A 144,179-nucleotide genomic window follows, 5' to 3' on the forward strand; every position below is an offset into this window, starting at 1 on the left:
TTACGACATGACGAAATGCTCAGAAACAAGATATTCCAAACATGAGGAGATATTCAAATACATGTTCCGAACACGAGGAACAAGGAATTTTATCAGAGTTGCACAAGTCTATAAGGTAAAAAATTGATAGATTAAATGATAATTTCTAACAGAATATAAATACATCACTCAAACCTGGCGTCAGTCCCTTTATCTAGTTTTGCCTCTTTAAATGATAGAAAAACTTTACGTCTATAGGCATAAAATTCAGTACAGTTTTGGAGCTAGACTATTTTTATGTGTGCCTGAAATATGTCACTTCTTTCATGGCTATAGCCTCTAATCCATTGTTCTTAAGTTGAAAGGTACATCTGGGTGGAAACAACACAATTATCGTATCAATTCGTCTTGGTGTGAACTAATTAACTCTGCGAGGTCATCGTCAGTTCAAGCGTCTGGCCAGGGATGCAGGCATCGGCTCTGATGTTGATGATGATGAAGATAGCGGCAGGTCAAGTCGACATCCGCAACACGGGCCCATCTGTGGCTGTGAACTTAACATATACTCGACACGGGCTCGTGTTCACTATCATTGGGCCATAAAGTGGTTGCACATCCATCAGCACATTCACAACTGGCGAACCGAGTAAAAGACAAGTACATACATATATACATGAAAAAGCAGCCCTGAGGCATTCTTCATTTTCAGACACTAGACTTGCCACATAATCTAGACTTGTGTGAGCTGTCCTGGATATGTTTGTTACAGAGTCCGTGTGGCAGACTAATCCTGATATCGCTTTCTTTCAATTCTTTATTCCGGTAGTTAGACTAACAGCTAGTCTCTGAAATGAACATAGTTTCATGAAAAAAACCCGTTCATAGTGAAAAAATAATATAATGAAATGGAGCCCTGAGACTTTCTTTATTATCAGAAGATAAGGAAATCTAGACTTGCCACATTTTCTAGACTTGCGTGGGCTTTCTTGGATATATATACTTCAGGGTCTGTACGACAGACTATCCGGTAGTGTAGGCCATCGGCCCTAGACAGGAAGTGTTGGAGTTGCCGAGTTGTTAAGGCGGTCTCTTGCCACGCCGAATACAACGCGTGAAGCCGTGGCATCCCTTGTCGTGATATTGCTGGAATGTTGCTAAAAGCGACATAGAAATAAACCCACGCACTCACTCGGCCCAAAACGACATACACGTACGTGCACATGCTATAGACGGGCGTTAAGATTCAATCAAGTGTTGACATTCAAGTTATTGTTCCGTGGGCTGACATTACATGACAAACATACATTGCTAGATTCTTAATTATGACACAATCAATGGTTGACGTAAGGATATGAAACTGAGATTTAGATTGAATGAGTGAGTGTTTGAAATGGGCATCCAAGAGAATGTTAGAAAACTGGCTGAAGCCAGATTCATACTGTCCTTTTCATAGTCAAGTATTCTGTATTAAATGCCCCGTTTACTGTGAATTTGGGGCATGGACACATTGAGTCGGATAAATGTTTATTTAACCCTGTCCCAGACATCAGTATTTTGGGATGTTATTACCACTCCTTTGTTAACTACGATCCCAGCTTGACCAGCGAATCCTGATACGACGAAGGGAAGTAACTCTTAGTGACAAATTATCGTGCCTTTGAGTTGATGAAGTACGCATGTTGATGGAAGCCCATCTTTCCTGTTTATACCACCGTCAAGTGCATGTCAAAGCAATATTGCATTAACATGTGGCTCTAGGTCTGTAATTATTGCCTCTTGTGTAACATAATGTCACGACAAAAATGTTCTTTTGTCGGTCAATCACCTTTAACGTAAGAGTGAAATTATTATTTTTCACAGCAATCACCACAATTTCAATTCTGTTTGGCACTGACACAATGTTGAAATTGTTTTTGTGAAGTGTTTTGTCAGTACAATGTCACATGTACGAACGCTGGTATTCATTTTTTCCCCTAACATGTACGTTCCAGTTGAATGCAGTTTAATACAACATACCCTGCAGGAGTGCTGAAAATGTCACAACATGACGAAAAAATGTGATATGTGCAACAGTCAACGAATCTGCATTCTCGGCAGCTTCATAGCTAATAGGGGCGGTGGAGTAGTCAATGGTTAAAGCGTTCGCTAGTCACACCGAAGATCTGGTTCGATCCCTACATATGGGTACAACGTGTGAATGTTATTTCTAATGTCCCTCGCTGTGATATTGTTGGAATATTGCTAAAAGCGGCTTAAAACTAAATTCACCCACTCACTCATTGCTAATAATGTTGTTCATGGGAGGATTGAGGTTGGAGAACGCAATACATGTAAAACTTTATTATTTATTAATATTTACTTAATATTATTTATTTCTTATTTACACACTCAAAAGCAACGTGACCTAAATCATATGATAAGACTGATGTAAACACATAAATGACTTAAGCTGAAGCATTTGGTGTTTAATGGGCCGAAGTGTTCTGGTTTAGAGAGATATTCATGACTTTTAAAAAATAGTTTACTCGTCAAGAAACAGACAGACTGTCTTATGAGCATAGTCGTGACAGGCGGGTTGCATGGTGTAAATAATCACCTCCGACTCAGCAGTCATTACTTGCTGGGCCTCGAGCGACTCAGTCGTCTTGGGCAACGACATTCGCCGAAATTCATGTTCGCTGACTTTTCCAATTGCATGGAACGATACTCACGCTGAATCACTGGATTGTCTGGTGCAGACTCGATCATGTACAGAGCACCACCATACAGCTGGAATATTACCAAGGGCGGCATTAAATAAAAACACAAACAAAACAAACACCAAATAAACTGATAAGCTCTCTCTCTCTCTCTCTCTCTCTCTCTCTCTCTCTCTCTCTCTCTCTCTCTGTCTCTGCGCGCGCGCGCGCGCGCGTGTGTGTGTGTGTGTGGGTGGGGGGGGGGGGGGGGGGGGGCTGTAGAGGGGCGGGGGGGTTACCGTGGGCATAGGTTTTGAAATGAAGAACAGCTTGCCAAAGACACATCTTCAATGAATTGAGCTGCCCTGTTTGTCTGTCAAGATGTTTATGAGAGTGAGCACATCGTGTACAAATTCAGAATGCATCAATTCCACAATTCCACCAAAATAACCTTACTATAACAATACTATACAAACCGACTTCTGTGAATTAACTATCATCATCATCATCATCATCATCGAACTAGTATAGTAGTGTTAGTGCCTGGAACGAAAAGACAAACAGTTCGTTATATCTGTCAGTTCGGTATAAGCGTGCTAATGTAGTTTATTGTGATAGAAAAAAATGTTAAAACATAATAGGTCAGGGCCACTCCGAAATACCAAATACACATTTAATCGGTCAAACTGACCTATATAGAAAAATAGATCAAGCGACCTTTGGACTTCAATTTATATCTGGGTTATTTCGGGGTGTTCGGGGTAAATATAGATCACTGGTCAGCCAAGCGGAAAGGTACAACCAAGATTACCACCCGGCGACACAAGGAAACAAATACTGGGTGGACAACGGGTAGTCCGTAACTCGCCAAATATGGGCATATGTTTCCGTAAGCAGGTAATACCCCGAACAGAACTGCGTGCATTCTTGTAACACACCAACACGTCAGTTTAATCTGGGAATAGATCGATGATTTTATGACTGTGTTGTGAACTGAAGGTGTCTTCTGTAAGTACATGTGTTTGTGTTAGAAAATGCTTTTGATTGACTTTTTTAATGGAACACGTGTTATGTGTAGAAGTGTTGGAAAAGGAAATGTTGAACAATATTTACATTTCACAAATTATACATTGTTGTTATGAAGGTGTCATGTTATGTTATGAACTGCATGACGACTCCGAGAGAGACATCACATTATGTGATAAAATGCCATATGATTAATAAGCAAACAGTAAACAAAACACTGTGCTATTTAGCCACAAGAATGTACACAATATACACTCATACAGACAAGGGACAATGGAGTAACCCAGTGTGTATAAGGCGTTCAATCGCAGAAGGCCCGGGTTCGATTCCCCAAATAAGTACAATATGTGAAGCCCATTTGGTGTCCCTTGCCGTCAAATTGCTAGAATATTGCAAAAAGCGGCGTAAAATCACACTCACTCACTTTATCAGCTACACAAACTTTGAATCAATACACAAGACTCGACTGAGGGTCCAAGAGCTCCAAGATCGAGAATAAGGAAAGTAGAAACTGCAATATCGGTGGTGTTTGTGTTATGGCTGAAATCAATGGTCAAGCTATATGAATGATGTTTTTGAATAATCGACTCAGATGATAGGTCCAGCCTAGATTATTTACAGACTAACGCATGCCAAATTCCTCACTGCGGCGTCAAATATCTGAGTGTGGACCAGATATTCCAGTGACTGACTTCATGATCATCTATCTGCGCAATTTGGGGTCCAGTGACACGCTTCAACCCAGTCAGCGAGCCTGGACACTCAGTTCCATTGGTGGTATGGCTGTTGGTGATAGACTGTTGTTTAACACCGCACTCAACAATATCCCAGCTGTATGGCGGCGGTCTGAACGTAAATGAGTTTGGAGCAGACAATCCAATGATCAGCTGCAAGTACATCTGCGGAACTGGGATACGATGGCATGTGTCAGCCAATTCAGGGAGCCTGACCACCCGATCCCATTAGTCGCCTCTTTCTAAATTGCTTACTGAAGATCAGTTCTAACCCGGATCTTCACGGGTATGTTCGTGATAAAGGAAGGTCAAAGAGGAAGAAGGATTAATGTTTTTAATGACAATCTTACAACACAAAAGGTCAAGGAGGAAGAAGGAATAATGTGTTTAATGTCAATCTTACAACACATCAAGACGTATTTAAGAGCCTGTTTGTTTGGGAAACTATACACTTAAACAATAAGGAAGCCCTCAACCCTTCGAAATCATTTACGAAAGTTATATCGACGACCGCAGGAAGCATTTTGAAGCTATTTTTCGTTTGAGGAAAGAAGTATTGCGACATAAAAAGCGCTCTACTTTTCCTTGTACGGGGCATACCATCCTAAAAAACGTTGGAGTGTTGAAATGGACCCCTGAGTTAACCCGTAAAAAACGAAATGGGATGTAAACATCCTCACGAGCAGGGTCCCACAAGACTATAGTGGCGGGCGGGTATGCAGACATTACCCAGAATGGACAGTGTGTTTTGCTGCCTTTATTAAAAGTAAGATGTGAACTGATTTTTAATTACATGGTCGTTACACCTTGCTCGCAAATAGTTGCGAGTTTGAGGCGTTTATAACGCTAATATCTAACAAATACTACCTGAAATCAGTTATACAAGATGGTCATCCTATACTTGGATTGCACGAGTTGTCGATTTGCGATGTGTAAGTGTTGGCGTTTGGAGTGAGGGGAGGTTGAAGCAGCATGTTGGGATAGCGTGAACGGGTAAAAGTGTTTTATTTCATCCCTTCCATCACTTATCAGTTCCAGATTCTTTGGTATCAGAGAATAGAAATCGCTCAATAGAGCCTCTACTGTTTCTGTGTATCCAGTCCGTAAAATTTAAGGTTAGAATTGGTCTTCGGCAACCCATGCTTGCTTGTCGTACGAGACAATTAACGGGATCGGGTGGTCAGGCACGCAGTTTTGATTCACTCGGTGTACATCCCAACGGCATAGATAAATTCCATGGTTGTTGATCTCAGGATTTTCTGATTCAGAGTCGATTATTTTCAGACCGTCGTCACACAGGTGGACGGAATGACAACGCTGAGATTTTGTCTGTCTTTCGTTTTAATTATGGAAACACGACTGTGTACTTACCTCATCTATGGTTAGGACGCTTGTACCTGAAAGTAGTAAGCATCAGAAAGTAGGTCAATGATAAACGCGAGTAGTTTGCCAGAATATAAAACTAGGTCGCTACAGTACACGAAAGGCACTCGTCTCTCATTTCAACTAATTGAAGGATAATGTTGCATGATGGACGCTTCGGATATTAACCGGTGTTTTCTGGTAGGCTCCATTGCGCTTTTGTTGACCGTCACGATATCGGAACTACATGCCCATACCGGTTTTGCGTAAGTACTTCCAAGTAGGAAACAACGAGCTAAACAAAAACTAACGAACATGCATACTCACATACGTTGAATTCTGAAAAACTATCAGTTCAAATGAAAGAAGTGATCCGTGAGATCACATCATTTGAAATAGGTGATATTTTTCGCCATATATAAGACAAGAAATCTAAGCCTGACATGATTCCTATTTATCCGAATAATGTCCACGGTAGCCATTGAAGATCCGGTTGGAATACTCGTGAAGATCCGGGTGTGAATCCATCTTCAGTAACCCATGCTTGGCGAATAACGGGATTGAGAATCACGCTGGCTTGGTTGACACATGTCATCATATCCTAACTGCGAAGATCGATGTTCATGCTGTTGATCACTGGATTGTCTAGTCCAGAATTGATTACCGGGATCGTATGATCAGGCTCGCTGACTTGGTTAACACATATCATCGTATCCCAATAACGCATACGCAGATCGATACTTATACGGCTGATTACTGGATTGTCTGGTCCAGAAATATTTCCAGATCGCCGCCATATAGCAGGAATATTGCTGAATGCGGCGTAAAACAAAACAACCAACCAATCTATCACCAACAGCAAGACCACTAATGGGATCGGGTGTCTAGGCTCGATGACTAGGTTGAAGCGTGTCATTGGATCCCAATGCCCATATCGAAGATAATGTCGTCAGTCTCTGGAATGTCTGATCCAAACTCGATCAATATAATGTTTTGTTGGTTAATTTGTTCTTTACACACTGAGCAATCGTCCAAGTTTATAAATCGTAAATGTAATGGAGTCGATTATTCGAAGGCATCATTTATAAAGACTGAATGCATCCAAACTAAACCAATGAACACAGATGATTAGGTAACGGGCAACGATGTGCATTTGCGAGCGCGTGAAAGAGGTTGTCTGTTTTCATTGTATCGGACCAGTTCAGTAGTCTTGAAGTTTGCGGAAAGGGGCGAGGTCGGTCGACTGCTGAGCTAACAGCTAGTCCTTTACGATTGTGGCGCCATGATCCACGTTTTAGTTCCTCCCCATGGTCATTCAGATCACATTCGCCTGGCACAACAGTAATGACAGAGACAGATTTTAAGCCGCGTGGAATACAGATAGTCACTGCCCTTTCTCCAAATCCAAATTTTGTGTCAACATTCTGTTATCATAAATACCCATTCAGCGGTTCCTGGAAGTACAAAGCGACAAAGTGACAAAGCTGAAATACTGAGCCATCGACAGCAACAACCACAAGCTCTCAACGCAAATATACATGGAGGCTGTTGGGGAGCCAAGTGGTCAAAGCGCTCACTGCAACTAAACTCACTCACTCAGCGCATACATAAAATTCATACCATACATTTGCGTTTTAATTACGGACGTAAATAAACAAAGAGATCGTTTGTTTTGGTGAAAAAAAATATGACAAACTGGTCTGTTGAATTTAATTTTACGACTGGAAGTTTACATCACAAACATACTTCACGTGGCGGTTGTTTGTTTTCGTTCGACACACTGAGGCAAAAGTTTGATGTGTTCAAGTCGTTTATAGCAGTCGCATCCTAAACATGTCGCCACTTCGTTCGGAGAGACAGGATCCCAGTCAGTGTCGCCCTGTGTCAATGAGTGAGTGAGTGAGTGAGTGAGTGCGTTTTACGCCTCACTCACCAATATTCCATCTATATGGCGGTGGTCTGTAAATAATCGAGTCTGGATCAGACAATCCAGTGATCAACAGCATGAGCACCGATCTGCGCAATTGGGAACCAGTGACGTTTGTCAACCAAGTCGGCGAGTCTGACCACCCGATCCCGTTAGACTTGGCTGACTCTTGCCTTCGTGTCCCATTTACGTATATCGATGCTCATGCGGTTGATCACTGGATTGTTTTGTCCAGACTGGATTATGTACAACGCAGATGAAATATTGCTGACTGCGGCGTTAAACAACCAACCAACGTTAAGATCAGGGAGTTTGATGGTGAAAAGATCTAGGTTTTTTTTTTTAAGAATTAGAACATTTATGTTAGAGACTTACGTATGAAAATTCGATCGTCCTCAACACCTCACCAAATTTGAAATTTGGGGACTGTGGTGTAGCTGTGTGGTTAAAGCGTTCGCTTGTCACACCGAAGATCCGATGTCGAGTCCCTTTATGGGTACAACGTGTACCCATAATTTGGTGCCCCCCATAGTTATACTGCTGAAATATTGTTAAATGCTGCGTAAAACTAAATTCGTTCACCTCTCAGCAAAGTTAACAATTTCGTTTTAGTACCCGATCCTTTAAACAGTCGTTGCATAGTCTACTCGTTTATCAATACCGCATATTTACTGTATCAACAGCTAATACTTTGGATCTGACAACATGTAAGAGGTTCTTGTCAACAGATAATACAAGCTCATTGCAGTTGGTCTGAGTGACAGGTGCAATGTACTTGACTCTTACTGTCACACGTGCCGCACGAGATAAAGTGAGTGACATTGTTTTGACAGCAATGCATCATTCGGAACACACATGATGTACTTGTGTGTAAATACGCAGGAATGCGGAGGTGTGCACGTAAACAAGGTGAAGTGGTCAAGCTATGGTCATTGACCAGGGTCAGTCTGAAATTGACGATTGTTTGCAGTGTCAAAATATGACATTTACTACAAGTAATATATTTCGTAGATATCGCGAGGCATTCTCATGAAAGGCTTACATCTCATGAATGGTTTTGCCCAGAGACATTCAAATTTATCATACTAAAACCAGACTCTACGGGACAGTCTCTTAGATCTTGATGTGACCAAGCTATTTTTCCAAGGAAATAAAGCTGCTTCGACAATGAATCACAGTGTTGCTGTAGACCATCGGCGTATCACCGGTTACTATTTGTGTCTGTCGAAAGTGGACAGGACTATCTAGTGATTGATATCATGAACATCAATGTATACAATATTGATTGGTGTGAGCCAAGTCAGCGAGCCTAACCACCCGAAGCTGTTAGTCCCAACATACGATTGGTTGGATGGTTATTCTAAGCCGCACACAGCAATATTCCAGCTATGTGAAGAAGGTGTGTAAATAATCGAGTCTGCACCAGACAGTCCTGCGATCACCTGCATGAACGTCGATCTCCGCAACTGAGATACGATGACATGTGTCAAGCAACTGAGATACGATGACATGTGTCAACCAAGCCAGCCTCTTATTCGCCTCTTACGACAAGCATTGTCGCCTCTCATGGCAATCATGGGTTGCCGAAGATCAGGCCTACCAAGGATATTCACGGGTATGTTGGTCTGAATTTTGCATTTATGCCCTTAAAGGATGAACGGTCATGAACAAAAGAAATCGACATTCGTCAGACAAGTACAACTTTCCCTGTGACGTCGAATTCCAGTGGCGTCGAGCGTGACACGAAGGTCGCTGTGCTGATTGGTGCTCTGGGCACAGGAACCAACGTCCTGGTTCTATACCCGGGGATTTCGGACCGTTCTGTTGGACAAACGACTATGCGGAAGCCATCTTGTTTTTACCCCGCCACTTGACATGAACGGAAACGTCTTACGATTCTGAAGAAGGGCTGTATCCGACCATAAGAGTGGACACACTTGGTCGGCCTGAACGCTGACGGTTCTAAACGCCATAAGTTTGCTGACCAATCGGCTGACGTCGACCGATGACAATCTCAATAGCCCTCAAGGACATGCCGTCATTCCGCATTCCAATTACTTGCCGTCCTCTTCGGGTTCTCATCTGAAGAACCCTTACATTTGTTTATCAAGAACGAAATCCACTGATTTTACAAGTTATCGAATTATAAGAATAGTTTACTGAAACTTGATATTTGCTTAATGACGGGTGCTCGTACTTAGCAATGTATATGTGTACAAATAATCACACAAACAGATATAATTATGATATGAATGTTAATAACTCTCTCTCTCTCTCTCTCTCTCTCTCTCTCTGTGTGTGTGTGTGTGCGTGTGTGTGTATTTATATATATATTGTTTGTACATGTTCATCGTTCAGTGAGACAAATGGACACTTTGTATAGACACAGACAATACCATTCAACTAGTGACAATTTAAATATACAGCTGTATATAACTATCTCACACAAGGGCACAAACATAATGCGTTAATGCGTATAGATAAATAAATAGATCAGTATAGTTTGAGTGCTCAACGCAACTGGACAACAGAGTTCATCTGTGGTTCAACTGGGGTCATTGCTGACGTAGCGTTTGTTTGGGTCAGGCACATCTGTCCTTCTAACAGGGCAAGAGGCTATGACAGTGATCATTATCACTACAAGCATCATATATCAAAGCGTATCATAAAACGAATACCAACACGCAGCACTTCGAAATTTACAAACACACCACACGAAAAACAACGATTTTGAAAACATCGCAAAAAAACCCATGTTCTTCAACTGTAAATCAACAACAGTCTCGCGCCCTGCTAACTGGGTTCTGCCCTATTGTGCAACATAGTTAAGTAACCAGTCCAACTCATTCAACTCCATATATACATATTAATCAGTATTATTTGATACATCTAAAAACTTGAATATTGCAACTCTATGCTCCGTCTAATCCAAACAGCGCACAGCGTGCTCTACCAAACCGTGTGTTCTGAAAAACGGATATATCTGGAAATCGTGGAAATCACGAAAGAGGCACATTGTACATTACAAGAATACAGTGAATAAGCGCAAAGAACACATAACAGGTGTAACCAGCCAGCCACGTGAATTGTGGTAACTATTCGATTCGACAGGAGGGAAATATCTTACCATTACTGAGTTCAAGTTCCTTTTCTATCTCAGTCAGTATTGTGACAGGCAATGTTGATTTTTATACATAAATATTAGTGGAAATCCACCCGTGAAGGTCCCGGGGTAGAATAGGCCTTCAGCAACCCATGTTTGCCATAAATGGCGACCTTGCTTGTCGTAAGAGGCAACTAACGGGATCGGGTGGTCAGGCTCGCTGACTTGGTTGACACATGTCATCGGTTCCCAATTGCACAGATCGATGCTCATGTTGTTGATCACTGGATTGTCTGGTCCAACCTCGATTATTTCCAGACCGCCAGCATATAGCTGGAATATTGCTGAGTGTGGCGTAAAACTGAACTAACTCACTCACTCACTCACTAGTGAAGATCCGGATTAGAATTGTTCTCCAGCAACCCATGCTTATAATTTTATCGTAAGAGGTCACTAACGGGATCGGGTGGTCAGGCTCGCTGACACATATCGGTATTCCAGTTGCCCAGATTCACGCTGTTGATCACTGGACTGTCTGGCCCAGACTCGATTATTTACAGACCGACGCCATACAACTGGAATATTGCTGAGTGAGGCGTAAAACTAAACTCACTCACTCATCAATAATTACAGCGTACAAGAGACCAGGCTATAGAATACCCCACGATGACAAACTCAGATGTTTACAGCGTGTCTCCATGTATTATACACTAGACTCAATGTTTAATTGTTTCAATGATATTCTCAGTCACGACAAGACCCGTCTGCTATATTAGCTGTGGCATGCAACACTCCGCTCAAGTTACAACGCCGTGTCGACAACAACTAAACACTTCTACGCAGTACACTACTTTCATTCGATACGCAACACGCTAAACGAGGCCAGTTCTTTCAATTCGCGCAGCACGGTGATACCTGATTATGTGTAAAGTGAGAATTATATATTCCGGGGTCAAGGGTTAACTCGAGGTATAGCGCGTTGAGAATGTAGGTCGAAGTGCAGTCTATTACCTACGGTCATGGTCAGAAGAACAGTTGCCGACGTCAGGCTCTATCTATAGTTACATGTAGGCAGGGACAATCTACAGCATGTATATAGTCTCCCTGATGTATGTCATCATTTGAAACGTCACGTAATGTCACGTAATGTCACGTAATGTCACGTAATGTGCGATTGCTGTTCACGTGGGTAAGACAAGGCTGTCAGCTAGCTCCGTTTGTCTTTATAGGATAGTTTTGAAAAGACAATAGGTCTTTGCTGGGTGGTGTGATGCAAGATTGTTTCGGGTAGGTTTTGCGGGTAGCAATTACAATGTGGCGTTGCTGTTGTGTTATAAGGTGATGATGTTGGTTGGTGCTGCAGTAATGAGTGAGTTTAGTTGTACGACGCACTCAGCAATAATGAATAACAGGTGCTACAGAGAGATGTTGAGAGTAAATGTTAAAATGAGGTGTTGAGGGAGGTATTGCAGAGTGATGTTGTGGTTGGTTGTTATAGTGTGATATTGACGATAGGTGTCGCAGTGTGATTTTACAAAGTGAGGGTGCGGGTAGTTGTTACGGAACAGTTGTGCATGTTGTCACACAGAGTGTTGTCGTCGATTGGTTTGTCTCTAGACGTAGCCATGGTGGTGTTATACATGGAAGTAGCAGACGGTTGTGGCAGGCATGCAGCCGCGGACCGTGGTGTCGCGATTAGTCTCGCAAGTGACTGGTTCCTTTGGTGTCACATGGTAATGTTGAGAGTAGGTGTTGTAGGGTTGGGTTACGGGTAGCTGTTACCCCTGGGTTGAATTGCGGGTAACTGTCACCATTGCGTTGTGTTACGGGTAGTTGTTACCAGTGCGTTGTGTTACGGGTGGTTGTTACCAGTGCGTTGTGATATGGGTGGTTGTTTCCAGTGCGTTGTGTTACGGGTAGTTGTTATTCTCCATGGCTTGTATCACGGACAGCAGTTACCCGTGAGTTGTGTTGCGAGTAGCTGTTACCCGTGTTTAGTGTTGCGGGTAGGTAGTCGTTGCTGGTTGTCCGTGGATCTCGGGGGCGTGGTTGTTGGTAGCTGTTGCAATATGGTGAAAGAGAGGTGTATAAGAGGTGGTGATACGGGTAGGTGTTTACGAGTTGCGTGTAGATGTTGGGCGATGGTTTGGGGCGATCATCCAGGATAATGTAGAGTGAGGACGTTACTGGATCCTGTTGCAAAAGGCGTTGCGCTTAGGTGTTAGGCAGAGATCTACCAATAGGTAACACAAAGTTCTGTTGCCGGGAACTACTACAGGGTGTTGTTATATAAGTATACGAAGCTACGTCAGTTCGTCCAAGATAAATTGCTATGAAACAGGCCACACTTAAGTACCCCAACCACTCTCCACCAAAACCCACTTTCGACAAGAGCACTATATAAAAGACACATATCACAACCTGTGAGGTAGATTTCCACAGTTTTAGGTCAGTACCCTTTCGCTCCCACATACCCGACTGTGCCTCCCGCGCTGAATTGACCCCAGCAACTTAACCGGATTACTACGTGTTATGCCCACTGTCCAGTGTATCTCAACATGTTGTGTATTTGTTTGTTTCTTTGTTTAATTCAGCAAAATTCAGCAAAACTCAGCTAAACGTTAGCAGTTTGTAAGTAACAGTCCGGGTCAGACAATCCAGTAATCAACACCATGACAACTGAGACAATCCAGCTTTGATAGGCATTCTAGAAGTTGAGTAGATGAAGAATGAGGACTATGATTTATGGCTATACAAGTTCTTAAATTCAGTGAGTGCGATGTTCGACATAGATACTAATGTCGTTGTCAAGCAATTTGCTTGATTTGGCGTGTTTGCAATTTGCCTGACAACGACATCAGTATCTATGTCGAAACGTTGCACTCACTGAATAGAAGAAGTTGTATAGCCATAAATCATAGTCCTCATTCTTCTTGAGACAATCCAGTGATCAACACCATGACAACTAACTTCATGTACGCGACCGACATGTCACAACCAAGTCAACGGGCCTGACTACCCGATCCCTTAACTCAGCTCTTACGACAAGCATGCTTTGCTGAAGACCCATTCGGATATATTCTGTGTCCCAAACAAAAGTGTAGAGAATAAACAAAAGGCGAAAATACGACTCATTTAGAATCCGCAGCTCCACAAAATTAGAATTTTTCTGGGCGTTTTTCTTTTCTTTTCTGTTTTCTTTCTTTTTTATTGGGTCTCTATATATTTCTAACAAAAGTATATTCATAAATGAGTGGAGTTTATTTCCGAGACGAAATGTGAGTATTTGTGTCTACTCATTCAACATGGAGAGTTTAAGGCTTTCTGCACATCAACTACACGACGGAGTATCCTGTTGCAAAACGTTCAAAGGCCTCCTGTTTCTTATTTATCATGCCATGATTCTTAACACGCTATCTAAATCTAATAGATTTCGACCATCAACACATATAGGACTTAAATGGTCACCATTTGAACATAATACGCCAAATCAGCTGAAATGCAGAAAAAATATCAATATGAAGAAACTTTGAATGGAATCATGTGTTAAAAAATATTTACTAAAATGTTTAGTTTAAATAATCCCCCTCAACCTCCCTGTCTCACTCTCTGCACCCCGACACCTCACCACCTTCTCTCTCTCTGTCCCTCTCTCTGTCTGTCTCTCTCTGTCTCTCTCTCTCTCTCTCTCTCTCTCTCTCTCTCTCTCTCTCTCTCTCACACACACACACACACACAAATGCCTCGGCCACACCCTGACCCCCCAAATGTACACCACCCACCACCCACCACCCACCACCCACCACCGCCACCGCCACCGCCACCGCCACCGCCACCGTTATCCCCCAACTGATACATAATTTAGACCTGGGTACTTGCTCTGAGGAGTGTGACCTTGACTTGATTCCTGGGGGAAGGGTCAAGCCAAGACGTTCACCTGTCGTTGTCGGAACAGCTGAGATACTGAGTGTCACATTTGCGGACACTTTCGTAAAAACATATCGATGGGGCTCAAAGTTCACTTAGATAACACTTGTATGTCTAAAACTGGTTTTATACTTACTGACCTACTCAGGGAATATTCCGTGGAGAACATGTGCGTAAATACCTGAGCATGCACACCACACGTTTAGGATATATATCTAAATGTATAATATCTTTATGTTTCTTACGAACTGGAAATGACGGAGCATATATATATATGTGTGTGTGTGTGTGTGTGTGTGTGTGTGTGTGTGTGTGTGTGTGTGTGTGTGTGTGTGTGTGTGTGTGTGTGTGTGTGTGTGTGTGTGTGTGTGTGTGTGTGTGTGTGTGTGTGTGTGTGTGTGTGTGTGTGTGTGTGTGTGTGTGTGTGTGTGTGTTATTCTTTTCGATATGAGTTCGGATCTATGAATCTATGACTATCGGTTGGTGGAACTGCCCCCCTATGTGCACGTGCACCGAAGTATATGTTATCATATCTTATCCCTTGGCACGGGTCGGGGGGGGAAGGAACTTTCAACGTCAACTGACGTCCATCACGTGGGTCAGTTACCCGACACGGCGATGTCAAACTCTGGTGGACATAAGAAATGGATTTAACAAATTGTATCCATGTCGGGAGTCGAACCTCGGCGTGACGAGCTAAAGCCTTAAAAATTTGGCTACCCCAAAGCCCCGTACATCTGAAAGGCGGACGATGCGTTTAGAATGTACTATCCACAGCACAAACAACAACTCTACAGCTTCAAATACACTACATTGCATATAGTATCTTTATATGTTTACTATGGTGAAACAAAACCTATTAACCACCTACAACTATGTTTCCAGAATCAACCAACACGTAGAATATCAACATTTTTGCTAAGTATGATAATCGGATTATGTGAATAATCCGGACAAAACGTTAAAAAAACGAGCATTTAAGCAAAGAAATAATCCTATTTCAAGGTCTAGCCTCCTCCAATTCTCGTCTTCAAGTTGAAACCAAGGTGAGGGTCGGGGGGGATTTACCACTCTTATCTAGACGGTATACCTAACTGTACGTGACTCGCCCGTGGGTCACACGTATCAGTACATGCGTTTTTATTATTACTGGTCAGAGGACGTAACTGCGCGCACCGTCAGTGCAGTATTCCATGTTCACCGCGACGTCATTGGATGTAAAAGTGCACGTAATTAACATCCGGGTATTCACCTGTGTCTATACATTGTCGAGTGAGTTTACTTTTAGGCCGCTCGAAGCAATAAATCTCCAAAATTGGGCTTCATACATTGTACCCATGTGGGGATTCTTCAGTGTGACGTGTGAGTGAGTTCTTTACGCCACACTCAGCAATATTCCAGCTATATGGCGGTGGTCTGGAAATAATCGAGTCTGGAAGAGACAATCCACTGATCAACAGCATGAGCATCGATCTGCGCCATTGGGAACCGATGACATGTGTCAACCATGATCCCGTTAGTTGCCTCTTACGACAAGCAACGTCGCCTTTTATGGCAAACATGGGTTGCTGAAGGCCTGTTGTACCCCGGGACCTTCAAGCGTCCAGTGTGACGAGCAAATGCTTTAACCACAAGGCTACCCCACCGCCCCAACACAATGTTAGCTCACATGCGTACAATGTGTGAAGCCCGTTTGTGGTGTCCCCCCGACGTGATATTGCTGGGGGTGGTGAGGTAGCCTAGTGGTTAAAGCGTTTGCTCGTCACGCCGAAGACCCGGGTTCGATTCCCCACATGGGTACAATGTGTGAGGCCCATTTTCTGGTGTCCCCCGCCGTGATATCGCTGGAATATTGCTAAAAGCGGCGTAAAACTAAACTCACTCACTCATTTTTTTAGCTCCCCAACATTTCGCAGGTGAATCTGTTTTTTGCATGACACGGGGCTCTGTGAGTTCAGTCAATAGCCTTGGACATGCATGTTTAATTAGATTTGCTACACCAAGACTCGTCTCATTTAGTGACGGACAGTGGTGATTGTAACTTACATATTGAAACACTGCCCTGAGACCATTGTAGCGTTTTCAAGTCTCGAAATCACAACTCACATGGACGCTTAATGACATAGGACTTCTTACCAGCGATGTCCAAAGCTATCAGACACAGACAAGCACAGGTTCCCGTGACATTGTTTAAATATTTCCAAGTCAGTTAATAATACGTAGTAACAAGTAGAAAATGCACTATCCTCAGTCCTTTTTGACACTCGTAATAATAACTTATCAGCAATATTAAAGCAAGCACAATTGGGCCTGTCTGGTTTGTCCCCGAATCACATCATTTTCCTTCTTGTCAATGCTTAAATCTATAAAAGCTATCTAAGTCTTTAATCTCCCAGGATCAGGTTCTGATTTTCCCATCTGACCGGCGCTCCTTTTCTAGACCGGACCTAAACCAACTGGAGGTTTCAGCATTCATCAAGAAATTCCTAATGTATCATCTTGGTACCAGGAAGTAGTATACAAGGGCTGTAATCAGATTAGAAGAGAGTTTTTTCAGACTATCCAGTACTACGGCTACTACCACTGAGCAATACTCTTATTGCTGTTATTACTAAGACCCGTGAAGGTCCCGGAGTAGAACAGGCCTTCAGCAACCCATGCTTGCCATAAAAGGCGACTATGCTTGTCGTAAGAGGCGACTAACGGGATCGGGTGGTCAGGCTTGCTGACACATGTCATCGGTTCCCAATTGCGCAGATCGATGCTCATGTTGTTGGTCACTCAATTATTTACAGACTGCCGCCATATAGCTGGAATATTGTTATTACTATAGCTATCACTACTGCTGTTAGTGCTACAGTATTACAACTACAGCTCCCTCGACTACTACCACTACCACTACCACTACCGATACCGATACCGATACCGATACCGATACCGGTACCGGTACCGGTACTGGTACTGGTACTAATCAATGCTAATACTAATACTACTGCCGTCACCACCACAGCTATCGCTGTTACTAGCAAATCTACCCATGAAGATCCGGGTTAGAACTGATCTTCAGTAACCCATGCTTGTAGTGAGAGACGACTTACGGGATCAGTTGCTCTGGCTCCCTGACTTCGTGGACACATATCACCGTATCCCAGTTTCGTATATCAATGCGCATGCTGTTGATCACTGGATTGTCTGGTCCACACTGGATAATTTACAGACCGACGCCATATAGCTGGAATATTGCTGAGTGCGGCGTAAAACTTCAAACTCACTCACACTCTCACCTGACAAATCCCTCAAAAGTTCGTGTCTACTTTACTGATCCTATATACTTTCTGAAAAGACTAGCACTACGTACAAAAACGCTAAGTGAACTGTAGTTTCTCGTCAGTCTTATCAGCTCCCCGGGAAAATTGCCTTTTTATGGGCTTCATGTAACAACAATTGCACAAGGGTTGTATAATACGGTGTTCTGTACTTGTGTGTGACAACGCCGTACAATAAGCATGTGTTGCACAAACATTGTGATAATAAAGTCTGGATTGCGTTATAAACGTGTCATGTGCATAAATAGATTTCTCTTACATCTGTAACATAATACAGGACTAGCATATCATTAGTCCTTCAACGAGATCCTGACATATAAACAGTAAGTGAGGGAGTTAAGTTTTATGCCGCGTTTAGAAACAATCCAGCAATATCAGGGCGGGGGACACCAGAAATGAGCTTCACACATTGCACCTATGTGGGGAATCTCAAAACATGCAGGCATAGGCAGATCCAGGGAAGTGTTGTTTTTGTTTTCCTGGGGTGCGAACGAATGATTATTTATACCTGGGACGGAGGACTGGTGAATTTGGACCTCAAATGCGTAGCAATTAGCTGTGCAGAGTTACGTCCCATAGTTGTGTTAGGACCCGATGGGATCTAAATCAAACAGTATGTGAGTTTGGTTTTCGCGCCTCTCTTAGAAATATTTCAGCAATATCACGGCGGTTTACACCAGAAATGGGCTCCACACATTTTACCCATGCGCAGAATCGAACCCGGGTCTGCGGTGTGAAGAGCGAACGAACAGTGGTACAAATGATTAATAAGATAGTTATTATTTCGAGATCAGAATGGGACTCGACAGGTACTAGAATCTGTACTTTCCTGAAAGCCATCAACAACAGTCCTATTTTAAAATTAAAGAAACGAGAAGAAATGTACATGGCATAAGGCTACACAACTGTTAACAATGACCTCCAACTGATTTACACAATGATACGCAAGTCTTGTGTGTCAATCGATCTGGCTCACTCCCAACTATTTCCAGGAATGTATTAGACATCGGTTAGGTATTTGATTTTAAAGAACTTAAAATAACCTCCTAGGGATTTCCGTGACGTCATCGTATTTTCGCTTTCATTGTACGCGTTTAGGGCTTTCCAGTTTCATTTACAGCCAGCTTACATCACCCTATAGAAACTTGACTGTACCACGAGTGATCGAGAGAGAATTTGTTGGGATAGAGCGAAGGAGCTACTTTTTGTTGAGGCCATTTTTTATCAGTATCCCATTCATAAACAGCGCGTTAGCTGAATGTGGAGGAAAGCCTGGATGTTATACAGATGCCTTTTGTAAAATTGGGCTTGGTGCTGATACACGGTATACAATCGATGCGAACACGGATTCGAACCCACAGTCATGGTTTTGGCTTGTCCAAGGGAGGCAACCCCGCACAGTGATCCTCAGTCATTAGCCCGTACCGTCTTGTGTGTTGACATGCAAATATAAGGAGGTACTATTAAGTTGGTTCAGTGTGTGTTTGCTTGTATTTCAGGCAGACAGTCAGAAACATATGCATACTTATAATCAACATCAACCCTCCTAACTGATGCCAAAAAAACAGATGAAAAACAATAACTAACATTCTCTATTCAAACAGGAACCTGACAACCATTCTCTATTCAAACAGGAACCTGACAACCATCCAAGCCATGCCAAACCCCATTACAGGGATAGAGGCCAATATGCAGAGTCAACTTATCACACAGATGATGTTTAACTTTTGTTTGCATTCTTGCAAGATTCTAAATAAATGAACAACAAATGAAAGTTTCAGTGAGTAAATGTATTTTCTCAAGATATCACAGTCTGTACAATATGCCGGCCATATTGATATATACATGCTTTCTTCCAGCCGGAGTTATGCCATGCTAATTTCACTCAACATGATACACATAGCAAAATACATGTCATACAATATACTGCCTTTAAAATGTTGGACGGAAGAAAGTTAGCAATATACTGACCAACAATATTACTAAAACATGTGTCAAAATCATAAATGAGTTTGTTTGGTCAAATGAAAACACTAACAGAGGAAATAAACTTCTCAATGCCTGTATTTATCCAAATGGTAAAATTTGCACAAAAATATGTACCCGACATAAAACTTTACAACAAAACGTTTCTGTTTCTTGTAAAAGAGGCACATCTTTAAAATTGTTTTCTCTAGACACTTATCAAATAAAACAGTTTTTGTGTTCAAAAGTTGAGATGCTTAGAGTCAGGCAATAAGTAGGTGGGCAGATGAGGACACTAACATGCTAGGATGGAGCAGAAACAAGTCCTGCTGGACCATGTCCAAGGGTCTGACCGCCAACTGTACTCTCTAGAGGCTTGAAGCCAAGTTCTTCTGTTGGAATGCCGAACTGCCGCAATTTCGACTCGTAAGTCCTCAGGAGGTCATTGTGAGCCTAATGAAAAAGGATTGTGTCATTGCAAAGATTTATATTCATTAAATTCATTTCTGTGAATAAGCATTTTTTAAATTTGTAAGTATAACATAACCAGTATGTGAAAGCCTGCTTGTATTACCCTATAAAAATCTAAGTGTGGTTTCTGTGGAGTTACAGAAGGGAGATAACTCAAAACCTGTAAAGAATGTACAATAGTACACATCCGAATTCACGTACCTTGCATACTCTGGCCAGTTCATACTGCAGATCCTTGATGGCACTGTTCTTGGAGTCAAGCACGTCCTGGAAATATCAACAAGAATATGTAACAGCTGACATACAGATCTTGTCCAGTTTTAAACATACATCAATTTCAGAATTGAATGACTGTGGCAGCACTTAATAAGACTGCATACAAGTAAACAATATAACAAACATAAAAACTAAAAGTTTTCAATCTTGGACTTTCAGACATAAATCTCCGTAAGGCTTAAACTACAGCATCATGCGCTTATCCTAAAGATGGACTGAGTGTGAGTAAGTTTAGTTTTAAGTTGTGTTTAGCAATATTCCAGCTATAGCACATGGGGAACACCAGAAATGGGCTTTACACTAAGTGCCTATGTGTGGAATCGAATGTAGGTCTTCGGCATGATTAGCAAACACCTTAACCACTAGGCTACCCCCCCCCACTGACCCTTGCAAAACTGGAAATCATTTTAGGAAAGGAAATTAGCATAATACTACTGAAATCGCATAATTCTGTTGAAAATGTATTCATCGAGCAATGTTTTTATACATTTACTTTCAGAATACTGGATCAACTATAAAAAATCCAAAGGTATAAACACTGAGCATTCTTTAGAAAGGGAATTGACACCCATGAACCCATCAAACCACACCGTGAGAACACAAACATGCTGAGAAAGTATGACATACCTCTAGCTTTCGTGTGACGACGGTGAGCGCAGTGGGGTCAAGGTTAGATGCAGATAATACTTCATTCAGTTGGGCCTCCTTCTTCTCCAAGGTGTCGGCCAAAGCATTCAGCTTCTTCTCCAAAAGGAGATTCTTGAAGTTACTCTTCTGTTGAACCTCATGGATGGCTTTGACGAATTTGCGGTACAGATCATCTCTCTCCTCCTGAGTCTGAAGCAAAGATAATAACATAGACATCTTCTAACATTCTCTAAACTAGTCATTAAGCATCCAATCCTTAACATCTAGTCACACACTACGCAAAAGTTACTGGTAATTTGCGACCTGTTCTCTTGAATGCTCATGGGATGAAATAGTCATCAAAGATTGTGTAATTCAACTTGCAGTGGTTTTTCACTTAGGCATGCCACACGGTAGGTTTGAATACTGGTTAGCCTTCATTATGTCGCAAGTTTCTCAGGTTTCTAAGTTTTTCAAATGGAATTCACTATCATCTACGTTCTTCACTTTTTCAGGTTTTCTTTCACATCAAGTTGACATGCCTTATATATATGAAATACAGACCAAAGTGGTTTATCTAGACTTACTAAAACTCCCATGGTCATGAACAAGTCCTGTTTTACAAAATATGGCAGATAATAAAATTAACAAACCAATGTATATACGAGTAAAGTTTGTGTTTTCTTTGGCATTACCTTTTGGAATCTCTGTTCTAAGACTTCATGCTCCCATTTAAGTGCACGGAAATCATCTTCTGTGACCCGTAGCCTGGCCTTGGTCATCTGCAAAGAAGGGATATAGGTCATGAGTCAAAATAAACATGAATGAAACAAGAAACAATCAACTGAGTTTCACAATTAAACAATCATGATGTTATGACTCACACGCTTTCTGATCAAAGGGACACAACTCTTGCACAAATTACCTCCCCTTGATTATGCCAATTCCACAATAACGATGGAAATCTTAATCTGTGAATTTTCATCCAATTAAGGATGTCTTTCTAAAGCTGAATCAAAGAATGGGGAATGGTCACTTTCTCCCATCTCGATAAAGCAAAAACAACATTCATTAGAATCACACCAAGACAGGACCCAGAAATGCAAACCCACCTGTTCCCCTCATTGAGACAAGAGTACTTACTCGGAGTGTTTCTTTATCTTTCTCATAGTTGGCCAGCTGTTTGCGGAGGTCTTCCACTTCCTCGCGAGCCTTCTGGAGAGGTTCGGTCAACCGCTTGTTCTCGGCGATCACCTCCGCCATCTGCTTCTCCATCCTCTCCTCTTTCTTCTTCATTTCCTCAACTTGTTCCTGGAAAATGCCACACCAATTATCAATCACGAGAATCAGTATTATCAGATCTATTTAAACAACCAATGCTTTTCAGAGGTGGGTATAGGTTTTTGAAAATGGTGTGATGTGCATAAATAACCAAGATGCCCAATACTGAAGGGGTTTGTATAAGGTGTCTGTAATTAAAAGTCTAACTGGGCACTACTAGTGTTTTGTATCAAAAGAAAAATCTGCAAACCATGGGAGGGAGAGTTTCATCTAATGGTGAGTGCCAGGAATTATTGTTAGTAACATTTGGGGTAAAAATACAACACAATATGGACCAAATGATTACCAAAGTCACAAATATAAAACTCAAAGTTCCAGTAAAGTCTAACAGTTACAATAGACTGTCATTATTGCTTGAACATGTTAGCAAAAATATCCCACATCATTTCCATTGAAACCACGTCTTCACTTATCACGTCACACATATTTTGTAGTCACACATATATTGTTGCTTTACCTCATACTATATATAAGTGAATGGTACATACCATAGAAAATACAAGTATCAGTAATTTCCCAACAACTTAAACAATCCAAAAAAGATTCAGATGAACATAGTAAATATATTGACACAACACCTACAACATTCTAAGCAAAATCAAAGATGCTAACTCAAAGAAAACAACCTCATTTTAGGTTTGAGTCCAAAGATAAGAAATAGGATTTAGGTTAACTCAGCAGAGCTAGAGCAAGCTTTTAAGTGATATTTGTTGTTAGTACTAAAAGCCTTTTTCCTACCTTGAGTGTGTTGATGAGGGCAAGGTTGTTGAGTGTGATATCATTGTAGTAGTTCTTGATATCACTGAAGGCTTTCTCATGATTCTTCATCAAGGTGTTGATCTGACCGTTCTTCCTCTCCTCAATCTCATGGATCTCAGTCTTCCTCCTCAGGTCCAGCTCATCTCGCAGTGCTCGCATCTTCTTCTCATACTTTGACTCAATCTCACGTGCTTGACGCTCAAAATCACGCCTCAACTCTGTGATCTGCTCATCATTTTTCTGTAAGGAAGAAACACCATATTCATAGACGTCTGAATTTCATAAATTATAATGAAACACTTAAAAAACACATTTATATTTTGGTAATATTTGGCAACATGACCACAAAAATGAAGTTATTCTGTGCAAGTAGATCTGAGCTAATCAAACAAACAGTGTTTTTATTCAGGTTCAAAACTCGTTTTATGTGACTGAAACAATTTGAAACACAGACAGAGAAAGCTGTATTCAAGGATGACTTACCCTCTTCAGGTTCTTGATAACGTCTTCATGAGCCATCTCTTGCTCTTTGAGTTCCACTTTGAGAGCCCGGCGGTCCTTTCGGAGATCTTTCTCCTCGTGCTGATGAGTGTCTTCAGCCAACTTCAGAGACACTGCACTCTGTGCCTTCAGCTCAGAGATGTTGTTCTGGTGCTCATACAACAAGTGCTTCACCTTTTGTTTGTACACCTGGAAATAAACAGCAGAATTTGCATGAAAATAATGAGAACTATCATATTAGCCTTGTTATTCCCTCAGGTCTTTAAAATAAACACCCTTTCTTATTGTCACTGATAACTCCTTATATGTTTACTGGCAGCAGAATTACGTGCATATATATTTTGTCCAAATCAGTGGAACATTTCTAAGCTCCTTTTGAATGGCAGTGACAGTACTTGCTTGACTAACTGTAGGGTTCCGATCCCAGAAATGTTTGTAGCACTATGATATTCATATGCCTATGATAAACCATAGAGATACAACAGGTTGCAACACTAAGAATGAATTAGGGATTACGACATAAATCCATGCAGGAATGTCTCCTCCACTCAAACACAATCTGATAATCTGTGTTGATATATAGACACCTTTTCATTTCAATCATAATCAATACATTGATACAACATTTGAGTTGCTACATCAACACCTCATTATCATTATCCCTCTTCAATATATTGATGCATATTGTGAACTTGGTGATAATGTCACATGGCATACAGACAACTTTAACATCTAGAAAATATGCACTGCTTGTAGCCTATAATTAGTTTTTGTCCCTTTACAATGTGTTTGTACTCAGATGTGGACTAAACATATGGCAGTGTATGCAACTCCTTCAAAAAGACAGGAAGCTAACAGGGCTGATAACGAAAAACTGTCGCAGGCCCTGTTAACATGCAACCAGGATACTGAGATATGGTTTCAAAAGAAAGTAATTAAGGGATTACTTGTAGTGAGGTAAACTTAAACATGTGCAAAAGCAAATTTAATAAAACCATGACTTGATGGTCACCATTTGTTCATTTAAAGTCACTGTCAGTAGAAAAGAACGACATTATTCATTGGCTGAAAGCATTCTCTAGAACAGTCACGTTTTAGTGTTAGATAAATGGGTAGGTTGATCTGTGGAAATTACAGTTTGATTGATCATGAACTATACAGACATCATCTAGTTACTAGAAATGTAAATTATTTTCCAAGTATTTCCCATAGTAAGTGACATGGTCAAATATATATCCCTGGCGTACATGGCCGGCTATAAAATAAAGTTGTAAGCCCGTCATGTAACTAGCAAGCAGCTGGCCGCCGAGTATTTCATACACTGCATAAGGCCTTGATAATAAGCAACATATTTTGCTGTCACAATGACGACCATATCATCAATGGCTTATCTATCAAATAATGTAGTACTACATCACTGCAGATGTTGTTTTGTGAGTGAGTATGGTTTAATGCCGCTTATAGCAACATTCCAACAGTATCATGGCTGGGAGCACCAGAAATGGGCTTCACAAATTGAACCCATTTGGGAATCGAACTCTGGTCTTAAGAGTGATGAGCGGATGCTTTAACAATTAGCCTACCCTACCACCACTTTTCATACCTTAATTTCCACTTGATGTCTTTCCTCGGCATCTTCCATCTCTCGATCCTTATTCCTGAGTTCAGCCTTCTTCTCTTCAAGCTGACGTTTTGTGATCTCCCAGAATGTGTTCACTTTGTCTCGCTCCAGCTGGAAGTAGTTCCTCTCCTCACGTTCTCGATCCAACTCATCTCGCAACCGCACAATGTGCTCTTCCAGCTATTGTATTGTATCATAATATTGTTTATAAAATTCCATTAAATCATAAATAAGAAATGTACTGCATAGCTATGAGTTCAACATCAATGCAACAATATCTGGATTACAGAAAAAAAAATAGAAAATGTGTGGATGACCACCCAATCCCGTTAGTCGCCTCTTACGACAAGCATAGTCGCCTTTTATGGCAAACATGCTTTGCTGAAGGCCTATTCTACCAAGAGACCTTCACGGATCCATCCATGTAGAAATGTTAGAACACCCACATACAATTTAGTTTTATGTATTCTGTAATCACATACAATCTAAGATACCATACAGTATCTCACACAAAATACAGTGTGGAAATGTTAGAATATATACATTTTCCTTGATGCAAGAGAATAAACAAACCTGCTCTTTTGTCATTTCCTCTGTTGAGATTCCATCGATGACGGTTGGGGTTTTTGCCTTGCCAGACTTCTTCCCCTTCTTGCCTTTCTTCCCACTCTTCTTCTTTTTGGGAGGCTAGAGAGAAAACAATATTAATGGATTCTTCATTGAATGCTAAATCACGGTATCCAAAGTCCCCTGAAGATGTAAGACAGGATCTAATACGAAAGAAATGAAACTATTAATTTGACACATACATAAAAACGGTTAAATGTAATCACCCGACAGTGCTTTGTTTATTCAAAGGGCACATACGTTTCACATCAAACAAGCAATAGCATTAAAAGAAATTCCTCACAAGCAAAACCAATGTTCATACCATAATAAACAATAAGATGTCACGAAAATGGGAGACACGTTCGCCCTAGTTGCTCTTAGCTGTTTAAAGAAATCGATCACAGAAGCCTATCGTCGCCACTACAAATATACTTAGTACGGTTTTAAGAGTCAAGTATATTTTCTGCTGTGATATAAGGTCAGAACCATCGATGAACCTACCATTTTGACGTTTGTGGGGAGGAAATGTAATCAACACAACAATACAGCTTCCTCCCGTTGTCCACAGCAACAAGTACCCGGATGTAAAGTCTCGTGTGTATTCTCGCAACATAAAAAAAAAGACTTTTTCGCAAGAGAATCAGATGCATAGCTATTTTTGATATTTTGTACTTCCAATGAATAGTAAATTTATAAGTAAAGTATAAAATATCATTTTATCCTACGACGCGCTGCTCAAGGGACGTAACTCAACACTAAACTAGTCCCGCTCTTTGTGAGCGCGGCCGCTAAAACACATTCCCATATGAGGTAGTCAACAGAGCAAAGCTGATTCATCTGAGGGAATGTGATTGACATCTCTCTTAATATACTACCCATCAAAGGTTTAGACTCACTAGTGTTAATGTAGCCACTTACTTCAGTCAACCTTTCTCAACTAGATTTTACAAACCAATCCATGCTGTCTAAAGATATACTGTTTATAAATAAACTGATTTATTGTAAAACAAATTCGTAAAGTACTAGAATTTATACTTCACCAAGAAAGAGTAATCCCAAATATAACATATGTTACATCTGACCACTTTCTAAATGGCATTGTGTAATCATATTCGTAACGTTGAAAAGTTGAAAAGATTATTGTCATGAGTTCAATAAATGACGAAACTTGTTGAAAAATGCAGACTTCTTAACGTTACACCGAAACACAGCTGTTCAGATGCACGATACTAGCACATGCTTTTCATCATGACCCTCGTGCATTAAATCTGTGCATAAGGTTAGCATTTGTTTTCCTTCATGTTAGCGGAGATATTCATCTTCGTTGTAACCATATACACACAACTTGTAACGAGTGAATCATTTTGGTCTCTTAAACGTTGCTGAATCAGAAGCATGATAACGACTGATTTACTTGACACATCAGCTTATTTTCTTAACCTTTGCACTTATATCAGCATATACTTGAGTAGATTTTTCAAAAAAAGAAATCTTTACTGAAATTGTCAAAACATTGTGATATATACCAACATTGAATGTGACATTGATTTTGTGCCATGTATGGACGGTTTCATGGGTAACTCATTCATTTCTATTTTTATCCATGACTACAAAAAAAAAATGACTCGGCGGAAATGTCTCCAACGGGGCATGATGTAACACACCGTGGGCAACGACGCACATTATGCCACTGGTGTGCAAGAGAGCGGCTATCCACGGAACTGGTGACTCCTTCAGGTAAATAATGTTTTACTCTGAACACCGATTAACTTATTATAACGTGAAGATATGTACACATAGTTTTCCTCCAAACCTGTGCTAAAGGCTAAGTCCATTGATGTGTGATAATTCTATCCTTTAATGAGGCAAGTATATATAAGCGGACAATACACCAGTCTCTTTGGGGAATATCATTCAAACTATTAATTATTACCCTGTAGGCTTGTGCAAGTCTACTTTCCGCCATAAACGCCCGGTTTAACTTTGAACTTGGCGTGAAAAAATTTAAGTTACTAAGGCATACATTTCAACAATATTGACGTATATTGTATTATCGTTTAAAGCATAAGGCAGGTATCAAGTCACTACGGCGAAGATGGTATTTAGTTTTTCGTCCCATCCTCGCTGAGAACAAATTCTTAACTTTCAGCCCATCAAGCTGATAGAGAGTACCAAAGTTCACCATGTACAGATTAAGTATAGTTAGTAAGACTGGTTGAAAATCAAAGCTATATTTTATGTTTGATTTTAGATGTTCATCTCATTTGTGGCAGTTTCCCTGTTGCTTCAAGAATCCATATCGGTCGAAGTACAAACGCATGTTTCTCTCAGTCAAAGGGAGGTAAGTCAACCTAAGCTATTGCGCACAAAGATATGCTTCACCCAGTTAAACTGTGATCGTATCCGGTTGATTGTGCGTGCTATTTATTATTTTTTTTAAAAATACATTTTATTCATTAACTACAATGTTTAAAATATGGGATGATTACATACACGCTATGAATTGCAAATAGCTTTTTTTAATCACAAATATGCATGTCTTTTCTTTTGTGTTAAATATGCCATTCGAAGTTGATGAGCCATACCCTTGTTGACGCTCCCACATCGTCTTATCATTGTCAACGGTGAATTTGTAATACTTTCGCAAGAAATAGACAGAAGTTATAGAAGCTAATTGTTTCCTGGTTAGTTAAGGGATTTCGCAGATGTTAACTAGAGTAAAGATTTCGAGACTTTTCAATGAGTGAGTGAGTTTAGTTTTACGCAACACTCAGCAAACACTCCTTCCTGCTTTACAACGGTACACGAATCTGGACGGGAAAGTCGCAGTCTAGTAATTAAGAAATTGTATTCCACAGTCCAAGTAAACTTAGTCTCAGTACTTTTCGTTACACTCCTCAACTGAGTCAAACAAAACCTAGTAGGAGGTTATGATTTATCCATAACGTTTGTCAGTTTTGTGCTCCCAGCTTCTAAAATGCCACTCAAAGAAGTCAGAGTAAAGAATTGCGAGACTTTTCCGTTATTGATTGAGTTTAGTTTTACTCAACACCCATCAATATTCCCAATACATGTATATGGGGGCGGTCTGTAAATAATAGAGTTTGCCCCAGACAATCCAGTGAGGAACTGCGTGAGACTACAATAATGATAGAGTTTGGCCCAGACAACTGTCTTGGCCAAACTCTATTATTTACAGACCGCCCCCATATGCATGTAGAGGGAATATTGCTGAGTGTTGATCAGACTTGAGACTACATGCTGTTCCTCACTGGAGTGTCTGGGCCAAACTCTACACAACTGGAATACGATGACATGTCTGTGCCAACTAAGTCAGCAATGCAAGCCTGCCCACCTGAACCCTTTAATCGCCTCTTACGACAAACATGGGTTGCTGAAGGTCATTTCTAACCCGGATCTTCACGGGTAACGTTTCTATGTTATCCATTAACCACCAATTCATGACAGGTCAACTCCTTGAAAAAGATCAAACCCTGTGTGTTTATTCTTTAAACAAGCTGAACAAATTCATATGATACTCCGTTTCAGAAGCATGTCTTGAACTGGACGTTGTTTATACTGATCTTTAACACCACATACTGAACTGATTAAGCAAACAATATGCAAAACTGATACATCGTTTAAAATAATGTTCGAAAATTCTTTATATCATTTTCATAATATGTAAAATTTGTTTTGCATTTGAGTTTCTAGTTCTTAAAAATTATATTACGACACTTTCATATTTTACATATATTTTATTATGATCAGTGAGGTTGTTATATTCAGATCAATCTCTTAATATGCGCATTTGATAAGTATCGATCAGTAACGTAGTGATTATGCAGGGATATAATTTGATCTGTATCAATCTATGACATATTGATTGTACAGGGATATAATTACAACGTCTAGACATGCAGGGTGTTTAATCAACATGATGCATGTAGCGCCTCTAACATAGTTATAGAAATACTGAATGTTGCAACACGATGGGGAATATTTCAATGGTTTCCGCCCTGAGTAAATGTAATTTAAACTCTAACAAAATAAACCGTTCATGGCTGTATGGATACACATGTGTCACCATTACTTTGAATGGCTGCATTGTGCAAATGTCATGGTAAACTGCGCACTGCCAAAATGGGAAAATCCCCCTTTGTAAACATTACAGCACATGCATTATGATAGGCGCTTTTTATTAACAAATGGAATAAATTAGTTATTACCCTTAGAATAAATCGTAATACCAATAATACTGATGCTGTTTTTAGATCATGGATCTCTGTTACAATTGGTTATCAATAACTCATGCTAGTCGCAAGAGACGGCTAATGGGAACGGGTGGTCAGGGTCGCTCACTTGGTTGAAATATGTCATCGTATCCCACTTGTGTAGATCGATGCTCATGCTGTTGATCACAGGAATGTCTGCTCTGGACTCGATTATTTACAGAATGCCGCCATATAGCAGGACTATTGCTGAGTGCGGCGTAATACTAAACTCACTCACTGCCATATTTGGACATGCCATTCAAGTATCTTTTACGAAGAGGAAATCAATCCACTCTTATGACGATAGGCAAACCAGTCATAAATATTTAAAAGTTCAAGCCATATATACTATCCAAAAAAAAAAAAGAAAAAAGAAAAGAAAAGAAACGCATAGATGAGAAATCTGTTGCGAAAATCTTTTATTTTCAAACATGTATAACTCGTCCACAAAAAGTCTTTAGTGAATGACATTTTACATCAGTTTAGAAGAACGTAATATCTATACAACCAAGTGGGTACTTTTAGATAAAGGAGACGCTAAGCGAGACGGTGACGGCGTAGCACGACCCCGACGTCGCGTTTCCTGGCTCTCTGACCACTCTCTTTTAACCTGTTCCGTATAGTTTGACAGCTAGGATATCCTCTGAAACCCAGGCAACCCTGGCTGCTGCGCTCTCACCCGTGGCAGTACGATCACGCAACTGAAGTTCTCGTATGTATCTATCTTGGGCTGCAGTGGTAACTCCAGATCTGCCTGTACCGGGACGGTCATTTGTTGTACCAGTTTGGTTGCAACGCGCCACAAGCCATGATATATTGCTCAGACTAACATTCAAACGAATGGCAACAGAAAACTAGTAATCTCCAGCATGCAGTCTTTCAATGGCGATGTTCCCTATCGCAGAGTCAATGCAAGACGTGACGTGGTGATTTGACCTTGAAAATCCTTCAAAACGAATGCCAGTTTCTGAAAGTATTCTGAATTTTTATTGCCAGACAGTGAATGCTCTTTGCTGCACAATTTCAACTGGAAGGTGAATTCTGTTGCGTTGTGGCGATGCCTTTTTAATCCTTGTAAGAAATCTCAATTTCAATTTCAATCAAAATCAACATTTTCAGGTAAAATCGATTTTTTATTTGTGCAATTGTGTAAAATCATGTTATCAACACTTTTGTTACACATTTTGACGATTGTTTGAACACAACAGGTAATTAATAGATTTTTAAACATACAAATTTTTGAGAGAGTATATTTATCCGAATAACGCATTAATCTGTAAGCTATACTTTAACATTTGTTTGAAAAAGGTTGCGCCTGTTCATGACACTCACGTTACAGAACTAACACTGCAGTTTTGTTAAAGCCTTAGAAATTCGATCTTGGAGTTGCGTCATCTTGATCTACGTGACGAAAAACATTGACACACGATGTGTGCATCTCACAGTGTCACGTGAATATTATTCTTCATTTGTCCAATATTTTCGTGTACGTGAAAGAGTTCCTGTACGTGGTTAAGTGTCCAAAAATAACTGGAAACAGATACAGTTTGGTGGCATGCCGTAAGGCCTGATAGAACATGGCTGATTATTGTTGTATGACTTGGACGGGAGTAAAAGTGAGTACCTCATGTGTTACACCCAGCATTATTCGGTCTGTAAATAATTGCGCCAGGATCACCCAGAAACTAATATTACGGGTTTGTTATGCTGTTGATATTTATGATCCACGTGACCTGCCTTTAAATTCTAGCTCTAGACACTTCGATTCTTGCAAGGTTATTTTAACCGTTGAACGCCTGAACGTTTTCTTAGATGTAAATTTCTGTTTATGTGGGTTCTTTTGTCGAAAGACGCACTCAGCAATATTTCAGCTCTATGGCGGCGGTCTGTGAATAGTCGAGTCTGCACCAGACATTCCAGTGATCAGCAGCATGAGCATCAATTTACGCCTTTGGGATACGATGACACGTGTCAAAACGTCAGCGAGCCTGACCTCCGTTAGTGTCCTCGTACGACAATCATGGGCTACTGAAGACCAATCCTAGCCCGGATATTCATGGACTCTGTTATGTGGTCGTTATATTTTGTGAGAGTGTGATATTTTGTCAATGCCATGCCGCACTATGCAATATACAAGGTATATTAGCCTATACGCGACACCCGTTTTCAAAATGTATGCAATTATTGCGTTTAACGCCTGGGTATATCAACATTTGGGTGATATTGGTTTTCGTTATACGTTTTAAAGCCTGTCTTTATGACAAGTGTGGATTGTGAATGCCATAATGGTTACAATTTGTAGTTAAACTAAAAAAAAACCCACCAAAACCAAAACAGAACAAACAAACAAACAAACAAACAAAAGCGAAAAACAGGTTCAGGTAGCTCGTCAGCACACAGAGCTTTACTGTGATATTTATGGCTTGGACAGGAAAAGCGATACCGGTTTGTCAATACTCGAGTCGGGTCAGATGATCCAGTGATTGATGCAATGAACACCCACCATGGTCATTTGCTTTAGTGGGTACATTATACTTAAGTTTCAAATGACGAAATCATTTTATTAATAAAATGATATAATCATATTTTTAGGTGAGGTACATACGTTTTTTCGCAGGTGATTTGAGATGACATGATATTAATCGGTCTGTTCAAATTATTGAAATTGTGTGTGCGTTGCGTATACGCATGCGTGCGTTTGCATGTGTTTGAGTGTGTGTGTGCTGCTCCCGACAATTGCTGGACCATTCTTATAATTTAAACCTAAAACTGCCTCCATTACACAACATATCTCTCAAATAAGGACGGAACAGGAGCCCATTACCTTTCGTTTATTGGCGACCTAGCTTCGTGTATTGGCGACTTTAGCGCGTATATTGGCGCCCCACTTTCACATACTGGCGCCCTATTACTGACCCTGTCCAACGCTGAAATCAGAACGGTAATACCCGTTATTGAAATACAGAAACAAAAACGCAATGTTTTCATCCATCTATTACACGTCAAACGTCACTCTAGTACCATCACGTTCCACAACAAAGTGTACAGATTTAGCAGCAGTATAACGAGGATCACAATGCATGGGCTTTACACTTTGCGCAATCGAACCTGTGCCGCAGGCACTATAACTACTAGGCTGCCTCACTTATTAATTACGTCCATGGGCGGTGAGGTAGCCTAGTGGTTATAGTGCCTGCTGCGCGGGTTCGATTCCCAAGTCATAAAAACCCACTGATCTGCAGTCAAGTTGTACATACATTGCATACAAGTTGCACTGTAGCCGTCGTCATGTTTTGTTGTTTTGGGGGTTTTAAAGAAAAATATTATGAATTTCATTTTTTTTCAAATTTAAGATTTTAAGCAATCACCATATTATTTCCTCACCTTAACGACATGTACTTTTGGTCAAGTCTGTATGGACAACGGGCCCATTCAAATAAAAAGCGGTTTTAAGCAACACGCGAACACGACTCCCACGATGCATTCTTCTCCTGTGGTGTGGTGACGTTAGTTGGCCGAGCTTTCTATGCATGCCAAGTCAGCTTGTGCCAGTGATTACATGGTTCTTAAACTCCTAAAAGCGACATTGGTGGTTAGGTTTACATCGACCGGTTTGGCGCAAGAATTTCTGACCTGGTTGACACATGTCATCGGTTCCCAATTGCGCAGATCGATGCTCATGCTATCGCTCACTGGATTGTCTGGTCGAGATTCGATTATTTACAGACCGCCGCCATATAGCTGGAATATTGTTGAATGCGGCGTAAAACTAAACACATTCACCCCTTTGAGTCCTTACCTCTGTGACAGACTCAGCGTCCTATTCAGATCTTCAGATATACTTATTATTTTGCTGCCTGACTGGGATTCTCTCCATCCTTTTCATATTGCCAGGAATCTAAAATCCGCACTGTTCATTGCTTTTCTTTTCTATACTTTTATTTTTTGCGAGAGTTTCCAAGCTTTGATATTCAGAAACTGAGAGGCTTGCCAAAACGTTTGGTATTTTTTGGTACACTTTCTTATTCTGTCTGTTAAGAAGTAAGCATCAGTTCATCATCATCTGCTCAACTATTCAATGGTTAAATTCCCGTTCTAGGTTTTGCGACTCTCACAGAATGTCCTCATCTGCACAGTTTTTGCCCCTTGGCAGACTGACATAAAAACTGACACTCGAAATGGTTCCATCCAAAAGCTTCGGAAAATGTATTTTGAGTGGCAGACACAAGCAACCCTATTCGCCTGACATGGTTTGTTTTGTATCCCCACCAATACGCTGCCTCGTGCACAGTAGAACGTGTTCTTAACGTGTGTATCGTGCATACCGTACGTGCTACCCAGATGTAGGACGCCAATATTGATATTGCTGTGTTCGGGTGCAAGGGTTACGAAACTAGGGCGCCAGTATGCATGATTTTAGGTTTAAGCGCAATAAACTCCGATGACTCGCCAATATTCGCGCGCCTCGATTGGTCCTCGGCCTAACGGCCTCGGACTCAACCAGCCGCGCGAATATTGGCGAGTCTTCGAAGTTTATTCCTTACGTCAACTCACGGAATTACCAAAAATGGATCCAAGCCAACCGGTCCTTGGTTTATCCACTAAATATGGAGCACCAGGCAGGTAAGCAACAAGTACCATCTTTAAATGCTTCGCATAACGCTCCAGGGAACAGAACTGATATCTTCCGCTCCCCGCGCAGAATTGCTATCCACCATACAACGGAGACATCGGTCAGTTTCAATCATCCATTGAACTTTAACAGCATAGTGGCGCCCCAGTAATGATTTGATTTTTATCAGAGGCAGTGTCGTAGAAAGTGACTGAAGCAGTTGTGCGTCATGCCGAATGTCCGGGTCCGATACCCGAACAACTGGTAAAGCTTTGTCCACCGCCGTTAAATTGCTGGAGTATCGCGAACGCCTATATTACTATGCTCACGCACCCTACTTATTTCGTTTGTTAAAGGGCGGTGGTGTAGCCTCGTGGTAAAAGCATTCGCTCGTCACGCCGAAATACCCGGTTCGATTCCCCATATGGGTGCAATGCCGGATTAATACTAAAAGCGGGGTAAAACCATACCCACTCACTCACTCACTCTTCTGTTAAAGTCCGTTTTGTGCACGAAGCGCACTCTGAATAAAAGTATATTCAATAATTTCGGTTTTTGATCGCTGGACTGTCTATAGACTAATGCTTAGTCTCTGAATATACGTAATTTTGATAGTAACAAATTAACCCATATAGATTGAAAAGGGGCCCCCGAGAGACCAAAGATCGAACCTTGGGGAAATTTAGACTTGCTTAATTTAAGGCTTTGCACTGCAGATAAAGTTTGGCAGTTGGGAAAATAATTAATGTATTTCAGGGACTGTGAGGCAGACTAGATTGTCTACTCTAGACTCGATTGTTTACAAGCCTATGGAATATTGATGAGTGCGGCGTAAAGCACACTTACTCTCTCAAATATAATTTCACTGTGCTAATATTATGTGAACAAACTGAATTACGTTTATTGTTAATGTGCGATAACCACCATTGTCACCAGCATTTGGTGATGTGTGCAAAAACGAATGTTATCAAAACGAAACCTCACAGACAAACATGATCGATATACATGTAATTAATTATCTGTGATCGATATGTTTTAAATATCTGTTTCATTCTGAAAAAAAATGCAAAAGGAACAATGTTTTGCCCATTAAACGTCGACAGGGTGACCTGAGCAAAGCGAAAGCACACGGGAAAGCCACTCGTCTGTGTTGATATTTGTTGGCTGAACCTATTCACGGTTTTCCCGTGCGGCCTAAAAATAGAACCATGTCATAGCAAGCAATTCTGACTTGATCGTCTGCAAAGGATCCGTGTGTAGGGGTGTGAGTATATCCTGTTCATAAAACAATGCAAGTGATAAATCAATAGAACACTTTTCGATTAAATGTATATTTCTTTCGATATCCCCCAGATGAAGCTTGCAGGCAGGAGTTACTTTCTATTGTCGTCTGCGCCTGCCTGCGTCGTGTGTTCAGACTGTTCACTAGTCGTCGTATGACGTAACATACATAGGTTATGTTATGTTTTCAGACGTATACTGTCTTAACCGTGAGAATATCGATGTATGCAAATAATAATGCAAATGTAGTATAAGAATTTATACACCTTGATAATCCACGAGTTTCAGTGATCCCATATCACCCAGGAGGTTTTGTGTTAAAGTCGCACATCTGTCACAATGTGCATCCGGATATTCGAAGCCTCGAAGTTCGACACAGCGGGGTTCAACTGAATGTGGAATGTGGAAATTTCTTTAACTGTGCATGCATCTGCTTGCTACTACCAAACAACCACCGCAGTTATATAGGCCTCATATGGACTCGCCAGTTAAGGAATTCTGCATGTCTGTAGTAATCTTTATTCGAGGTTTACACTTTGCACCTTCGCATTCATATATTTGTGCACTGACCAGAAGACTAGCCATTGTTATTCCTCGATTCCTTTGGTCAAATGTAACATGTGTTTGGGATTTGACATGAGTGCCATCCGAGATTCGAACCCACACTCTGGGAATCAGGCACGTAATCGCCAGCACACAAAGTCAGCTGCCCAGCCCGCCCAGCTACCGCATTGTGTAATCACATCCTTAAGAAAAACATGGGTTGCTGTGGACCCATCGCACCTATCACATATGTAGAACATAGTGGTCCCACAGTATACATATATGTTGCTGGGGGTCTACCGCAACCTGGTAGCCCCAAGAGGTAACAAACAAACATACGTTGCTAGGACCCTATTATAACCTGGTAGCCTCGAAGAGAGACAGGCACGGGTTTGGGGGGACCTATTGTAACAAGGGAGTCACACAGGGAGAAAAACATCGGAAGCTTGAGACCTTCTGTATCCTTGTAGTTCACGAGAAGACAAACAGGTTACTGGGGACTTGCTGTAAGCTGGTAGCCCCACGAGGAATTAAACATAGGTTACTGGGGTCCAATTGTAACTTAGCAGCCCCACTGGGAGACAAACATTGGCTAGTGGGGGCCTATTATAACCTGGTAGTTCACGGGGATGTAGACATAGGTTGCCGGGGATCTATTGTGACCTGGTAGTTCACGGGGAGACAAAAATAGATAACTGGGGACCTATTGTAACCTGGTAGTTCACGGGAAGACAAACATGTTACTGAGGGCCTATTGTAAACGTGTAGTTCACGGGGAGACAGACAGGTAGGTGGGGACCTTTTGTAACCTGGTAGTTCACGGGGAGACAAACATGGGTAGCTGGGGACCTATTGTAACCTGGTACGTCACGGGAAAACAAACATAGGTAGCTGGGGACCTATTGTAACCTGGTAGTTTACGGGGAGACAAACATATGTAGCTGGGTAACTACTGTAAGCTGATAGTTCACTGAGAGACAAACATGTTGCTAGGGAGCCATTGTAATCTGATTGTTTACGGGGAGACAAACATGTTACTGGGGACCTATTGTAATCTGGTAGTTCACGGGGAGACAAACATAGGTAGCTGGGGACCTCTCGTAACCTGGTTGTTCACTGAGAGACAAACACAAATAGCAGGGACCTAATGTAACCCTGTAGTTCACGGGGAGACAGACATATGTTGCCGGGGATCTATTGTAACCTGGTAGTTCACGAGGAGACAAACATAGGTGCCTTGGAGCCATTTGTAGCCTAGTAGTTCACAGAGAGACAATTATAGGTAGCTCTGGACCTATTTTAACCTGGTACCCGTATATCGAGACAAATATATGTTGCTGAGTATCTATTTTAATCTGGTAGCCCCACGGGGAGACAAATATAAGTTGCTGGTTACGAATTATAAACCGTGGCTGAAGACCCCCATGGCAAATTTCTTCAGAAAGGGAAAGGGAAGGGAAAACCCACAGTGATCACAATTAAGTATATTAGTCATACTGAGAGGAAGGACATTACCGTATCTCTCTTCTGTACATTGTTACAATATTTGCAGTCATCCTTATAAGGATGCAGAACATAAGGGAGAATGTAGCCGTTTCCTCTACATGTTTGTTGCTATGCTTCACATTGCAATCTTAGACGAGAGCGGATGTTTAAATGTCAACATTTTAAAATAGTGAGGAGGAATACCCACTTCGAAGGCTCAAAAAGAACACTTTAAATCACCCAGAGTCTTGAAATATCTTCATTTAGATTTGTTCAGTGAACAAGCGTAGCCAATATTCTCATCTCCACATGAATTGGTGGTGTCTGGGTGTTACACCGGGTCCAACTGGAAATAGGTAGGCTGCACCTGTCCTCTGTGCATGTGTTTCCTTTCCGCTTCACATTAGCTAAGGTTTGTGTCCCTCACCGCCCAAATCTATCAACTGGTCTTGTTAATCGGGTGTAGACGCTTTAAATACATTTATGTAACTTCTTCTTAGTATAGCTTGTGGTTATCTCCCAACTGACAGAGACCCATTTGACAGACAGACGATTGACAGACACTGAACAGGGAGGTTCATCAGGGTAACACCTTCGGGTATAATGGAACAGAGTTGATTAGGATGAGGTTCTTTACTGAAATGTAACTTCTTCTCAAAACTGTTTTTATTATCAATTACTATCGAATATGAAAAAACAGGTTTTTCACTCAGAGGTTTGATTGTCTTTTTGATTGATTGCCCAATCATTTTAGAAGTCTTTTTTAACAAGGACGTTAAACCCAAATGTTTATGAAAATCAACTGTTTTTATATTGCAGCAATATCGTTCAAAGTAAATTATATAGCTTCAGTTTCTTTCTTGTTATTATTTGGACTGTGTCTGTAACATGCAGTAGCTTATCCTATCTGTTTATTGAACCGTAAATGTTGTTCTAAAACGTCTGGGAACTGCCTGTCTGCGTAATGGGAGGGCACCTAGCTTGTTGATGACCCGTTCCAAATGAGTCATTGCAGTGATATCCGTTCATTTAACGGTGATATCCGTACGTTTAACACTGATATCCCTTCGTTAACCCAATTGAAAAACATCATTACCTATATAGTGTATGAGAATATGCTTACTTAATGCTACTTGACAACCTCTCAACTGCATTCTTGTCATGTGTGAAATAAAACTCAAACAGGGATCGATATATTGAATTAACGTCTGAATAAAAAGATGTCATTCTTGACTATTACTCTACCAATGTGTATCAAGTTTTCAAGTAAATCAGAGTAGGGTTTTATTGTCGTTATGTTAAGGTCTTTTTGGGTGCGTCTATAGAATGAAATGGTAAAATGTACTAAACTTTGTATGGCTGTAAGAGCCTGTATTGACCCTGACAGGCAGGGTACCCGAACCCTTCATTTCCTTTAAGTTTCTGTCACTTATTTATTTATTTCACCTTTGAGTAATTAAACACAAAATTTCAAGATCGCTTCACATGGTTACCCTATATAATCAGAGATGTGCCCGGGATGTGACTTTCATAATATGTCTAAACCAAGGATTTGAAATAACGTTATCTTGCTAGCACCGATCGTAAAATATCACATTATTGGAATCTTCCAATATGTTGTGGCGGTGCCTGGTTTCGATACTTCGACCTTTTTGCGGTTTCATCCACTAGATCTAGGCTACATCCTACTCGGGTCTACAAGAGATTTCGTTACTGAATAAAAACCTTGAATCTTGAAATCAAAACAATGTATATAAAATATATCTATTAAAAGGTTAACGGTAGATTGTTGTAGTATTCTTTTAATACAGCCCATTATAACACATCAGCCAATCCTTTTTCCGGTTGGAGATTCTGCCACTGGTGTCATAGATGTTTGTCATTTTAAGTTTGATGACTCCATGTTTCAGGGACATCGAACAACGCCTCCATTTTGCTAGTCCCATCATCCTGTACGGGGACACTGGAACATGAGATGCTAAAGGAGATTCAGTCATCTATATTCTGCCGTCAATCAAGGTAATGCTCGAATAGAATTGAAAACTATTAATAGATTTTATTCATATTTAATGTGATATTCCATCAGAGGAAAGGTTGTGTACTTTTTGCGTTGTGATTGTCCAAGAATCTGCATACCTTATTTGGGTGCAACTGGCATTTTATTCAGACCTTGGAAGTGGTACTCGTCCCTTGTGTTACCGTGCTTCGACGTCTTTATGGAAAATGAATTTACTCGCAAAAGTATTCATCATTACCATGATATTATGTATTCATTATTACTATATGTATTCATTACAACTGGTGCTCCATAAAGTAACTTTATTGTTTTATTGCCTGCAGAGGTGAAAAGGACCGGTGGCCTCATTTACCCCTGAATAAACAACTATCTCACTCATATTTACTTTTTAAAATGTAGGGTATAATGAAACATAAATTCTCTAAAACTCTGACCAGTAATGAATGTTAACAAATTTATGTATAGGGTCTTCTTCTTCATCAAATTGTCTGAGCTGGTCTGTGCTGATTGTGACAAGCAATGAAAGAAATGAGGTGTTATTTTACCAGTATTTTTTTACACTGCAAAAGTGCGTCCCAAAAGTGAACAACTAAAGTTATAAACACATTTTTATGAACTTACATAGTTAAAACTGGGACCAATAAAAAAATCCTCGTGTGTTACACTTCGCCTAAGTGGCCATTGTTAAAGAACTTAAACTCTACAAAAAATGTGAATTGTTTAACCACTCGACAATTTACTCAGCTTGTTTCCATCTTCAACAACAGGAGAGAGATGCTTTTGAAGCACCCTTCCCAAAAAGGGACTATATGCACAAATGGGTTAATAACAAATAATAGTGCACGTATTAGTGATAATTAATGAAAGTACAAATATTGGTAATTTTATACGGTAAATCATAAAAAACAAAACACTTTCAAAATTTTACACATGTTGGAATTTGTTTGTTGGCATGTTGTTTATCAGCAAATTTTGCTAAACGGGAGAGGTGAAGGAACTGATTTTCTAAGGAACTTCTACCGCTACGCTCATTACATAAAATCAAATGAGTGTAGCGGTAGAAGACTCTCAGAAAATCATTTCCTCGCCTATTTTGTTCAAATTAGAAATATAGGTTAATCAAAACACATAAAAGCAATGTACGATTGCAAAAGTGTGGACTTTTATTTTTTTTTTAAAATATTGTCCAAACAGTGATTCGAAAGCTACATCCAAGACATGAATTACTGAACAGATAATTGGGGACAGGTCAGACATATTTAAATGTCAAGTGACTGTCTCCAAGCAGCTGAAGAAAAATAATGAAGTATAATGCTATCGGCGCCCATGATTCGTACCGACTTGGTTGTAAGAATGCAGATCGACTTGTGTAATACTTCGCAAGTATGACAACGTCAGCATCGGCAGTGCACCGGAAATGCTAATTACAGTCGAGTGTTTCCGGAATGCCGATTGAGGCGATAAACGGAACCGCGTGGTCAGACTCGCTGTCATGGTTGAATCATACCATCGTCTCTCATTGCTGTCGATCACTGGATAGTCTGGTCCAGCGAGACTCCAGGGCGGTTGTTAACTTTTCTTATTGGAGGGACGGGTGACGTAGAGCACTATCAACGTTTAAAGAATCATATGCCAAAATTGCCCCCTTGTCAACCTGGACTCGATTGTGTACAGACCGCCGCCACACAAACGGAATACTGCCGAGTGTGGCTGTAAAGCAAACAGCCAGTCAAAGCATTGGGTTCGTTGCGTGAACCAGGGTACAGCAGACCCATCTCTTGTGTTTTCCGCAGTTGTGAGTGATTTGAATGGTGCCGCGGGATAATTACACCTCTCAGTCATACTTTTAAAAGTAAGTTGGGAGTGTTGCTGAGGTAATCTTACAGTGCTTTCGAGTGGATCCGGAAACCGATGGGTGTAGATCACCTGCGCATCGCTTTACTACTGTGAAAAATGCGTGGGTGTGGATACATGTCGATCATTGTAACGTAGGCGTGCATACCTGTTCGGTGGGTTGGCAGTCCATAGCTGGTATTTCATTGTTCAACCTCAGTCGACAGTCGTGAATGAGTGAGCATAATTTTACCCATCTTTTGGCAATATTTCACCAATATCACAGGGTGGAATACCAGAAATAGGCTTCATATATTGTATCCATGGGTGGAATAGAACCCGGTTTTCAGCTTGACGATAGAATGCTTCAACCACTAGGCTACCCCGCCGCTACTCAATCGTCAATAGAGGAGGCGGGCGAAAAATAATACAGTCACTAAAAATGTTTTTCACTGATGGCGTAGCTTATGTTTATGATGTTACAGAAATTAAGTTTACATCGCTTGGCAATAGTCCTGGAATTATTTTTGATGCTGATCGCATCTTTGTTTTGGTATCAATTTTATTGTAAATTTAGCAGATAAAGATCGGGTTTTTTGTTGTGCGTGTGCATTATGAGAGAATTGTTTTATTACAGCAAAAAAGAATACCAAAAAAGACATATCTGTAGTCTTAAAATTCATCCATAGCTTAACGTCGAAATTCGCTTCTGTTACATTCCAGACATATGACACCAGTTTGCGAATACATTGTAGTATGATACATAACTGTGTGAAGCGTCATAAAATCTACCAAACCGTCACGTGAATGGTTCTCAACTGAATGTGTGGGCAGAATTCTACTTGACAAACGTCGGAAAAAATAATTATGAAGCGAAAAGTAGACTTATGTATTTTGTTTATATGTTATATTTGTCTCGATAAAATTTAATAATTGCTACCAGATAACGTGATAAAGATCACTTCGTCACCATGTATGACACTGGGGTTGGGTGGTGGTAGCCTAGTGATTAAAGCGTTCGCTCGTCACGCCAGAGACCCGGGTTCCATTCGGGACATGGGTAGACTTTGTGAAGCCCATTTCTGGTGTCCCCCGCCTTGATGTTATGGGAATAAGTCTAAAATCATTGTCACACACTCACGTATATACTTGTAAATGCAACTTGCATACGGTCACGTCAGTCGATGCGATCGTGGGTTCGGTTTCCGGGGCGCTGTAGTTGTGTTTGTTTTTGGTTCGTCTGCACCATGTCGTGTCCGTGGTCTCCTGAAGAGTCGAAAATGTCTAATCCCTGCATCACGTCCGTTCCGACCTTGAAAGGTCAAGTGTGCATAGCTATGCCGAGGGATTCTGTGTATGGCCATCCGCCCGTCCGTCGGTACGGAGAGATTTTTATTCAGCCAATAAACTGAAAACTATTGGTTTGATTGAATTCAAATTTAAGGACACCTCCTTTGGAGGAGGGGGACAGCACAATTTTTTATCATATATATAAAATTTTAAAATTTTCTTGAAGCTATAAACAATCAATTCTGAACCAGACAACCCTGGGAGTGAGAGCGTGAACAAATACCATGTGATCGGGTCATCATGACCCAGTCATGTCATTTACCATGACATTCTGGAGGTTATCCCCGAGGTAAACCAACCACATCTAAACAATATGTGCACCCACACGATTCTTTATCGTTTGTGGTTCATGGACGGACTTAAACAGAGCGTCAGTGGTCTTTCTCGGTAAAATGACATAAAAGTTCAATTGAATTGAAACCACCTTGGAACATCTGGTCTAATGTTTAATGTTAATGGTATAACTTTGTGGATTATGGTATTTTCTATGCATTTTGTAGTGTATAATTAGGGCGAACACATCATGCCAGCTTTGTTATAGGTCATATGTTTACGAATTTGAAAATAACATGAAAACAACTTAATTATGAAGCATAACCTCTAAATGGTTATGGTAATTTTACACATAAGTTTTGTGAACTCATAATTCCCGTTTTGCTTCCTTTATCAAATGTTTCGGCAGAAATACCGAAAAGGTGAGACTAAATACCCACATCCACTATCCATCGCAATTTCGTTTTGTGCCCTCCCGTTTTCAAGGCAATCGCCATTATGTGTTATCGTAAACAGGTATTTGGACGTAATAGTAGTGTAGCTGTAAAGGGTATGTTCTGCTGGAGCAGCAATGAGGAGCGCCAGCGCAGCATGCTCAGGGAACCAGGCGGAATATCAGTAATTTTTATCGGAGCTGTGTGACCTCTTACTTTGAAAACTCATTATTCTGGACAGTTCAGTGTCACTGTTAAGTAACAATGTAATTTACTTTCTATGCATTAGTGAGTGAGTGTGGTGTTACGCCGCGTTTAGCGATATTCCAGCAAAACAACTGTTTGGGACACCGGGAATGGGCCTGCGGCTTTTGTATGTGGGATTGGTGCTATCGTTTGTTACTACTCACCCATTGAAGACATCAGTGTTTAACAAGTTTAAAATGTTATTACGTGCTTCCGGAACTATTTGCACTCAGTAAAATGATCAAAAACAAGATGTCAGCTGTCATCCACAACGCATCTCGAGAGTCGCGATATTACAGATGTTTTGTTTAAAACAATTTTACATAGCTAAATCCGCGTAGATATTTTTATATAATCCCAACACGTCTTTGCTTATGTTTTGAAAAATCAAATTACACAGACTAATGTTGACACTAATAAATGAAATGTATTCATACGCGTGAACCCTGTTATGTCTGCGTAAATCAGTCGTTTTGTAACTAGAATTTTGAGATATTATTTTGCTTGTCATTAAGCTTTCGCTCGTTAGATATCAAACCATTCACTCGTTTCATAAATATGGTATTACACGGGACATACTTTAGTATTCCCTAAATTCGTTAGACACACATATATGTTTTCTTATAACATCACAACCGAAGACATTATGTATATCATTCAGTTCCGGTATGCGAGGGTTGTGCATGTTTGCCAGGGGGTGGTGGAGTAGCCCAGTGGTAAACGCCGTAGGCCCGGGTTCTGTTTCACACTCAGGCAAATTGTTCGAAACGTATCCCTGTTATCCCTATATGTAGGTTGAACAGAGCTCTTCCTGCTTTCAAAAGAAACTGCAACCAATTAAGGGTTTGATACTGCATGCAGTCCAACTTTTCGATATATGGTGGGGCAGCACTGGTTCAGTTATTATGCTCAAGATCCGTGTCTGGTACATTCTCTGAAAATAACGGTGGCCTTTGAGTCTAGTCCAAGTTTGAACCCTTATCCCCGTGTAGATTGTGAGATAGAATTGAAGCCCCCGACAACCAATGAGCGACCTAATGAGTCAATTCATCTGGCTTTTGTCACTATCCCCCTTTAAGCTTCGACGTTGCTCACGTAGTCGATCACTAGACAAGTCCAGATTCGCTAGTGATAGATTGCAGAGTGCGGCGTTTTGTTGGATGCGTAAGAGTATTCCAGAAAAAAGCATGTTTACTCGTAAAATCGCGCAAAACTCGAAATACCAACACATACGAATAGTTCTTGAAAACAATAGACCAGACTATAGATCAGCCAGGTATGAGGTCGGACCGTCGACTCACTTGGCATGAAATGCATACCCCGCCTACATGCACAAGGGATCATGTGAAAGATATTTAGTGTTTTTGTCATGTGTGTTGACTATGTCCCATCTATTGATTAACATCTTACGTGTCTTTCTTTCATGAAGTTTCATGTTTAGATGTAGAAAAGGGTATGGTACCTGATAACCATAGAAAAACATCGTATAATATGCCTCAAAATATATTGGTTGACCGCCCAAAGACCGAAAGGACTGGACATCATTTGTGAATTGTTGTGATTCCCGTAAAAGCAGTTAAATCTATCACTCAGATACACCATCTCATAACCCGGGATGCCACTAAAGGACTTGTGCAAATGCCTGTTCATTTTTAGATTGACTATAGAAACAGCTTACTGAAAGGAATCGGTTAACGTCATCTGTACAAACTCCAGAAAGTCCAGAACACTGCCGCCAGGATAGTGACGAGAACACCAAAATCATGCATTGGCAGCTCAAAGAAGCGAGAATCAACTTTAATATTCTATGCATGGTGTACAAATGTCAAAATGATACGGCATCACCATATCTTTCTAATATGGTGGAAGACTACATCCCCGCAAAGACTCTTCGATCTCAAAATCTGAATCTTCAGAACACACCGCAGTATAATCTGAAGTCCTTTAGTCACGCAGCTCCGCAACTATGGAACTTCCTCTGGACGTCACATTTTAATCATCAGTATTGCATTCAACTCCAAATTCAAGACGCAACTATTTTCAGACCATTATTCATTATATTATTCCTGAACTATAATTCATAGACATTTACTCCTGATATTGTTCACAGGTTTTATTTCGGGCAATTATTCATAGGTTTTATTGCACACTATTATTTCAGTGCGTGCGTCTTTTCTCTGATTTTATTCGCTTTGAGCACGCACCTTGTGGATGATACAGCGTTTTATAAATGCTCATTAGTATATTTCACAGCCAGGCTGGTAAGGCTCCTCATCAACCCCTGGACTCTCTACACGCAATCCAGACAGCAAATGGGGCAACTCCCTGGAAACGCTGCCAAGTCGAACCCACCAAGGACGTCTCGGAGAACATGTAGGCTCCCCAACACTGGTGCTTCCTGCATTATCCAGAATGTCAGAAAGGGTATGCTCCCGTTGGAAACCACGGGCACCCTCCTGATGTGCGCCAAGAGTTCAGGAGACAAAGGCACCGAGAACAATTGAGAGTCTGACGACAGTGTACTTGAGATGCAAGCGAGACATGTCAAAGGTGAGGTCGGCGTATTTAGAATGCTCTTCCTGACTCTTGTCAATAGGGACAGAAAAACCATTTGCTGTATCAGAAAGGATACGATCAGGTTTGTTGGCTGCAATTCTTCTGAGGCTGTATATGAGCCTGTTTCACAGAAGTTTAAAAGCATCATTTTCCATGACGCCCTCGACATGTTCAGGGTCGTACCATGGATGGACCTCGGAGTCAAAGCCACAGGCATATCGAAGAGGGCAGAAAAAGCAACGGGCCATGCCATCATGTTGTTTGAGATATTTTGTTTGTGCCAAAGAAGGGCATCCACTTACAAGGTGTTGGGCAGTCTCTGTAAATTCATTACACAGTCGACGTTGATTGTTTAAGAATCACATTCTGGCGATTGCGAATGGGAAGCGACTGGTCCTGGGCATCTAAAAGGAAGACCTCAGTTTCACATTTAAGACCAGCAGAACTTTCTGGATTGCTATTCTGTTCTATGCATGTTCAATGCATGTACACACGAAACAATGGCTTCTCAGAAAGTTTCTCCACTAATGACCCATTCTGGACAGACTTGGTGAATGACTTCACCTGGTTTACTCCCATGACTGTACCGTCCAGCAGTACATCACCATCAACAAAGTCAACCTCAAATTTTAAAAAATTGTCCAACAACCTTGGCACGCTTAAAATAGCTGTGGAATTCCTTGTTTCATAATGATTTTTGCCATGCATCACCAACGAATCATCCGATAAATAGGTATGTGCAAAGGTACACGATAAAATTGCATTCCAAGATAGTTGTAGGCCTGACTGATCTTCCTCAAGATATTCAGTAACTGAGTAAGTCCGATAGTCACTAACTGGGATCAATATACTGAAGAGACTTCAGAATCAATTAGTGAGGACAGAGTCATATGCATTTTGTAATCAGTCCAGCACATGGAGAGGTTGCGGAGGTATGTTTTAGCCCTCTTGCAAAATAATCTTTTGCACAGGAAGTTGATCCTTGAACCACCAACATCCCTTTCTCTCTCCCTTCTGCTCTCTGTAAATTACTTCTTTAGAAGAGCAGTAAAAAGACATGAGGTTTGTCAAATGTCATGTTAAGATTTGTATACTGAGTATTCAAACATGTGATAGGGAGGAAGTTATGGGGATCAGTCAAGTCTCTTTTCTTTGGGTGGAATATTAGAATATTGTACGACCTTTCTCATTTCAGGCAATCTGGTGACAGTAACAGACAAACGTCACAGCTATTTTATCATGCATTGCATGATCGTAATCACGAAGCCGAAGTTTTGAGGTTACAGTCTCCGGGTATAGACCATAACTGTTTCCAGAACCTTTCATTGGCATTCATGGAGGTCGTCTATCATGCTCACCATGACCCTTTCATTTGAGTTGCCTGTAAATGTGCTCTCCAATATTTCTAAAGAGTTTATTTTCTTTGATAAATTTGTTCTTCTGTTCCCATTTGTTCTTTTTTCCGGTCCAAGCTTTTATATGGGCCTTAGGGGAATCAACGATGTGGAGAAGTACCTCTAATTTTGTTGTATTGTGATTTTAATATCCTCCAAATTGCCTTTTTTGCCGTTCAGACTTTGAGGTCCCTGACGATCTTATTTCAAGGCACAGCTCAATCCAAGAAATGTGTCTTCTAGTTGCAGTATCTTTTTACAAGAAACCGGTTTTTCTTTGGTCTTCTGTTGCTATCATTAGATGGTTTGCCCTAAGAATCTGTGTGAAACTCCTCCAAAGTTCGAGCGGCAGCATAGACGAAGGTTTACTTCATGTAACGAAAAGTCCGTAGAAAGTTTAAGAGAAATATTTTCATTAAGTACATCAATTACATTTTGGGGAAACGACAGCCTTAGTTCTTTAATTGGCCTCCATTTCTCCAAAGGTAAGTCACAAATTTGCTTATAAGTTGAATTACATAGACATTCATAAGCCGCCGGAATTGATCTCTGAGATTTTGCTGCGTCAGGTAAGCACACATGGGCATTGCATTGTCCCAATGCGGCTTAAGCGACTTGTCATTGATACGTGGATTATCAGGCCATCCTTTCGCCGTCGCTTTCGGTTTGACCAACATATTCTTGGTCGGGTTCCTTGCCTCCCGCCGGGACAAGTGCTTAGTCTCTGAATATGCAATGTTGATTGTAACAAACAAAGCGAATTACATTGAAATTAGCCCAAGGCCGACCAGAGATTCGGAACCTGAACCTGGGTAGACTTGCCCAATCTAGGCCCACCACGGAGAGGCACCGAGGAGTAAAAGATTACCATATCTTAGCTGATGTCCCTATCGCCCGGTCCGACCCCCGCCGTCGTCTGCAACACCCATCCTGTTTTTTCTTTTGAGACAGCCCCTTCTATCGGTTTCTTTTTATAGTGACAGTGATACTTAATGGTAGCTGCATGAATGTTATTATTTTTACGTCGGCTGTCGTCTAATATCAAAATGGGCATTTAAAAAGCGTCGTTTGTAGTACAATATTACCGCACTCTAATTTGCTTAAAACAATGTTCTGTTCCAAATAAGTCGCCTTGGCCAAAACCCCGCATTGCTTATTTTTGCACTAATCTCTCCTCAGTAAAGTCTTTAATCTCCCTACCTCTGACACAGTAATTAGGCCGATCTTCGTATAACAGATATTGCACACTTTCACATGGCAACTACGTAAGTTGTGGAGATAAATGTGAAAACAACGGGTTTTTTTCTTATTTCCGACAGACCGTTAGTCATTCTGCAGTATTAGAAGAAATGTTTTAATGTAGACTCTTCTCGGTATAAACTGAATACGTCATTTGCCAGAATGCCCTCCCTCAAATTGCACTCCAAACGTGGGTAGTCAGAGACCGTGAAATGAAAGTAATTTGTTGTCCCTGATATAATATACGTTTGATATAAAGATCAACCTTGCAGATGCATGTGAAACAGGTGAGGCCATGTGTTGCTGCAATAAGGGCGGCTGAAATCTTTGACAGACAGAAAGTGATAGACAGAAATGAACGCTCCCTTCATCCAATCCACTTTCGTGCTGCCAGTTTTCAACGAACCCGAAACAAGGGAGATAACTGGTGTCAGACTTTTAGAAATTGTCATCGTTAACGATTCAGGTTTTAGGGGGAATCCCCGGTTTCGTACGCCACGACGCCATTATAACATTCCAGAATACGAGGTGAGAGTATTTCGTCGTTAGCTTCATATTCACTGTGTTTTATTCTGGAATGTTATTCCTAGAGAAACTTAATGTCAGTTTGTCACATATCCAGTTATCAGAAGGTGTTAGGGTTTCGAAACGTTCCGAAAGAACGGACATTCGATTAGGACGCAGTGACCTCGTCTTGGCACGGAAAGAGTTCTACAGTCCATACTGCTGTGTCACAGTAAAACATTATGTGGGATTGGTGCTATCGTTTAATCCTTTACGTGCGCCAAGATGTTATCAGCATCACATGAACTGAATGCTGTCACAAAATACAATACATGTAGGGTACACATCCATACAACTGGCCGGCCATCTCGTTGCAAGTCCAGGTTCACCACACAAAGCGAAAAATAGACCTTAAATTTATAAATGTTTGTTGCCTACGTATAAGATGTAAGTATCATAAATAGTTAGAAGTATTCGCAGAATAGACTCAGTGCAGTTATTCATTCACTTTGTACAGCTGAATTCACTTACAAGGTCTTGATACTTCCAGAGCTGAACCAACCCAATGATTTTTTGACTATCTGTCTGTTGTGTGTCTCAGAGGGTGGGGCAGGGTTTTGGGCTTAACTGTGTTTGACACAACAGGTTTTCAACTTGTATCCATTCACACTGACAAAGTATTGACATAATTATTCATTTATAAGTGCCTGTCAAAGCAGGATATGCTAGGCTGAAACGACCCAATCATGTGAGTTGTGGATTGTGACTTAATTTATGATAAATATGTTAGGGTATGTTCTTTCTATTACTGGGAAACCCGTGCTTCAGTAAGTTATTTCCTGGTCTGGGAAGACCGAGCAGCATTGTATGGGAAAGGTATGTATGTTACAATTTCTTCCATCTGTTGATGTGGTGATTTGAATCATCAATCTGCAATTTCATAAATAAACTTAATACAGATGTGCCTCATAGAATTAGCAGAGTCTGCTTTTATTATTAAATCCTGTGTTTGCCATGAAATGACTTCTTTTCTCTTGTCACCAGTCTTAGACTGTTTTACTGTAGGTAGTATATGCTTTTTCTATTATATAGTCAAAATGCTTTTTTACTGTATCCAAAATACATTTTTGCTGTAATCCAAGTTTCTTTTTGCATTACGTGTGAGGTTATTGACCATTTGACTAAATCTGACATTATCACAGCCACAATCCTTGTGTAAATAGTTTCGTGTGTTAGTTGTATTCATTTGTATAACATATATTCAGTGTTATCATGTCATTCTTTTTAACTTCAAAGCCCACATCAATTTATGTTACAGAACAGAGCACAATAAATGTACATAAATTTCACTTGACAAAGACATTAAAGGCATCCCTGGACAATTTAAGTCTGTATGAGGAAGGTCAGTGTGATTTTGATGAACTAAAAATTCACATTGTCCACAAATTTACTCATTCTGATATGGTTACTCCTCTTTTAGTACCAAAGAATCAAAATATGCAAGAACTTGTTACTGGCTGTTACTTCTATGTGCAGAATCTTTTACATAAACTACCAAAAACATGCTAATTTACTTCATGAGTTTTCAATAAGATATGTTGTATTATCAACTGAGCTAAAGACTGAAAGTTGCTGACAGTTATTATTTGTTGTGTCTCATACAGACCTTGAAACAAAATCATGACAACCTCTTAAGCAAATCTGCCTTTCTTTTACAAGTCTAGATATCTTCGTTTTGTGAAAATGTGATTTTATTTCTATAGCACAGTAAACATTATACAAAAAAAACCCAAAGTGTTAATCAGTTTCCAACTCAAGGGACAAAATGTTAGTCTCATGTTTTTGTTACATAAAGCAGTGGACCAAAATGTATACTGTGCCCTAGACTGCCACCTTGTGCCTATCCCCTAGGTCTTTATTGTGTAACATGGAGGCATGTCCTGATCACCTCAAGTTCACAGCTGTCGTCGCAGTTGTCGTAAACCTGTCAACCTTCACAGGTCATGAAGCACACTTTCTCGATTGATCTATGACTTAAGTGGGAGAGAGAGTGTTTACATGCACACAGATATGCACTGCGTTTGTGTAGGTTCTGCATTACATGGCTAGTCTGTGCAAGTTTACTGTGACTAGAAACCAAGTATGCCTCAGTTTCACAGCAGTTAGTCATTACAGTGCAGATGATAGTGCTGTGAGTCAGGTGTTGGTCAGGACATTCTAGGTTGATAGCATGAACAATCAGTGGTCAATAGCAAGAGCAGTGGTTACTGTCTCAAGGTTAGGGGGGTCATACAATCCAAGACATCTTTACCACTGGATTTAGAGAGTATAATTGTCTGTTAAGACAGGATTTGGATTCTGGAGCCACACAAAGACAGGTCTTAATGTTTTGTTAATATTGGAAACATGAAACACCAAATAAGATTATTATTGATATTTGTGAGTGAGTGAGTAAGGTTTAGTGCTGAGTTTAGCAATATTCATGTAATATTACAGTAGGGGACACCAGAAATCTGCTTTTGAAATCATACACATGTGGAGAACAAACAAGTGTCTATGGCATGACAAGCGAATAAGTTTAATCCAAAGGCTAACTCACCTTCACCGTTTGTGAAGTAATTGGCCATGACTAATATTTAAGTTTGAGTGCTTATTATGAGACTTTTGACATGTCCTAGAGAGTTTCCAGATCAAGTATTCAGAGTTGTGTCCCTTACCTGTGCCAGCATATGTTCAGTGTATATTTGAATCTTTTACCTGCCAGTTATGCTCTAATACCCTGGGATATTAGATCTTTGTCAAGCTGAAGATGTCTTTAAACTGCATAACTTTGGTTGTACTTTTATTGTTATTTGACTGAAGTATTGCTTGAGGTTTTCAAACTAAAAACATAAATTTTCTGAAATTTCATATTTGATATTTATTATTGTATTTCATCTTTTCTGTGCCTTTTTTTTCCATGTGTATCTCTGCTTGTCCTCAGCTGTAGCATCTGTAGGTGTAATTGGCTCCAAAAATATTCCCCCAACACCCAAAATGGAAAAGTACACACCTGTGTTTCTTCAGTAAAGATAAGAAAGCTTTTACCCAGGTGTCTGCAATGCAGTCACATTTGAGTTTGCAGGGATTAACAAAGAATCTACATGTATGTCAAGCAGACAAAATCATCACTGATTTTGACTCTTGATTCAGGTTGTTGTGAAACTGAAAGTGAAACAAGTCTAGAATTGGAACATGAAACAGCTTCTCCTCATGAACCTTAGTACAAATGAAAGTTTAAAATTGAGAAGTGAAAGGAAATGTGGTTTTGAGAAGAACCTCATTAGAATGGACAGATTTAAGAGGCGCACATATCAGATACTATAACCAAAAAGCTCACAGACCCAATGCCTATTTCTAGGACAGCTACCATGATCTGAAGGAAAGCGTTTGCACTGAGAGTGTAAGTTGAATGTTTAGGTCCCAAGGTGGGTCATACCTCGGCCCACTTACACAAAGCAGTCTTATAGCCATGACTATTGTAAGCCTATGTTGGAGAGTGGGGGTTACGTTCATGGTAGAACTAAGATTGCTTTGTGCAAGTGGGCCCAGAAGATTTAAAAAGATGGAACTTCTTCCTTGCCTGGTGATCAGGGTTAAGGAAAGACTGATAACACAGCATTGCCAGAGTGTGGGATCTTTGTTACAACTGAGGAAAGTCTTTTAGTAGAAGAATGCTATGAAGCTGGCATGAGTCTCAAGTGGCACAAGCAGACACTCACAGACACACAGACATATACACAGACATCCACATTGCCTTGAAATTGCGACCTGTGAAGATCTGGGTTAGAGTTGATCTCCTGTGGCCCAGACGACTATATACTTACTTATAACATGTATCTCTCAGAGGAATGTACCTCTCAGAGGAACTTAGAACATGTATCTCTCAGAGGACTTCCTGTTAATAGTGTTATTTCTGACTTGGATAAAATCTCAAAGTACCTGAACTATTTAATACCATGATAACATATACGATAACTGTATCTCACCAAAGATAACAATGTTTGTGAGATCTATTTTGCGACAGAGGTCTAGTGTCTCCTCTGGACACTGCTTTTATACTGATAAACTTTCATGGCGTGATGGAGATGAGGAGGTTTGTGCTGGAAAATAACCATTGATTTGTCCATGTTATCATTAGCTTATCATTGTCCCATCAGCTGACTTCATTATGTCAGGTTTCGATTATTTGACTTCATTGATAGTACTGCGAGTCACTTTGTTGTGTGCTTAATAGTTGCAGGAAGTGCATCAATATTTCGGATGAGTTAGCTTGTTTTCTTCATAAATGTTGGTTCAATCCTTTGTAAATGTAAATGTAGGTTCAATCCTTTTTAAATGTGGGTTTCAACTTTAACATAATCTGGAGTAATATTTCTCCATTTGCTAGCAGTGACCGTAGGCCTCCCACTAGGCCCAGGACCTGAGTTCTCAAACAGTGATCACTTTGAAATGGTCCAGTATCATATAGTTAGGTGATATCCAGGAACCTTTATGATGTTATTGATGTCTCCCAAACTTACTAAAGCCAGTGCCTTCAGTCATCATGATTTCAGAGATGAGATGCAAACAGTTGTTATTTCTGACAGTAGAATGAAGCCAATTATGCTTGTGATGATTATTAATTGTCTTTTTGAGCTTTTATTTTTCAGCAAATCTTTGACTCCAAGTATCCCGGATATTGCCATTTACCACCTTTATTTCAGTCTGTCAGCTTTGTTCTTTACCATCCTTGAGGTCTGTTAGGTTGAAATAGATCATGACGAAGTGAACAGACATAAGATGTTAAACATTATAAAAGTGTAAGTTTTAATCTACTGTTAAGTCATGTAGATGTGAAATGTTGTCCAAAATATTGGTGTCATTTGGCTTCAAAATTCTGATGATACCAATAAGTAAATTACAAGAAGTAGGACAGAGATTTCAGATAACTTGGAACATTACTGTTCAGATTACAGTTTTAGGATGGGGCACCAAAGGCAGAAGATAACCAATTAATCATCACACACTCAGCGATTGGGGAAGCAAACTTTGACAATGGGCCATTTTCAGGATTATTAGCTATTTCCTGAATTTTGAATGGCCCACTGCCCTTGTATCAATGGTAAACTTCCAAATTTTAATGGGCCATTTTTCATTCTAATGTGCAAAATGGCCCATGGCCCCTGCCTTTCTCAATCCCTGTTCACTCCACCCATGAAGATCTTGGTTAAAATTGGTCAGGCTTGATGACTTGGTTGACATGTCATCTTATCCCAATTTGTAGATCAGTGCTCATGATTTCAGTGATTGTCTGGTTCAGACTAAATTATTTACTGACCAATGTGATGCACAAGTGTTTGGTTGTTTCCGAGGAAGCAGTAACCTGCATTATTTCATAAGTCACTCCACATGAGCAATGATTCATTCCAGGCCCTCACAAAATTCTCAAAAGGAACAGTTCTCTACACTGTCTGTCAACAGGACCCTCGTTTGACCTTTAAATATAATAATTTGGTTTAGGGGGCCCCTCATGTTTGTGAATCGAGGTAAAACCCATCCATTTGACAGAATGATGGCTTTGTCCTTCATGTGAGCTCCACCAGTTAGTCTATTTCATAATTCAAAAAGTGTTGGCCCTGCAGTTATATTTATGCACATCCCTCCCTCAGTCAGTCACACACTGATTTGCCCTTGCTGTTTCAGACAAATCATGGACAACCCAGCTGATGCCAGAAGAAGGAACCCAAAATCAATCACACATTTTATTTTTAACACCGTCAGTTTTGTATGGATTTGAAAGAGGTCGGATTGAGTCATGGAAGCAAGGGATCAAGCCAGAGTGCTCTACATAAAGTCCTTAAAGAATGAACAAGTGCTGGGGTCTCAAAGCATGGGGCAGGTGTCAAAGTCTGTTAAAAAGTTGGTTCGAGATTCCCTATCGCGCATCGAAAGGCAGTGTCGATTTCAATACCAGGAGTTTTGGACTGTCATAGAAAAGACTGCACAGATGGGAAAGTTGATTCCCGACAAAGCAGCTGAGGCCTTCCAAAATCTTGAAAAATATTTTATTCTGTTATACAAGATGCCATGGAAACGTGAATTTAGGAAACTGAAGGTGAGTTCTGATGATTTGTTTATGTCCATACAGGTTCAGATGATTTAGATGGCCTAGAGGGCCTTTTTTAATCTTTCATAGCGCTACAACGGTTGCCATACATTAACATTAACTTATCACTGTCTTAGCACTAAGGGACCTTTGAAAAGCTAGGCCCAGGCTTTTTGATAGGAAATGGAAGGCTTGTGGAAGGAAATAGAGGTCTTTGAACAGGAAATAGAGTCCCTTGTAAGGAATTATAATGTTTGTATTGGACATGATGACTTCCGGGTATGATGTAGAGGAACTTTGAATTGGCAGTATATGTTTTCTGTGGAGAAAGAAGCTTTTGGATAGGAATATGTATAGAAAACAGATACCTTTGGACAGGAACCTAGGCCTTTGGATACAGATACAAGTGGATTGGAAATACAAGCTTCAAATAATTCATGATAAAAAGTTTGGATCATAAGGTGAAAAATATGACAACGACCATAAACGACCAATGTTTATGCAGAATGAATGACATCCTAATGGTCTTTTAATGGGAACAATTCTATCCAATCTTTTATAAGCTAGCAGTTCGGGTTGGAACTGTTCTTATGCAAACCATGCTTGTGAGGCCACATGAAGAGGCCACTAAAGAGATCAGGTGGTCATCATATCCCAGTGGCATAGATCGATGCTTATGCTGTTCAACACTGGATGTTCTGGTGCACACTGGATTATTTCCAGGCCATGTAGCTGATATATCGCTACGTCTGGCGTCAAGCACTAAACAAACAAGCAAATATAGCGACCTAAGGGTAAATGACACTGCAGATTTGTTCAAGGAACTGAGTATGATTCAGGAGATTGATAATCCATCTATTTCTGGATGTCCACAGGACACGTAATGGAGAGTCCCAGATGGGACACTCACTAACGGAGTTTGGACACAGCCAGCAACTGACTGTTTTAAGAGCATATGCACCGACGTAACCTGAATTAAGTTTATAGTTTTACACCGCTTTTAGCAAGATTCCAGCAATATAACGGCGACGAACACCATGTAGGAATTCGAACTCGGGTCTTCCGTGACGAGCGAACGCTTTCACAACTAGGCAGGCTACCCTACCGCCCCTGTAACACGAAGTTGTTGGCAGATCGTGTTTACTAGCAGTAACCCAACTCACATGAAATGTGTTATTGTGACATGTATATGCCAGCAATTATGTAGTTATGTCAGACTCTCAGTACTTTGGAACCTACCTATGAGGATTTTCTTTGATAGTATTCTGCGTAGTCTCGTTTGAAAAACAACGTCATGAGTGTAATCGTTGGTATATTGCGCGTTTGGATGGGAAAACACGTCAGTTGATCGTGCACCCTGTTCTACGTCTGAGGAGATGTAAATTGTATAATTGTATCGCGTATGTGCATGTGGGAAGACGTAATTTGTATAATCACATACTCGTTCCTTATTCTACAATATGCCACTGGTATTTCAGCCAATGAACTGATCCCGTGATAATACTGTACTCTTCAGACTTACGCGACCCACTTACGCCAAACTCTGGGCCCCGTCTCACAAAGCTCTCGTAAGCCTAAGATCTCGTAACTTTTCTCGTAGCATTCCTACCTCCTATACTGTAACATAGGAAGTAGGAATGCTACGAGAAAAGTTACGAGACCTTAGGCTTACGAGAGTTTTGTGAAAGGGGCCCCAGGTTTACAACGAATGTTGTCAAAGTCGAGTTTGAGAGCGTGAACAGCGACTCCCACACCGACTTAACACCAACAGCGACTTTATTTTTATCGAGAAACAGGGTCGGTCTCTTTTCTTAATAACATTTCCACCAAACTTTCGGTGTTGTCAAACTGAAGTTTGACTTGTGAAGTGTAACTGGTGTTGTTTAGAAACAACCAGTAGCAGTCAACGAAATTGTCACGTGATATTTTGTTCGTCTGGTCAACTGCACGGGCAGAAACATGGCGCTCAAATGACACGAAAACTTGACAAGTGTTTGACGCGAGTTCGGCAACTTAAAATGTTTTTAAACACTTGTGTTGCCAAACTTTAGATTGTTGCGTGAAAGCCGCCTAAAGAGCTATGAAGATCCGGGTTAGTATTGGTTTTTAGCAACGCATGCTTGTCTTGGACTCCAATAACAGGATCGGGTGACCAGATTTGATATCATTGTTGACACGTGTCATTTTATCTTAGTTACGAACTGCGTAGGTAGTTGCTCATGATGTGTATCATTGGATTGTTTGGTCCAGAATCGTTTATTTACAGACCGCTTTTATACATATCTGGAATTTTGCGTCGTCAAACATCAAAACACAAAACTAAATCTTCCCCCGCGTACCAACTGAAGCAGGTCCCAGCATAAAATATACACCAATGTATGATTGCAAATGCGCATTAATATTTATGTCTAATCCGCATTCTAAACTATGTCCTGATATACGAACCTCACATGTATCACATAATACGACGCCATAGATGTAAATGTTATTCAAAGACTGGTTCTGCAATATGAATAACTTCCTGTATTCGGGCGACCTATGCTGACGTCAGTAGAAAATGCATAGATTCGCGTAAGGTTTTATCGCTGTGGGGTCAGAATGGATTTGATTCAGTGGCAATCGGAACCTGAAGAAATGATTCCTTTTCATCAGCCATTATGTAGTGAAAGTGTCTGGCTGTCAGTCTAGACAGCCCGTATTTCCATGAGTTTATAGCATGTTTAGAGAAACATTTCTTCGGCTGAATGCAGTTTTGTGGCTCTTACCACTACACCTTCACATTTTCCTATTACATAAAGGTTATGAGTAACCCGAAACTCTTACGAATCGCGGGTCGATTCCCCACAATACAAAATGTGAAGAACATTTCTGGTATCCCCACGTGATATTTCAGGAATATTGCTAAAAGCGTCGTAAAACCATACCCACTGATTCGTTTCCACACAAAACAGTGTTTGAAGAATTGATCTTCAGTAACCAATACGTGTAAAATTCGACAAACGAGATCGGGTGATCAGGCTTGCTGGCTTGGTCGTTGTATCCCAGTTTCGTAGATCAATGCTCATGCTGTTGATCACTGGATCGTCGGCGCCAGACTCGATTATTTTTAGACCGCCGCCTATAGCTTGACTATTGCTGAATGCGGCGTACGATCAAACCCACCCATTCACTCACTAGCGCATTTGGACATTACATTCAAGTATCTTACGAAAAGAAAATATAATTTTACGACTGATAGATAATTTTCAGACAGCGGCACATAGCTGAAAATTGCTGTGTTCCATGTGAAATTAAAGTCATTCACTCACTCATGAACTCTTGTAACCGGACCCGAATATTAAACGGCCGTGATCACGGAGAACAGTTCTCACCCGGAATTTCAAAGATCAGATATGTATGAATGCACCTTAAATAAAACCTGTCAGTCATGCCGATTATTTCAAGTTGGCCAGTATAACCTTCAAGGGAATTTCCCTAAGTCTGCACAGCCAGTCAGTTGATACTAGACCAGGAAGTGTGTTAATAGTTCAACGTACGAGGATCTCACACAACAGGCTCTATTCAATAATTACATACACATAGAATGGCGTCTTTTTGTGAATCGAACCCGGGTCTTCCGCTTGACTAGCGAACGCTTTAACCACCGTGCTACCCCACAGCCCGAAATATCGCCCATGCACCCTTGAGTTATAACTCGCACATCAACCAAGGCATTGTAGGTATACCAAGATATTGGTTCTCACCTAACAGATTCATCATTAGACGTTTCTCTGCAAACTGTCTGCGTCTTTGGTGATACGTTAACACTAAACTGCTACTCTAAAAAGAATGAATGAGTGAGTGTGGCTTTACTTCCCTTTTAGCAACATTCCAGCAATATCACGGTTGGGGACACCAGAAATGGGCTTAACACATGGGCAATCGAACCTGGGTCTTCTGGGTGACGAGCGAACACTTTAACCACTTGGCTAACGCACCGCTCCTCTTATCATGTGAAGTTTCTAATCATGTGAAGCTTATTATGGTTCAGCTGTTCCATCAGCTGAGATACATTAGTGTCAAAACTGAAGCAATGAAACATGGCACTAATACTACGTGGTGTGTTCTAGTGTGTTTTACGCCGTTTTTAGCGATAGTCCAGCAATATCGCAGAACATCAGAATTAGGCTTCACTGTACCATTAAGGGAATCGAACCCGAGTACTTGGTGTGACAAGCGAAGGCTTTAACACCTACAAGGAAACCCCACCGCCCTCTTACGATTAGATTAATACATTCCTGTGTCTGTGTTCAGATACACTTAGGAACTTGCTGAAACATGTGGAGCTTTTATCTCAGTATTTGTTTTATATATCTATCGTGACCACATTTACTTTATAGAACCAATCTCTTCCGGCTTGTTTGATAACGCTGGTAACATCTATAACGATACATCACATATATCGTGATGAAGTTGTTTAGATGTGTGTCCACTGCTCATTACACCAGGACCCACGTGAAATCCGGGTTAGAACATTGGCCGTCATTGATCCATGCTTGTCGTAAGAGGCGGAGTAAAACTAAACTGACTCACTAATTTCACCAGCCCGTTCCTTGGTACTGTAAAGACGGATGAATTGAGATTCTGTGTCAGTTAGAGTGAGTGAGTGAGTGAATTTAGTTTATGCCGCACTCAGCAATATTCCAGCTATATGGCGGCGGTCTGTAAATAATCGAGTCCAGACAATCCAGTGATCAACAACATGAGCATCGATCTGTGCAGTTGGGAACCGGTGACAAATGTCAACCAAGTCAGCGAGCCTGACCACCCGATCCCGTTAGTCGCTTCTTATGACAAGCATAGTCGCCTTTTATGGCAAGCATGGGTTGCTGAAGACCTATTCTACCCCGGGACCTTCACGGGTCCTTTGTCAGTTAGAGGAAGTAGCGGTTAGGAAGTTTAAATCCAATACTGTTAAAAAGTACCATGCGGAAATGGATTATTTTCACGATGGAATTACCGCAACCTGATTTGATTTGGTTTCCTTCTGTGAAGTATTGTCTCTTGTTCAGTTATGTCTCTGGTGCGATGTTGAACATATTTATAATGATGGTGACGTGTCCTAGCATTCAAAGCGCCTCTCAGAAAATGTTTCAAGTCGGTAATAAGTTTGAATGTTTTGTGTCAGGGGCACTAGGACGGTGGTCTGTCCTAAATGTGGGCCGCAGACAGTAGCCAGACACATACAACACATAAGGGCAATACCTGACATTCCACGGCTTTTGTGATTACTCGATGTGTGTTTAACTTCCGGGTTTGAAATTTAGACACACTCAATATTCACAAGGACGTATTTGTTTACATTACTTCCTTCATTCTTATCCTCTACAGATAATCTGCAAATGGTTATTTAGAGTCGATTCATTTATTTTTTATTTATTTTTTGTTGTTTTTTTATTTATTTGTTTGGGGTTTGTTTTTTTTGTTTTTTTAAAGATCATGTGTTCAAGTCATTCTTAATTTGTGAGATTCCGTAGCGATTTTCAGCTGACCTTAAATACCGATAAGAGTTCCAGGGATTCAGGAATATGTTCTCATAGCCGCTCATGTGTTCAGACACATACCAGATCCTTCAGTATATGTCATACTGCCCATAGTTTAAATACATTTGTCGAATTCTGAGCATACTGAACCATGTACAGTCTGTTTGCTTCCATTTGAGACCGATGAATTGCTCACTAACACAAAATCTATTAATTGCAACAAAACCAATTTTACACAGCCACGTGAAATCGACAGACCAACTCTCATGTGGTGTCTCATAATTTGGGACAACCGAATAAAAAAAAAACGATCATCATTTTCTTGTCACCTTTCGCTATTTTGTACGAGGGGGGCCTCTTGCTGGTAGAACAGCCAGGTGGGCAAGGTGCACATGTGAAATCTTGAAAAATTGTACCGATTCAGCCTGCACGGATACAACTGAGGGAACCATCTCAAAACCCACACGATGTGAGAAAGTCGATTCATTTCAGCTGGTTAGAAACGCCATTAAGTCTCTATATAAACATAATACCTTTGTCTCTCTGCGTATTCTGAAAAAGCATATGAAGACAAATCATTCTTTGGTCATTTCAAAATATCAGTTATGGAAGTTTCTTCTCAAATTTGGTTTCCGTTACAAAAAAGTAGGCTCAGAAAATAGACGTGCACTGTGCGAGAGGTCTGATATTGTCCGACTAAGAAACCAGTACTAACGCACAATTCGAAAGAAACGTACAGAGGGTTACAAGCCTGTATATTTGGACGAAACATGGGTAAATGCTGCCCATACGACAGGGACACAATGGTTCCCTAGCTCCTTTTCAGAGCCCAGTGCCAGAAAATTACCATTTGGCAAGGGAGAACGACTGATTTTGCTCCATGCTGGTTGCAAGAGTCGGGGATCCCTACCTGGCTGCTCCCTAGTCTTCAAGGCAAAATCTAAAGACAACCGAGACTATCATACCGAAAGGGTAGACTCTGACGACAGCGAAACCGATTCGGACAACAGCGTCTTCTGAAAGTGGCAACACTGACTCCCATCTCAAGTGGTAACCAGATAACGGTTTTTGAGATGACCCCCATCTTCACAGCACACGCTTTTTGATTACCTGGCTGTTCTACCAGCAAGTGCAATATAGCGAAAGGTGACAAGAAAATGAGGATCGTTTGTTAAACGACTTCTTTTATTCGGGTTTCCCAAATTATGAGACACATCATCAGAGTTGGTCTGTCGATTTCACGTGCCTGTGTAAAATGTGTTGCAATTATTAGATTATGAGTTAGTGAGCAATTCATCGGTCTCAAATGGAATCAAACGGACTGTAGGCGGATTTGCCAGGGTGTACGAACCTGACAATGACAATACACGGGTTGTTCGAACGACCTTTTCCTTGGATGGAATGTGGCTGCCAAACGCCTGATCGCTTCGAAATTTTAGAGTTTACCTTTACAGTTATAAGTATAAACAGAGTAATAAAATAGTTGTCATAATTTCTTATTTGTTTTTGTCAGTTGTTTAACAAAATCTCAAATTCGATCATTTTTATCATTTATAAACTAAGGCATCCTGAGTTATTTCCCTTTTTGACTTCAGGAAATATCATTGGGAAACATTTTGCGTCTCAATCTGGTGATGGTTAAATGTTATTTTTTAACAATAAGCTTATTTAGAAGATGTTAAGGGTAATAAATTCATCACACGGCGATTAGCCATGAAGCAGCCCAGCCCATACACGTCGGAGGAAGCGACTGACGGAGAACGGGTGGCGGGGCTCGCTGACTTGTTTGACACACGCGTGAGTCGATGCTCATACTGATGATCAATGCATAGTCGTCCGTATCATTTACATACCGCGGCCATATGGTTGGATTAATGCCAGGGGCGGCGTTAAACAAACAGATACAAACTGGTCGGGTGTAACATTCCCTAGCTATATTTTACCCAACATGAAAATGAATGAAATGATGTTCTAAGCAGCGTTTGTCGAAATTCGAGTGCCCATTCGCATAGTTATTATGTTGGTTAAACACAGCAAGATTCACTCAACCAGTCATTAAATTCGACAAATACTTTTTTTGTTTCAGACCTACTGTGGGTACTTCCAGTCGAAAATAAGGTCCCATCTTGAAGACCCTGAATCAATTTTATGCCTTGTTGGATTTCAACCAGACACTGCGAACACACTGGTGCTGAAAGGTGAACCTGACCCTCAGCTTATAATAACAGTAGCATTTGAGTGCGTGGTTGCAACGGTGGAATGTGAAATGCTATCCGAGTTCCACAGGAAAATGAAGGAGGGGGGAGCGAATGTTTCAGATGTCGTGAGGTGGCGAGACACTGGGGTACTTCCTGCAGTCAATAACATTGAAGACGAAGAAAGGAAGGGTTTCAGAAGCAGCGATGGTGAAAGTACAAATGATTCTGCTTATGCATCAGCCGCTCCCGGTAGTGTCAGGAACAAGACTGTTGTTGGAGCCATTGGAGGAGTTCCAAGGAATCTGCCATTCATTGATGAGGACGATCATTTTGTGGACGATACTGGATATGTGGAGGGAACAATAGATGAGCATGTAATGGCCAGTCTGCAGAGGCTGAGTCAGACGCCTCAACCTCAACGTCAAGCAGCCCCTCAGAGTGGCTCCGCCGACTGGGCTTTTGTTCGCGAAGGCCTTGAGACCAGATATGGAACAAAATACTACGATGGAGCAAGGGGAGATGTGATCCGGAATTCCAGGGAAAATATTAGGTTTCAAGCTCGAGATGAACAGTCCGACGAAGGTATTGACATTGAAGAAGAACCACCCGCGGTCAATATTGTTCATCCTCCAATACGTATTTCTTCTCCAAGGTCCCAGACAGTTGTCTCTCAGGACAGGACTTTGGCGAGAGAGTCATCGGGTTATCGGACTGGGTCACAGGTGTTGTACCCACCAAGTAACCATCAGGCAGGACCCGGCTTGTCATCAGCTACTACATCTGTAGGTCCTTCATCGTACGGTTCCCAAGCATCCTACAACATTGCAGCTAGATCACAGCCTATCGTAGCCAGAGGGGTCACTCCCAACACTGGCCATTTTAATATTGATACAATGGCGCGAAAACCCAACATAATCCAGAGGGATTGTGGTTACAGACCTCAGACCTATACCTCCAGTGGCGATGTGGGGACTTCTATGGCTCGTCGAATGAATGACCTTGGGATACCGGATACAGGAAGGTGGCACTGTCACTTCTGTTCGGGGATGAACAATAACCAGAGAGCGATTTGTCAAGTCTGCGGAAAAAGCAGAGGTCCAGAAGTTGATGGCCCCAAATGCGGCGACAGCATCACTGAATGCAAAAAGTGCACATTCGAAAACTCACCAGGAACAGCAATTTGCGAAATGTGTGGTACGCCCTTAGAAAAGAATAATGTGCATACTTACGTATAGTCAATATTTCTAATTCAAATAATAATAGAATACCGGACTCCGTTGAATTAATCGAACGTATTAAAGTAAAATATAAATTTTAGAGAAAACAAAATGTTCTTTCAACAAAATGACTTTCGTTGATGGCTTAAGGCATCTGCTCTATGTAAACGAATCTGAAAAAAAATGAAGAGAACGTATTAGCTATGTGATGTACGAGTTGTTTTAAACTGTTATTAATTATTATAATGTGTAGTCAAAAGCAACGTCGCACTGTTTCACGCTAAAGGCTGCTTTTCCGATTTTATATTTGCGCGTTTGCTGTGAAATCAACGAAATTTCGAGACCTATGTCCTAACAACAGAGAGGATGCTGCATTTTAAGAACAAATTACAGTTTTAAGGACACATGAATGGAACAGTTTATCTTCACACACACACGTCCGACAACTCCTGTTGAGTTTCTCATATCCTCGTGCATTGCCACCTGGGACTGAACAGAACTCAAAAGGGACAAAATGGACTTATTGTCTAGTTACATCTTTGATTGTAAACAGAACTGTCTTAAAAGCCGTCTTTGGTGAACAGGTGTCTGTTTGTGGAAGGATTATGACTAGTGGGGTGTAGAAAATTCACATTTGTTACCAAATACTGCACCTAACATGCTACCTTCCTGATTTCCCCTACCAAGTGCATGTGGCAACCATACTGATTGTAAAGAACTCATTTGAAGTTCATTCTGTACGCTTCTTATAAGCTTTACTTTATAGATGGACACACCATGGACAACCTGAAATATCTTATCAAACAATGGTTTTAATATTGCTCACGACTTCCTTGTTCTCTAACGTTCAAGAACAGTCTGTACTTTAAATTATTCAGTGATGCAAGACGTCTGTGACAGCGAAATCATAGCTTGTCATCGTATCTGTCGGTAACTAGTGGTAAAACTGCAAACAACATCTGTTTGGAAAATATATTTGGCACCATCGACTAGCTACGTCTCCACTGAACAGTCATGAAGTCATTCGAGAACACCAATCAACATTGCTGCGTTGGACGACGGTGGGAGGGTGGACTTGCTTGTCCTCGGCTCCTGAAAATCCGGGTTCGCTTTCAGTACACAATGTACTAAGGCCGTCGTGATATGGCGGTTCACCCACTAAAGATAGACCTCCCAAAAGACCATTTTAGCACACGAATTAGTTGAGCCATGCAGTCCATCCCTGTTTGATTAATGAGCCGACCCAGAGTTCCTACAAAGGACAGTAATAACCCACGCAATGTTAGGTTGTGATAGATTTATAGAATCACTTAGATGATACTTTTAAGTAAGAGTGCCATTTCTGTATAAACAAATCAATGATACTATTCTTGACCTTATGCTGTATCCCTTTATATCAATGCGTTGGGTATTGACATGGACTGCATTCGTGCACATTTGTTTTGGTTGTTATAGGTGTTTGGAGCATCACTTTTAAACCGTTGATTATTTCTTCACCAAACGTGACCCAGGGACCTTATGATCAACTGTGGCTTTTTTAGTTTTGGATATTCTATAATATTTTAACGATTCCGTGGCAACAAGTTTGATAGACTTAAATTGGTGCCAGGGCTTTTTTCCTCGGCAAAACTTAAAAACTGTTCACTGTTTCATCACTTAACTTCATACATACGTAGGTCTAGTGGTGAACTGTTGCCTTTTGGTAGTTTTGGATTTGGATTTCTCATTTGTTTTGTGTGTATGTGTTTCTTGTCCTTTTATAGAAGATGATAATGCCAAAAAGAGTCAAAATATGGTAAATGGTCATATAACCCTGTCTGAACCTAAAGTAAACTTTTTTATCATTGCACATTATTTTCAAGGGTACAGCTTAATTAAGTTTTACACAACCAACCATACAACGTGTTATTTTAAGAAGTCTTTTGGGGTGTCTGTCTTGTGGGATTCAGAAGATACTAACATGGCTGGGGATAACCTGAAAGTTGAAACCGTCCAAGGAAGCTCATCACCCGTCGCACGCAAAACCTTCATTTGCTTGCTGCGATCATTTGAAGATTCACACCAAGAGTAGATTTGCTTATTGCACAGGGTTTTTTTATATACAGAAAGAATACTAGTACATTATTTTATAAGAGGTCACTACTTTAAGTGATTTGATATAAGAAATTTCTATATACTTGTTAGTGCCTTACCAAATGACAAGTCCTTTCAATCAAGGAAAGGCGTGGTTCCTTATTTATTGTATGAAATGACACTGTAGATATCTGATATCAGTTGTCTGCAGAAAGAAATTTGTTAATTTTAGGAATTTTAAGTAAATATGTTACTATGAATGTTTTTATTCGTATTTGAGGCGATTCAGCCATTGACCCGGGTTCGATTCCCCACATGAGTACAATGTGCAAAGCCCACTATTGCTGGAATATTGTAAGATGAAACTCGATCATTCAGAACTGGAATATCTGGCAGTTGAACATCTTCGATAGCAGAATAACCTTTAAGCTTTTGCAGTCTACAATGTCACTGTGTTCATATGGTCCATCATTAGTAGTTTGCACGAAATTTGTTTGAAACGAAATTTGCAAGTGACTATTGCAAGTCAATGTTCAAATGTAGGTGATTAACGATAATCCGATGAAGCTTTAAAGCGCGGATTAGTTTGACCAAACACCCTTGTATTGTCACTGTGATATCACAAACAAGTCCCTCCTTCTTGAGAGAAATTTGGCAAATAGACCGTGAACATTTAAAATAGAAACTCTGATTCGATTGATTTATAGAAAAATGTCCATTTATATATAGTTACATTGTAGTTGGTCTTGTTTTCAAGTCTTTCTTTTTTCCCCGGCCATCTCAGTTTTAATTACATAACAAGATCAGACGTAGTATTGTATGTTTAAGACTATCTGGTCTCCACTCAAGTAGCCTCCTTCCAGGTATTTAAATGGTGTTACAAAGATCAAACTCTCGATGGGTTAGAATGACTTCGTTTGGACTTCGGACATATCAGTCTGTTTTTCAGTCCCAGGTCCGTATTGCCTTCTACCCCTGCCACAACTGGTAAACAATTCTGGCATAGTATGAGATGGATCTACAATTTACCGTGACATCCGTGAGAGCGCCCGATCTGTAACGAAGTGGAATTTCCAGTGTTTTCCGACAGCCTTGACTGGGTTAAGAGGTTATCAGGATAGAGCGGAAGTGGGAAAGTCCGATGTAATTTCATCATTCCAGCAAACCAAATTTCACCAGTAAATATAACACAGTGGTTCGAACAACTGGTTGACACAAAGCCAGATATAAAGCTTTTCAACATATATATAGTCGTTGGCTGTACATGGAAACAACTCAGCATGTGATATGTTTATGTGTAACTGACAGTTACCATCTAATGTACCTCCACCAGAATTATATACATCCTCATACAAGCTACAGAATACAAAACGTGTATGACTCAATAGCCACCAGCCATCAGGATTAACTTACCGTATGGAAGGAAAGACGTTGCAAAACAGCCGATGGAGTAGTACGGACCTACAAAAGACCTACAAATCTTCCAACACGAATCCATGGATGAAACCGAGACTCCTTCATTTAATGGGAATTGCGATGGCGCGAATTGGTTGTACCAGCATATGTTAGTAATATTGTTCTTAACCACTTTACTTTCCCTCAAAGTAACTGATGGTTCAGCAATTATTGATGGTCAGTCTTTTCCAGAAAACGAAATTTGTCGATTTTGTCAAAAAGGCTGACTACTGGCCCGCGCCTTGTCCTTAAACACCATCCAGCACTTGCATGTCATCCTTAGACTAACGCTGATTTACTCCTGTGAGTAGATGTATTGTATCGAATCTTCGAATGCAGTATTATGCCATGATTATTATGATTATCAATGTTTCATCGAATTGATATTGATATGTTTTCGTTGTCCGTCTTTGTCACTTTTTAAAATTCTTTTTTCTTAGAATCGTTTACTTTCACTGAGAAATTGCCCAAAAACGTTTAACACTATTTCGATTTGCGTACCGATGTTTTTTCACAGAAGCAGATGAAGATTAAGATTATGCGTCTCCACGTGCTGTCATCGAAGTACTATGAATATCTACGTTTGTTTACAAACAAGAGAAAAGTCCGGTCACATGATATGCAAATTAGTCTGTGGCAGTGATGAATGCAAGTCATCACCGCCCCGGAGTGGACTAAAACTTCACACCGGAGGTTCCTGTCAGCCATAAGGGAAAACTTTCTCTGTTGATGTTAATGCCTAAAAGTTCTCCTCTGACATCATCACGACAAATCTGTATTCCTGAGTCGATATTACACCCACAATGAACCTCCCAGATTATCAAATGCATATTTTCACGTCGAGATGAATAATACCAATTAATGCTGAAATGTTACAATGTCAATATCTGCACTGCAGCGTGAGATATTCTTCCGCTCAGCAATGAGGACAATTTGTGCAAGCTCTCAGCTTAGGTTTCCGGGTAAAGCCGGACGTTGGTTTGGGTAAGTCCTTGGTGTATTTCTGGGAAATCAGTGATTGCACCGGGGCACGGCAGGAATAAACATTTCGATTCTTCGAGAGGGTAATAACGATTACTACAGCAGTTGAACAGATACTGAAACATAAGAATGTTCCACCTGTCTTGAAGCTTTTCCGGGTGCGTGACCACGTATTTCTTCTCCAAGGTCCCAGACAGTTGTCTCTCAGGACAGGACTTTGGCGAGAGAGTCATCGGGTTATCGGACTGGGTCACAGGTATTGTACCCACCAATAATTTATAGGATTCCGGCACTATGACAGCAGGGGGCACCGGGAATGGGATATACACGATGTGCCCATGTGGGGAATCGAACCCGAGAGAACGCTTTCACCAAGGGCTCTCTCACCGCCCCAGAATTTGGGATGAAGCATTGCACCGCTTTGACGAGCAAAACTAAATATTATAGTAATCTCAGGTCGACCTAAATGTGTTTCTAGGTTTGTAGTGGCGGCGGGGTAGCCTTATGATTGAAACCTCTGCTCATCAGGCTGAAGACCAGGGTTCGAATCCTCACATGGGTACAATGTGTGAAGTCACTTTCTGCTGCAATATTGGTAAATGCGGAGTACAACCGTACTCGATCTAGGTTTGTGAGCACCATGTTTGTGTCCGTGGTTTCAGCAAAGTAAGATATCCAAGACCATCACCACTTCGGGTTTTCCACCTACGTAGTACCCTAACACTCACTCATTATGAGATGATATTTGTTTAAGCAAGGCTGAGGACAAAATTCAGTCCCTAACTACAGACAGGATTCTAGCTTTTAACACACTTTGTCAAGCCGTCTGCGGCACCGCATTTCGCTACGCACAGTTTCCTCCCCTTGCACACGCCAGAATCCTGTGATTCTGGGGGGTCTAATCCCGGTTTTCGAGGTACGTGTGGTAGAACTAGAACACTGTTCAAAGCGGCATGTTGGACTTCTAGGCCAACCGTGTCCCCAGATATGTCAATGGAAAGACATTTCGGGGGCGATACATTTCTTTAAATAAATACCTCAGTGGATCCGCTTGGTCGTGGAAAACAGCCACAAACTCAAACTCATCCCTGGCAACGATACTGTATCCTTACAAATCTATTTTTAGACTAACTGGTGTAATAAAAACACGCAAAAAGCTAGTCATACCAAAATATTTGGTCGGAAGCTGTCCTCAAAGTTTTTGGTGCATTTTAGAAGCTTGAAATCTCAAAGTATTTGGTGTACCTGAACGTCATTCGTAACTACTCGTCTCTTTGCGTGACCTACAAGAAGACTCGTACCCCTCTTCTACGCCATCATTGCCAAGAATCGTGGCAAACCAGTCAAATCGCACGTAGTAAAACGTATTTCAAACCATGAAAATGGTGGCACCGTTGAACTTTGAAACTTCGCTAAACTATAACAAGCACAAACATAAACTTTGAGCTTAAGGATGAAGAACTTTCAACACTAAAAACACATATGCAAAAGTAGTGACCGTATTGCTGTTTGTCCACGGGATGTTGGATAGTCTCAGAGCCATGTTTGGAAATTCAGAGTTATGGTTCCTTGATAATAGTATTAGACATGTTTATCTCCATGCCTGTTTACGCTTAGACAGGACCACGCGTACGTCGTAAACATGGCCACGAGAGGGGTACGAGTCGCCATCCGGTTTGCCGGAATGACACGAGTAGTTACGAATGCCTGAACTTCTGTTGCACCTACATGGAAACACGCAGAAAACTAGTCACAGATCATGAAAAAAGTACATTGTGATGATACTCTCACTTGCGGCATCGGTGCAATGTGTGAAGCTCAGTTCTTTCGTACCCATCCGTAATATTGCTGGAATACTGTTAACAAGCGACGTAAAGCTAAATTCACTCACTATTCCGACAAGTGCATTCTTCAACGAAAACGTACATTAAAGTTTCGTTTATGGCATGTAATGATCGATGAAGAAGACATCCCCTTTATTGACTGACACCACCAATGTATGAGAGGTATATGGACACGACACGTGATAAAAAACGGATTAGGATCAGCAACAGCGGGCAATATAGTAGAATATATAAGATGATAGGATGAAGCTAGCTGTACAGTAACAGCACATACCACATATGCAATGAAGCCATTGTGCAGTGAACATTAGGATTAAGAATTGGCTGACAGGACACTAATAAAAAACTGTCCATTACTTGATTAGAACATCATAGGCAGGCCGGACGTAACACCTGTGTCTCCTTTGTGAAATTATCGATAGGTGTTATATTGGATAACTGATTTCCTTTGAGAACACCGGAAGTCATCCTTCCTCCATAATCTGTGGCTTCAGGTAAATTGTGATTCTCCGTACCTTCAGATAGGTCGTCCTGCGTTATCCTCTCAAGCTGTTTCTGCATGGTGTGGACTGAAACAGAGCCACAATAACAGTTAATAAACGAAATGGTTATAAATAATTAGATTAGAGAAAGTCCGGAATTCTTCCCTCATGTGCGTTAATGTGTGAGAATAGGTGAATAGTTGCTGATAGCCAGCTTGGAAACATGTTTAGATTCATTGACCCTCTTCCGAGCCGACTTCCGTTTCTTTGGAAACGTTACGCCAATGAATTATCGGGGAACTTCGTTCCCAACGGTAGTTATGTTTACAGTACTAGGGTGAAGGTTGGTTATGAAAATATCTGTTTATACAAAGAATGTGTTCCGGTATCCGCATACATGCAAGTTACCACTTCCTTACAGCCAGTTCCATACCACGCAGTTGACATGCGAGAAAAACCTTTGAAATTGCGTGCGTACAAGAGAGTGTACAGACATCGAAACGAACGCGACGCAGATCCATATGTTGTGGCGCGAAACCGTTATGGGGGAGGGTCTCTCATGGGGTGGGGTGGCATCACTGCCCGTAACAGAACTGCGCTGGACATTACTGATGGCAGCCTCAACGCAATCAGATATCGTGATGAAGTGCTTACACCTGTTGTTCTCCCGTTACAGCAACATCACGGCCCCGGCGTCTTTCTACAGCAGGACACCACCCGACCCCACGCAACTCGTGTTGTTCAACAGTATCTACAGCAACAACAAGTGGATGTTCTTCTCCCGATATCTCACCCACTGAGCTCGTGTGAGACGAAATGAAACATCAGCTACTCCGGCTTCCCCATGCACCGTCAACGCTTGTGGAACTCCAGATAATGAGTTTGTGACTTTTGTGTTTGACCTCAAGTGTCTTTGACTCTCCATGGCACCAAGAGTATTCGTCTTAGCGTAATTTAATGAAATTTCTCGTGTTGATCACAAATTGATTGATCTGTGATTTAATGAAATTTTCATGAAATAAAATCTCTGTGTGTGTGTGTGTGTGTGTGTGTGTGTGTGTTAGTGTTCATGAAATAAAATGTGATATGTGTGTGTGTGTGTTTGTGTGTGGAATAGCTGGAATATTGCTAAGTGCGGCCTAAAACTAAACTCACTCAATTATCGCATTCGAGCACAATAATGTATTTGCTGTTGAAAAGAAATAAAAATGACTGCGTTATGTCGGAACAATGCTGCACTGAACTCATTTGCATGGAGACTCGAAGTCAAGGAGGGCTGGATTCTTTTGCGTGTGACTCAAACTGAGACGGGGGGAAATCCAGCACGCGCGGAGACATCGGACCCCATTGTGAGTCAGTGCTCAGTCTGTAAGGCATCTCAACCCCATATCATGTCGTCGTGATTGTATTTTGACCCGCGGGACGTTAAGAATTGCACCTTTGCCTCTGGGTTTTTTCCGGGTGTATTTCCACACTCAGCAATATTCCAGCTATAACACGGCGGTCTGTGAATAATCGAACCTGAACCAGGCAATCCAGTGATCAACAGCATAAGCATCGACCTACGCACATTGAGATAGGATGACACGTGTCAACCATGTCAGCAAGCCTGACCACCTGATCCTGTTAGTCGCCTCTTACGACAAGCATGGGCTACAGAGATCGATTCAAACCCGGATCTTCACAGGTTGTATGTGAGAGTGTGTGCGTACGATGGATGCAAGTGTTGTCAATGTATATACGTGTGAATATTGTACTGAACGTCATATATTATATGCACACCATTATATTTATACATTACTTGATTCACTACACCGTGTTATTTTGTGTGCTGTGGCTAAATATATAAATACTCAAAGACCTCTTTGTTAACTTGAAACCTAGTCACCTGTTAAAAAAATGACAGCCATTTCATACATGATATACATCCTGGTATATCCCATTTCAAAAGGCCTTTGTGTAATGTATATTTATAAACACAGATATGCTATTTTAGTAAAAGACATTATCAATCTTCTTCCTTGATTTGTACAACGCTTTGTTTGTATAATAGGCGCTATTGCTGTGTGCGATATATGGCTGTTGCGTGACAGGTGACCCTAACGATAAAAACATGCTAAGCAAATGTATTCTTGAGTGACGAGGCACATATAAGGACCATGGTACCATGCCCCGCACAATATCATGAGCGTCGATTTTGCATCTGGTATACGATGGCGTGTGAACAAACCATCCCATCTCGTAAGTCGCATCGTACGATACGTATGGGTTGCTGAAGACTCCCCTCACATGTATGTATGTGCGTGCATGCGTGCGTGTGTATGCATGCATGTATGTCTAATTTCCTTTCAGGACGAAAAAGGGATGCACCCCCACTGCACACACCCCACCCCACCTCCAGCCTCACTCGGAATCCCATTATGAAAAGCGCATGAGTTCTTCCTGGTTCACCTTACCATAACACTAAATATTCACAGAGTGCTTGCAGTTTTCAGTTGTAATTAAGTGATGTCACGTGTCATTTTTTGTCTTTCGTGAGTTCAAAATATACTGGTCAAAATAAGTTTGGAGTATTTTTATGATTGATATTTTATCAGTTCGTCAATGAATAAATACACTGACCCAAAAAAGAAACGCATAGCTGAAATCTCATTTTTAAAGTAGATTTTTTCGGAAAATATGGAATGGAATGACAATTAATGTAAATATTAAGTGTTTTTATAGTCAATACAACCAAAACAGACAAACAAACACAACCTCTGGTGATTATTCGCCACACCACAGCACCTTGAAAACGCTTTGTATAATCTGCACGTGGGAAAATCTGAAAGCATTATGCACGTGCAAATGCAGGATCTCAATCTTGATTATGATGGCTATGAAAGGGGACAGGTCCTGTTGCGATTTATTCTTCGAATTTCTTTCTATGCGACGCGAAAAATGCCAAGGTTAAATGAAGAAAACAGAAATAGAGCCATTGGACGTCTGGAAGCTGGGGAAAGTCAGTCATCAGTTGCCAGACGTCTGAATGTGAGGCAGAGCACGATTTCCCGTCTCTGGCAACGATACACGCAACACAACTCGACCAGAGACCGTCCAAGGAGTGGGAGACCAAGGGTGACAACTCCAGCACAAGACCGCTACATCCGGGTGCTTCATCTGCGTAATCGGGCCGTCACTGCTACGTATACCGCTGATCACGTTCCTGGGCTGCGTAGAGTCTCTCCACAAACCATCAGGAATCGCCTAAGAGAGCATGGAATTCGACCTATGCGACCTCATGCAGGACCTGTTCTGCATCCCCATCACCGTCGTGCACGTCTTCAGTGGTGCAGGAACGTTCGGGCATGGAACCTCTTGAATTGGAGGAGGATCTGGTTCAGCGATGAGTCACGTTTTCTGCTGTACAGACATGATGGAAGGATGCGTGTTTACAGACGTCGAAATGAGAGATATGCTCGACAGTGCGTTCGTGAGGTCAACAGACACGGTGGTGGAGGTGTAATGATGTGGGGAGGCATATCTATGAACGGCAGGACACAGTTGGTGCATGTGCAAGGGAATCTCAATGCTGTACGCTACCGGGATGAAATTCTGAACCGTCATGTTGTTCCTACAATTGACGCTAGAAGGGAAATTTTCCAGCACGACAATGCAAGACCGCACACAGCACGCATTACCACGTATTTCCTTGCCAACAACAACATTACAGTTCTTCCATGGCCCTCAAAATCGCCGGATTTGAACCCAATTGAACATTTATGGGACCAATTGGGTAAACGGTTACGACGTCGACAGCCGCAGCCACAGACACGTCTACAGTTGGTGAATGCGTTGCGAGATGAGTGGAGAAGAATCCCACAAAGGTGGATACGACGTCTTATACAGTCAATGCCCAGGCGATGCAGAGCAGTGATTGATGCCCGTGGTGGTCACACCAGATACTGACTTTCTCACTATGCCATGGAAAATAGAGACGCTTAATACCACTGTGAATGATTGTATATGTCTTGACACACATTTGTTAATACCCGTGTGAATTATCATTGCTCAAGTTCCATTCCTTTTTGTGCAATTTAAGTTAATAAATCATCTCTCATAACATTGGATTTTCACCTATGCGTTTCTTTTTTGGGCCAGTGTATATCATTATTCATATTTTCAAAATTTACATATATCCCCAGCTATTTGTGTCAAGTATATATTATATATTCAGGTGACATCACGGGTCATTTCTGTTCACAGACAGCGTCAACAGTATTTTAGGGCTATCATGAGTCACACGGGTCGTTCACCGCTTTGATATCATGATTTAGTTTGATCATCCCCCACTTTGAATGGCAACAGTGTTTCAGTGATATCAGTGAGTTATCTGGGTCTTAAACTGCACGCAACAGCATTTCATTGATATCATTAAGATATCTGAGTCTTTAGGCGTTTGGAACAGTCTCTCATCAATACCAGTGAGTTATCTTTAAATGCTTGCAAATGTATTTCAGTGATATCAGTGAGTTATGTTGGTCTTTAACTGCTTCCAACAGTTTTTAAGTGATATCACCAGCTTAGCTTCCTTTTTTAGGTTATTTCAAAGCTTAAACCAAGAAACATTTGTTGAAGAGTATTTGTGTTCCAGTATAGTATCCGACTGTGCTTGTCGTAAGAGGCGACTAAAGGGATCGGGTGGTCAGGCTTGCTGACTTGGTTGGCACATGTCATCAGTTCCCAACTGCGCAGATCGATGCTCATGTTGTTGATCACTGGATTGTCTGGTCCAGACTCGATTATTTACAGACCGCCGCCATATAGGTAGAATATTGCTGAGTGCGCCGTAAAACTAAACTCACTCACTCACTCCAGTTTAGTGACATTACGTTTCTGTCGGTCTGAGGAACTTTTCTGCCAACTGCAGCGATTTTAACGGATTGGGTACTAGGTCATGTATATGCATGAATGTTCCTAATACCCTAAATGAGAGAACTTTGTAACAATTCACTCGTTTCACACACCTGGCTTTTATTAAGCTGACTGTCAGTTGTACCACAAATGTTTGTTTTGTTTTAATTGTTTAACGCCGCCCTCAGCAATATTCCAGCTATACCGGTCTGTGAATAAATAATCGAATGGGGTATGAGACACTCCAGGGATCAAAAGCATGACCATCGATCAAGCGGATACGATGTGTCAATCAAGTCAAAAAGCCTGACAACCCGATCCCTTTAATCGTCCCTCATAATAAAGTACCATTTCTGCAAAGGTAACGCAGACCAGCAAACACGGATATACACGCGCTTTCACACGCAAAACACACACTCACACGCAACACACACACGCAAAAAAAAACAACACACACGCAAAAAAAACACACACACACGCAAAACACACACACACATTCCCGAAACATGGTGTCCATTCCAAAAATACATACTTCAAATATTTTTCATTCTTGTCAAATGGTATACATGTGTGAAAAGTATCATATTTTATGGATACCGAGGCCGTCGTGTCGCTCTTGCTTGACAATGGTATAATAAGCAATACCAAAATGCCGCATCATAATAAAATAAAGAAGTTGTACTCGGTATAGCTTCTTACAACATTCTCAAGCACGAGCGACACGAGGCACCGCTGTCGCTCTTGCTTGACAATGGTATAAGAAGCTATACCAAAATGCCGCATCATAATAAAATAAAGAAGTTGTACTCGGTATAGCTTCTTACAACATTCTCAAGCACGAGCGACACGAGGCACCGCTGTCGCTCTTGCTTGACAATGGTATAAGAAGCTATACCAAAATACCGCATCATAATGAAATAAAGAAGTTGTACTCGGTATAGCTCCTTACAACATTGTCCAGCACGAGCGACACGAGGCACCGCTGTCGCTCTTGCTTGACAATGGTATAAGAAGCTATACCAAAATGCCGCATCATAATAAAATAAAGAAGTTGTACTCGGTATAGCTTCTTACAACATTGTCCAGCACGTGCGACACGAGGCACCGCTGTCGCTCTTGCTTGACAATGGTATAAGAAGCAATACCAAAATGCCGCATCATAATAAAATAAAGAAGTTGTACTCGGTATAGCTTCTTACAACATTGTCCAGCACGTGCGACACGAGGCACCGCTGTCGCTCTTGCTTGACAATGGTATAGGAAGCTATACCAAAATGCCGCATTATAATAAAATAAAGAAGTTGTACTCGGTATAGCTTCTTACAACATTGTCCAGCACGTGCGACACGAGGCACCGCTGTCGCTCTTGCTTGACAGTGGTATAGGAAGCTATACCAAAATGCCGCATTATAATAAAATAAAGAAGTTGTACTCGGTATAGCTTCTTACAACATTGTCCAGCACGTGCGACACGAGGCACCGCTGTCGCTCTTGCTTGACAATGGTATAGGAAGCTATACCAAAATGCCGCATTATAATAAAATAAAGAAGTTGTACTCGGTATAGCTTCTTACAACATTGTCCAGCACGTGCGACACGAGGCACCGCTGTCGCTCTTGCTTGACAACAGTATAAGAAACTATACCGAAACGTCGCGTCATAATAACGTACAGAAGTTATTAAAGTGTTGTAATTTTTCTCATCGACTTCTGAAATGCCATTCAAACATTATATATATACATATATATATATATACACCTTACACCCTTTGAATGACTGGGTAACATTCCTGTATATCCCGCTGATTTGAAAATAGTCGATTCTATAACATTCTGAGGAGGCGCACATGAAGCAAACTTTAAACAATGACTCATGGCCTGATTTCAGCGGGGGATACCATTTCACCCTCCTCAGGTCGCCCCCGCCTCGTTCAGACTGGGCGTTGTCCTTGTACTTCCTTGATCACATTAACCGATACCCTTGACTTTTGTTGGATATAAGATGTTGAATCACACTGACAACCCACTTGAACTGCATACCGACACGTACGACTCACGAATATAAAAACCCGATCACACTAGGTGTTTCCTTTGATCAACAGCGCGGGTGTGTTTTCTAAATGTGAATAGAATATAGTTTCCCGCCTTGGTTATAATAAGGCGCAAAATATAGTACACTGCATGTGTTCTTGTGGCTGAAAATGAAACAAACCAGATATGACAATGACAGAGTGAGTTTATTTTTATGCCACACTGCAATATTCCAGCTGTTTGGCTACGGTCTATGAAACATCGAATCTGGACCAGACAATCCAGTGATCAATATCATGAGCATCGATCTTTTCGGATTCAATGACATATGTCAACCAAGTCAGCGAGTCTGACCACCGATGTCATGAGTGAGTGAGTGATTGAGTGAGTGAGTCCGAGACCAAGCATTATAACTAACTCAATGGTTGCACTTATGAAAGCTTGTTTTTACCTTAGTTCTCAGTATAAACGTCAAGGGCCCGGGTTCGATTCCCCACATGGGCACAATGTGTGAAGCCCATGTCTGGTGTCCCCCGCCATGATATTGCTGGAACGTTGCTAAACGCGGCGTAAAACTAAACTCACTCACTCTTTGTATATATTTCCCTCTCGCTATACAGAGAGTGATCCGCATATTTTTGGAATCAAACTGGACCCTTCGATGTAACCAGCGAACGTTTTAACCACTAACTACCCAAACACCTCGAAAGTGCAGAAAACACTATGAAGGATACCTCTGTCCCTTGGTTCAGTCTGTCATGGTGTGCACGTACCGTGTTTCGTATGAGTAATGTGCCATGGTGTCGATTACATCTGTAAACACCATACGACTATAAACCTTAGGATTGGCGGTCGGATAGCCTAGTGGTTAAAGCGTTTGCTCGTCACACCGAAGACCCGGGTTCGATTCCCCACAAGGTCACAATAAATTATGTGAAGCCCATTTTCGGTGTCTCCCCGCCGTGATATTGCTTAAATATTGATAAAAGCGGCGTAAAACCATGCTCACTTACTTGCCCTCTCTTCTACATACCGAAATGCTACATCCCATCAAGGATATTAAATGAAATATTTACGAGTGATGTAGTTTTCAGAAATGGACTGAGATAATGACTATGCAGTTATCAAGTGATTTACAGTTAGTATCTTTTTCCTGATGAATGAAGCAGTTCCTGATGATAAAGTCCTGGGGTTTCCCCGAAGTTATCCAAGAATAAATATATTAAAGGGAGATAACTCGGTCCAACATACGGACACGGATAACTGTCAAGGAAGCACATTGGCTGCCTGAATCTGACAAATGCCAAGCTCATGCCAAGGTCTATTTTCACTGTGTTCATGGTTTAATTTTGACCTGAATAAAAAGATATTATGTTGTCCATTTCAATGTATCATGTTTGTCGTAAAATTTCATGGATTTTACAGTTGGTCAGCTGGACCTCATACTTAGTCGTAAGGGGCGACTAACTGGGTCGGGTGGTCAGGCTCGCTGACTTGGTTGAGTCCACTAATGCCTACAGTCTTGAAAAACAATTTTACGCACCAGTGGTTACAGATTGCACTGCCTCCACTTCATTGTGCTCTAATGCCTACAGGGAATACATATCACACTTTTTAACTGACATTTTATAAGATTTTATCATATCAGTTCCATTTCTTCACACAGTATTACATTTCATTACTCAATGCTGAATTATTAATTGATATTACATTACATTTTAAATCATATATTTCACCATTAATCAACATGAATTATTTACATACGTACAACTATACAAACATACAAATATACATTTCTGTAAACAATCAGAGTCTCTGAAGCTGTTTCTGTCATTTACGCCAGCAAAATTAAATGTCTAGCAGCTGAGAGGAACTCCATGGGGTCTTGATTCCAGCTGTCAGTTGGTCCTTTAGTCTCGTGAGTCACTGGTCGATCTCTATGTAGATCCTCTTACGGGGTAAGGGACGTACGCCAAGCGACTTCTGCACCAATTTGTTCCTTTCAGCTTTCTATAACTTGTGCAACACTTTCACCAAAGCAAAAGTGTTAGGGTGAGCTCTCTGCACTTTCTTGTTGAGGTGGGAATGTAGCTGTTTTCCCTGTAGGCATTAGCAGACCATACCGCTGACGTGGTTTACACTTGCCAGTTACGTAGATCGGTGTTCATGCTTTTGATCATTGGGTGTCTGGTCAGACCGCCGTCATGAAGCAGGGATACTTCTTGGCGAGGTATGAAACAACAACCAACCAACTGTACATCGTCTCTGTCCTTTCCTTTTGTGTTTTGAAAAATGTATCGAATCGAGGACAGTTTTGCATTATGGTTCATATTCATACGCAAAGCTGAGCCGTTGTTTTTATTCAAGATAATAATGTAATATTATTTGTGAAAAAATGTATAATGGTTCAGGAGTGGGTGAGTGAATTTAGTTTTACACCGCATTACAGCAAAATCCTAGCTATATGGCGGCGGTCTGTAAATAATCGTACATAATCCAGTGATCAACATTATGAGCATCGATTTACACATTGGGGAACCGATGACATGTGTTAACCATGTCAGCGAGCCTGACCACCCGATCCCGTTAGTCGCCTCTTAAGGCAAGCATGGGTTACTGAAGATCAGTTCTAACCCGGATCTTCACGGGTATAATGGTTCCATGGTTCCATGTTGGTGTTATGAATAGGAAACAAGAAATAACACTGTTTTACTGTAAAACGACCTTAACTCTTTCAACTGCTTTACTGATGGATAAATCTCGGCTTTCTGGTCAGGTTCATTCATCCTCGTATTGACCACTCAAATGCCTTTTATATCACAGAGGTTCAAATCCCTGTTTGGACATTTTTTATAAAAAAAATAAAATCTATACTTTTACAATCGTAGTTTGTTTTGATATGTCATGGTTAACATATATTTCAGATTTGAAAGAAATCGGTGGAGAAATGAATATTTTAGAAAATTCTACAGCTACACTCATTACATAAATAATGAGTGTAACGGTAGAATTTTTAAAAATATTCATTGCATAAATATTGAGTGTAACTGCAGAATTTTCTAAATTATTCATTGCATAAATTATGAGTGTAGCGGTAGCATTTTCTAAAATATACATTTCTCCACAAAGGTCTGGATTTGAATTTTTAAAAATAATTATTCAGAGATTCGAACCTCTATGACTTATGTCCCATCCCCTGAGGTCAACATTGCCACATTACATCGTTGAGATCTAGGTGATATTTGATAAAAACGCTGTAAATAGTTCATTTATCATACATATTCCCTCAATATTTACTTATATATTATATATATTGTATATTTCCTTATATATATGCATCACTTTTTGCCACAATCTCCAATAGTCTTATATTTTTTTAACACTCAAAATACATGTTTTGTAACATATATCCCGTCGTTGTAGGAAAATAGAGTGCGGAAATATCCATGAGCCCTCTTTGATTAAAAACAAATAGGAATCTTCAATTTCGTAGAACAATACAGATTTCATCGATGTATTGACAAACAAGGACTGACAAAGGAATTCTTTCAGTGCGCCATTCTTAAAGTGTGTATTTTCAGATCGCTTCGGGCTATAAGTAAACGTTTAATTTGAAATCTTCATCCCTACATACACACAAATAACGTCAATAAGGGTTACATTGTTGGTGTTTGTGCTCTAATTTATAAACCATCAAACCCGCAAAACATCTGCAAACAGAATGAAGCAATTAGTTAAACAAAGGTTACAAAACAAACAGCCCCGAAGCCCAATGTAATAGGATTTGTAATATGTCAAAATAATTGTTATATTAATCATAATGTTAAGGATTAGCGTACGGAATTAGAGCTGGTTTTCACCAACCCATGCTTGTCCTAAAAGGCAACTGGCGGAATCGGTTGACTCGCTGTCCTGACTGACGCATGTCTTTCTGATCCCAATTACGTAGAACGATGCTCATGATGTCGATCACTGGATTGTCGAGTACAGATTCGATTATTTACAGACCGATGTCTTATAGTTGGACATTGTTGAGTGCGACAACAGACAAATACTGCTAAGTTTGAGCCGATTCCACTACCGTCAATCGGGTCACGCTATTTCACGATATTTTAAGGACGCTTCAAGGTGTTAAGTTTGTGTGCGATATTGATGCACTGAAATCACTATATTTCTGCGTTTTACGAGTCTTTTAATTATTGTAGAGCATTATTATATTCTGTCGCAATACTAGCAAAAACCAAACTGGAAAATAGCTGGTATCACTGGTGTCAAATTCTTTATTATAGGGAACACAACATTGCGGACTATATGTTCTGAACAGCAAAAGAAACGCAAGTTTAAATGAATGAATGAATGAATGAATGAATGAATGAATGAATGAATGAATGAATGAATGAGTAATAAAAGTAAGCGTTCATGTTTAGGTCTTCTATTATACTTTAAGAACTGGCGAAAAAGCAAGAGTAGCGTTTCTTTTGTTGTCAGTATGCTAACTTCTTCATCACTGACATGGTGCTAATTTCACCGGATGAAGGAGAAAGGATATACTCCGAAATGTGTATCTCTTCTAAATACCATTTTATGACAACCCATGCTTGCCTAAAAGATGACTATGCTTGTCGCAAGAGGCGACTAACGGGATCTGGTGGACACATGTCATCGGTTGCAAGTTTCGCATGATAGTCTGAACCAGACTCGATTATTTTACAGACCGAGCCACATAGCTGGAATATTGCTGAGAGTGGCGTAAAACTAAACTGACTCACTCACTTTTATAGCTTGATGACGTCAGGTGATGTTCCTGAAGTACCATTTCAAACATTGAGACGTTCATCATCCCGAGGACATCTCCTATGTTCTCTATGAAATAATGACCATATTAGATGTCCTCGGGATGATGAAAGTCATTCATAAATAACTGCTCAGAATCCTACAATATTTCATGCATTATGGAAATGCTGTTATCCCTTTTGATTCCGACCAGCCAGCGACCAACAAACAAACAACCATCTTGAATTGTATCTTTTACTGTGTGTTAAGGATATAGATGTATCATGATTTATGGAAATATTATAAAGCATGCAATAAGGTACGATTCAGGCTATATGTTGTGGCCATATTTCGAGAATCTAATTCGAACAGAAATGTATTTGTTTCAGCGATGACTGCTTTTCGATATTGTTTGCTCTCCGGTGTTATTGTTACACTCCAGAACCCATTGTTGTTTCAATACGTAAAAAACTCATTTACTGCTGATACCATGGATGGTTGTTTTACAACCAAGAAAATCGATACCCTAGTCCCTAAGTTAATTCCTTTCTTTACCGTAAAAGGTATTTGTGTTTTATTGTACTACAACAAATCAATTATTGCTCCTCGGTTTTGTCATACATCCTTCATTCAATAGTCAATTCACACTGAAAGGTTACCGAAGATGGGTAAATAGTACGTCACAAGCAGTCAACTATCTGGAGTGTTGACTTTGGTAACAGAGTGACAGTTTTACACAGGGAACCACAGCATGGATATGCATTGCACTTTAGAAAGTGGTCAAACGTAACATAGTATATATTTGGTATTACACTTTCTTAGTCTACAATGCATCATTTTCATGCCGGACACTGTCCCCTATCTCACACACGATAGGGGACGGTAGGGTAGCTTAATGGTTAAACCGCCCGTTCATCACGCTGAAGACCCGGGTTCGTTTCCCCGGGCACAATGTGTGAAACCCCGCCCGTGACATTGCTGAAATATTGCTAAAACCGGCATAAAACCATACTCACTCACTCACTCACTCACTCACTCACTCACTCACTCACTCACACAACACGGATAGGTAGTCTTGTTTAAACGCTCGCTCGTCACCCCGAGGACCAAGGTTCGATTCTTGCGTGTAAAGGAGATTTCTGATGATGCTGCAGGAATATTGTTAAACGTGTCGGAAAACCATACTCACTCACCCTTTCACACAGTTCACTGTTTTACACAGGCTTCTGTGTTTAATGTTTGTTTTTGTGGTTCGTAGCAGTTCTCATTTTTCCAGCCAATGCATGGTGGTCTTTAAATAATCGAGTCTAGGCCTGACACACCACTGATTGTCATCGTTATCATCGATCTGGACATTTAGGATACGATTCCATTCATCAGCAAATCAGCGAACGTGACCACTCGATCCCACTGGTCGCGTGTCACGACAAGCATGGGCTGCTGAAGGCTAATTCCGACTGGAAAGTTCCCCAGAGTTGTCGGAAGAACATGTTGCTACAAAATAAACATGCTTTCAGCTTCCTTGTCATAAAAAATAAATCATGACCATGAGGACTAGCAACTGGCTAATTTGACTTCGTTGTCAAAGGAGAATTCGATTTTTGCCCAACCTGCTAGAAGTCCTTGCAAAACGCCTTATGAGGACAATGGATGGTCATACGTTATGCATTCCACTAGTTCATCAACGCTTTGAGTTTTATGGTTCTTTAATACCAATAGGCAGATCTCTATAAAGACATAGTCTTGGTGGAGAAATGATCTGCTAAACAGCCATGTGGGTCAGGTCTATTTGTGACGCTGACTGTGAACGCTAACAGATACGGAATACATAGAAGCTAATTTCCACAACCTTTATCCGCGTGTAATTACAGACAAAACAAACAATCGATAAATCCTTTCAACTATTCTTCTTTACGAAACCTTTTTACAGACAGTACCATTAGTATTATGTTACTTTCAGATTTACCATTTTCATCGCCACAAGTTTGATCCAATACTCATCACCACGCACATCTCCACGATCTGATGTTTACCATTAGAGTGTAAACTAATCAAAAGCCAAACGGATCGCATTCAAAGGCTTACGCCTCGAAATTAAGGTGTGAATTAACATCACAGCAGCAAGCAAACTATCGCTCTGAAGTGTTATTGTTAAACAAATCTGCTTAATCCTTGTCCACCACATAATTGAAGTTAGAAGAGGATTGTTTTCCTAGCAGCGTTGTCAGCTTCCACTACAGCTACTACATCTGTACATGTGGTGTTAATCCTTGCACTCCATATGTTAATCATGTTCAGGAAACATTGGAACGAAAACAGGCGCGGACCTCAGAGAGAACGCTTCCTGTAGTTGATTGAAAAGACGCACGAAAAGGCGCTACACAGAAAAAGTCACAATTGTTACTTGGTGTACTGGGTGTCGTCTCTCTCTCCCTCTCTCTCTCTCTCTCTCTCTCTCTCTCTCTCTCTCTCTCTCTCTCTCTCTCTTTCTCTGTCTGTCTCTCTCTCGCTGTGCGTGTTTTGCGTTTTTTGTTGTGTGTATGCGTATTGTTTGCGGGTTTTTGTTTGCTGCAGGAATCAAGCGTGTGTGTGCGTACGTGCATGCGTGTGTGTGTGTTTCGGAAGATATTACATCAACACCAAAATCCATACCCACGCCTCCGCATATTCCCCATCCACTCCTTCCAACTTTTCCTTTTTCTTGCAATTGACCCAACCTCACAATCCATTTAAACACCAACCATACTATTTGCATGTCAGAACTTCCCAGTGAAATGTTATGACGAGTACCTTGATGGACGGATAAGCAGTGTTTACATTTAATTTACCATCAGCGAATTCAATAAAAATTGAATTTCTCATCAACGTGCATGTAACATGTGTTTGCCATGTCAATTTCAGTATGTCGACGCGCCCAGGATGAGTCACACGCTGATTGGTTCTCTGCATATTCATGCACTTTGGTGTGCATATTCAAGTACATTGTTTTGCATATTCATGTATATCGGGTCGTGGCGTGGTTCTTGTTGGTTGGTTTATGCAATAATTATAGCTTTACGGTACCCGTTAGGACTTCGATCCATTACTCTAGGATTCTGGCGTCCCCAAGGAGCATAACTCTGCACGGCGTATAGTGGCTCCTAAAACGTAAACAGTTCTAAACGTTCCAGCTATACAATATGAATTATCTCGATCAGACTGAGTGAATGAGTTTAGTTTTACGCCACACGCAGCAATATTCCAGCTATGTGGCGGCGGTCTGTAAATAATCAAGCCGGACCAGACAATCCAGTGATCAACAATATGCGTATCGATCTACACAACTGGGATACGACGAGTAGTGTCAACTAAGCAAGCTTTTCTTACCACCTGATCCCGTTAGTCGACAAACATGGGATACTGAGGGTCAGTTCTGACCTTGATCTTCACAGGTCTATATCACTCAGAGACATATGACGTAAGTTACACCAGTGACTATTAGCAAACAATATTGTTTGTTGCTTAGAGCCGCGTTGGTTATCATTAAATATATATCACTGCGACCTGAAAATACTCGAGTCATGGCCACACCACCCAGTTGATGGTACGAGCTACGACGGTGGCAATCTTCGGGGTGGTGTGGCTTTGGTCGAACATTTAATCGCATTAGATGCCAAGTATACAAGTATAACACAATCCGTTTATTGATCCATAATAGATCCAGCTTAGACCGTTTTGCCGCCAAAGCCTCTTTTCGGATCAGTATCAGTATTTCGTCATTTGTTTTCACCAAATAATTAAAACCACTTATCTTGCCCGTGAGTGTCATTTGAATGGACGGTAATTTCAAAGCCTTGCACACGGAATCATTAATAAATAGCGAACGGTCCCGAGGTATCTATTACATATAAAATAGATGCATATACCTTGGCTAATCGAGGGCGTGTCAGCTCAGTTAATACCTATTAATGTTAAAAGTAAATTCATTAGGAAATTAGTTTCTCATGGAAGAAAGGCATTTGCGAAAAAACATATTCCCGATGATGTACTTGTTTGCTTTTTAAGCTCGTTATGTAATTTATATACCACCGCGCAATGACTTCTTTGTACACATGATTGGAGTTGTGATCGCTACCTCATATCTTTTGACGTTGAATTTAATATTTAAAAGGCTCTTTTTCGTCATTGTCTTCCCTGAGGTCCGCGCCCATGAAGTTCAAATGAACCATGCGCATTCGGAGGACATCGTTATGAAACACGTTATGGTGGATTCCGATTGTTTCCTACGGGCATTGTTTATCAATGGTTTAAACTTATCAATTCTGCGACAGCAGAAATGGAGAAACACCCCTTCACCTATGATAGTCATATGACCTGTTTCACGTGCTTTCGGCACGATATTGACTACTTAACGGGATGCCTTGAATTCGTTTGAATATTTTTTTCGGTTGATGTGCGGTAGGGTAGCCAAGTAGTTAAGGCGTTCGGGCGTCACCCCGAAGACCAGGGACCGTATCTGTAAAGGTTCTCAGAAATGAAAGTTACCCCTATGTGTACAAGATACACAAATATTATCACAAAGTGTAGTAATGAATGTAGACAAAGACTTAATCTCTGAAGATATATAAATTTGGTAGTAACAAACAAAGCCATTTTAACTGAAAAGGAGCCCCAGGGAGACCAGAGAACCTAAGGAAATCTAGACTTGCTTCATTTAAGGCTTTATCTCTGCAGAGAAGTCTTGTCAGTAGACAAAATAATGTGGCTCAGGGACTGTGAGACGGACTATTATGAATGCAATTAAATATATGGCATTGGGTCCAAAATCGTCAGTGTTTGTAGAGATGTTTGGGTTATTTGTCTTGAATCAAGTTACATGAACACAGAATTTGTTTTTAAGACTAATTTGCATCTAATGTAGTCCCGACTTGTAATTGCGGAATTCCCCGATGAGTTATAGGAGAATCGTGTCGTGCTAACGAAGATTATTGACATCTACCCACATCGATAAGCATGTTAGTGTAATCTCTATCGATGTTTCAAACTCAATATGCGATCACAATCAGTACAGACTGATTTTTTGGCTTACGAATCGATGACTTGTCTAGTAGAAATGACGAGTGGGTATTTTCAAATCAATTAAAAAACGTCCACCCGTTTTAATATGCTACTCAAAAGTGTCGCTGTCGTGCTTGGATGGTATGTGTGATGAGACACGCACTGTGTTCTTTCAGTTCTTTTGAGCAGTATATGAACGTGTCATATTAACCTAGCATATCACGCCTGAGGGATAGGTGATTTCGCAGTTGAAACGAATACGTGTGAAAATATATGTGAAAATAAACAAGGGAATGAAAGGGAACCATTACGAAGGCCCAAGGCAATTCTGTATGATGTCATTTACGGATGTTTAGTTCTAGTTTACGTTTTGAAATGTAAATGTTGATTTCGCGACGGCGTATGAGGGTTTTAAAGACTGATGTACAAGAAAGAGTACTCAATACAATGTGTATCTATCTAATAGTCGTTCATGATATGGAGGACGCTGGGATAGCTTCGTGATTATAGCGTTCGCTCGTCACGCCAAGTTCGATTCTCCACCTGAGAAGCACATTTCTGGTGTTCCACACCCTGAAAGTGCTGGAACATTGCTAAAAGCTGCGTACACCATGTTCACTCACTCACTCACTCACTCACTCAGAACCAATTCAGATCCACAGTAACAATTTGTGAGTAGAGTACCTATTTGATCCATTCGCATACTCAATCTACCTAAGGTGAAACAACACTAGCGCAATATTTTTCACAGTTACACAGTCTTTTCAAACTTACCATCATCCCCCACCCCGCGTTACGGAGATGCTGACTTTGAGTTACCGACGATTATAAAAATGCTTATATCTTCAAGACATAGACATTAACAAGCAAATTCAGTGCACCCAATATATTTACACCGTTAAGATTTAAGAGTGTGCTAAATAATTTTGATTGAAGACTGCGAATTCAAGGGAAATATCGCCCAGCGATTTGCCTGCCGCAATGTTGGACTGCTGGGAACGTACGTTACCCCATGCGAACAAGCATGCGAATTGTTGTACCCTAAGATGTACATTTTGTGCCCAGGGTTTTCTTATTTTTGTAAAAAGAACGTGAAAATTGCTCTGATGGTGACTTCAAAAACATCTTCAAATATGGTGAAAATGTGACCAGTATGTCACCGATACGGTACTCAGTTGTCAGATACCCCCGTTAATTGCCCAACGAGTGAGTGAGTGAGTGAGTTTGGTTTTACGCCGCTGTTAGCAATATTCCAGCTATATCACGGCGGGGGACACCAGAAAATGGGCCTCACACATTGTACCCATGTGGGGAATCGAACCCGGGTCTTCGGCGTGACGAGCGAACGCTTTAGCCACTAGGCTACCCCACCGCCCCTAATTGCCCAACGAGAACGATGTACTCCATGGTTCATGACATGCCATCTTCGTGCTGATGCGGTGACGTTGTTGATGCTGATGTCATCACTTTGAACTTAAGACTGCGAATGGCAGTCAGTGGTCATCTTGTTAGATAGTCCGACTCGTCATTTTTCGGTCGTGTCTCATCAGTTTGATGATGGCCTGCCTTACAACATGGGGGCGGTTCATCTGCATATCTGCTGTGACATACCAGTGTCTCGTTCGCGCTCTGCTGCTGATAATCCTGGCATTTAGATGTACACCATCAGATATACCACAATCAACCTCAGTCAAGTGTGTTTGATATGAATAGTAAATGTCATGCATATGAAACTCACAGTCATGATTTCCAACACATCCCATTCTCAATCGTAAAATGAATGAGTGAGTGAGTTTAGTTTTACGCCGCACTCCGCAATATTTCAGCTATATGGCTATACTGGGTCAGACAATCCAGTGATCAACAGCACGAGCATCGATATGCGCAATTGGGAAGAGGCTTGGGAGGAAAGCTGGACGTATTGTAAGGCCGTCGGGACTGGATGTTGTACAGTCCGTACAGTCCTGGAAATGATTAGACGTAAACCAGGAATGATCCGAGAAGTCAAACTGGCAGTCTGGAATCGCTTCCTTAGATGAGTGAACCGAATGTGGTTGATAACGGGATGTCGGTCCTCGGCAAATCTCTCGTGTTCCCATTATGTTGAAAAAATAGAGATGTTTCGATGGACACCAAAATGTTTTGCCTCTTCATTTTTGGCCATTCTAGTCTCCAGTAAACTGATGGCTTGATTTTCTGTGGGCCTTGGCATGACGTACGTGGCGCACTAACGTGTGTTTTTCAAAGGCTGGAGAATTATCGACGGCTGTTAAATTTTCAATATCAGGTGTGTGAACTACAGGTGTCCAGAAGCATGCAGAGGGAGTAGGTTTGTGCACGTGCAACGACCTATACATGGCATCAAATGTCACGCATTGCTACATGTCTACTTAGGGTTATTTTTATAACTTTTCAAATAACTTTCATTTGGGTTTTTTTTTGCAATTTTATGTTAGGTACAGTTACGCATTTCCTGGCGGTAGAGTTTAATAAATGTTAGTCATTCACGAAAGAGAAGAAAATCATCTATGTTGAAAGCCTACATCGCTATGCATTTTACACAGACATTCAGTCAATAAAGTCTCGCTATATTAAATCAATAAAGTCCCACTATATTAAATCAATAAAGTCTCGCTATATTAAATCAATAAAGTCCCGCTATATTAAATCAATAAAGTCTCGCTATATTAAATCAATAAAGTCTCGCTAAATACCCTTAAATCATACAGCCTGTAGATAGCATGACCAACATGCAACTTGCAGATATCTATACTTAAAAGGACATGTCATTTTCTTGCAATTAGAATTTCAATATTTTCTTCATTAACTACGTGAAAAACGTTTTTCTTTATCCTTAGATCTGGTGATTGTATTGACGTACAGTCTGATAACAACCCTATACAAACATTTAACTGATTTTACTGCAGCTAGCGGCGTTTTGGTTTCAGTTAGTTAGGTTACATATTATTTCAAGACTTTGTAATTTGTCGTAGAACGGTAAGCTTCGATGTCGTGAAAGTACAGTACGTTTTGTTCTAGTCAAAGTACGGTAAATTAGGTTACATTAATTGTACAGTACGTTCTGTTCTAGCCACAGTACGGTAAGTTAGGTTACATTAATTGTACAGTACGTTCTGTTCTAGCCAAAGTACGGTAAATTAGGTTACATTAATTGTACAGTACGGTCTGTTCTAGCCAAAGTACGGTAAGTTGGGTTACATTGATTGTACAATACGGTCTGTTCTAGCCACAGTACGGTAAGTTAGGTTACATTAATTGTACAGTACGTTCTGTTCTAGCCAAAGTACGGTAAGTTAGGTTACATTAATTGTACAGTACGTTCTGTTCTAGCCAAAGTACGGTAAATTAGGTTACATTAATTGTACAGTACGTTCTGTTCTAGCCACAGTACGGTAAGTTAGGTTACATTAATTGTACAGTACGTTCTGTTCTAGCCAAAGTACGGTAAATTAGGTTACATTAATTGTACAGTACGGTCTGTTCTAGCCAAAGTACGGTAAGTTGGGTTACATTGATTGTACAATACGGTCTGTTCTAGCCACAGTACGGTAAGTTAGGTTACATTAATTGTACAGTACGTTCTGTTCTAGCCAAAGTACGGTAAGTTAGGTTACATTAATTGTACAGTACGTTCTGTTCTAGCCAAAGTACGGTAAATTAGGTTACATTAATTGTACAGTACGTTCTGTTCTAGCCACAGTACGGTAAGTTAGGTTACATTAATTGTACAGTACGTTCTGTTCTAGCCAAAGTACGGTAAATTAGGTTACATTAATTGTACAGTACGTTCTGTTCTAGCCAAAGTACGGTAAGTTAGGTTACATTAATTGTACAGTACGTTCTGTTCTAGCCAAAGTACGGTAAGTTAGGTTACATTAATTGTACAGTTACCATCTGTTATAGCCAAAGTGCAGTACGTTCTCCTTTAGCTTATGTACAATTCGTTCTTTTACAGCCATAAAGATACTAGCAGATATAGTCTAAGCGTAATAGCTTCTGTTACAACCAAAGTATTGTACGTTGTATTATAGCCTAACTGCAATACGTGCTGCAATAACCAAAATAGTGTATGTTCTATTTTCGTCTAAGTGCAATACTTTCTCTTATAATATAAGTACAATACGTTCTGATTCAGCCTAAGTGCAGTATGCTTTGTTACATCCTGAGTACAGTACGCAATGTTATAGCCTGAGTACAATACGTTTTGGTATATCCTAAGGACAGTACATTCTCTTATAGCCTGAGTACAGTATGTCCTGTTATAGCCTAAATACAGTACATTCTGTTATAGCCTGAGTACAGTAAATTGTGCTATAGCCTGAGTACAGTACATTCTGTTGTATCCTGAGTACAGTACATTCTGTTATAGCCTAAGGACGGTACATTCTGTTATAGCCTGACTACAATACACCCTGTTATAGCCTAAGTGCAATACGTTTTGTTATAGCCTGAGCACAGTACCTTATGTTACAGTATTGAGGGATATAGAGAGTACAGTCGTTTCAGATGCTGTAGTCTTCAGCTCTGTTGGCACACCAGAGACCGAAATGGTCGGGGGTGGGGTGTTGTTTTGTTAAAATCATGGATGTTGCGATACCTTTTTCCATGTGTATATTTAGAGCAAGCCTAACTCTACATTATAATTAGATGATTTCCAAACTGCCGTCAAACTTAGATTGCGTCGATAAAGAATCATACGCTCACGCAAGCTAGTTCGCGAGCACACACATACGGAGATAGACAGATATATGAGAGAGAGAGAGAGAGAGAGAGAGAGAGAGAGAGAGAGAGCAAAGAGCAGCAGATGACGAGTTAGTTCATGAAACAAAATGTCAATTCCGACGTGTAAATGATTTACAGGCAGGAAATTTAAGTAGTTGTTTTTAAAACATTTCTTGCATAAAACACCAGCCATTGTGTCGGTAGCTTTGCCTCAGTGCTGTCACCTGATATTGTGAATAACACCTTACTCAACCACCCAACCAACCATGAAGAATAATTTTTGTTAACAAACATCTCACAATAGATCATTTGAACACTTCAATTAATGAAGGAACAAGTTAACGAGGGAATTCGACTGCTGTACTGTGAGGTTAGACACAGTCGGCTAATACATTAATCATTTATTTAGACTCATTATAATCCAAGATACAAGGATCTGTGTTTTAACTTCATGGCATGTGTTGTCTTTCAGGCATGTAGAGGACTCTATTTGTTTTTCGTCAAGTATTTGCATTCACTAGCTCTTGAAACATCGTCCCTTCAATGTTTAACTTACAGAAATGTATAGATCTGAAAGTTTCAAGATCGAATTACCTTGATGGAACAATGTGCGAGTAATTTAGATGTCACGTGAAACGAATTATCGATTAACAGGTATTTTACGGTCATCTTATGCCATTCAATGACGAGGGATCATTCGTAGGAAATTATGCTTGCATACATTAAAAAAGTATGCACCTTCTGTTTCACGCCGAATAGTTCGATATGTTAAGCCCATTTCTGGCCTCCCCATCCGTGATTTTGTTGGAATGCTAGGCTTAAAACTGGTCCTGAGAGGCAACAAGCGGAATCGGGTGGTCACGACTCGCGTGAATGCCCATGTGGAGATCCGACTAACAGTTGGTATTCAGGAACCCGTGGTTGTCTTAAGAGACAAGACCCTTCAAGGTCCGTGCTAAACAGGCCTTCAGCAACCCATGCTTGCCATAAAAGGCGACTATGCTTGTCGTAAGAGGCGACTAACGGGATCGGGTGGTCAGGCTCGCTGACTTGGTTAACACATGTCATCGATTCCCAATTGCGCAGATCGATGCTCATGTTGTTGATCACTGGATTGTCTGATCCAGACTCGATTATTTACAGAGCACCGCCGTATAGCTGGAATATTGCTGAGTGCGGTGTAAAACTAAATGCACTCACTCACTCACTTGAGAGTTGACTAACGGGATCGTTTGGTCATGCTCGCTGACTTTCATTGATATATGTAATCGTATGCGACTGGCGTAGATCGATGTCAGTATCCATTGTGCCGTCATTTAGCGTTACAAATACTCTGGCTTCATGCAAAGCACAATCGATGACAATACAATTGGTCGTAATTTTAAAAACTTGTTCATGCTGCATTTTGAATGACCCAGATTGGATAATTTACAACAAAATATATAAGCAACAAAAACAGAGAAAACAAACAGCAATTCAGTGTGCATTGTAATCAATAGCCCATGCTTGTCGTAAGAAACAACAAACGGGATCCACTGGTCTAGTTCATGGACTCACTAGATAAATGTCATCGTATTCTACTGTTTTATGTTCAAGAGGTCGATCACTGGATTATCTGGTCCGGTTGGTGAACTGTGTAACGCGCCAGGCAAGTGATCCAGTGAGCTTGAGAGGTCTTGATCAAGCCAACCTGTGATTGGGTGTAAAACCCTTAAAATCAATTCTGTGTCCAGATTCTTTTAGTGTTGTCACAACCTCTAGTGTACAGTACACAACCCTGTGCACTTAAAGGGATCCACGAATCCTTTTGTAAATTATGAAATGAATTCGTGCAAACACCTAGTTGCAAACTTTAACAACTTACTGTGACTTTGTGTCCCAGTCCACCCAGCTGTGAATGGGTACCCAAAAGGATGAGAAAGCCACATTAACTCGGAGCGCCTAGTGGTTGCAAGATTTGTGTGATCCCCAGGGAGTTGAGATTGATAATGATAAGACAAAACATGCCTGTGAGCAGCCATCCTAGAGCTGCAGCTATATTGATTATGATACAACATAAGTATGTATCCCCGTCCCCAGTGATAAGCTTTGGTCATTTGAAATAGTCCGCACGAGAAGAGAAAATGCAGTCGGCCGACAAAAAGAAATGTTTTCCTCTGAACATTAAAACGGAGTCCAATGTGTCGTGAAGAAAAATCGTTTTTTTTCTAAAAAGTACAGTACTTCTTAATACACATATTATATTCAGATTTCTGTACTTCTACACAGTAGTCATATTCCAAATATCCAACTGTATTTTCTAGTTTATCCAATTACTTGATTGGTCTATTTTCCACACACCGTGACATGACTGGATTGAGTAAGTTTAGTTTTACGCGGCTTTTGGCAATATTCCAGCAACAACGATGGCAATGGGCTTCGCAGATTGTATCCATGTGGCGAATCGAACCCGAGCCTTCGGCGTTACGGGCGAGCGGATTAAGCACTTGGCTACCCTACCGGCCAGCGTGGTTGGAGTACTTTCTTTTTTAGGCAAAGTTTGAGAACTGTTGGTGCTGCTGATAAGACAGGGCACCCTTCTCGCGGACACCCGGTGTCAATACAGATTTTAAGTGAGCCATTCCTGTAATTCTCACACTAATTTTCCCCTTTACACCAAACGAAATATTTCAGGATTGTCAAGACTGTGCATTTTTGCCTTGCCATTCTATATTTGTAAACACCATGTGTTTCAGACTATGAAAGCCGATCAGATCTATGTTTGTATTTGTGATATAACCTTTTGTTGTTCACATGCTGTTGCACACGTGTTGGTTTGCCTTTGATGTAGCTGTGTTCGTTATGACAACGTTGATGACGTCGCAACGAGATGATATTTCAGGGCTGCAGACAGCAATGGCAACGGGACGTGCATTCAAGCTGCCACACACTTCAAGATAAAGGTTAGTACAAATGTCAGCTAGTAATACAATAAGCGTCGACAGACACCTTATAGCTTATTAGTCATGCTTCACTCTCTGTAAAGGGCACCTGTCACAGTATTCTTCTAGAGAATGCTCTTTGTCCGCTAAATGCGTCTTTATTAACCTGTGTACCATACCCATTCTATAACGTAGAACTGATCTTAAGGCCGTAAAAGAAAATTGCGTCATGTGATGCACCTCATCGCATCTACCAGATCGATGTTCATGAAGATATAACAATTGGTCTCCAATCACCTATGCTTGTCATAGGAGGGATCGGGTTGTCAGGCTCGCTGACTTAGTTGACACATGTCATCGGTTCCAACAGATAGATGCTCATGATGTCAATCACTTAGTGCCGGATCCCGATTAGATTGTTTATAGATATCTTGATATGGCTGGGATTTTGCTGTCTTGATTAATTAGCTCACGTTTATTCTGATCAATAATGACACTCCAGTTTGTTAGAGTTTCCAATCCCATTTCCAAAACGACAGTTGTCAAGTAAATCGGATATATAGATATGTTTACATGATTGATTGCACGATTATAATGAAGTGTATTTTTCTATTATTTTACTGACCCGTGAAGGTCCCGGGGTAGAATAGGCATTCAGCAACCCATGTTTGCCATAAAAGGCGACTATGCTTGTCGTAACAGGCGACTAACGGGATGGTGGTCCGGCTCGCTGTCTTGGTTGACATATGTCATCGGTTCCCAATTACACAGATCGATGCTCATGTTGTTGATCACTGGATTGTCTGATCCAGACTCGATTATTTACAGACCGCCGCCATATGGCTGGAATATTGCTGAGTGTCGCATAAAACTAAACTCATTCGCTCATTAGTTTACTGTTGATGAAACATTGTGATGCCATTTCGATTTGTTGTTCAGTAGAAACATCGCTAGTAGAAACATCGCTTCCTGCGATATGCTTGTCAAGCATACCACTGCTGTAAATGAATAATATGAACAAATGTTTTATTCTATATGAAATGTGCCAGGTGTGTAGCTGATATCGATCATTGATATCCCCAGTGATTATATTGTGTTATTAAGCGACAGGATACATTACCAATGTAATTTAAATGTAACGGGCATGTTTCGTCCTCTGCTATTAAAATACAGTGGAATCTGTCAAATCCGGACTCTTTGTAAACCGATTTTCTCCACAGTCAGGACTAATCTTTGTGTCCCAACAGAATTGGTATTGATTTATAATTTAAGCTCGTTTTATAAACCGGACTCTCTCAATTGCTGATAACGGACTAAAATGCGCCACAACTGAAGTTCACCAATGTGATATTCTGATTTCCTGTGCCGCTTCCGTAGTGTAGTGGTTAGAGCGTTTGCTCGGAGCTGGAAGGTCGCGGGTTCGCTCCCCAGCCGCGTCATACCAAAAGACGTTAAAACATGGTAGTTTTGTTCCCGCGCGCGGCATTTAAGGGTAAAACAAGTATTGGTCGAGTCAGTATAATGTGTATGAGTGGGGTATTCATGCTTAACTGGTTCAGTGAGCTAGATCTACAAAACCAGCTTAAGTCTGGGCTTGTACAAACAGCCTCCTCTGTAGGCCCGTGAAAGTCAGGATTAGAATGGATCTTCATTAGCCCGTGCTTATCGTAAGAGGCGACTAACTGGATCGGGTGGTCAGGATCGTTGACTTGGTTGACACATGTCATCGTTCCCCATTGCGCAGATCGATGCTCATGTTGTTGATCACTGGATTGTCTGGTCCAGACTCGATTATTTACAGACGATCGCAATATAGCTGGAATATTGCTATATTGCGGCGTAAAACTAAACTCACTCATTCCTTCTTTGTTGTTGACACTCGTGATCGGCCTGAAATGCTGGAGTCTACATGTAAACATCTCCTGCAATCTTGCCCCAGTGGCATTCCACATGCCAATAATTTGCCATCTTTCACTAGTTTTTAGAAAGCCCCATCTCAGGCCCCCCTAAGTAATTGAAGGAATTACAGCAAATTTGAAGGAATTGCATCTCAAATGTAAACAAACGCAGCCCACTCGCGAAACAATTGCAGCGATATCGGTAGTTTAGCGGTAATAACAGAAACACATCGGCCCTATCGGAAGCAATGTCGGTAATACTGGAAACACGCTCGGCCATCTTCGGAGATTTTTCGGTCGCGAGCGGAAACTCACGCAGGAAAACATGGCGTCGTTGGAAGAAACACCCGTCTCGGTCAGTTGTGTTTTTAGTTCCTACTATTACATTTTTATACTTATCCATCTTTGACCACCCGTGTTGAATGCGTTTAGGTATGGGGTGTTGTCGGGGCAATAGCTTATGTTTTTTGGAAAAGATATTCACTCTAGAAGAGTGTCACAAGTCATGCCCCTGGAGGTTGTTTACATCTGAAACATCGAAGTCGTGCCGATGATTACGAACGTGCGCTAGATATAACATCATTTTTTTGTAAAATGTTTTTAAATTTGTCAATTGCACTTCATAGAAAGAAAAATTATGGCTCATAAAGTTCTTCATGGCGCACCTTCATGATGTTCGTAATCATCGGCACGACTTCGATGTTCAGGTGTAAACAACCTCCAGTGGCATGACTTGTGACACCGTTCTGCAGTGACAATCTCTTCCTAAAAACATGAGCTATTGTCCCGACAACACCCCATACCTAAACGCATTCAACACGGGTGGTCAAAGATAGATAAGTATAAAAATGTAATAGTAGGAACTAAAAACACAACTCACCAAGACGGGTGCTTCTTCCAAGGACGCCATATTTTGCTGCGTGAGTTTCCGCTCGCGACCGAAAAATCTCCGAAGATGGCCGAGCGTGTTTCCAGTATTACCGACATTGCTTCCGATAGGACCGATGTGTTTCTGTTATTACCGCTAAACTACCGATATCGCTGCAATTGTTTCGCGAGTGGGCTGCGTTTGTTTACATTTGAGATGCAATTCCTTCACATTTGCTGTAATTCCTTCAATTACTTAGGGGGGCCTGCATCTGCTTATCAAGAATGAAATCAATCGATTTCCAAATTACTGAGCGCTAAGAACTATTTGCTGAAAAATGATATGATGGTAGTTTACATGTATTACGCGTAAATCTCACCTTTGATCGAAGCACGTGCATATCTAAAATCAATGTATGGTACGCCTGAGGGGTTAACCACACCGATCATACTATTACACCACAGCCACACCCACATCCAACCAGCCCTACAACCACATCAGCATGTACATCCACACTCACACCCATATCAGCAACTGCAAACACATTCTCTTCCACACCACCCACACTTACACCGACATCTGCATCTGCATGCACATCCACATCCACATCTACAGTGGAAGTTGTCTAATCCGGCACTCATTGTGACTGAGGGAATAATCCGCTTTAGGCAATGTGCCGGATTGCAGAGCTGGTGATAAATGTAAAAGCCACGGAAGGGACTTGGATTTTATGCCGGTGTTGACAACTTGCTGGATTAGACAGATGCCGGTTTTTACATCTCCCACTGAACATCCACCCGCACTCACACCCCAAGCCACATCATCATCTACACCCACATCCACATTATATCTACATCCACATCCACATCCACATCCACGCCCAAATTCACATGCACATCCACACCCACACCCACACTCACAACTGTCTAAATCCATCGACAACCACCACCACCCCTTCCAACCACTAATCCCCCCAGACACACACACACCCACACACCCACCAACCCACATCCACAGCAACATCTATATCCACATCCACATCCACATCCACATCCACATCCACAATCACGCCTACGCCCTCACTTTGATTTACGCCCACATGTACATCCACACCTACTTCCGCATCCACATCCACGTCCACGTCCACGTCCACGACCACGTCCATATCGGCATCTACGTCCACGTCCACATCCACAAATTGTGGTTTGACTCATCCCTTAAGCATGCACCAAGACATAAAGGAACCAGAAACAAAAAACAAAACGAAAACCCACTTTACTGTGTCAACGGAAAGAGGTCGTTCAATCACTCACACACTCATCGTTGTGGTTTCAGTCCTTAATTGCGTATGGAATGTGCTTAAACCACTATGGAATTTATGATACTGCGTATTCCTTTCACGATTTGTATTTGCATTGTTTTCCTTCAGCTCAGTAGGCCAAAGTTCAGTTTGCCGCAAGTATGACAATGTGTTATTTCGGTTCATTATTCATAGGAGTCCTAACTGCATTTAGAAAGACCTTTACTAAGCCAGGCCTATTGAGACAGTTAATCAACGTTGGCAATGACACAATCGTGTGATTTATGCCTTCAAGTATTGTTCTCGTAGTAACTATATTCATCGGTTATCTGTGGCGATGTGATCATGAGCTGTCAGATATGGTTCTGTGTCCATATGTAGCACAGCACGTCCACAGTAATGGGTAATTTCTACAGCACTGTTCACTACCTACAACAAGAATCACCCATAGCAATGAATCCTGTTGGAAAGCAGTAAATATATCTTCACAACTTTGAATCACTCTTCACAGCACTGAATATTTTTATGACCCAGAATCATGTTCCACAGCAATGAATTATTTCCTAAGGGAAAGACTCACTACCTGAAGCGATAGATCATTTTCTACAGCTGATTCATTCTCTTCGACAAGAACCTATTTCTACTGTTGGAATGCCTTTCTGATGCTATGTGTTATTTTCTACAGCTAGTATTTTACTACAAACATTTTATACAACCGGAAATCATAATCGATAGCAATAAAAAATATTCTAGGGTAAAGATTTACTTCCTACAGCTATAGCCGTTTTACAGCAACGAATCAGCTTTCCCAATAGTGAATAACTGTCCACAGCAATATATTGAGGGAGTAAAAATATGGGATCACATGAAAGCACAAGTGTTCCCTTATTTGTTTCCAGGTTTCTACACAGGCTATACCATATACAGTCAGCTCTCGTTTATCCGACACTTGTGGGTGCAGAGAAATATGTCGGATTAAGGTATTTGTGTGATAATACAATGTATCACTGTTTACTAAAGCTCAAGATCGCCATTCTGTTGCATGCCTATCCGAAACACTACATCCAGTTATCGTATGTAAAAGTATTCACAGTAATAAAAATAATAACAATACATTCTTGTTATCATTTATTAACATTCATAGATGGTATAACATACATATAAAATCATATAATCAATCAGATTCATACCAGTCAGGAACACGATAATTATCACCCATGTGTGACTGACCAGCTGTGTTGATTGTCGGATTAACAAATGTTTTTACAATGCATTTACAATAATCACTTGCTAGCTTGGTGTGTCGGAGTCGGAATGCGAGAATGTCGGATTAAGGAGAGTAATAATCACTGTTTACATGGTTCCCTAATTTTTAGTCGGATTAACGTGAATGTACACAGCTCGAGAAGAAACTTTGGAAAAATCCAAAGGAACACTTGTGCCTTCATGTAATCAGTTATTTTGTTCCCTCAGTATACTTCAGCTCCTTCGGCAATGACTTACTTCTGGCTGGCACGTGTCACTGCAGGTGTCAAAATCTATCGACATTAGATGCGTGTGTCGTCCTAATATTATCGATCTCGGATCAGTGTGCTGTCACACCGACACATATTTACACACATATACATTTCACAGTGTCCGATAAGTTGATTGTTAGCACAAACTGCGATCCCTCTTTGAGCTTCCGGGTTAGAATTGATCCCAAACAACCTCTGTTTGTCGAACAGTGACTTGATGGTCAGTCGTGCGGCCAGGCGTGGTATCTTGTTTGCTAGCCTGTCCACACTATCGTGCTTGGTCTTGTTTGATAGCCTGTCCACAATATCGTGCTTGGTCTGGTTAACAGTCCCTGAACCGTTTTATATCCCCTTCCGCCTGAAAGCGTAATGCGGAATTCCAAAATGAAGCAAATCTAAATATTCCAGCTTTTCAATCACACCGGTCAGTTTTAATGCAGTTGATTGTTGTTGTCAAAATTGTATATACACAAGGCGAAAGTATTGTAACACATCACTTTTTCATATCATGAATATGTTACCAAGAACTATAAAAGGAACACATCCAAACCTCAGTTTAACCTACTCTCTGGACAAACAGACACTCACAATACACATACATAGCATATCTAAAAGCAAGACGAACAAAAAAACTGTATTTTACTCAGAAAAAGAGAACAAGGCAAAGGATAGTGCTTGCCAAGTGAGATACCGCCTGCACGTAAACATGATTACTCACAAACACTTAAGCTGACGCAGTGTCGACCAGCCCTTTTTTCAAAATCTCCCTTAATGACGCGCGCAATGCAATGCAAAAGCAACATGGCAGTGTGACAACTACGGTGGTGTGATACGTTCGGACATTTTCAAGGTTCTGGCACACAATTCTCAAGACATGAAATAAGCATCATTAACCGAGCACAAGGTCAGTATTTGGTGTAACCCGTCGCCAATAACACCAGGCCCTCCTCATTGACAGTATACAACGCTGATTTTGACGTCGGAGTAATGCGCTCCATTTCATCACGGTTTTGTGTTGAAGATCTCTCGGGCATATTATGTTACCCATCTGTCAGGCCAAAGTGGAGTTGCTACCGCCTCTTGACGTCGGTAACTTTGGCGATGTGGCCCAGCATTCTCATTCTTGAAGACTGGCCCTGTGTCCAGAGGATGGGCATCGAAATGTGGAACAAACACCGCTCCTAGGATCTCAGTGATGTATCGTTGTCCATCCTCACAAGTTTTTACAGTTATGTGACAGGAACCTTATATCGATAATTCCCGGAAAACGGTACATGTCCATACTGTGTTGGACGTTGCATTTGCTGTCTCGAACTTGACACCAAGCGAACTGCCATGCTTTGTGCTTTGGAATAATGACGGACGTCCGTTTTTGGAGATGTTGGCCCTTTTTTGTTCGTTATAGGTCGATGGGTCACTCTGTTTTGAATACACCACTTGACATCAACGGACAAAATCGTGCGATCCTGAGAAGCGCAGCATACAGCCGAGGAGGTAATTAATGTCTTTAGGTTGCTTATGATTTCTGGACCAAGGGCGGATAGTCGACACCTGACATCTCCTTCAACAACACCTCTTTCAACAATCCTCAGACACATGCTAGCACTTGGCATGTAGTAGCTTGGCATCTTTGACATGTTGTCAGTTGAGGGGACGTATATCTCAGAGTGAAATCAACTCATTGTCGAGCTGTAAAACAGTTTGCTGATTATCCCATTACGTACACGTAATGCACAAAATGCTCAACTTTGACAGTAGCACGTGCACATCCAAAATCAATGTATGGTGCACCTTAAGGGTCAAAATAGAAACAGAAACAAATATGACATGGACATAAATGGCTATATTTTATCCACGTGTATACTTTAGACTTCAAGTTCACTATCTTCTCTAGAAAAGATGATGCAGACCGCCATCATTTATCGATCATGACGATGCACACAAGCACACAAACACAAACACAAACACACAAAGAAATTGAACTGATCTCAAGAGCGTTATTGCCTTTCGTAAAAGACTACAACACCTGTAATTCACCGTAATGACGAGATAAAGAAAGTTTTGTCAAAAGGGTGGTTAGTGATTTAAACTATAATTTAGCAACTCGCCACAGTGACGAAAACGTTGTGTGGATCAGCCATAAAGAAATATCATAATCCAGTCCTGTATAAACATACTCTTCTGCACACAATGCTCCATAACAATATCTTTCGCATTGTCATCGTCATTGGGCCTTAAAAGAGTGGATTATATAGAGTGAAACAAAATTAATCAATTCATGTCATAAAACACTGACGTTGACAATATACAAAACACTACCCAATACTGTTTACCTGTAGACACTACAGATAATATTCATTCATTTCTTTAACTCCCATACGTCCAGATCCGTTTAGCAGTGAGCTCTACAAATATTGGGTTGGTAAAATCAATCTCGTTGAAATCGGTTTCAGTAAGTGATCGATATGCTAGGCATGCGTTTTGCTGCCGTCTGTATGAAAGGGTACCTGGCAAATTGTGAAAAAGAGATTTTTGGATTACATATCGATTTCATTGATTAAGCTTCCGCATTTTGGTCCACTCGAGATCATGAGGACGAGTTTCCAGAGGGACGGGCGTCAAGGATTTCATATGTGTGAAAAGAATTATATGTGCTTCGTTCTTTGGACTACTCCACGGGTAAAAAATATGCCTCTTTGAGGTGGTGCCATTGATCTCGACTAACGAGGCTTGTCACCGTTTCGAATAAATAAACTATATTATGACAGGTTTTCGTGTCGAACTCTCACGGGGTATATTATCCTACATATTGTTTCCATCAACAGATTCTGTGGACTGTAGAGTCGTACATATTCCTACAGTCTCTCTGGGAGTACACATTCTTACAGTCTTTCTGGGGCTACATATGTCCTACAGATTGTCAAAGTGTACACATCCATAGTCAGTTAAGGTGTACACATTCCTAGTCAGTTAAGGTGCACATATTCCTACAGACGGTCAAGTTGTACACATTCCAATACTTTGTCAGTGTGTACATATTCCAACTGATTGTCAATATGTGCATATTAATACAACTGCAGATTGTCACAGTGTACATATTCCTACAGATTGTAGCGTTGAACATATTCCTACAATACGTCAAGGGGTACATATTCCTACAGGCTGTCAATGTGTACTTATCACGGCAGATTGTCAAGTTGTACATGTTCCTACAGGCTGTCAGCTTGTACATATTCCTGCAGTCTGTCAAGCTGTAAACAATCCTACAGACTGTCAAGGAATACATATTCCTACAGGCTGTCAATGTGTACTTATCCCACAGATTACCACGCTGTTCATATTTCTAGAATTCTCAAGCTGTACATATTTCTACAGTCTGTCAAGGTGTACATGTATCGGTCCTCATATTCTTACAACAAGTCTGGAATGCACATCAAGATACACATAGCAGTTTAAACGTTTCAAGGTGTACGCATTCCTGCAGATTGTCAATCTGTACAGATTCCTACAGCGGTTCTATGTGTACTTTTTATTCAAGACTCCCAGGGAGTACATATTCCTACAGACTCTCAATGAGAATATACTTATGTAAGAGTTTCACTGTGTACATACAGAATGTTCAAGAGTACACACTCATACTAAATGGATCATCATTTGCCTACAGGTTATCTCCTACCCACTGTCTTGCAGGGCATATTTCTAAAGACTATATCTTCCTACGTATTCCTACAAACTACATCGATCTAAGTTTTGTTTCACAAGCTATCGATCTCCATATACCTACAGACTGTTTTATCTCCATATTAATACAGATTATATCGATCAAAGAATACCTACTGGTACAGACCGTTGTATTGGAGATGACAAGCAATAATTTCCGTATAGTGATACAGTCACTAACTCGTGTATATTCTGACGTATTTTGGACAGTGAGTCCAAATTAGGCCAACCACGTCATGTCTCAGAACGATAATTCTAATTCCAGTTGACTGAAATTCCGATGGGGCCATTCGCGCAAGTCTGATACTCTGTGATCAACATTGATCTGAGGTATGTTAACAATGGGAGTTCCAAGTATAACAAATCTTTCAGGTGTGACAATAAATAAGTGATGACCTACGACTGATGACGTTCGCGATGATAACCTAAGATCCGCAGGACATTTCCTAAGGGATTAATACTGTGCTCTTAAACCCTCACTTAAAGTTCGCACTGCTGCACACACGATCCATCTGCAATGCTGGCTTCTGGTAGCAATAATAACCACCCAGAATCTTTCTTTGTAGAGTTTTGAATTATGTCATCCCTCCAGAAAAAACAAACAAACAAACAAACAAAAAACCAATGCGGAATCAGAATACTTTCATCTTATAGAAGACTAACCAACAACAAGCAATGTAATCATCCATGTTCCGTTAGATCCTTTTTGAAGCTGTTTCCAAGTGTTTCAAATGTCTCGCTTTCATCGTAGAGAGTATTCATCTATCTCTTCATCCAGGAAACGTTCTTCCCATGTCTTTGTCCGAAACCATAGTTATCAGGATGAGAAGCCTTTGAGAATATAATAACAATAAGACAAAAGACCGGTGTATTCAGCTATGGATCAACTGTGTCACCTTGACAAAAGGCAAATGGGATGAATGGTCGGGATTGGTAAATGTAAGGGAGCTTCGTTTAATATTCATAAAGGGATAAGAATGGTATCAGTTTCAGGAAAGTCAACATTTTCACCTTATCCATGGTGTAGTGGATACAATGGATGCAAGGGGGTTCGAACCCGACCGCATCATGAAAAGTAGCTTAAACGATGGTAGCTGCTTTTACATTGCTTAGTTCGCTTCATCAAGGGATATTTTATAAAAAGGGCTGGTCGACACTGAGTCAGGATAAGTTTGAGTGGGTAATCATGTTTAACTGCAGGTGGTATCTCACTTGACTAGTGCTATGAAACTGACATAAGTGAAGACAGGTAGTAGTATAGGGAATGGGGGTACGGGACTAAGTCCGTCCCAGTTGGGGCCTTGGGACGGACCTGGTCCCCTGCCCCTATTCCCTACACTGCTCATGTACACGCAGACGCACACGTGTACACATGCATGTATACACGCACATTCGCACGCCCGTCGATATGTTCACTATTTTGAAAGACACCTTACCACATTTTCAGTCAGCTCTTAAGTGTCCGGCTAATATTTACTTTTTAGCTAAAACGAAAGGGTAATCCATTGTAAAAGGTCACCATATGGCTGAAATATTGCCGATGTAACGATAAATTTCAACTCACTCACCCATTCTGAAATGAATTAGGCGTTTATTTGAGCATGCGATGTCATTAGATTTACTGAAACATTATGTCGCCAAATTTACATTTTTAGACTTGAAACATAATCATCCATTTGTCATAGTGCCAACTGTCCTGCTTAGACACACGATGCATCATCGTGCCATTTGTCCTGTGTAGACATAATGCATCACTGCATCAATTGTCCTGTTTAGACACATGGTGCATCATTGCGACAATTGTCCTGTTTAGACATAATGCATCAACATGCCAATTGTCCTGTTCAGACACATGATGCATCATCGCACTAATTGTCCTGCACTGACACACGATGTGTCATCGACCAATTGTCCTCTTTAGACATCATGTCTGTCCGAACAATAGAATGTCATCGTGCCAATAGCCCTATGATGTCCCATGATGCCCTATGATGTCCCATGATGCCCTATGATGTCATTTATCTTGTTTCAAACACGAAGCATTATCATGCCAATTGTGTGATTAGCTCATGTGGCTTCCGAACAAGGTCTTGTAGCACCAACTGAAATGCTTTAAAACGAAAGCCATTTTTCAGTAAATATGTTTGAAAGAAACGTAGTGGCCAGACACCTCACAGCATCGATTGCCACCCGATTGTCAAACATATGCCATACTGTTCCTGTGTCTTTCTGTCTCCCGGCGAAATGAATCTCTGACCTCCACGCTGCCGTTTGACAAACATACTCACCATTGTTCATACGTTTCCATCATAACCACGCTTGTATTGTTCATGGGTGATCCTGAATTTCTGATAACTGTTACAATTCCTTTAATTATACAAGAGGGCTATTTCCGTCATCCGTTACATTAGATACATCGATATAGATTAAAGATGAATGCGTTTGGCTGACTGCCGACCTGCGTGTTATCGATGTTGATAAAGCTTCTTGTAACTCCAACTTTTGCCTTTGAGCAAGTTACAAGACATCATTTCTTCTAAAGAAACCAAGGGTTCTGGAATTGCAAAAAAACCCAACCCGAATACACGTATTCCGATATCCCATTTGTTCAACGAATGTTTTTTGATTGTTTGCTATTTTGTTGTTGTTTTTTCTTTTGGACAGGGAGGTTGTTTGTTTGTTTGCTTTTTGTGTGTCTGTTTGCGATGGTTTTGGTTGTTTTATCGGGGTTTTTTGTATGTTTATTTGTTTCATTTATTTTTGTGGCTCAACCGGCAATAGTCATGGTTGAATGATCGTCAGAATGTATTTGTCCTTGCAATGATCTAATAGGAAAGTCCAGAGCCTGCAAACTAGCTGCTTCACATAGGTACTCGAACGCCTTTTACGAATTGTTTATGATTATGCAAGCACTTATTTGTTTGTACTTGAAATGTGGGTTTAGACTCAATGTGTAGTTTTCAAACGTGGCTTTCCCGGACGTACACCATTTTGTATGTGATATCGAACGCCGTCTTAATGATTGGGATACTTTACAGGAAACGATCAAGGCGTAACACTTACACAGAAAATTATCGTCGACATGTCTGTCGATTTGGCTAAAGAAGGATGAGCGTACAAGTCTTTGAAATATCTAAAGTACCAATATTTGAAGTTTTCAAATTCACAAATACACTAAACGCCACAAGAAACCTTACCCTTGTACTTTTATGGATTATGCTAGAAGATATTAGTTTACAAGAAAGCCTCGTAACACAGCTTTGAGCACATCACGCGAACAAGCATTCTAAAATGCATTGATGCTTAGGGGGAAATTTTCAGAAGAGCTAAATTGTCTTGTTTTCGACCATGCCGAAATAAACCAATAACAGTGATTTAGATGCCAAAAGATAGGTTGAAATGAAAATCTGCTTCAAGACAAAGATAAAACGTGTTAGTCATCATTATTCGACTATTAAAACGCGAATCAACTATTATAGAGCGTGTAAAATTGTAAAAGAATCAATGCTATGATTTTAGTCTTTTAATGCATTTTCTGCTGATTTGCATTAGTGAAAACAAGTAAAACATGTCCTTAATATTGTGAAAAAGTTTTAAGAACATCTTTTTCCTTTTTCTGTTTACACATTGCACTAGTAGACCCCCAAAACGCAGCAATATTCCAGAAGTATTTGCATCCATTCAACGTGTGGAAGGATTCTGTATGGCACAAAGAGAGACTAGAATACATGATATGATGCACAAGTAAGTACTAGAAATGCCACGATTAACAACTGAAGAGAGATAAAGACCCATTGGTATGGTGCAGATGTCACCGACATACAATGCAATTGCTGGCACCCTCGGGTGCCACCAAATCTCTATTATAAGACTTATTCAGTGTTACCGAGAGATTATCATCACTGTAGACAAATCAAGAGGTGGACGCCCACAAATCACAACGCCAGTTGAAGATACGTAGCTCCGTCATAAAGGAAGGAGGGTACCGTTTGTTTTGGCTTTTAGTGCAAATGTAAACTGACGTCAATGAAGATAATTACCACGGTGAAATCGACCTGGAGTGAAAACTACATAGACGTGTGAAATAATATTTATTGAAAAGATCACAACGTCAACGCGAGGAACACTGGAATTGACTGGCATACACCGTCTAACAATGTTGTCACAGCAGTTCATACTGAAATAGGGTGTCAAAATCGAATGTTCAAAAACTGCTCAAGTGCTAGAGTACACGGAAAATCCCTAAAGTTCGAACGTACGGACCATTAGAGATGTGTGTGACTTTTCCGTGCCTCAATGCATTCATGCATTGTTACATGACGAGCAGGAGACGCTCTTGACAGGAGAGTACTACGTTGAAGAGTTTACCGAACTGTTGAAACATGACTTTGGAATATTCATGAACAGAATATTGAAAACGAAATCTTCTTGATCTTGATACTTTGTCTAGTGGCAGTTATGCTGCCTGACAAAGTGCCTACCTACGTATGTTTGTCCTACCACATTAGTCATCCCTGTGGTATACGTCACATATCTTTAGCAAACATATTATTTAAATATTGTGAATGTTCCTTTTTACATACAAACGATGAGAAAATGTGTATAGCAACAAATATCGACTTCAAATACTCGAACCCACTTTGATTTGCCATTTCCTTTTTAGTTAACATCCTCGATTACGCAATTCAGTTGGTTCAGTTGAATCAGCGAGTTCCACGACGTGTTCGTAAATGCATCATGTGTTTGCCATGTGTTTACTTGCAGTGTCAACATTATGTGTGAATATTTTTTATGACTTTAGTGTCTTAACGACATTCTCATCAGACATGACATACAAAAACGATATTTCTTCTGCTGATAATGAATTTTTAGGAAGGTTTCTGCGCTTCACTGGGTGAGCCGACATGTACGTCATTTCTGAGTAAATCAACGGTCTTAAAGAGACGAACCTTGATCATATATTATTACACTTTGCTTGGTTCGGTATGACGTTTTACGGTGTTTTTCCGTCTACGGTCTTAGTAGATCCCCAGTCTTAATGAGGAGAACCTTACCCGTATATATTACTTCCTGTCTGCTTGCTTCGGTATGACGCCTCTATGGTGTCCCTGAGGAAATCCGCCCAACCTAAATAAGACGATCCTTGGTCACATATTATTGCTTGCTTTAATTTGGTAAGACCAATAACCTCTTAGTACATCGTTCTGACCATGACCTCATAAGACACCCGGTCTGACCAAGAAGAACGAAAGACTGAGCTCTTAACAGATCAGCCACTGATAGAGACGTGCACATTCTCTGACAGATAATCTGTTAGGGGATGAAAAAATACACTACCTACGAATGAATTATGTGTAGCTGAGCAACGACCCCGTCATTGTTAAGACTGCGGTGTCAAATTCTGGGAGATATTAACCATGAGTACATTTTTAAAACACTAAAGGTAAATGGTAAACAATGTGTTTACTTACGAAAGACACCTACACTACATAATGGTGATCAATTGATATCTATGGTTATATATGCATACATATGATCCACCTCGAAAGGAAACCGTGAGTAATTCGAGATAAATCTTAGAATATACCTTTCTCATGTGTGGAAGACGTGCCAATTATGAAAAGGAAGAGTGTTTATACAGATAAGATGAGGCACTACTATGCACAATGTTTTCATAGAGATCTATTACTTAAAGCGAGCACCTTGCCGTTTTAATGTGCGAGCGCGACAGCTGACGACTGTAATCTATTGCTCGTTAATTGCATCGTGATCACGTGAATTGCCATAGAGTGCCATCAACACACCTGCATGAGTGATGGTAGCCATTTCAGATCTATATCATCTGTCATTATATTCCACTCTTGGCGATGTTACACGGATTTGTCGTCAGCAAGGTTACCCATATGTTTCGTTTAAATTAGTTCATGATTATGCAACAGAACGCCGTGTGTAGACAAACCACCAGTGATGATGATGATAGTAAGGAGTTGTGATCCACATTGATTTTTGCCTTTGTTTGTCCATATGCCGGTCGAAAGTTCTATTTTCTCCGGGCACGTTCGTATTAAGTGTGGGCATACATGGTTAGGAATTTATTCAGATTCGGGCAATTAGAAATAAATGTGTTTGTGAATACAAGGGGGCTTGTATAAGTGTAAAAATATTGAAAATGAACATTGAAAAAACTGGTATTCTGTAGAGGGAAGGTTCGTTTAAACTGAGGATGGTGTAATTACTTTACTGTTTATTGTGCTGGTGTTATTGTCAAATGGGTTTGATTTGAAACGGGTTAAAGTTGGGTACTCAATGCTTTGAGAGTGGTTTGGGGGCGGGTGAAAATTGGGTTCTCAATCAAGGGATTGGGAGAGGGGTTTGGAACGGGTGAAAGCTGGGTACTCAATGGTTTGAGAGTGGTTTTGGGGCGGGTGAAAATTGGGTACTCAATGTATTGAGGGAGGTTTTGGAGCGGTGAAACTTGGGTATTCAGTGGATTGAGTCTGGTTTTGGGGCGGGTGAAAGTTGGGTATTCAAGGGATTTAGTGTGGGGTTTGGGAACGGGTGAAACTTGGGTATTCAGTGGATTGAGTATGGGTTTGCAGCGTGTGATATGTCGGTACTCAGTGGATTGAGAGTGGGGTTTCGAGTGGGTAAGATTTTGGTACTCAGTTGTTTGTGAGTAAGCTTAAAAGCAGCATGGGTTTCATTACACTGTGGATGGAAAGGGAGGCCTGGAGCGTGAAAAACAAGACAGATCATTTTATGTCCTCAAATCATTTGATATCTACATTATCAACGTATGCCAAGATGACAGCATTCAAAAGTATGAATGCTAAAATCATGCTCTGTGTGGTTTATGATTTATACATTCTTACAGCTGTAAGTATTTCATCAATAAATATAAATTTGTTCTTAACGACATCTACCGATTTGAATTGATAATGACAGCTTAATTTTGTACAAGATAAGATCATATATTCTGGTGAGCGATTGGTAAATATAAAACTTTGTTTTGACGGAGCTTGGCAACTAAACTAAATAAATACTGATTTAAATGCATCTGCGACTGAAGGCCAGCAGAACCGTTAAGTTACATAGTTTCCTTATATATATATATATATATATATATATATATATATATATATATATATATATATATATATATATATATATATATATATATGAAAACATATTTCTGAAAAAAAGATATGACAACTCCATTATATGGACGTTTATAGCCTCTACAACTGAGTGACATATTACTTCCATTTCATTTATAACAATGATCCATTAAGACCCTTGCCTTCCATAGCAACCAGTCGTGTTTGTAGGCAGAGTATTACAGATAATCGCTTTTAAGAAAATATTCTAAGTGCGTTTTTCCAACTATCTTCAGTCGTATTGTAACACAGTCTCGCTGATTCCCAATAAAACCATTCCATTTGGCATTGATATTTTAAATGCAGTCAATCATTTTGAAAATTTAAATGAGCATGGTAAGATATACACTACCCTATACCCTTACTTCTGAGCCGTACCCACAAAAAGGAGTAACAATAGAATGAAAAAAATAAATACAGCTTTTTCGAGGTTGATCGACATATCACAGACACAGTTTTCTAGACATCAGAGACAATCGACAATCGTCCAGAATCGATTTTCATGCAACGTTATGCCGAAATGAAAATTAGCCAAAACGTTATTAAACTGAAATGTTGACACGTTTGGGATGAACCCCATATTGGTTGAAGATGAAAAGGATGAAAATCAATGACCCAAACGCTGAAATAATTTACTTGGTATATCCCGTGCTTAAGTGGCCCTGGTCAGTGGATTATGTATTTGAAGTGGTAATGCTGCACCCGCACGCCAGTCGTCAAAGATACGGATACACAAAGATCCTTTACATTTGGACGGCGACAGAGAAGTGATTGAGTTTTCTTCTACCCCACTTTAGCAGTTATTTAAGCGAAATCACGACGGAAGACACCAGAAAAGGGCATTACAACAGTGCTGAAAGGCCGTACTTATGTATCATCGACTTTAGCATCGCTTAACCTTGCAGCAATCGGTTGCTGAATAACGACCAGCTGACATGTACACATGGGCCCTTACTGGCGATCTGGGTCGACCCCAGCCAAAAATGTTACAAATACCACTGACAGTAAGTTGTAACAGGGAATGATGGATTATAAATGAATCTCGTTGGCGTTGCTTTCTTCTTCGGTCTAGCTTTTGGATTTTCATACCCATGTGTGCATGGCTCTTTCATATGCGCCGGAACGTTTCTCCTGCCTAAATCTTTTTACATGGAAATCGGGAAAAATGGTGGCACTTTCCACTGCTCGATGATGCCGTGCATCCCCGGACAACGCAATACACCATCGTACCATTTACAAAACGACAGAAACAAGACAATTTATATTCTGGAGCCCTTGGCTTTTCGCCAATATGGAGGACACATATAAGACGTCACGAAAGGAAAGGTCACGTGAGTTCCTGCAGAATATGCATGCTGTCCGAACCTAAGAAAACATAAAAAACATATTTTTATCAAACTTTGGTGTTTATGTTTCTGATGACTTTATCTTTCACCCAACAAACAATTCAGTGCAGTTGTATTCTGCTTTAACCACGCCCCGTCTCCACCGTGAAAGGAAATGCAAACGTTAGCATTACAACAGAGTGAACAGGCCTACTTACGATACCCCAGTGACCATAGCTTGACCTGGGTGTCACCAGTTTGGCAGCAGATATTGTTAATGGTTCCAGGTCACTGGATCGTGCTAATCTCTTAAAACAACAGGTGATGCTGAGCTGGTGAACACGCCTTACCTCATCACTTATCTGAACTAATCTGACATTAATACTAGTGAGTGATTAAATTAAATGTTTAAATCATTGCACTATGGCAAACACACTAGTTCACATTCACCCCTAATGCAAGGTGGCCATAATTTGATGGCAACAACTTCCGTGTGAAAACCAGAAGACGAGGGATTCTGCACTGAAAGTGTGGGAAGGGTGTCTACAACCTCTTCAGCACCTACAGGAACATCAACCACAATCATGTCCCAGACCCTAGAAAGCTGAAATCAGATGCCCCCTTGACGACTTGACAGAAATAGACAAAGTTGATAACAGACCAGTACCACGTATGTACCAAGAGGAAGTTAATATGACAAAATTGCTTGTTTTTGAAAAATGAATGGTGTAAATGTCAGTGCTATAGTCAAAATGAAACATCTGTTCAATTGTCAATATATGTCTCCTATAAATCTCTAACCCAAAAATGATATGTGATATTGTGCACAATGTGATATTTTGTAATAATGTATGTTTGTAACATGATGATAGTGCTAATGTTGCCTAATGGTTGTATTTCATAATACTATAGATGAAGTTGGTGTGTGTGTGTGTGTGTGTGTGTGTGTGTGTGTGTGTGTGTGTGTGTGTGTGTGTGTGTGTGTGTGTGTGTGTGTGTGTGTGTGTTGAAATAATTGAATGAATGAAGTCACAGTGTCGTGGGAAGCCATATTACCTCGGGCCATATTACACAGGTAACAACTTGCCCTGCACACTCATTACTGGGTGTCCACTAATCCCAGGTAATCCCCTACTGGCTGCGCTGGCAAACTGGAGGTACAGCCTTGACCTCATGCTAATGATCTTGACAAAAATGAATGAATATAATTCCGCACGAAATGTGTGTAAGCGAAGCAAACCCTCTGATGGATCAACTCTTGTAAATCTGCACATTCTTTAAAACATCACGGGGGATTTGAATTTCATCGACTGCTTGACTTGGAAAGACTTGGAGCTGTGGGAAAGATTTCGGGTTTTTTTTCAGCATTGGCGTCTTAAAAAAAGCAAACATCAGCAGCAAGCGTCAACCAACAAGAAATCTTGCTTCGTCCTCATCGCCATTTTGTGCGGACCTACTGTCATTCATTTGCGACAAGATCGTTACGTTGAGGGTCAAAATCGGGTTTCAATCGACTTGCAGAAATAACAGTAATGAATTGGTGGGTGTCATGGGCGGTGATCAATAGACCAATCATCCATGAATATGTCTACATTAAGTTTTAATCGATTGCATGCTGTGGTAGCAGGCGGGTGATGGACACCGACGTGTCCGGCCTTGTCATGATTTATTGTACATTTAAAAATGTCCTCGTTTTTTTTTTCTTTCTTAAATTGTGACATCTTGCAAAAGACATCCCGAGACCCTATTTCAGGAGGACGAAGCTGTACATTTTGTAACACGTTTTGTAACAGATTACACGAAAACCAGTAACATTAACGTCTGGCTTTCTTTTGTACCACCACCACACGTGCCGTTTAACTCTTGTGGGATTCTTTTCATCTTCGAATTATATCGTCCTTGCACCAGGATCAGCGTTTACAATGGATGTAACTGTGAAATCCGGTTTCTTTTTCCACTTTATGCCGATATGGAAATTAACTAGACTGGCGAGCAAAGGCTACTGAACATTCTCTTCCAACTGCGGTTACTCTGTTCTTTAAATAGCTTCCCGTGTAATCTCTGTTCTAATACGGCCCGCTCATGGTGCGAGTGTTCTGGATTCGTAATTGGTAGAAATCAGCCACGTGATTTTAAACGTGATCACTCACAAAGTCTCTTCAGTTTTCGCATGCTTCTGGAAACGAGAACATCTTCACAGTACGATGCGGAAACGTCTCGACTAGACAGAACTCAGTCATGTAATCGCGGACCAAGGGTCTCCACGCCCTCGTGGACAAGCTTGCTATTAAATGTCTTTAGTGTCACATGGACAAAAACATTTTGTCGATTGATTCCCGATCTCTATATTGCGTTAGTTTCTGCTTTTCATTTAAACATGAAATACCGAATCTATCCTTCGTAACTAACTCCATGGCGGCCGCCATATTGGATTTAGGTCGATGTAACATGTGATCGGAATGGATATAAAGAAGGGGGATAATTTGTGTTGCGATTTTTGACCGGCTAGAGATTTTAGGAGCCGCGTATAATATGGACGTATTAGAACAGAGGTTACGCAGGGCGATATAACAAGAGTGACCTTTGTGGGAAGAGAATTGTACCTAACATGAAACAATGACACAGTTGGGATGAACTTCGTGTAGTATCGACAAATGAAGGGTAAGAATCAATCGCCCAAGTGCTAGTAAAACAATGTGCCTGGCAAAGCATGTGCTTAAGTGTCCAAGCCAGTGGTGTATGAATTTGAAGTGGAAATGGTTTCTGTTCCGCCTTCTGCAGTTATTCCTGAAGAATGACGACAGAGGACACCATTTGTATTCACGTCAAGACAACTGTGGTGATTTTGAACGAAACTTTAAAAATAAATGACTTCGGCAAATGTCCTGTAGTTCCACCATTCTTGAAAGAGACCCTCGGGCAGGACATTGTTAGGTCTTTTGCAGCACGTCTTGTAAGAGATGTCACGGACACCAGTAATGTCTGACTTTCGCTGGCACCACCACCTGATTGCTCTTGATCTTTTGGACTCCTGGTGAAAATCTTGATAGTAAAATAAGACCACGGCAGTTCGGCCGTGTAACTGGATCAGTTGGACCAAGATCTCCAAGAAGTTATGGCGTCGAGTCTTATTCTTGTGATCTTTGTCTCATCTATTGCCCGTCGTCAAGTTAAGGCGTGTATTGATGCCTACAGCAGACATAAACACCACTGACTGACAGGCATGATATTCCGAAGGATTAAAAGGAGTTTGAAGTCCACGATTTCCTCCTTGATGGCTGATCGATTTCTAAACCATTGTCCCTATTCTCGAACCTGCCAACACAATAGTATGTTCTCATATATAGAACTTAATTCACAGTTTTACAGAACTGACACAATCGTCCTTGGTATTGGTGCTGCCTTTTAAGTACAAATCCACAAAGGTTTTTTCCGCGCTTCAGTATATCTACTGTCTTGATGCGCCTCTCATCAAACTGAAACTGAGCCTTGATGAAAGTCTTACAAGTATTTTATCAAATATATTTCGCTTTTGAAATGTCAAAGCAAAACATCTAACTTAATTTTCATGTAGTGCAGTATCTTCTGTACGCATTTTCTGCTCACCGGTAGGCTTTTGCTACAATACAAGTGATAAACGCTTTCCATTACTCTAAGTTGATATTTCATTTGATATAATAACAATTGATTTAATACGGCAGTGCGGGCTTATCTTAAAGAAATAAATTTATCCCTGAGGCCAGTTGTCAAGAACTGACGACAAAGATCTATTATCCACACTTCATGAAAAGCCTTATGAAATCTATAAATGATCAATGAAATGCCTGTTTACTCTGCTTCAGCCGCTTCATCAGCGGCTGTTGATGCTGAATGTTGTCTTTAGTGGTGAGAAATAGAAGCTAAATGTATCTTGCGTGGGGCACTGGGTGGTGGTAATCCTCGGTATTGTGAGTGTGAGGGATGATGGAGATAAAGCCGGTTTGACAGGGTCTGGATTGTGCAGGTGGGGGTTTGGGTAGCGTAAGGATCATTGGATCGTTTGTGGGGCATGAGTGATTTCATAGTGAGTTTATATGGGACAGTGTACAGGTGAATGAGTAAATGAATATGCTTTTACGCCGCTTAAAGCAACACTCCAGCAACCGAGTTAGGACCGTGTACCCATGTAGGGAATCGAACCCGATCTTTCGGAGTGACGAGCGAACATTTAACATCTTGGCTACCCCCAGTGTCCCAGAACGCAATCGAGACCTCGGCACATTATCAACTCCGGTCATGACACATAGCCAGCATCGTGGTAATAGGTGTATCGGATTTATTACAACAGGAACGATGTCGTTATAATTACCATATTAGAAACACCTGCCACCCTTAGTTGTTTGGTTTCCTCAGTGAGGCAGTGGATAGCGCGTTTGCCCGGAAAGTTTGGGTTAAACTGAGATTAAATATGGTGGGTTAGCACTATAAAACTGACATTATGTCTACCATTACGAGAATGAAACAATGCACACACACACACGCACTCACACGTGCGTTCTCTCTCTTACATACATGCGCGCACGCGCGCACGAACGGACACAAGCAGATGTGCTTTAACACACGCGATTGCACACGCGCATACACACTTACACTTCTATTGTCATTTTTTGCCATACATTGACGTATACACACAACGAAACACATGCAGAGATGTACACACACTGACACACAGACACACAGACGTGAGCTCACTCACACTTCTATTGTCAATTTGCATCAGCTCGCTATTACGTCCAAAGCAAATGATTCATACAACAATCAACGACAGGTTGTTCTCGCTTATTTCCGAGCAAACACATCCAAATATTCAAAACGTGCATACAGCGTACAGAACATACAGTGAATGAGCTGTGTTATACATGTCACGTTCATAAACTCAAGCTATAGAATATTCCTATATCATTACATACCTGATTGGTGATTGGACAACTGATGAGAAATACCTTAGTTTGGATTATCGATCTGCCGTTGACAGGCAGCAGGTTACAGATAGATCCACAGTTATCCTAACTAGACTCACCGCACAACACGGATAATATTGGAGCGGTTTACTCAGCGGAAAAAGGTAAGTAAACGTTGTTTTCATTTTAACGTTCATCTTTCCCCGCGTCATAATGTAACACTGGCGAAGATGCGTATCTTGAAAAAACCTGCAGTGTCTTTAATTAGTTTTTTTCAGAATGATTTTTAAGTAATAGTTTTAGAAACAGTCCTGGGGTTTATTTCGCCGCCCTTTCTTCAATGTTGTGAATTGTATTACAGTTATTTTAATATCAAAAATATTGGATGTGTTTTAAGCAGCAGCTTCAACCTTTGGTTTCTGTTTCCCCAACGTTGGGGATACAATCGGGGGTGCTGTTTCTGTGAAGATTTCAAGAGCGATATTCCCTTCCGCGAAAGCTGTTTGATGAAAATTGCAACATTTAAGGTTTCAATGAAGCATTCGAAGAGTTTTGAGGTAGACATTTTTAAATGTGTTGTTTTAGCGGCGTACATAATGTCCGATACGACACCCTATTTCCACTTGTACCATCTGTTTCCATTTGTTTGAACTGACATGTAATGGTACTGTTGACTGTGGTTTGAATGCAGTCCTGTTAGGATTATAGAAACTTGTGGTTTGTTGCTATTATCCTAAACTGTTTTGGTGGTATTAATTAAACCCGTTCAAGCGATGGGTAAACGTCGACACGTAGAGGCTCCGATTTTGTGCACAAACAATGCATAAACATAGAATTATGTTAGTGAACTTGAGACATTTCCCTCAGCGTATATATGTCATAATAATACACGAAAGCAACGAAGAGTTGTTCTTGCCATCAATCACTGGTTTGCTTTGTCCTTAGATTTAGTTTGTTGTTTCGTACGTTTGTTTTGTTTGTTTTGTTTGTTTTGGTTTTTTAATTTTTTTTTAATTTTTTTTTTTTTTGGGGGGGGGAGGAGGTTGGGGGTGTGTGAGTGCATTTTGTAACGCATGCGTAAAATTGTAACATTTAAATGAGGACTTGTGATTAGAAGGGATGGTATGAGTATCTGACAGATCCAGACTGACTCCTCCTATGCACCGCCCTTAAATGTGGAACACCTGACCGATTTCGACACAAAAGGTTTCGCGACTCCATAGAAAATGAAACGATGGTGCTGATTAATTTTTTACCAACGCTGCGTCACGGCAAACCAGCAGCGAGCAACAGTGTGATCCAGTTTACGACATTAAACTGTGAATATGTAATCCCTGACGCGCGGCTTCCTATCAGACTTGTTAAAATTACATTCACACCTGACTGAGAGTACATAATAGTCACTCACAAAACACACACCTGCTTGCAAGAAGCGATCTTAGCTTTACGACTACCGTAAGTATATGTTACGATCAGGGACTAAGTAGAGCTAGGAATCTATATATTTGGAACGAGGATTGCAATAACTAAAGCAGGCCCTATCTCCATGACTGTCGTAACTCAATGTTACGATTAGGGAGTAAGATACACTGCGAGTCCTTCTGGGGAACGAGGATTGCAGTAATTAAAGTGGGTCCCAACTCCATGACTCTATGTTACGATTATGGATTGCACTAGTTAACTGACAGGTTAGTAGGAACAACCGATTCTTGAATTCGATTTCTTAGATTGCTACTTTTGAAAATCAAATTCAAAGGTTACCGTAAGTATTGTAGAATTCATGACAAGTCATGACAACCCCATACCGTGTTTATTCTTTGTGCAGTTGTCGGTCGTGGTGCAGTTAGTCAGTGTAACCAGTATATACATATGATGAATAAATGGTAATAAGCATAACAATACTAATAATACTACCAACAACAATAAAGATCACGATTAGGACGACGACAACGATGATGATAACGACGACGTTGATGATGACGACGACGACGACGGCGATGATGATGACGACGACGACGACGATGATCATGTTGTTGATGATGATGATGATGACGACGATGACGATGACGATGACGACGACGACGACGACGATGATGATGTTGTTGATGATGATGATGACGACGACGACGACGACGACGACGATGATGATGATGATGTTGATGATGATGATGACGACGACGACGACGATGATGATGATGATGATGTACCAGCAGTACCAAACAAGTCTTCCTATGTGAGAGCGCGAGCAAAAGTTTGCAATGTACTCGTTTTGGTTCGAAACATATTTTTGATATCAAAATATGTTATTGCCACCATCAAAGTAGACACCCATTTTCTCACAGGGTTGTGCTCTCACATGTCCAACCTCATTTTTAATAATTACTCACGTAAAACATATTTAATTCAACATTTTAGCGCCACTCGTGGCATGTCAAATTGTCCTTCGCATCCATTACCCCTGCCAGCTTGCGATTCAACGCACACACACACGCACGCAAGCAAGCACGCACGCACACACGCACGCACGCACATACATACATACCACTTATTTGCTTGTTTCAGTATGGCGAGCGTGACGAGGAAGAAAGTGGCAATATCATTAATTTGTTATTCACTGACCTTTTGCCCGCTGTTACTAATTATTAGGTTGGTAGAATCAGACACCATACACCGATTTATGATCACCGGTCGGATCACCATTCCCGAAGATGTTGTCCGTTCTCTGATTGGATGGATGGACAGGTGACGTCAAGCAGTTCTGAGAGGGGGCAGAATTTGCTGTAGTCCACTGTTGACTGATATGCAAAATGTTTAGTATAATACATAATCTAACCCGACAATCACTTGCTAAATTCATCAGCTTAATATTATTAAAATGTGATTTTCATTTCTCTTTCCCATGGGTAAACATGTACACGAATTCATTTTTTCTGATTCCGGAAGAATATCAAAAGCCATCGCTTTGTGACATTAATCCCTGACGCCTAATTGTCAAAGCGTTCGCTCATCTCGACTCGAGTTCGATTCCCCAAATGGGTAAAATGCGTGAAGCCTATTTCTGGTGTCTCCAGCTGCGATGTTGCTAGAATATAAGTAAAACTGAACTCACTCACTAAGTCATTATTCCAGACTGATTGATGACTGCATTCGGGAACATTTCAGCCATATGCAGAATCAGCTTCCCAAAATGAAAACTGTGTTGTGATGACACAATATCTCAGCATAATAAACGATACAGTTGGATACTGGTTCTTGTTTACCGACGCACTCAGCAATATTCCAGCGGTCTGTAATAACTGCGTGCGTCTGGATCAGGCTATCCAGTGATCAACAGCATGAGCAAACCTACGCAATTGTGATACGATGGCATGTCAGCAAGCCTGACCACTCCACCCCTTAGTCGCTTCATACGATGTATATGGTTTGGAAAGCTCGGGTGGCACTAACCACTTGCTCATAAGGTGAGTGACTGAGTGAGTGAATTGGGTTTTACGTCGCTTTTATCAATATTCCATCAATATCACGACAGGGGACACCAGAAATGGGTTTCATATATTGCAACCATGTGGGGAATCGAACCCTTGTCTCCACCAACTACTGAATGAATTTTATTAAGTCACAGAAATATATTTTTCAATTAAGCTAAAAAAATCCCAATAACTAGCTTTCGGACTGAACTGAATCAATAACAGAAACTATAAGCAGGAATGTTTTTTCAACACATGGCAATTTTATTTGATAGCATGGAACACGAATATCCTAAGTGCAATACCTAATATACAGTACAATATTACAATCAGTTACGCACCTGTCACTGTCAGGGAAAGATGAAATTGAGTATCGTTGTTGCAGCGAGAATAGCAACATGTGGCGCCGCGCACAGAATATCATATGGTTGACTTGACAATACTTTATTAACATGAATTGTAATTAAAACTTTACCCGACAACATGAAAATACAATTACATGTAGCCATGGATGAGTGATAGAACGCTGTGTGGAATATTCTAGCCACATGGCGGTTAGGTCACTGCAATGTTGCGGATAGGTTAGCTCTGGTTTTGTAATGTTATTATGTGTTGTTTCAATGTAATAGTTATTATTAGGATAGGTTCACGACTATGTTGAGATGAAGTTAGGTTGAGTTTTCTTATTGTCAAAGGGTGTATACGGTTACAGGAGAATTAGTTCATGATTAAGATGGACATTACCTTGACGAAGACAAATGAATACGTTTCAAGTCTTTGAAGGGCATTTAGAAGTGAAATGCATAAGAATGAAGATTTTATGGATATCAACTTCTTTTTATGAGAACACTGTGGGTAGTTTTCACTTTCTCATGGAGGTGCTGCTTGGTCTTCTCTGCTAAGGACTGGGTCTTGTGGTAGAGGTCAGGCTCGAGGGTGTCTTGTAGATGGCTTCTGCTAGTTTCAATGTCTTTTTGGAGGTGGGACATGTGGCGGCGTAGGTGCTGTATCTGATGCTTGACTATTCTGGCGCTGGCATTGTGGAGCATATGTTCTCATATAAAGAAGTTGATATCCATAAAATCTTCATTCAAATGAATACGTTGATGAATAAATGTCATATGTATACAGTAAATAATGGAAAGTGACAAAGAGGAACAAGGTAGCTGATAAGATATTGCACTCTGCGGTAGTGATAAAAATTAAGAATGCAGACTAAATAATAACAAATAGGTCTCATGTGGTGTGCTTACATAGGTGGGGGAATTTTAGAAATCTTTGGATGATGGCTGTCCTGAAATAGATGCTATAACACCTTCCCTTCGATCAACAAATACTTCACATTCAGAAATTTGAAACCAGGAGTCAAACTTTACCGCGTGACTCAGACGGTACTTGTGGGTACTATTGCCCTTTTAAGTGTGATGGGTGCTCTTCCCGTGTCTGTGACAGAGCTTGCCCATATAGTGTGGGTGCTATACCCAATAAAAATAATAATAATACTCCTACAATGGGAGCTATTTCTGTGTCGTTGCCAGAGCTTGTCCATATATTGTGGGAAAAATAGATAATAATAATAACCCTACTCTGACTTCAAAATTCTAAAATGCTGAATATTAATGTCTTAATACTGACACATAATAGAAAAGTGTTTGTGGGAGGCTGGACCCAAGAATATCCCTATTCTGACTTCATTCTACAGAGGTAGTTTGGAGCCCATTGTTCACACGCAAAAATACATTATGGTATAGACATAAGGAGTTCGTAATGTACTGGTCTATGATCAAACATACCAGGATGCACTTATCAACAATAACACATTGTATTTCCTGCACTCATGACCAGTCCACTTAAGTATATACAGATAAGTACGTCCTAATGATCTGTCTTGTACACAATGCCGATCTTGAAGATGTCGGTGATGTGGTTTCTGTATGAATAGAGGGTCTCCTTTGAGATGGTTGTAGTCAGACCTCTGTAGAAAAGACGCATGTACTTGCTAGTCTCTCGTACAGACCCTGAAGTATAAATATCCCACGCAAGTCTAGAAAATGTGGCAAGTCTAGAGTTCCATAGCTTTCTGAAAATGAAGAAAGTCTCAGGGCTCCATTTCATTATATTATTATTTTTTCACTACGGACGTTTTTTTTAGTAAAATATGTTCATTTCAGAGACTAGCTGTTAGTCTAGTATGCCACTTCTTCCTTAACTTGTAAGGCGTCCATTAGGTGGTTGTTGTATGGTGCTCCATTCAAGATGGCGGCTTTGAGGATTCGCTTACAATCTCTTTATTTATTCAGAACTTGGGGAATCAACCTTGATACATAATGTTGATGGTAGGCACATAGAGAGGCTTCAAAATCGAGAGTATGCTAAAAAGTTACTCTACCTGGATTCTAATGTGTTAATTAGGTCTACATTATGTTATCTTATTGAATGTAATGGTTTTGTCAAGAATAGGCTACTGTTGTCAAAGCTGTGTTAGGTCTACATTATGTTATATTATTTCAATGTAATGGTTATGTTAAGATTAGGCTACGGTTGTCACGGCTGTGTTAGCTCTACATTATGTTATGTTATTCAATGTAATGGTTGTGTCAAGATTAGGCTACTGTTGTCAAAGCTGTGTTAGGTCTACATTATGTTATATTATTTCAATGTAATGGTTATGTTAAGATTAGGCTACGGTTGTCACGGCTGTGTTAGCTCTACATTATGTTATGTTATTCAATGTAATGGTTGTGTCAAGATTAGGCTACGGTTGTCAAAGCTGTGTTGGGTCTACGTTATGTAGACCGGTAGTGAGGATGTGGTTTTACCCAAGTTCTTTCGATGTTTTCGGCAAGTAGTGTTTTGTGTTAGGTATCACCCATGCAGCGTATACACATACCATATGTTACAGACAAACACAGTCACCGCGCATGCTATTGAACAGCCCTGCACAGATATCTCTGGCGCATGGGTGGATCTGTCTGGGTTTTAGTCAACTTTATTAAATGGTGACATCTTATTGGACGAAACTATTTTTGATGTCGGGGATTCAACAGGTTTGCGTTGCACATTCATAGCATGAAAACATCATTTTGGAAAATGGGCATTATAATTTACATGCCCTACATTTTTAATTTTAGGGTTGATTCTATGGAATTGTTGGGTTGATTCTACAGAATTTTGGGGTTGATTGTATAGAATTGTTGGGTTGATTAGATTCACAAATGAAGATGATTTATTGAATCTGTAAGGTTAAGTTTTTAAATATTTGATTTGATTCAAGTCAAAATGTTCTATTTTAAGTTGCCTAATAGCAAATGAGACACACACACGTGTTTTGGCTGTTTCATTTCCACAGTGTTCCTATTAATCAATGGTGTTTTCCCATGAGTGTTGGCCGTGTAGTCAGCAGTTAGAAATATTCCGGAAATACACCAGTGTAGTACATAGACAAGAGCGTCACAAATTGCACACGCATGGGGACTCGAACCCGGTGTGACGAGAGAACGCTATTACCACTGCGCTATCAAACAAGCCCCCCCCCCCCCCTCCCCCCGCCCCCTGTCTGATGCACCTACATTGATTGAAGGATACTTGTGTCCCAGTGTTATTATTCCCCGAAGCAGACAGTCAGTTAACAGATGTTTGCAGAATAATCAATAGAATGGTCCAACTTCTGCTGGCGTTTCAACAAGCATGGCAGTATATGTGTAATATTATAACCCAATGTAAAACACGATGCTAGAATGAATTGTATGCTAATGCTATTTTATGGATATCAGCTCGAGGGCGGTGAGTACAATTACTTCCTCTGGAAATTGTTCAATTCTTTATCTGTTTGTTGTAGGAGAAGGACATCGGGCTATTATTTTGAGTCTTGTTAGTCTATATGACTTTCGGTACGATTTAAATCTCATGAAAGATTTACTCACAAATGTGTCGCTTTCGTGGTCTTATTTAGGGGATGGAAGGTCGTGGGTAGGTTTGTGTGTGGTGGTGAGTGTTGTGTGATGTGGTTCCTTGCGGTGTGCACGTGTTGGTGAGTGTTGTGGTGTGATGGTGAGTGTTTTGTTGTGTTGTGGTATGGTGTAGTGTAGTGTGGTGTTGTGTGTTGTGGTGTAGTATGGTGAAGTGACGTGATGGTGAGTGTTCTGTTGCATTTTCTTGTGGTGTGGTATTGTGTGGTGAGTGTTGTGTTGTGTCGTGGTTAATGTTGTGTTGTGTGGTGTGGTGCGGTGCGATGAGTGTTGTGGTATGATGTGTTTTGTGGTGTGGCGTGGTGTGGTACTGTGTGGTATTTTGAGTCTTGTGGTGTAGTGTGGTGCGGTGCAGTGAATGTTGTGGTGTGATGCAGTGTAGTGAATGTGGTGTGGTGATTATAGCGTAAGGGTGGTATGATGTGATGTGTGTGGTGTGATGTGAGAGTGCTGTTGTATAGCGTGTGTGGTGTGATAAGTGTGGTGATCATGGCATGCGTGTGGTATGATGTGATGTGATGTGGTGCGATGAGAGAGAGTTGTTGTATAGTGTGTGTGGTGTGATAAGTGTGGTGATTATGGCGTGAGGGCAGTATGATGTGATGTGATGTGATGTGGTGTGATGAGAGAGTGTTGTTGTATAGTGTGTGTGGTGTGATAAGTGTGGTGATTATGGCGTAAGGGTACCCGGTGGTATAATGTGATGTGATGTGGTGTGATGAGAGAGTGTTGTTGTATAGTGTGTGTGGTGTGATAAGTGTGGTGATTATGGCGTGAGGGTGATATGATGTGATGTGGTGTGATGAGAGAGTGCTGTTGTATGGTGCGTGTGGTGTAGTGACAGTTTATGACTATGGTACGGTGGTGAATGGTGAGTGTTGTAAGTTGTGGTGAGTATGGCGCGGTGTGTCAAGTGTGGCATGTATTGTGCTTCGTGCCTTTTGTTCTATGTTGTGCTGGAGCTTGTCTGTAACTATTTTACTCATGTAAATGCGAGATGGAAGTAAGGTTGGAAGTAAGGATGGAAGTAAGGATGGAAGTAAGGTTGGAAGTAAGGATGGAAGTAAGGTTGGAAGTAAGGATGGAAGTAAGGATGGAAGTAAGGATGGAAGTAAGGTTGGAAGTAAGGATGGAAGTAAGGTTGGAAGTAAGGATGGAAGTAAGGATGGAAGTAAGGTTGGAAGTAAGGTTGGAAGTAAGGATGGAAGTAAGGATGGAAGTAAGGATGGAAGTAAGGTTGGAAGTAAGGTTGTGTGCTGAGGATCCTATCCACGGATGAATCCTACGAGTTCATAAGGCTCTTGATGTGACGAGTGTGTCTTCATCAGGGACGCGCACAACATATCTGTTTTTTACTGTATACATATGCATTTACCACAGTTGAAATACATATGCGTTTTGCTCAGAGGAAAATATACCGCAAAACGACCTTACGAGTCGGAAGAACATTGCGTACGTCTAATGACCATAACGCTTTCAAGCTAAATTTTGTAAATTTGTTTTGGGTGTGGGCTCCAAATCTACTAATGTTGCTGTATTGGGCGAATGTGGCCGTTATGGTATTTAGATACATATGTCAGATGTATAAGATACTGATTCAAACTTCTAAACATGTCTCAAAACAGGTACCCCCAACAGTGTTACAAGATGTTAGTAGGTTTAGATGCAGCTGGTAGAGAAAGTTGGGTTACACATATTAAGCATTTATTGTATTCTTTACGTTTTGGAATAGTGTAGCAATGCCAAGGTGTTGGCGATGTGGATTGCTTTATGTTTGAATTTACGCGTAGGGTTAAAGATTGTTATACACAAACATGGTATTCTGAGGTGTCAAACTGTTCCAAACTAAATTTTTATGCAGAGTTCAAACATACATATGAGCTATACCTAAGCAGTGTACGTAAAGAATACGCACGCATGCTTACCTTGTTTAGAATTGGACAACTCGATATTATGCAAAATACAGGCAGAAGACAGGGTATGGACAAAAACACTCGTTTTTGCCCACTCTGTACTTTAAATGCTATTAAAAATGAAATTCATCTTATTTTTGTTTGTCCTGTCTATCATGATATACGTCTTAAATATTTTCCTTACTTGCACGTGCGTACTATTAATCACAGAGAGACTCTTGTAAGAACGTTACAGTCCTCTGATATCTCACTGTTCCAAAAAACTGGCAATTTTGTCAAAGACGCTGTCGGTCTACGATTGTCATATCTTTAAAATTTATGAAATGTAGCACCGATTGTAAATATTTGCATGTGATGTGTACATGGGCCTGAGGTCTTATTATTGAAATAAATGAATTTCGAAAAATGACCATACATATATATCAGCAAAACGTGCAGTTTGAAGCTATACAAGATTATATGATAATTATATATAATCATAATTGTGACAGCTTGCGTGTATTGTCTCCGCGTTTTTCCCATTATATAATAATTGGAATATCTAATTATTGATTTGATGTGGATTTATGTGAAAAGATGGCAAAAGTTAGGATTACTTATCCGGACTCTGCAACCATTTAACTAACATTGTAAATAAGTTATAGTTTTAAATCAAAGCTTCGCTACCGACGTGATCGACGTCATCCAAATATCATGCTTCAAGTACATATCATTATGTTGAAATAAAACATATTATATATCTACTCTGAATTGCCTTTAATATGTAATGTCATTTTTTACGTAATGACTCTGTGTACGTTCATGGTTGAAAAAGACGAAAAAGGTATGGAGGAAAAGCCAGGTGGTTAACGCGTTCACTCGTCATGCCAAAGACTCGGGTTCGATTCCCTACTTGGGTACAATGTGCAAGGCCTATTTCTGGAGTCCACCGCCGTGATATTGTTTGATATATAAAACAGGAATATAATCACACCATCAATGACAGAGAGTAACCAGCCACTTAAACATGCCCCTGAACGTAAATATGAAAATAACAGTGAAATTTATCTGAAAGGATCGCTGAAATTAAGCGATGATAAAACTAGGTATTCGCCAAAAAAGCACGATTGTCTTCCTCTCTCGGTATCACCCACCATTCACACGGGTATGGTGGATAAACGTTCGCTCGTCACACTGAAGACCCGGGTTCGACTCTCCACATGGGTACAATGTGTGAAGCTTACTTCTGGTGGTCCCGCTGTGATATTGCTGGAATATTGCTAAAAGCGGCGTAAAACAATACTCACTCACTTATTCATTCGATGTAAAATGTCAGTGCTCTTGTTAGGACACGCACTCAATCCACGATACACTTTGTTTTAAAAACGACAAACAGGTTATTTACGGGGAAACAATGGCGGAAGGCATCTGACCGTCTTCTGTGTTATCAGGGAGCCTATATAGAGAGGGAAAAGAAACTCCTTGAAAAGCCGCTGAACTACGTCTCGGGTCGTTACGTAACCAGTGTAGCCAATATGGTGGCAGTGTAGTATTTAAGATTGAGCCCGGTTTGTTTTCAACAGCTGATTAAGTTCGCTGAGTGTTATAGCAACTGAAATCCAACACGAAGAAGATAGGCTAACTATTTTGTCACTTCAGTTTAATTCAAATAATTGGTATTAGTGTCCGTATTAGGACAGAAGATTTGTAGTAAAGTTTCAAGTCGGTAAGTTATTGCTCACTGGCTTCTATTCTCGATTCACCCCGAAGATAGACTAAATTGTGCCGTAAAAGCTTCTTTCACACATTCGTTTAATTTTTAGAAGGAGAACATACCTTTAGTTGAAAGGTATTTGCAAGTAATAGAAACAGTTTTGTGACTTTAAAATTGTCAGGGTGTCATTGAGGTGTATGGAAATATGACATTTCGCCATTGAAATCTATACGCTGTTGTTTGATTATTCCTAGTTACTTCCTCAAAAACATCTTTCACATACACATGTGTTTGCAAGTAATAGTGATAGTTTCATAATCTTAAAAAGAATGTTAGGGTGTATTTGAGGTGTGTGAAAAATGTGACATATCGCCGATCTGCTCTGATCCGCCATTGAAATAGTATACGCCGTTGTTTGAGTGTTTCTAGTTATTACTTCAAAAACATCTTTCACATACACCTTTAATTCTTATGAGAGGAATATACTTTCATGTGAGATGTGTTTGCAAGTAATAGTGATAGTTCCATGATCTAAAAGAAAATGTTAGGGTGTTTTTGAGGTGTGTCAAAAATATGACATATTGCCGATCTGATCTGATTCGTCATTGACACTTGAGGGTTATAGTTCCATAACTTCTTCTTTCTTGTTGATCTTATTATTTGACAAAACTGAAAAGGTGTTTTAGAACGCTTTGTGATAGTTTTACACTAATTTGTGAGGGCAGTGTGACAGTGTCAGTTAACGTTTTGTTAATGTCCATTTAATTCCCCATGTGCATAAGATGTCTGAATAAATTATTAATGTAAACAAGAATGCTTCAAAGACAGCTGATGTTAACAGGTGTTTTCGCGACACTTTTGCGTTCTTTAACATGTTTTGGTAGGCAAGGCCCTGGTGTATCATTTATTCTTTCATTCATTCACATATATACTTCTTTCTTTTATTCTTTTTCTTTATTTCGTTCATTCATTCACATAATTCTTGCTCTTAATTCTTACTATAATTCATTCATTCATTCATTCATTGTAAAATTCCGACTGATACAATAAACTGGCTGAAGTTCTGTTAAACCAGGGATAATCTGCAACGCATATACTCTATATAGTCTCCCTTGTTAAACACAACTGAAGTTGCACTGAGAATGAGGCAAGTCACTGTGAGCGTTGGAGCATGACGAGGCACACGTTAATTAGTACAAATGGTGAAGAAAGCAAGCGAGTGACCTATCCCTGTTGTGGAGTATCCCTGGTGCTATGCACTAAAACATACGTAACAGCTATTCTGGTTCATGTTTCATGTATATATGTAAGTTTGGTAATGAGTGTTAGTTTGTTAATGCAATCTCCCAGAAGCACCATATGTATTCCCGGTAGCTTTTACGTGACAAAAAGTAATTGGTTATGATCTAGTTGTGTGTCGAGCTTCGTATTTCTTCGTGCTTTTTCATAGGTTTGTTTTGTTTTGTTTTGTTTATTTGTTTGGCTTTTTGTTGTGGTTGTTTTGTTTTTTTTGTTTTGGTTTAGTTTTCTTGTTGTTGTTTGTTTGTTTTTTTGTTGGTGGTTTTTTTGTTGCTGTTGTTGTTTTGTTTTTGTTTGTTTTGGGGGTTTTTTTTGTTTTTTTTGTTTTTTTGGGGGGGTATTTTTATTTATTTATTTATTTATTTATTTATTTATTTATTTATTTATTTATTTATTTATTTATTTATTTATTTATTTATTTATTTATTTATTTATTTATTTATTTATTTATTTATATTTGTTGTTATAATGGATAATCTTTGTGAGGGATCGAGTCATCGATTCCCAAATGAACGCACACAAAAACCCAGCTAGACAGTAAAAACTTGCTCGTGCTGAATATACCATGTCTGATCAACACGAGCAAATGTTATTAATTCAGTTATCTCATTTCCCATGGAAGAATGAAAGTTGAAGTTATGAATTGCTAAAACTATTAGACTGAAGTGGAATAACTTAAATTAGATTGTTTACAGCCGCCTCTTTCGTAAATAGAAACAGTTGAACCAGGTTACTACGTTTAATTATCTTTCCAAGACTATGGAGTCACATTGCTGGAACGTAAGTCAAGTTAATTATAGTGACGTTCAATTTGGAAATGTCCTCATTGTTTCTCCCAGAACAGGCCACGTTTTGTATAATGTGATTCGCATAATGCTTCGTGCAGCTTAAATATACTCCCACGCAAAGGTAATACAGTCCTGGAATCACCAGGTATAGCTCGCAACGCCGAAGATCCGGGTTCGATTCCTCACATAGGTGCAATGAGTAAAGCCTATTTCTGGTGTTCCCCTCCGTGGTATTGCTGGAATTTGTTGAAAGCTGCGTAAAAGCACTACCCACTCACACGTGTGAATACTTTCCAAACTGGTAAGATGTACACAATGTCTGTGAAAACACCAAGACACAACCAAAACACCTTTTTAATTGTTTACTTTGTGTTTTGGAACGTAAACCCAAACACCGATTCTAGCTCGATAATGTGTGATACTCGATTCTGACTGGCTGAGAACTCTACTTAAATGGGATTTTAAGGACCGTTAACTGAAGTGACCTTTTCACCGCGAATCAATACAACGATCTCGTTGACATTTTTGTCTGTAAACAAACATGTCGTACATCGGCGTTTTCTACCCCGGAAGCATGTTTGATTTTGGGAGCAAAATGCGAATTCCCTGGTCCTCATCACAGTTAATAAACTTCGAAAAGCTGGAAAATTCGTTAGCAGCGCAAAAGCGGCAGTATTCCGCCATACTTCAACCAGGGCCTAGATCTAAACTGACGGACAAAAGAAACGCTGGTTTCACAAACCTGGTTGCAAAACTGATTCAAACTCAAAAACATTGTTTACAGCAATATAGGAACATTCTTGCAAACCCAACCTTCGTGGCTGATAACATGTAATGAACGTGCAGCATGATTTTGGGGTGAAATCTGCGTTTTTGCATATAATTTCAAAAGTGCTTTTACGAAAATTTCGTGCAAAGATCGGGTATAAATAATGACTAAAACTCTTCTCTGACATTCGACCGTTTAGATTTGATGAACAAGAATGCCACGTTTAACATCTGTACAGCGCGAGAGAGCGATAGGAATGCTGGGGATGGGTGCAACCCAGTCCAGGGTTGCGACAATCATGGGCTGTCATAAAACCACGATAGAGAGACTAGTGCAACGTGTCAGACAGACTGGTCAGACATCAGACAGACCACGGAGTGGAAGACCGCGGGTAACAACGCAAAATGAAGACCGCTATTTACGTCTGCTTCACCTTCGTAACAGATTCCTCACTGTTACGTCATCAGCAAGAGATGCACTACAACACCCCATCAGCAGGAAGACCGTGGCCCGACGTCTCCGCCATTATGGACTGAGGGCTTATCGACCATTCAGAGGAATGACCTTGACCCTGCAACATCGACGGAACCGATTGAGGTGGGCTCGAACTGTGCAACTCTGGCAAAGACGACAGTGGGACAGAGTGTTTTTTTCGGATGAAAGCAGATTCAAACTCTTCAATGCTGACGGCCGAGTGCGCGTGTACAGACGTAGAGGGGAACGAACGTCACGTTGTTGTGTTCAAGAGGTGCAACCCGATGGTGGCGACAGTGTGATGATATGGGGCGGTATTTGTGGTGACAGGAAGACTGATTTGGTTGTCATTAATGGTAATCTAAATGCTCAAGGATATATCAACCAGGTATTGAGACCAGTCGTGCTTCCCTTCATACAGAATAATCCAAGAACTCTGTTTCAACAGGATAACGCCACTCCACACAGTGCACGTGTTACAAGGGACTTTCTGAACGCTAATAACATCCAGGTTCTTCCTTGGCCAGCCAGATCCCCCGACTTGAATCTGATAGAACATCTGTGGGATCACCTCGGGAGACGTCTTAAGCAACGTCAACAACGTCCTCATGACCGACAGACGTTAACGCAAGCCCTGCAAGAGGAGTGGCGTCAAATCACCCCAGCAACTGTCAGGAGACTGGTTACATCTGTTAGACGTCGTGTCAGGGCGTGCATTCGTGCTAGAGGTGGACACACTCCATACTGATGACATTTTCTTAATTTTGGGTGATTTCGGTGTGATCGACTTATGGACAATCCAACTGCTTGAACAAAATTCATTATAATTTCTTAAATATCCACCATATTTTTGTTAGAGCGTGTACACCTGTTGTCAGTTACCATCTCTTTGATATACAGTCATAATTGCTTACATATATTGTCTTACGTTTTCATTTCATAAGAAAAAATGTTGCCAGCGTTTCTTTTGTCCATCAGTTTACATAGCGAACATGACGTCGATGCCCAACACACGTCGGCCCACACATCCTTTCAATTACACTGTCCATGTGACCCACATAAAAGTTGGCATGTCAGGTCATTCAAATTGGGTGGTTATCAACAGTGTCAACAACCAGTGTCAACAACCAGTGTCGTTACACCTTGCTACTAAATGAACGTTGTTCCTCTGGTTCACAGACAGCAGAGTGCGTTGTTGCCGACGTAGTGTAGAGTCGTATGCGGAGGGAGAATTGGTTGGTCGTGGTTGGTGTAGGGGCTCAAACGGCATTGTGTGATCTCACACACATCAGAAGTTGCTTGGTTAATGTTATTAAGGGGATTTGGTTCTATTTGACGCCGATATGTTTTGGAAAGTTTACATCCCGTCGTTCGAGTTATCCTTGTTGAACTGCAACCACGTAGGGCCTATCACCTACTAGTCAGGTAACTCAACCTGCACAGCGGAATGACCAGTGATCTAGTGAAATACATGAGCTGATCGCTGACCTGCACAGCGGAATGACCAGTGATCTAGTGAAATACATGGCGTGCTGATCGCTGACCTAGTTGGGTTGCAAGGCGACCTACCAAGATGAATGTCAAGTTGATCAGCGACCTATTGAGATGCATGCCAGGTGATCAGTGACCGACTGAGATGCATGGCAGGTGATCAGTGACCTATTAAAATGCGTAGCAGGCTGATCAGCGATCTGGAGAGATGTTTGGCAGGTTGATCAGTTACCATGCGAAATGCAAAGCAGGGTGATCAGCGACATCGTGAGGTGTACGAAGCGTGTATCAGCGACATGGAGAGGTGTGAGAAGATTTGATCAGCGACCTGAAGGGACGCATATCAAGCTGATCAGCTACCAGAGTAGCTAGTTTATGCAATATTGGGAAGGATGTTTTTGTTATGCTTTTATAAAGAGCTGTATAAAACGTCCACCTGGTTATCCGGTGTGTCCCATTGTATTCTGTATTTAACTCACATTGTAAACGCTGGTGTTCAGCCACACAAACGTTATTGATTACGGTCACAAAGCCGTTGTCATGAGTATTCTATTTTTTGAAGCGATTAAACGCTGCATAGGATTATTGAAGCTCTGCAAGCGTTGTTTTCCTTCAGAAGCAATGCAACATTTTGTAACCATAGCAACTGCGGTTGCAATAGGCTGGGGATCGCTAAGACGTGTAAGCCCTCAATTAGGTTCCGACTTAGACAGGGAAAACACGATGATTAGTAACTTGATACAGTAGATGGCAACTTACGATTTTCTAGGGGATATCTTTTCCAATTTAATTATGTCATTGGCGCCCGTTGTCTGAAAGTCGATGGTCGTGGTTGGGACAAGAACATGAACTCGGTGCTATTGGATCGTTGGTCCAAATGGACATGGACTCGTTGTTTGGTAACATCAGTGACTGGGTGTGACCTGTTGTGACAATCGACAGTGACACGAATACATGTATGCTTCTGGAATAAAGTAACTGTGTGTGATTTGATGTTATGCCATTTTTAATAATAATAGCATAATAATAATAGCAAGATTTGTGGTGGTTTTCGTAATCACTGTTTAACTGTAGACAGGATGTCATCAAAATCGGAATGATCTGACACTAAACGCCGTGACACGCCCTTCAAAAGTGTCAACAGTCAGTTCACAAATTCAGTATCATGTGTGTCCTCCACTTCTGTTGATACAGTTTTCGCAACAACAACGCATAGTCGACGCTAAGCGATTGAAGAAAATTTGGGGAATGACGTTCCATGTCTGAACCAGTGCTTGTCCTAATGCAGCAACGTGAAAGGCTGATTCTGAACTAGACGTAAACGGCTCTCCATTTCAACCCAAGCGTGTTCGATACGGGACATGTCCGGAGAAACAGCTGCCCGGACTCAGGATATCTGTCACAACACGAACGACTGTCCTTGAAAGAACTGGATCCTAACTGGATGTAAGCCAGGAATGGTCCGAGCAGTCAAACTGGCAGTCGATCTGGCATCAGTTGACCGGAGTTACGACCGAGTGTGGTTGTCTTGCTGGCGATACCGGTCGGCATCTTTTTGGGCCATTCCAGCCTGCAGTATATCCACGGCGCGGAGACGCAGATTTTTCTTAAAGTGAATGACGTGTGTTCCACAACATCAAGAAATCTGACAATAAACTACCGTTCTTTTTCTGACACATACACTTCGGGTGTCAGATAGCATGCAACAATTGAGCAATTTCATTGTACCCAACACGCACGTGCCACGGGCGATACATGACGTCACATTTCCTTGAGAAAGTGCTTTGCTACATGTTTATTTAGGTATATTTTTTTAAAATTCTATTTTTATGAAGTTAATGTTATGCACTGATAATCGCCAAAAACTCGTGCAATAGAGGTCTTAGTGAGCACGGTGCTCCAGGTGTGATAGTGGAAAGAAACTAAGGTATTTGTCGTGTGTTACAGACATCGACTCGTGTTGTGACAACAGTTGACACTGACTCGAAACAAGACACGTAACTTCCGAGTCGGTGTAAGGAAAACATATTTTATCCAGACTTACCACGTACGTCAAATATGTTTAAATCAGGTGCTGCATGTATATGTGTGCTGTAACACCATCTTAGTGTCAGACTATTACCAATTAGAGTACAATATAAACATCGTTTAATATTGTTCATGTTGGCTCGTAATGCATATTGTAGTGAGCGAGCGAGTACAGCATAATGGCGCTTTTAGCAATACTCCAGTGATAACACCGCAGGACACAGCAGAAATGGCCTTCACACATGGTACCCATGTGGGAATCGAACACGGATCTTCGGCGAACGCTTTAACTACTAGGCTGCCCCACAGCTCATGTGGTTATTTGAAACGTTTTGTATATGGACTGCTGTATGACTTGTGTCACATTCCATCAGGTAATTAGTGAGTGAGTGAGTGAGTGAGTGGGTATGGTTTTACGTCGGTTTTAGCAATATGCCATCAATATCACGGTGGTGGTCACCAGAATGAGGTAAATGTGTCTGAGTGTCGTGCATGCGTGTATGAGGAATATTGATACAGTGTTCCCTTATGTTCAAATCATTCTAACATGAAGCGCAATTATAGGTGTGAGATGTTCTGAAAAAGGCAAAATCTCAACGAAATCGGCATATAGTATGACAGCCACATAGCACTGATATTGGTACCACCGTCCTGATGGACAATGGACATCTAAAAGGATTTAGTGCAATAGCATGTCACATTAAATAGCATACATGACTACCTGCGCCACAAAACTAACGGCTTATCCATTGCCATCCGTCTATGTTATCTGCAGCAGTCAACGAGCCACCTCGGTGCATGGTTAACAAATAGACCTGTTACTGGACAATTACATTAACAAACAGCAATATCAATTAACAATAACCACGATATCAAGATGCAATAAATGCCAGTGTCACTTAACAACAAAGTTCATGTCAGAAATAATAAACAATAGCAACAAACGACATAAATGTCTATAAATAATATACTGCAATAACAATAAACAGTAAACCTAATAGTAATGAAGAATATAGGTCAAATAAAAAACAGTAAAATATAACATCAGTACATAATAAACAACTTGAAAAAAATACCAAAAATAACACATCAATAAACAATAAATTGCATGTCAGTAAACAGCTTGTCCGTGAATATCCAGCATGGCTGCATCACATTTTGCCGAGATTCCCAATTTGCCTACATCCCAGTTTGCCTACAAAAGTTACTGTAGGCAGAATGGGAAATGGTTCTTCCCTATAAAATCGTTGAACAACCCATTCACCAGTCACTGCAAGGTATGTTGTTGGGTTTAGCGGGTAATTTAGAGGGTAGAGGGTATTTAGAGGGTAGAGGGTATTTAGAGGGTAGAGGGTAATGCAGTTTCAAATCATCTTGGCGATAATGAATGCCAAGTAAGTTAAAAAGCTATGTTTGGTCCTTATAATCCAAATATACATGAAGGCATATACAGTGAGGCACCTCAGCGTGCTGAATTCATCACTTCGTCAGTAGGAGGACAACAAGCATTCTTTACTGGGTACCGCTGTTGCCTTATCGTTAGACAACATACTCGTACAACACATCTACCATGACTTTAGTAAATATTGGATTGCGATTGGTTAGTTTAAGTCATTCAGAGGTATATAATCACGCTATATACCTCTGATTTTTACAACACAGTCTGTATTTTGTTTTAAAAAACGAGGTTATGGAAGAATGGAGATAAACATACTGTGTTGGAAACTCTGAGGTATATAAAGGAATTATATATCATTATTGTTCTAGTTTCTGTATATCAATAAACAATATACACCCTATCAATTACAATATTTAAATACTACAAAGCATAAATAGATCTACAGAAATAACATACATCTTCTCTACACATCCTGAAAGTAGGGCCAGGTTTTACTAGACATCCGGGTTTGAAATCATTTTCCCGGAGTCAAAACAATACTTTCCCATAATTATCTGTGTTATAATCCCACAGGACAATCGTTTAGGCTAACTCAATTTTCAGTGCCTAAACAACTGGTTCAAACGGTACAAATAATCCCTAAGACAGAAGTTATTCAGTACTTACTTAGTCCTAAGCCTCTCATCACTCCCTTATCCGCTCATTAATGCTAAGCATTAATAGGTTTGTCCAGCATGAGGCACCATCTTTTTCCTCCCTACTGCTGTGTGTGGAATCCCAAAAGGGCCATTTCGGCCATTTCTCACGTTGTCGCACTTTGGTTCATATTGACACCTTTTGCGTGTTTTGATTTAGGCGACAACACGGCAATGCCATTTCTAGGTTTCCATCATTGCCGTATCATTGTATTTCAGTTATTTTCTTTGTTACAAATGTTTTTGTATTCTTTTTTCTATCAAATCGCAGTGCCAATGCCCCATGGGAACCGTTGTTCACATTAACGTGATTGGACGTTTTCACAGTTTCACACCAAATCAGAATCGATCTGCATGGTATCAGATCGTAATGTAAACAATAAAATAATGCATCCATCACGATACGCGTCTTGTTTCATTTCCCGTATTGAACACCAATGCAGTATATTTGAAAATTGGTCAGTAGACGATGATTGGGATTTATGAAATTTTGATAATTTTGTTGGTGGTGCACTTTGGACGTACGTATGTTGATCTATTGAATATATGATGTTTCAAAAAACCTTATTGGTATGGTTTTGTTTATGACAATAGAAACAGAAACAAAAGTGAAGACAATTCCGTTGAATTTAGTGAAGAAGGATTATGTCAGCAATATTCCAACAATATCAGGACAGGCTACTGTGGAAGTGAAGTGCACAAAGTTTGACCATATTAAGAATAAAAACGGAACTTCGCCTTTAGGATGGAACACAGTCGCCACAGCCCAATGTACTTTCAGTTACCTTTTCGAATCATGGTGATGAAGTGATGATTATGATGTGAGGAACACAGACTGTATCCTCCCAAGGTTGACGTTAGGAAACTACCCCAACCCACCCACCTAAAGACACCCCTCTGTCAATGGAAATCTGCACTTAAAAATTAGATTGGCGGAAATCTTACAAATACTATCATATGTCGAGGGAATTCTCTAAAACGCTACCAACCGAATGTTCAAAACCCAACCATTTTCAATGATCACCTATGCATAATTCAACCCTTTTTGGTTTGTTTCATTTTAGCAACAATTGATATATAGTTCGAGGTAGAATAATTACAAAAGTGAAAATTCTATACTAAACCTCAGCATGTGTCATATCACCATTAGTAGGAGGAGTGTTATGTTCCGCTGGGCTAGAAAGGTTCAAGCAATAACATAGTGGGGTCAACGAGATATGAACTTTACTGTAAAGTTTACTCTTCCTACATGGGATTCGAACCTGGGTCTTTGACAAGCGAGCATTTGAAACACCAGGATAGAAATAGAAACCTTGAGTCAACGGAAAAGAGAAATAAATTGCTAAGAAAAACAAAACAGAAAGTCGGGATTGGTTTGGAGATAACAATTCACATTATCCAATGAATATAGAATACGAACGAGCATGATCAACTTGCAGTCATCGCTTCGTTTTGAACCAGTGAAATAGCGCGGCACCAATATAAAATTGTTACCGCGAGCGAGGGCAATTCTGTGTTAAGTCATGGGCGACTTACGCATGGGAATGGTGATGTCACTTCCGGCAGTTGAAATGGTGACGCCACTTCCGTCTGATTAGATGAATCAAACCCAGATCTGTTAATTGGGTATTTCGGGTAGTGGGGTTGCCGCTTGCTTAACTTGTTCATCCGGTTTCGATTCCCTGCATGACTATAAAGTGTGATGACCATTTCTGTTGTCCTCCGTGCTGCTGGATTATATGTGGAGATTAATTCCTACACTAATTACAAGGTAAGTTTTAGTGAGCGGTCAGTTTCCTGGGGGCAGTCGGGTGGTCAGTGGTTAAAATATTTGCTCGTCACGCCGAAAGCTTGGGTTCGATTCCGTTCATGGGTGGAATATGTGAAACCCATTTCCGTTGTCACTCACCGCGGTGCTGCTGGAATGTTTTCAAACACGACGTAAAACTCAGCTCACTCGCTAGGGTTCGAACCCTAGATCCGTGAATGCTTCACTAGGGGCATCAATTCAGCCCCCATAACTCATCACGTTAAACAGCTGTGGAAGCGCTGTAAATCGTTATTAAAGCCCTTTCACAATCTTAGTCACAGACCATCGTAAGATTATGTCAAAACCAATTGATCTTCCCATCTCCATAAATCCTCAGTCCGGAAACTATGATCATCGTTGGTTTGTGTATACATTTTCATATTTCTTTATAATACATTCAAATATATTATTCTGCGATTGATATGCCCTGGGGTATACATATCATTTACAGACTTTTAGGTGCCGGTATTGATGCCTATCCATTAGTTCAATGGTATTTATAGGTTCACTGCGTCAGACCATTGTTGACACAGGCAAAATGATACTAGTCTGAACCTGACGACGCTGTAATCAGATCATAGTCGATGCCATATATTCAATCCGCCGTTAACGTTTAAAGGGTGTTTGCTCAGATTTATCATAAACAGCACATTTTACCGACGGCGTCCGTGTATTGATCCGCGTTATTTATCGTCATCATCAAAGTATTAGTAAGAAGCCCTCAGACGTGCGGTGTTGTAGCACAGATAAACGTTGATATTGGTTGCATACAATGTTCAACGACTAAGACTTGCGTCACTGCGGCTACTTTTCCAAACTAGGCGGTGAGGCCACCCTAGTCGTTGAAGCGTTCGCTTGTCACGCCGAAGGCCCGGGTTTCTCCACATGGGTACAAGGTGTGAAGCCCATTTCTGGTTTCCCCGACCGTGATACTGATATTGATATACTGAATATTGCCATAAGCGGCGTAAAACCCAACTCACTCACTCACTCACTTGTCCCAACTCTTCCATTCAACTGACCGTGGTAAAGTTGAAACACTGTTTAAAAAGTGAATCATGCTTACTAACTCACTCTTGTCTCGATGAATTTTACGCATAACTACGAAGAGCTCGTGTATGAATAAGTGACATGACGTAATTTGAGTGAGTGAGTGAGTTTAGTTTTACGCCGCACTCAGCAATATTTCACCTATATGGCGGCGGTCTATAAATATTCGAGTCTGGACCAGACAATCCAGTGATCAACAACATGAGCATCGATCTGTGCAATTGGAAACCGATGACACGTTGACATGTACCAAACAAGTCAGCGAGCCTGACAACCCGATCCCGTTAGTCGCCTCTTACGACAAGCATAGTCGCCTTTTATGGCAAGCATTGTTTGCTGAAGGCCTATTCTACCCCGGGACCTTCACGGGTCTGACGTAATTTGAAGCATCCGTGACAAGGATACTACCCGATGCATTGCCCAATTGTCATAAATACCACGCCTCACCAGAAAACCATTCAGTTGCCTTTGTGTCAGCGAACTATGTTTTTCGTGATACCTTCGCGACCACTCTGTTTCATAAATATTTTTTAAAGGCACTATTTCATACTACAATATCAACTATTACATGGGAAGGTACTATGCAAATTTTATTAAATCATGTGTAGATTACAATATTGAATAAAAAAAGTTTGAATGAATTAGTGCAGCGTTGCATTAAATCGACACGCGCCCTTCTACCGGACGAACATTATTTCAAGAGTTCCATAGAGTTATGTCCCTTGGGGCAATCTTTTCTCCTTTAATTCAAATATCGGGTTTAGACAAGTTGTAAGGGATAATAAGTGCATAGAGCTGAAGTGAGTCCATATGCATTAATATGTAAATTGTCTAAAATGTGTGAAATTGTGCATTTAAAGCGCTTGGATACAAAATTATAAAATGTCAAGAAATTGATATCATTTTATAGAACGATGTGTCCCAAATCTAATTATGTAATAAAAATAGCAAATCACAACATTTGTTTGACAAGTGGCGCCCCTTGCCTTGTAGCACCGTCTGTTAAAAGTAATATGACTGGAGTTTCACCTTAAACAAGAAATAACAGCGTAACATGAAACTCGCTGGCACTGTCACATCCCATTGCATACGGTATCCATCCTTTATTCTGGCTACAGAAAGCATTTTAATTATCGTACTACAGATATTATTGTCCTACAGCCCTTCAAAGAGAGAGTCCTTCATTTTGACTCACGGCCATTGCCTAGTATGAAGATTTGCCATCACCCTTTGTTGTGTCAAAGTATTTTCTTCAGATCAGAAATGAAAATGATTGGCACACAAGATTAAATGGCTTATATTTAATGCCGCACCATATTGCATGCATAAGGTACCACGTATACATAATGCTGTACATAATCATTATAACAAGCTATGAAGATAACAAGTTATCTCGGTGTTGCCTCCTTGTTCGCTAATTAGTAAACCCAAACCTATCAACTTCACTACAAACTCACTTCCGGTCTGAGCAGTAATGACGTCACTAAAACGCTCAGTCGAAAATGCTACTCACGTTCCAAAGCAGTCAATCATTTCAACATTCTCAAAAAAGTCATAATCATACATAGTTTTCTATCCACTATTTGACGTTTCGTTGCACAATATCACATCACTCACGAAACACGCCCTCAGTCGATAAATGTTTATGCAATTACACCAACGTTGTTAAACAACCTTCTTGTCTATTACCTAGCAAAGACCCGAATATAAACGCCAAAATCAGAAACTGCATAATTTCATCCCAAGATTGTAAGTCAACGCCGGGATGTGTTACACTTATGCATGTACACTTGTGGCTGTTAAATATTTATAAAAAACTGTAATCACGATATCGGCGTACTTCGATGACACCAGAACATTGATTAAGTAAAGAAAGAACTCTTTCTGGTCAGACAAAAGCGGGTTAATCACATGTAAAAACATGGATGAACATGAGCACATGTAACAGGGGATACTGGAATAATTACCATTAATTAACATGATAATGGTAAAGATGTTGGTTGCTAGAATGAATTTATTTTTAGCATTGAATTTTCTGTCA

The 144,179-nt window shown here is 40.6% G+C and overlaps 2 protein-coding genes across 5 annotated transcripts; one reads left to right on the plus strand and one right to left on the minus strand.

The window, feature by feature from the left end:
- Positions 1–19,837: 19,837 nt before the first annotated feature.
- On the minus strand, positions 19,838–26,832 carry LOC137257718 (dynein regulatory complex subunit 4-like). The gene is made up of 10 exons (XM_067795116.1): positions 26,734–26,832; positions 26,197–26,310; positions 25,606–25,803; positions 23,985–24,191; positions 23,481–23,741; positions 22,545–22,712; positions 22,097–22,183; positions 21,402–21,611; positions 20,700–20,765; positions 19,838–20,480 (listed from the first exon to the last, which is right to left on the minus strand). The coding sequence occupies exons 1-10, from the start codon at positions 26,734–26,736 to the stop codon at positions 20,331–20,333; spliced, it is 1,464 nt and encodes a 487-aa protein (XP_067651217.1). The 5' UTR covers positions 26,737–26,832; the 3' UTR covers positions 19,838–20,330.
- Positions 26,833–28,483: 1,651 nt separating this feature from the next.
- Positions 28,484–66,158, plus strand: LOC137257376 (uncharacterized). 4 transcript variants are annotated; one of them, XM_067794711.1, is made up of 4 exons: positions 28,484–28,573; positions 40,338–40,446; positions 55,998–56,409; positions 64,009–66,158. In XM_067794711.1, the coding sequence occupies exons 3-4, from the start codon at positions 56,110–56,112 to the stop codon at positions 65,353–65,355; spliced, it is 1,647 nt and encodes a 548-aa protein (XP_067650812.1). In that variant the 5' UTR covers positions 28,484–28,573; positions 40,338–40,446; positions 55,998–56,109; the 3' UTR covers positions 65,356–66,158. The 4 variants fall into 4 exon arrangements, with proteins under 4 accessions (XP_067650812.1, XP_067650811.1, XP_067650809.1 ...); XM_067794710.1 differs by lacking the exon at positions 28,484–28,573 and adding an exon at positions 34,925–35,129; XM_067794708.1 differs by lacking the exon at positions 28,484–28,573 and adding an exon at positions 36,306–36,382.
- Positions 66,159–144,179: the final 78,021 nt, after the last annotated feature.

Source organism: Haliotis asinina, chromosome 12 (genome assembly GCF_037392515.1).
Source record: "Haliotis asinina isolate JCU_RB_2024 chromosome 12, JCU_Hal_asi_v2, whole genome shotgun sequence".
In the NCBI taxonomy this organism is placed as follows: Eukaryota; Metazoa; Mollusca; class Gastropoda; order Lepetellida; family Haliotidae; genus Haliotis; species Haliotis asinina.

Excerpts from the sequence above, each read along its gene's own strand:
- LOC137257376 (XM_067794711.1), top strand. The coding sequence starts at position 56,110 with ATGGAAGCAAGGGATCAAGCCAGAGTGCTCTACATAAAGTCCTTAAAG. Across the intron at positions 56,410-64,008 it reads GTGAATTTAGGAAACTGAAG|ACCTACTGTGGGTACTTCCA; the intron begins GTGAGTTCTGAT and ends TTTTTGTTTCAG.
- LOC137257718 (XM_067795116.1), bottom strand. Across the intron at positions 25,804-26,196 it reads AGGAAATGACAAAAGAGCAG|CTGGAAGAGCACATTGTGCG; the intron begins GTTTGTTTATTC and ends ACAATACAATAG. Across the intron at positions 20,766-21,401 it reads TCGTCACACGAAAGCTAGAG|GACGTGCTTGACTCCAAGAA; the intron begins GTATGTCATACT and ends TGATATTTCCAG.